This window comes from Eubalaena glacialis, chromosome 4 (assembly GCF_028564815.1).
Source record: "Eubalaena glacialis isolate mEubGla1 chromosome 4, mEubGla1.1.hap2.+ XY, whole genome shotgun sequence".
In the NCBI taxonomy this organism is placed as follows: domain Eukaryota; kingdom Metazoa; phylum Chordata; class Mammalia; order Artiodactyla; family Balaenidae; genus Eubalaena; species Eubalaena glacialis.
Window position 1 is genome coordinate 185,481,940 of NC_083719.1, and position 135,809 is coordinate 185,617,748.

The window sequence follows — 135,809 nt, forward strand, 5'->3', positions numbered from 1 at the left end:
GCAAAGGAACGTTTCCCCTGCCTGATGGAGAGAAAGCCCAAGGGGTGGGGGCGACCAGGACAGGAGGCAAAACACAACCCCATTTTGGCTGGGGCCCCTGACCCAGGCTCTGAGAGAATCAGTCAGCTCTCTGTCCCCGCAGCGCAGTGGTGCATGGTCCTCAGACCCCCCTGTCTGGACTCTTAGTGTTACAGGCCTACGGAGTAAACTGTCCTCCCTCTCCTCCAGGCCCCAGCCTATCCTTTCAGAGGCTTCCCACCACCCACCCCCAACTGTCCCCCAACGAGGCCTGAGCTGGACCGTCCCCTTGCCTGTTAGGCTACCTCTATTTCTGTGGTGCCCCCCAAGGCCACAGCTCAGGCCACGGGAGCTGTAAGGCCTGACCTCAGCCAGCTCTGGGGTGTTTGGAGGGACCTGCAGGGAGCTCCCCGGCCATCCCCCAGCCCTCCCCTGCCCTGCGTGTGCGCATGTGCGTGTGTGTGTGTCTGTAGACACACGTTGGCTCCAGGTGCTGGGGTGGGGCTGCTGGACTTGCCTGCCCAGGGGAAGCCTCAGGCTCCCTCATCATCATCCCCACCCCTCTCCTTACCTGGCTGTCCCTCTCTGTGTGTACACCGTCACCTGCAGGTCTTCATGTGCTTCTGGATGGCATGGGTGTGTACAGATGCCCCTCGCCAGAAAGCCAGCTCTGAGAAAGCCCAGATCCCCGCACGGCTGGTCCAGCACCCAGCACAGGGCCTGGCACACACACAGGAAGTGCTCACTGAATAGTGCTGAAGAGAAAGGATGTATTTAAGCATGTGTGAGTGCGTGCGTGCATGTCTGTGTGCACGCATATAGGGGTTGGGTAAGGTATGAGCTTCCTGAGGCTGCTTCTGGAGCCCAGAAGTCTGAAATCAGTGTCATCGGCAAAGCCACACCCTCTCTGAAGGCTCTAGGGGAGGATCCTTCCTACTTGTTCCAGCTTCTGGTGGTTGCTGGCTGGCAATCCCTGGTGCTCCTTGGCTCATGGCCTCATCACCTCAACTCTGCCTCATTGTCACGGGACCATCTTCTCTGTCTGTGTCTCTCCTCGCTCCTAAGGACACCAGTCATTGCATTAAGGCCACCTTAGGGACTTCCCTGATGGTCCAGTGGTTAAGACTCTGTGCTTCCAGTGCAGGGGGCGCAGTTTCGATCCCTGGTCAGGGAACTAAGATCCCACCTGATGCAACCCAAAAAAAAAAGGCCACCCTAATCTAGTACAACCTCATCTTAATTTGATCACACCTGCAAAGACCCTGTTTCCAAATGTCACATTCACAGGTTCTGGGCGTTGGGACGTGGACATATCTTTCTGAGGCACGCAATTCAGATCAGACAGGAAGGGGACCCAATTTCTGGTGTGTGGCTATGATACATCTATCAGCTGGTGCGGGTGTTTAGCTGTGTCCATCCTCATGTGTGGATCCATGGGGGTTGCCGGTCACGCTGACCTCAGGGAATAGAAATGAACTGAGGTCTTGCTGCAGGGCCATCTTCCTCCGTCCAGCCGAGCTCAGTTCCTGGGCAGCCTGATTTGGGAGTCCGGCTGGTGGGGGCAGATTTTTTTCCCAAAGCCAGAAGCAGCATCCAGCCCTGGGCACTGCTCAGAGGAACTGCCTTACCCTCACGCAGCCTGGACAGATGGTCCCTTACTGGGCCCAGTACCACAGGTTGGAAAACAGGAAGCTCAGAGACGGGAAGATGACCCCCGGGCCTTTGTGGTCCTTCCACCCAGGTCTCTGCCTCCTCAGCCCTGCTGACATCTGGGGCCTGGATCATTCTCTGTGTGGGGCCGTCCTGGGCACTGTGGGCTGTTGAGTGGCATCCCCACCCACTCAATGCCAGGAGCCCCCCCAGTCATGATGACCACAAATGCCTCCAGACACCGCCCGGCATCTCCTGGGGGAAGGATCACCCACTAGGTAAGAACCACTGCTTCTGACCACTGGGTGCACTGAGTCCTGCCATCCCCCAACCCCATGCGTGAGGAGAGTGGCCACCAAAGGAGCACTTGTGTGAGTGCTGGGAGGGGTCCTGGTGCACACACGGGCTCTTCAACCAGGGTAGGGGTCATACGTGTGTGTGCACACACGTGGGCTTCTGTGCTGGAAACACGAGTGCTTGCACGTGTGCGTGTATCCATGGGTGCATACAGGCATATGCATACAGTCGCCACACGTCCCCCCGGAACAGGACAGGTTGGAGACTCACCCAAGCCCTCAGGAGGCACCTAAGCCCCCAGGGCTGAGTAGTGGGATTGGGCTTGGTGCGGGCCCCTGTGGGTGCCTGGGCTGTGGTAGCCAGGGCGAGGCAGCCAGGCCCAGCCCCAGCCCGGCCTGCACTGGGTGGGGGTAGGGTGCTGCCAGTGGGAATGGGGGAGGGGAGGGACCTCTGTGCCTGGCCTGCTGGCTCTGGGGCCTCAGCCCTGTCCTGCCACGGGCCGGCTGACAGACCCAGCCAATTCTATCAACTTCCTTGACCCCATGTACAGGCCGAGCTCCCAGAGGTGCTGGGTGCCCAGGGGCTGGGAGGTAGCTGGGGGCCTGGCCACCCTGCCCACCTTACCTTGGGCCCCAGGAGTCTCACCTGCCTCTGGGTGAGTGAGCCAGAAAACCTGGGCCCTGGCCCCTCCTCCTCCTGCCAGCCAGTTTCTTCCATCCCTTCGGAGTGCATTCGGGGTTGGGGCAGTGACACAGTGAGGGGCAGGTCCCGCAGGGCGAAGGACGACACAGAGCAGTGGGCAGGACAGGCAGAGTCCAGGGCAAGGATACTCCCCCCACCCAAAGGATGGCAGGGGAGGCGGCCAGCTGCAGAAGGGGGCTCAGGATTGCTCTGGGGGACCTGGAGTTGGGAGGCGCTGGCCTGATAAAGAAGGACAAGGCTTCTGCAGCAGTTGGAGCAATTCCCTGGCTCCAGGGCCTTCCCCTCCCCTACCCCAGCTTCCCTTGTGATACCCTATGGGACCAGGAGGACAGGGGTGCTGGCCCCCATCTTCCACCCCAGTCATGGAGGGGGCTTGGCAAGCCTTAGGCCAAAGGGGCAGAGAATCAGCTCTCTGAGAAGCCCCTCCCTTCTGCAAGGTGACTCTCTTCCCATGTTGTATATGGGGTCTCCCCCAAACCCCGGAGGAGACACCAGGCGGACATGATGCTGAGCCCTAGGGCCTCTGCTTCCCCTTACCTTCCCCGTAGCTGGCTGGCTGGGTGAGGTCCATTCTGACCACCTTCCCCTGGGCCTGGTTGGGCAGCCAGAGCCCTGGCATCCTGGGGCCTCAGTCGTGCAGAGTTCACCTCCTGGACAGCATCCAAGGGACCCCAGGACAGCTCAGGGCCTCCAAACCCAGCAGGTGGAGCCCCCAGATTTAGCAAATGAAAATATAGGACGCCAAGTTAAAGCTGAATTTCAAGGCTTCCCTGGTGGCGCAGTGCTTAAGAATCCGCCTGCCAATGCAGGGGACACGGGTTCGAGCCCTGGTCTGGGAAGATCCCACATGCCACGGAGCAACTAAGCCCGTGCACCACAACTACTGAGCCTGCGCTCTAGAGCCCGCGAGCCACAACTACTGAGCCCATGTGCCACAACTACTGAAGCCCGCGCGCCTAGAGCCTGTGATGTGCAACATGAGAAGCCACCGCGATGAGAAGCCTGCGCACTGCAACGAAGAGTAACCCCTGCTCGCCGCAACTAGAGAAAGCCTGCATGCAGCAACGAAGACCCAAAGCAGCCAAAAATAAATAAATAAATAAATAAAATAAAAAAAGATTATAAAAAAAAAGTTGAATTTCAGATAATGAATAACTTTCCAGTATAATTCCCAGGCATAAGTATATTCCATGCGTAAGTATATCCAAAACAATTATTCTTTGTTTATCTGAAATTCAGATTTAAATGGGTGTCCTCTATTTTATCTGGCAAACTTACCAAGGGGTAATGGTAAGACCTTTGTCTCCCAACATTATTTATTTATTTATTTATATTTTGGGCTGTGTTGGGTCTTTGCTGCCGCGCGTGGGCCTTCTCTAGTTGCGGCGAGCAGGGGCTACTCTTCTTTGCGGTGCACAGACTTCTCATTGCAGTGGCTTCTCTTGTTGTGGAGCACGGGCTCCAGGCGCACGGGCTTCAGTATTTGTGGCTCGCGGGCTCTAGAGCGCAGGCTGCAGGCGCATGGGCTTAGTTGCTCCGTGGCATGTGGGATCTTCCCGGACCAGGGCTCGAACCTGTGTCCCCTGAATTGGCAGGTGGATTCTTAACCACTGCGCCACCAGGGAAGTCCCTGTCTCCCAACATTAAAAAGAGGCACCTGTTTGGTGTGATTGTGTGTGAGTGTGAGCAGATCAGGGTGTGTGTGTGTGTCTGTGCACATTTAGAGACGACTGAGCCTGTGTCTGTGTAGGGCAGACTGTGCACAGGTGGGAATGGAGGTAAAGCCCGTGCTTGGGGCCAGTGCTGGGACCGCTGCAGTATCATCATGAGCCCATGCCTGGGGTGGGGGGGAGGGAACCCGTGTCCCCTCCCTCCTCTTCTCAGGCACCTTAGGCTCAGAGCGGGCACAGGGCTGGCCCTAAAGCACTGAGAGGTTATGGAAGGAGCCAGATCCCAACGCAGCTTCCGAGCTAGGATCAGGGTGTCAGAATCAGGGTCGGGTTGGCACTCGGTGCTTGGGTGACTGTGGGCATAAGGGGAAGGTAGAGTTGGAATCCTGGGCTGGAGCCCAGCCTGGCCTGTGCCCCCTCTGCACGTTCCCACCTGTCTGACCCCCAGAAATAGGAACCACCAGCTCCCGGTCTTATCAGGTCCCCAGATAAGTGAGGGTCATGGGCAGGGTCATCACTGGGCCCTTGCTGGGCTGGGGCCTCTGGCCGTGGGGCCCAGCAGCAGGAACATCTGATGCAAGTGGCTGTAAGTGTCCCTTCCTACTGGCTGACTCACAGCCCGCTCCATTCCAGTGGCTCAGCAGTCCTGGGGACGGAGCCAGGCCCGCTGTCCTCTGTGGGGGTGGGGAGAGGGCAGGCAGAAGGGAAAGCAGGGGCGGGTGTGGCCAGGAGCTCGGAGCTGGCCCGCCTGCCTGGCTGTGGGTGTCTCTGCAGCCGTGCGGCCCGCTCTGCTGTGATGGTGGCGGCTGTGTAGCCTCCCAGGGGTCAGTCACTGAAAGTCCCCAAGGGAAGGGTGGGGGTGGAGTCGGGGGCTGAGCAGTGCTGGCCCAGCAGACGGCCAAAGGCTGCCACTCTGCGACTGGGGACGGGGCGCGTGGCTTGTCATCCCGCTTTCCCTCCGTGTCCAAGGCAGTGGACACCCAGGTGGCTCTCAGGGGAGCCAGGTCTCCCACTCCCAGCTGACCTGCTCCCCAACAGTGATCTGGGCGTCACGTACAAGAGCCCTTAGTTTTGAGGAGGGTGGGGGGCTTTCCCCGGAACCTGTGGATATGAAACCTTAATGTGGCAGAAGGAACTTTGCAGATGAGATTAAGGGCCGTGAGATGGGGGTGATCCTGGATTAGGGGGTCGGGCAGTGTCATCACAAGGTCCTTATAAGAGGGAGGCGGGAGGGTCAGAGGCAGAGAGAGAGAGCCAGCGCTGCTGGCTGTGAGGATGCAGGAGGGGTCGCGAGCCAGGGATGCGGCGCCTCTAAAAGCTGGAAAAGGCGGGAACTGATGCTCCCCTGGAGCCTCTGGAAGGACCAGCCCTGCCCACACCTGGATTCAGCCCCGTGAGACCCGAGTCGGACTCCTGACCTCCAGGACTGTCAGAGATTAAATTTCTGTCATTTTGAGCCCCTAAATCTGTGGTAACTTGTTACAGCGGCCCTAGGAGGTTCATACAGGTACCAACACCCGCGGCATCCCAGAGTTCCCATTTAGCAGATGAGCAAAATGAGGCAAGTCCAGCCAGGTCCGGAGGAGGTCAACTGACCCCGGCTTCCCGGCCAGGGCCCCTGATGGGGCTGGGGACAGGGGCGATGTGTTCAGTGGGCCTCGCAGCCTGGACTCCTGGGCCCGGTGTCTGCTGACCTGCCAAAGTCCCCAGAAGCCGCTGTGGCCGGAGGAGGGGGGTTCTGCCTGACCACGGGGCTGGCGCAGGGACCAGGCTCCAGGAATGTCCTCCCCCGGGGTCGGATTTGCTTGTGCTGCTAAATGCTCGAGCCGATCTGCTGCCTGGCGTGTGACCCGGCGCCTTTGAACCCTCCCCGCCCTCTGCAGCGAGACGCCAGCGGCGCCCAGCCCGTTCCCACGCCGTGACCCCCGCCAGGCATGCCCTCCCCGGGGCGCCTCCTCCTCGTTCCAGTAGCGGGGACTCCCGGGGGGCCCATCGCCGGCTGCCCTGGGGTGGCCGTCGGCCTGGGGCGGCGGCGGGGGTCGCCGTGGACTGCAGGACTGGGTGCCCTGGGGACCCGGGCGGCAGCGCCTGCGCTCTGGCGCTGGGCCCCTCCGCCCACTGCGTGACCGGTTGCCAGGCAACGCGTTTGCGTCACCGAACCAGGCACTGGGCCCGGGCTCCCCTGGAGCGGGAGGCCGGGCCCTGGCGCTGGGCCAATAGAATTCTAGGCACTGAACGCGAGGGGCGTGGCCGAGGCCTGCCCACCGGCCAATGGGATTGTTGTTGTCGAGGTCGCGCTAGGAGGGCCACGCCCCTTTAAAGGGATCGCGCGCATCTCACCGCCTTGGGCTTGCCTACGGGTTCTGAGAGAAGAACACGGCGCGGGATTAGGGGTCCGCAGGTCTCCCTGAGCCTCAGTTTCCCCAGGTGCGCATAGCAAGGGCACGGGGACAGTGCATCCAGAGCCCGCAGCTCCCCCAAGGGGCCCCCTGCATTTATGCAGTGCCAGTTTGCACCTGGACCCCATGCAGCGCCATCCACCCACCCACCCCCCCTCCAGCAGGATGACCCTGGCCGCACGGCTTTAGGGCGATCGCGTCCCCAAGAAGACCATACTGCAGCTGGGGGGCCAGGTTTGTCCTCAGGCCTGGGCCCCTGCGCCCACCCCTCCTCCTCAAGGGCCAGGAAACATCCCTTACGAGGACCCCTTCTCCACCTGTAGGTCTGGGAGGGTGGTTCCCCTGTCCTCAGGTCTTAATGCCCCGGCACTATACCCACCCGCCCTCAGTTCCGACAGGGGAAAGCAAAGGGGGTTGGTGGTGAGGGTCTGTTTCCTGTGGACTCTGGGGGGCAATGGCCACAGCCACGATGTCCCTCCACTCTGGACGGACCCTACTCTCTGCTGTCAGGTGGCCCATGTCAATGAAAGACAAATCAGGAGTAAGAAGTGACATTGGCTGATCCTGGGTGCAGAGATCAGCAGAAGTGACCCCTCCAAAAACCATTCACCTGCACCCTCTGTGTCCCAAGACTGGAGTGCCCCCAGGGGTGGCCTATGGGTCCTGGAGATGCCTGCGGCCTGGGTTTCTGCCAAGGATGGTCTCAAAGAAAAGGTCTGGAATCTGGAGGGGTGATTGGGCCCAGAGATCTGGGGAGGAGGGGGACATTTAGCTGGGCAGGGTCCCTGGTCCATGTCAGGCTTTGGAATGTGGACTCAGCTCCCCCCTGGTGGCCCTCTTTCCTGTCCCTCCATCACCCCCGACCCCAGCACCCTGGACACCGCTAACCTGGGGTGTCCTGCTTTGATCCTTGTTCCCTGGTGATGTAAAATGTTAGCTTTAGGGGAAACTGGGTGGAGGGCATCCAGGACCTCAAAGTACAATTTTCGCAACTTTTCTGTAAGTCTAAAACTTGTTCAAAATAAAGTAAAATAATAAAGAAAGCACACCACCAGTGTTAAGTAATTTCTAAACATTTTTGTTGCCCCTGCCCATTGACCCGTAGAAGATGACCAGCAGGTGCAGCATGGCCCTCCAAGGCGTGAAGCTGGACATGTCCCAGAAGTGTCAAGGCCTCCAGCTGTTCTGGAAGCAGCCTTTACTGCTTCCAGGAATGCTACGTCCTCGAAGGGCTGGCTTTAGTCTGCGGAGGGGAGGTCATGGGCACCCAACCCCCCGAGGCCCTCCCCGTCAGCTGTCCATGGTCTCCACACTCTCCTAGGACCCCAGCCAGGGGGAAGCTCACCCACGTGTCCAGGATTCTTTGGGGTTTACGGAGGTACCACTGGGGTGGGCTGTCTGTATCCAGGGGGCCAGCATGCTGTGCTGCTGGCTGTGAGGATGAAAGAAGGCGCTGCGAGCCAGGGATGCGGCGCCTCTAGAAGCTGGAAAAGGCGGGAACCGATGCTCCCCTGGAGCCTCTGGAGGAGCCAGCCCTGCCCACGCCTGGATTTTGACCTCCAGGACTGTGAGATGATAAAGGTGTGTGGTGTTTTTTTTTTTTCTTAGCCGCGCCCAGAAGCTTCCAGGAATTTAGTTCCCGGACCAGGGATCGAACCTGCGTCCCCTGCAGTGGAAGCGCAGAGTCTTAACCACAGGACCGCCAGGGAGGTCCCAAACACGTGTGGTTTTAAGCCACCGAGTTTTGGTGATTCATCCTAGCAGCCACGAGAAACCAACATGCCTTCTTCACCCTGGGCTAACCCTAAGGGCTGAGCGTACTTCTGTGACAGACTGGCCTGGCTCCCGGGTGGTTTTGGGGGCCTGGACTGACGGACGAGTACGTTTACTTGACAGAGTTCCCAGAGGAACTCATGGTGGCCCCCGAGCTGAGCTGGAGAAACAGGCAGGGAGATGGGCTCACAGAAAGCAGGAAACGGGCCAGATGGCAGTGGAAGGACAGCAGGGCCAGCAGATGCTGGGCGTCTCAAGGCTTTCTCCCTGCGCCATGACCAACCAGGGACCTTGGGGGACCAGAGGTCAGGACCAGAGCCCAGTGCCTGGCCAGAGGGAGAAGTTTCCAGCAACTTGGCTGGGGTTCCTGGGCTGCGGGGCTTAGCAGGGACCACCTGATTCCATCTCTACTCTCCAGCAAAGTGCTGAAGGGGTCAAGTGTCCCCAGCGGGAAATGCGGGTCGACCCTCCACATCGGCTAGACGCTCAGACGGGCCCCCGGGGTGGGCAGTGAAGGGGACCCTGATGGCCTGGCGGGTGTGGGGACCGGCCTCCCCCCTCACCCATTTCCCAGCTGGCCTTCCTGGGGCAGAATTCTTTTCCAGGGATGCGAGGGCCTCAGCGGGGTGGCTGGAGGGCGGCTGCTGGTATATGAAACGTCCAGAACAGGCAAATCTACAGAGACAGAAAGCAGGGAACTGGGGGGCTGGGGCTAATGGGCTTCTTGTACAGTGGTGAGGAAGTTCTGGAACTGGATAGAGGTGACGGCTGGACGACCTGTGAATGGACTGTAAGCCCTGAATTGTCCACTGTAAACAGATGGACTGCAGAGCACGTCAGTGATGGCTCACAAAGATGCTTATCAACAACAGAGACCCTGCACAGCCCAGTGGCGGCTGGCAACTGTGCAGTGACAGCGCCAGGTGGGCATCGAGAGGACCCTGCCGGCCTGTTAACTGAGATTGGATGCAGAGCAAACACCCGCACACTCCACGTTTCCTGACCGTGATGGAAGGAAGGAAAGGGTCTGAGTGGACAAAGAGAAGGAAGCCAGCACGCGTCCGCCACAGGTCAGGAGCTGGGCGCTGAAGGCCGCACTTTCGGAAAACATCCACGACGGGAAACAGGCATTTGAGAAAACACCTGCTGTCACTCGCAAGAGATTTCAGTGTACGCAAGAGAGGACATAGCTCAGAGGCGGTGCTGGTGAGGGTGTGAGGTCAGCAGGACCCCCAGATGCTACCCAGTGGGGGTCGGGGAAAGCACCAACCTCCCGTGCCAGGAGTGTGCCCTGGAGCCTTTGCACCTGCGGGGTCCTGCCCCCAGGGGACACTAGGTCATGTCTGGGGATGGCTGTGGCTGTCACACTGGGGGGCTCCTGGCATCCAGTGGGTGGGGCCAGGGAGGCTGCTCCACACCCCCCAGTGCCTAGGACGCCCCCCCCACCCCGAGAATAACCAGCCCCAACACCAGCAGCACCAAGGGGGACAGACCGTGGTCCAGAGAGACTCCCCAGGTGGGAGGAGGAGGAGACGTCAGGAATGTCTCTAGACGTGAACAACTCCAACTGCCTTCATGACATCAAAGAGCCACCGATCTGTGTTCCTGTCACGTGATGGAGTGACCCCAGTAGTTCAATGGTGGGGTTCACGTCCACTTAATGAGAAAAAGCTGGAGGCTCTCACGTGGCCACTGTGACCCGCCTCCTGGTGGTCACGCCCTGGTGCCATCCCCTCCCCTGAGTATGGACGGCACCAATGAGTGAGGCAGTAGTCACATCAGGTCTTAATGCCCATCTGGCCCACTCCTCTTGCTGGCTCTGATGAAGCACGTGGCCATGTTGGGGTGACCCACGTGGCAGGGGGCTGAGGGAGGCCTCTGGTTGACAGCCTGCGAGAACCTAAGGCCCTCTGTCCTGCAACTGCAGGGAGTTGAACTCTGCCAACAACCATGAGAGCTTCAAATAGGATCGGTCCCCAGTTGGGTTTCTGGGTGAGACCCCAGCCTTGCTGACACCATAACTGCAGCCCAAGCAGGGCAGGGGAGGGCCTGGACTCCTGGCCCACGGGAACTGTGGACTGCAAATGTGTGTTGTCTCAAGTTGTGTTTGTGGTGCTTTGTTATACAGCACTAGCTGACTCATACAGCTACTCCATTACTATATAACTAACAGCTTCTCTTAAAGACACATACATGCAATCTCCACTTTACTCATGGAAGCTGATGTTTACAGAGCTTACATTTCTTGTTAGGTTTGTCTGACCCTACAGTCAGGACTCTCCCCTTAAAATGTGAGCTCTTCGGCTTCCCTGGTGGCACAGTGGTTAAGAATCCGCCTGCCAATGCAGGGGACACGGGTTCCATCCCTGGTCCGGGAAGATCCCACATGCCACGGCGCAACTAAGCCCGTGCGCCACAACTGCTGAGCCTGCGTTCTAGAGCCCGTGAGCCACAACTACTGAGCCCACGAGCCGCAACTACTGAAGCCTGCGCGCCTAGAGCCGGTGCTCCGCAACAAGGAAGACACAGCAATGAGGAGCCCTCGCACCGCAACGAAGAGTAGCCCCCGCTCGCCGCAACTAGAGAAAGCCCGCGTGCAGCAACGAAGACCCAACGCAGGCAAAAATAAATAAATAAATTAAATAAATAAATTATGAAAAAAACCCAAAACATCGTTTAAAAAAAAAAAATCTGGGCTCTTCCCCCCATGCAGAGGTATCCATTCTGGAGAAGGCTTAGTATGTTTCCGGTGGCTGAGAGTTACTTAATCTTTGGCTATTAATTTCTAGTTTTAGTGGTGTAGTGTAAGCCCTGACAGTTGATTTTTTGTTTTCTTTTTCATAATGCAGGTGCCTGACTTAGATTGCTGACACACCTACTTCAAAGATGGCATCTCGAATAAACACCTTGCCAGCCATGGGACAAAGTAAAGAGCCAGGCGACCACCCCTCACTGAGTTAGAGATCTTGGTTGGTTTCCGTAACTGACCATTTGGGCTGCTTGTTTTTTCTCTTCCCATGCTTTAAATTCCTGCTCGTATGTTTTAAAGTCACCAATAAAGAGTGAGCCCATGAAACCTAGGCCCTCACCCTCAACCCCAGTAAAACCACAACCAGACCCCTAAGCTCTCTCTCTCTCTCTTTTTTTTAACTATTTATTTTATATCGGAGTATACTTGGTTAACAACATTGTGATAGTTTCAGGTGTCCAGCAAAGTGATTCAGTTATACATACACATGTATCTATTCTTTCTCAAATTCTTTTCCCATTTAGGTTGCTACATAATGTTTCTCTTACCCAGGTGTGCCCTGTAATTCCCAGGTCCTATAGGTAATAAACTTCTTTTTTTTTTTCAAAGTTTCCTGATGCTTATTGCAAGTTGTCCTGCAATCATAGTAAGAGCCACAGGGGCCGGTCCAGCCACAACACTGGTTATCAAGAGGCTGAGACCTGCACACAACAACTGCGTTCTAATTAGAGGCAATGGCCTGTACAGTTTTGGGTATTATTTCATGTTTTTTGGAATTTGATATTTTTCATATAGTTGAATAGATCATCAATTGAAAAAGAAAATCAGTTTTCACAAATGCTTTGATGGTAGTCTGGAAAAATAGAGGCTCTCTAGTTGTTGAGTGAGAAATGTTAAAAATAGCCAGCAAATAAACTTTAATAAATAGCATGTATAGAAAATATTATTTTACTTTTAATTATATTGAATATATTAAATATTCAGTTAAATATATTAACTTGTAAATCAGTTATATAAGTTATGTTAATAAATTTATATATCGTTTTATAATCAATCTATCAATAAATTTATATATTGATATATCAGTATATTAATACATTTTCTTAGCTGGCAAGAGAAGTAACTTTAAATCATTTTGCCATGTTTTCCTTGAATTTCTTTTTTTTTTAATTGAACTATAGTTGATTTACAATGTTGTGTTAATTTCAGTTGTACTGCAAAGTGATTCAGTTACATATACAAATATGTTCTTTTTGATTCTTTTCCCTTATAGGTTATTACAAAATATTGAGTATAGTTCCCTTTTTTTTTTTTTCTTTTGGCTGAGCTGCATGACTTGTGGGATCTTAGTTCCCCGACCAGGGATTGAACCCCGGGCCCGGCAGTGAAAGCACCGAGTCCTAACCACTGGACCATCAGGGAATTCCCAAGTATAATTCCCTGTACTATACAGTAGGTCCTTGTTGTTTATCTATTTTATGTATAGTGGTGTGTATATGTTAATCCCATACTCCTAATTTATCCCTCCCCCCCTTTCCCCTTTGGTAACCATAACTTTGTTTTCTATGTCTGTGGGTCTATTTCTCTTTTGTAAATAAGTTCATTTGCATAATTTTTTATAAGTTTTCCTTGAATTTCTATTACATTTAATATATTTCAGTACATACAGTTTTCTGACTAATATATTTTCCCTATAGAGCTATTAATCAGGAAACTTGATCAAAATAAGTATACTCTTTCTCGTATGCATTAATACTGCAATCCCTGCTTTCTCATGGTTGTCTTTGCTTGGGTATAACTTGGCCTGATCTACTCTGAACCGTGCTGTGCCTTTTGTGTAACAGCTTTATTGGGATAGAAGTCACATGTCCTGAGATTCTCCCATGGTAAGTGCACAGCTCCTGGGTTAGCATATGCAGAGTTGTGCAACCATCACCACTGTCTAGGTCTGTGTGAAAAGAAGAAAGTGTTAAGATTGTGGTTTTACTCTTATGTGTGGTTCTCATATTTTACCAGGAGAAGCAACCTCGATGTCAGGGGTTGGCAAACTTTTTCTATGAAGGCCTGAGAGTGGCTGTTTTCAGCTTCTGGGTTGCAGCTGCTCCCCTTGTGCTGTAGGTGATGTGCAGGTGAATGGGCAGGGCCGGGTGTCAATAAAACTTTATTTACAAAACCAAGCATGGACTCCATTTATTTAGCCAAGCTCTGTCCATGACTGCTGCCTTGGTTTTTCATGAGCTAATCTCGAGTGATGCTTTAAAATATTCAACCTTGCTGTTTTCTGTATTTTCTATCTTTTGTAGCTGCTGTTGTTCCTGTGTTTGTCCCTTCAGGTAATCTCAAAGGATGCATATCGTTTTATATTTTACTAGTGGTTAGCTATATGTATATATATGAGAGCCATATGTACATACACATAGAGAACTTAATTTTGCCGATTGTCATCAGTATCTACTGATTCTGGCCAAAAAAGATGAACATATTCAATTAACATCACCTGCAATGTGACTCTCTGCCTAGTAAAAGAAGGAAAGTCAACTTCAAATTCAGAAAACTAACCAGTTATGAAATCAATTCCAAAATCAAGAGATTTCCTACATATTCCAGATATAAACATTAAGAAAGTACGGTGGGAAAACATCTCGTTCACAGTAACAACCGAAGATAACTAAGAATTAACTTTAAAAGAAATGGGCAGATAGGAAACGTCCAGAACAGGCAAATCCACAGAGACAGAGAGTTAGTGGTTAGTGGTTGTCAGGGGCTGGCGAGGGGGAGAAGGAGTGACTGTTGATAGGGACGGGGTTTCCTTTTTGGGGTGGATGGAATGTTCTGGAATTAGATGGTGATGGTTGCACAGCTCTCTGGATATAGTAACATCCACTGAATTGCGCACTTTAAAATGGTGAATTTTATAGAGTGCGACATATCTCAATTTTTAAAATCATATGAAAGGGGAACGCAAGTGCTGAACTGTTACACCGTGCTGGGAATGGCAAAGGGACCCGTGGAGAGATGCATGAGGCTACTGGCACCAATCTGTGTGCTGCAGTGAGCACCTGGGCCCACGGTATTTGGCACGATTCCTATTTTCACCAAAGTCCCAGAGGCAATTTTTTTTTGGAACTTAAAGTAATTCTAAAGTTCATCTGGAATTTATCTTCGGAAGAGTCAGGAAAATATACTTTCACTTGTTTATTTATTTATTTATTTATTTAATTTATTTATTTTTGGCTGTGTTGGGTCTTTGTTGTGGTGCGCGGGCTTCTCATTGCGGTGGCTTCTCTTGCTGCGGAGCACGGGCTCTAGGTGGGCGGGCTTCAGTAGTCGTGGCATGCGGGCTCAGTAGTTGTGGCTCGTGGGCTCTAGAGCACAGGCTCAGTAGTTGTGGCGCACGGGCTTAGTTGCTCCGCGGCGTGTGGGATCTTCCCAGACCAGGGCTCAAACCCATGTCCCCTGCATTGGCAGGTGGATTCTTAACCACTGGGCCACCAGGGAAGCCCTATTTGTTTATTTTTATTTTTATTTTTTTACTTAAAAAAATATGTATTTATTCATTTGGTTGCGCCAGGGGGGCTCCTTCGTTGTGGCTCGTGGGCTCCTTAGTTGTGGCAGGCGGGCTCCTTAGTTGAGGCATGCAAACTCTTAGTTGCTCCACCGCATGCGGGATCTAGTTCCCTGACCAGGAATCAAACCCGGGCCCCCTGCATTGGGAGCCCGGAGTCTCAACCACTGTGCCACCAGGGAAGTCCCCATTTGTTTATTTTTACTATTATTATTTTCTTTGGCCACACCACGCGGCTTGCAGGATCTTTGTTCCCCGACCAGAGATTGAACCCGCGCCCCCTGCAGTGGAAGTGTGGAGTCTTAACCACTGGACCGCCAGGGAAGTCCCAAGAAAATATATTTTAGAAAATGAGAAACTCACATTGCCAGATATTAAAATTACTCTAACTTCATAAGGTACATTAAAACTGGAGGTGGAATAGGCAAATTCCTGGAAAAGCCAGAAATGGACCCCTGTGTAAATAAGTAACATTTCTGAGGCAGGAGAGTCATATGGTGTTGGAACAGGGGATTCACTTATTATTTAAAAAATAAAAAATTTGGGCTTCCCTGGTGGTCTAATGGTTAGGAATCCGTGCTTCCATTGCAGGAGGCACGGGTTCAATCCCTGGTTGGGGAACTAGGATCCTGCATGCTGCGGGTGCGGCCAATAAATAAATAATAAATAAATAAAAATGCATCGAACACTGGAGCGCCTAAATATTAAATAAATAAATAAAATTTTAAAAAATAAAAGTAAAAATTTCTCTAGAGCCTTTCCTTTCACCATACATGGAAATTAAACTCTTTAGTTTACCTGGTATTTACTATTAAAAAAAAAAGAAACATGGAGAACGAGAAGAAAACAGAGGTGAATATTCACATAACTGCCTTCCCCAGCTCAAGTTTATAAGCTCATCACCAGGGGTAGAAACCATCAGGGAAAAGGTTGACCAAAAATATGAAAGTTCAAGAATAAAGGAAAAGTGGATATATGTGTATGTATAACTGATTCACTTTGCTGTACAGCAGAAAATAGCACAACATTGTAAATCGACTATACTCCAATAAAAATTTAAAAAAAAAGAATAAGGGAAAAGTATGTCAAAAGGATCATAAATAATGTTAAGGACAAACAAGAAACCAGGAGAAATTTGTGTAACATATATGACAAATTATATATAGGAAAGCTTTTATAAACAAGTATGTAAAAAACATTAATAAGCTTATATGTAAAATGTTTTCAGAAACCAATAAAAGACCACTTCCCAATGGAAAAATGGACAAGGGATATGAATTGGCAATATCTCTGGTCAACAATGAATTACTACTAGGGAGTTTGGGATTGACATGTACACACTGCTATATTTAAAATGGATAACCTATCAGGACGTAGTGTATAGCACAGGGAACTCTGCTCAATATTATGTAACAACCTAAATGGGAAAAGAATTTGAAAAAGAATAGATACATGTATATGTATAACTGAATCACTTTGCTGTACACTTGAAACTAACACAACATTGTTAATCAACCATGCTCCAATATAAAATTAAAAAATTAAACAAACAAAATAATGAATTACTACAACGAGGATATTCCACCTCGAATCGATAAATGACTCAAGGCCTAAGTCCCAGTGTTGGGAGGAGGATGCAGGAAATGGGAACCACCAGACACCTCGATGGGGGTGTAAATTGGTTTCCTCTATCTGCAGGGTACTGCACAACACGTACAAAAATACCCTACAACGTAATTCCCTCTGACACCAACAGCAATATCGGCTATGTCAATAGTTAAGGATGTTTAAGGACTTCCCTAGTGGTCCAGGGGTTAAGGCTCTGTGCTACCATTGCAAGGGGCATGGGTTCGATCCCTGGTCAGGGAACTAAGATACCACATGCTGCTCGGGGTGGCAAAAAAATTGAAAAAAAAAAAAAATTGAAAAAAAAAATTAAGGATGTTTATAAAGATTCAGCTAGAGGAATATTTATGATAGCTATAAAATAATGGCAACAACCCAGAGGGGCTTCATTTGGTTCTCAACAGAAGGACAAGTCTATCTGGGCTTTTTCAAATTCTCCATCTGTCCCCAGGGCCAACTCTTCCCCTCCATGACCCCACATGGCCCCTCCGTTTGGTGGTCCAGGTGAGAACCAATTATCAAATTCCGGATTTCACTATCGAGTTTTATGAACTGGAAAGGATTCAAATCATCTCTACCTGACCTTCGTTCTGACTCAGGAACTGCTTCTAGAAGCAGTGCCAACAGTCGTGGCAGAAATGGGCGGCCGTGGAGACACCACCGACAAGGGCTCAGTGCGACGGAGGAGCTGAGACATTTTCCTTTTATTTTTTATTTTAATTAAAAAAATATATTTATTTATTTATTTGGCTGCGCTGGATCTTATTTGCAGCATGTGGGATCTAGTTCCCTGACCAGGGATCAAACCCGGGCCCCCTGCATTGGGAGCGCGGAGTTTTAGCCACTGGACCACCAGGGAAGTCCCCATTTTCCTTTTAGTTGATCTTGAATTAGAAGTGAAACAGCCACCTGTGGCTAGTGGCTGCCATACTGGACAGCATGGGACAGTAGGACAATGCCTGCCCGTTTGGAAGTTTCCAGTAGCACAGGGCTCCTGATTTTCCAAGGTGGCCCTACTAAGCAGTTCTCCACTTCCTGGAAGAACATCCCTTCCGAGTACACCAGAGGTTGCCTTCTTTGTCACCTCCATTGGGATGATACGAATCCACAGCGATGTCTAAGTGGCAGCCTCTCCCGTGCTGACCGGGAAGGAACAGGGCCAGCTGGTCTTGTACAAGCAACACAGCTGGTTTCTTCTACCACTGCCCCGGCTGACCAGACTTCCAGACACCAGTTCCTGACCCCCACTACCTCTCCTGGTTGGACAAGTTTTGGGGCGAACTGTCCTGTTAAGACGAGTGATTCTCAGGTCCGTGGAGGGAGGAGTTGCTCAGAAGCTGGCCTGGCTAATTCTCGCATTCCAGGCAGCCCAAGTCAGTGGGTCCCAGGCATTCTGTGTGCGAAATATTTCCTTCTAAAGGGTGTGTGAGTTTCCCGTGGCAGCTCTAACAAGTCACCACAAACTCAGTGGCTTAAATAATACGAATTTATTCCCTTAAAGTACTGGAGGTCACAAGTCCAAAATGGGTCTCACGGGGCTAAATCCAGGCAAGGGCAGGGCTGGTCCTTCCGGAGGCTCCAGGGGAGCATCGGTTCCTGCCTTTTCCAGCTTCTAGAGGTGCCGCATCCCTGGCTCGCGGCCCCTCCTGCATCCTCACAGCCAGCAGCGCAGCATCTCCCGTCTCTCTCTGCCTCTGACCCTCCCGCCTCCCTCTTATAAGGACCCTGGGATGACGCTGGGCCCCCAGGGAATCCAGGGTCACCCCCATCTCAGGGGCCTCAACTTAATCCCACCTGCAAAGTCCCTTCTGCCCCGTGAGCTGACACATCCACAAGTCCTGGGACCGGGATGTGGATGGCTTCGGGGTCTGTTGTTCCGAATCACAGCTCCCCAAACTTTAAAATGGTCCTGGAAACCTCTGTGGTGCATTTGCAAAATCAAGGGGTAAGGGAACAGCGGCTTCTTTAGAAGGTATTTACAAGTGATGGGGAGTCCCCCCAAGTCACTCTGTCCGTCCGATGGAGATGGCACGCCCTCTAGGGGCAGGAAGCTCTGGAGCACAGGCCCCAACCCGCCTGGCAAAAGACCATCCTGTCAGCCCCACGACCCCTGAGAGTAAGTAACCCCTTCCCATTCCTCACATATGAGATTTTTGGGGTAAACTCATGTGTCAAGGTCACAGGACAGTTAGGACGGGGCTGAGACAGAAAACACCCCTCTGTCTGTTCCCACTCGGTTCAAAGTTTTCTGGAACCTTCTTTATGTAGCAAAGAGGCAACAGTTAAAATGTTTGCTGAGTGCCAAAAGCAACGTGAGACAAAGCAGAAACGGGAGAGGGAGTGGGCGCCTTCTCAACCTGCTTTCCAGACAGTGGCCCTCATCAGCCCCGCCCTGCACCCCGTGAAATTCTAATCCCACTGATATTCTGTGCATCTGTTTATCTACTTGGGACACTCTGGGGGGCCACAAACTGTTGTGACATCTAAGATTTCTTTGCCACTTGGGGACATGTCCCAATGCCAGGCCCTCCCACCAGGAAGACAGAAATGACAACCAGCAGGTGCAGGTAAGGAGACACATGATTTACTCTGATGGTCCTGTGGGAACATCCACGGGCACTGGAGGGTGGGCAGGGGAGCCCCCCCCTCCAGCCCCGCCACCTTTCCAACCTGGCTGGTGACCTGAGTGGCACAGTGGTTATGGCGTTTGGTCGTGGTTCTGCATTTAAGAGGAGCTACACGCGACCGGGCGGTTTCCTGCAGTCTTTCCAGGACTCCGGGAGCGGGATCCCGGCAACTTCGGGAAGGACCGAGGCCCAGGTCACGTTAATTGCACTTGTTGGGTGTTGGTGTCGGGTGGCGGCTCCGTCTCCCCGCGAGCATCCCAGACACCCAGAGGTACTCAGAGCTGGTGTGGTCCAGGCGGGCAGGACCGCCACGGCGAAAGGCCACGGAGGATGCTGTGCGCGGGTGGGGCGCGAGCGGGCGGGGCCCCCAAGCTTCTGCGGGGAGACGGTGCTGGGATTTGGTCCCGGAGCCACGGAGGGCCACGCTGACAAAGGGTTTCGATATGAAGCTGGCAGGCGTGTGAAGCAAGGCCAAGTCCGGCTAAACATTCGGCGAAACTCAAAGGTCCCAAACCGGGGGAGAGGCGTTCCCTGGCAGAATCATACTGCTACTCACGACGAAAAGGGGACATTTTTCTAGAGGGGAGGGGGATCACTCCTTGTAGGTAAAAAACTTTTTTCTTTCGGTAACATCTCATGGTGGTCGTAAATGCAACTAGACGAATTCAATCTTTTATGCGACATGAAGGGGCCCCAGGACACCTGGGATGTGGGTGTGGGCTTGGGAAGCCGGCACAGGAGCCTAAGGGTCCCGGAGGAACCGCGGGACGGAAGTGGTCGGGGGGGAGGACGCGGGGAGGACGGAAGCCGAGTGCTCGTACCACTCGGAACCAGGCCTGGGCCGCAGCGGGGGGCACTGCGGGGTCTCAGCCTCGCTGACGGGGGCCTGGCCACCCACGGGTAGGCGGGCTGGTGCAAGGCGGGCTGGTGCAAGCGGTTTGCAAACGAAGTGGGTTTTCCCGGTTGCTCATAACACATGGAATCACAGAGTTCAAGTTCTATCTATCTCCCCCGTGCTGGCCGAGGAGACTGGGGCTCAGGGAGGCTCAGACCCACGGGTGCTGCCACCTTGGGATCGGAGAGAGGACGCAGCCCAGACAGCACAGAATTTGCTGGGCTAGAAAACACCGGTCCCTGTTCTGGAGATGTGGCCCTCAAGTAGGACTGTCCCCCGGATGCGGACTCGGTGACAATGGGGCCGAGGGGCTCTCAGTGGCACATCCGTGCGGTCATTTCTTTCTGTTAAGAACAAGCAGGACATCAGGAAATCACACAGGAAATTGGGGGACGCAGTCTCATGGGGGCCCTCAGGCCTCACGTAAAGCAAATCTTACGAAATACAGAGCGGACGGCAGCGCGTCTCAGGCTGGGGCGCAGACTCTTTCTGTGAAGGGTCCCACAGTCCCTGTGTCCAGAAAGAGCTCACTCTAAGCATCAGTGCGGGACAAATGACCATGCGATTAGGGCACTGAGTTAGACAAAAGTGAGCTGATCACAAAACTGCACACGATGATTTTTAGTATTTGGTGAGATTCACATAAAAGGAACTGTGGTAAAGTGGCGTTCACCTCCACAAGGGTGCACAACCCCACCTCCAGTTCCAGAACATTCCACTACCCCAGAGGAAAACCCCAGCCCCACTAAGCATACGCACTGTAACTTTAATGCTGGAAACATGTTTACTGCTCGGCAGAGCCTGCGAGGGGATGTACAAAAATGCGCACTGTAACTTTAACGCTGGAAACATGTTTACTCATCGGCAGAGCCTGCGGGGGGGTGTACAAAAATGAGGAAGTTCTGTGAAGGTGTTTTCAGAGATTTTTTAAAGTTGTGAAAGAATAGGGGCTGGGGCTTCCCTGGTGGCGCAGTGGCTAAGAACCCACCTGCCAATGCAGGGGACACGGGTTCGAGCCCTGGGCCGGGAAGAGCCCACACGCCGCGGAGCAACTAAGCCCGTGTGCCACAACTACAGAACCCGCATGTTGTAACTACTGAAGCCCGCGCGCCTAGAGCCCGTGCTCCGCAACAAGAGAAGCCACCGCAATAAGAAGCCCGCGCACCGCCACGAAAAGTAGCCCCCGCTCGCTGCAACTAGAGAAAGCCCGCACGCAGCAACGAAGACCCAACACAGCCAAAAATAAATAAATAAATAAAACAAATTTTAAAATAAAAGAAATAAATCAAGTGGGTTAGTGGTTGCAGGGGTTGGGGAGGAGGACGGGGTGACTGCTGATGGGGACGGGGCTTCTTTTGGGGTGGTGGAAGGAAGGTTCTGGAACTGGACAGAGGTGGTGGTTGCCCCACCCTGTGAACGTGCTAAGCACCACTGAATCGCTGACTTCATGATGGCTAATTTTACGTTATGCAAATTTTACCTCAATTAAAACGAAAAAAATCCTTGTTCTCCGAAGGCAGGGGACGGGGGTGGGTGGAGGAGGTGTAGGTGGGGACAGGCACCCAGAGGCCCATCTGTTTCTGCCACAGGGAAGCGCGGGCAGCTGCAGGCAGGAGCCCCTCTGGGCTGTGCGACGGGGTGACCCGCCCACCCGCGCCCCGATGGGCGTGCAGCCCCAGGACAGGGGGCACTCGCCTCCCCACGACGCCCCGACCCGCTCACCAGCGGCTCCAGCTCCTTGGTGTCGATGAGGCCAAACTCCGTGACGAAGTAGTAGAAGTGCTTATAGCAGGTGTTGACGTGCGCCTCGGAGCCCAGCTGCGCGATGCGGTCGAAGTGGTGGATGTAGACGTGCACGAACACGCGGAAGAGCCGCGACAGGATCTTCTTCACCACCTGCAGGAAGTTCTTGGGGAACGGCGTGCCTGCAGAGGCAGCAGGGGCAGCTCAGCTAGGACGCGCCCCCAGCTGCAGGCGCAAAACCCTCTCTGCAGGACACCGGGCCTGGGAAGCCCACTTCTCGGCTCCCTAACAGTGCCTGGGGGCGGGGTGGGGCGGGGCGCCGGCAGATAGAGCGCCAGGACTGCAGCCCCCTTGCGGCCCAGCGCCCGCTGGACATGTCCCGCACCCCCCACCCCGCCCCACCCTGGTCTGGCCAGCTGTGGACACGCCATCCCGCTTCCGGTGGCTCACAGGCTTCTGTGTGTGTCTGTCTCCAGTTACGTTTATTTTTGGTAATAGAACTGGAGAACCCATAAAAACCTATGTTTTGGCTTTTGACATTTTTCACTTAATACACTTCTCTCTCTCCAGCGTATGTTTCATGACATCACTTAAATTTGAATGTACATATCCTAACTTAATTGCATGCATACACTATATTGCACTTTCTTGTCCAATTACTGAATTTAATACGTTTTATTTCTATTTTTTAAAGTGTATTTATTATTTATTTATTTTGGCCGCGCTGGGTCTTTGCTGTGGCGCACTGGCTGTAGAGCGCTTGGGCTCAGTAGTCGCAGCGCGTGGGCTTAGCTGCGGCACATGGGATCTTAGTTCCCCGGCCAGGGATCGAACCCAGGCCCCCTGCACTGGGAGCGTGGCGTCTCAGCCACTGTGCCACCAGGAAGCCCCTCTGTTTTCTCAATCGCGGTGACACACACGTACTGTGGGACTGGCGGACCCAGCCCTCCTCCGGCATTAGTCTGCGCCCCCCCACGTGCTCGCCTGCTCCCACCTCGTGTCCTCTTCGTCCCACAGGGCAGATGCCACACATTTGCTCCACCTGACCGGCACTACCAGGGGGCTGCCCAGGACCAGGGTGGACAGGCCCCAGTCCTTCAAGAGAGGGGCTCCCGAGCTGGCAGCCCAGGGGGAAGAGCACAAAGGTGCCACCAAGCGCAAGGAAAGCCACGGTGCACCAGGCACGCGCTTCCGGAAGATGGAGAGGTCAGCTGCTGGACGGTGCTGTGCTTCACAGCCCTGTGGTCAGCGAGCAAAGGCCCCAAAGACGTGCGGGCAAGTGCCGGAGATCCGTGCACAGGGTGGCGTCATGGGATGGCGTCTGCAGTGAGACAGGTAACAGCCCGGCCCAAGTGGGAGGTGGAAGACGAGCCCACGCGGCGGCTCACACCAGGGAAAGGTCCCAGGCCTGTGGAGGCACGAGGCAAACGGGAAAGACGCTCCCACGAACGTGCGCCTTCCCAGCTCCCGTACTGCTCCCTCCTGCGTGTCCTGGTGGGTGTGACAGCTGATGGGACTGGTATTCCATCGGCCGGAAGCGCCTGTGAACATCTGTTACAGGTGGACAGGGCCCAGCGGCTCCAGGGATCTACCTCTGCGGAAGGTTTGTTCAGCATCAATGAGGCCTCTGGGTTCTCTCCCTCCATCTGACTGGAGAAAAAAGGCTAAACAAAAGTAATGCTCGGGGCTTCCCTGGTGGCACAGTGGTTAAGAATCTGCCTGCCAATGCAGGGGACACGGGTTTGAGCCCTGGTCTGGGAAGATCCCACATGCCGTGGAGCAACTAGGCCCGTGAGCCACAACTACTGAGCCTGCGCGTCTGGAGCCTGTACTCCGCAACGGGAGAGGCCGTGACAGTGAGAAGCCCGCGCACCGCGATGAAGAGTGGCCCCCGCTCGCCGCAACCGGAGAAAGCCCTCGCACAGAAACGAAGACCCAACACAGCCAAAAATAAATAAATAAATAAATAAATAAATATATTAAAAAAAAAAGAAATGCTCCACCCTCGAGAGACGACCACGTTCACGGGGCATCTCAGGAGCACACGCCGTCTTGAAGACCTGTGAAAGCCACTTGGTGGGACAGTGGTCTCCAGGGCATGGGGATCCCCATAAGGGAAGTCCCCTAACAGTGTCAGGAAGTCAGAGGGAGCGCAGAGCCCATGGCAGGCAGAGGAAGGTGAGCACAGGGTGTGGCTGGCACCAGCCACACGGGGTCCTGGGCCCAACGAGGCTAAGGCCCTGCCCTGCCCCCTCTCCTGGGAGAGGGATGCCAGGAGTCACCGAGGTCACCCTGGGCCATCCTGGGTGGAGGGGGAGTGGCAGCCCCGTAGAAGGGCCTAGAAACAGAAGATTCTGGGACTGCATTGCCCACACCTGCCACGATGCCCTCACACGGGGGTCACAAATCCAGCCCACCGCCCACTTCTGTAAATAAAGTTTTATTGGAACGCAGGCCCACTCCTTATGCACCCTTGTCTGTTTATATATCTTCCATGACAGCTTTCAGGCTACACAGCAGATCCGCGTAGCTGAGACAGACCATCTAGAGGGAAAAACCGGAAAGATTTCCTGTCTGACCCTTTACGGGAAAAGTCTGTGAAAGAACTTTTCTTTTACGGGAAAGAACCTGGGTCTAAGCTCAAGAGCGTGGGCAGGTGGCTCTGGGGCCTAAGTGGGTGCTCAGGTGTGAGTGGAACCAGCACGGGAGGTAGGATGAACTTTGGAGCCGCCCTTTCTTTGCCCGGCCACAAATTCCACCTTGAGGAGCGCGGCAGGCTCTGAGCAGCACCACAGACGAGCAAAGAGAAGCATTCCAGTCTGCGTGCCTGGCTGGGGGGTCGAACCAAGGCGAGGGGTGAAGCTGGCCCCGGGGTCCGTGGACAGGGCTGGAAGGAGTGGCCTGGGCCAGGTGGCCCGAGGAAGGCGGCAGCAGCCACAGAACCCACTGTGGCCGTGTGGCAGAGGTCTCTGACCCCTGCTGGGCAGCTGAGTGATCTCTGCCAAGTTCATTTCTCTCGCCCTTCTCGTGCTTTCCTCTTTGGTAGGATTACTAGAACTTGCTTCCGTGGGCGAGGCGCTGACTAGAGGCCCTCAGGGTCTGAGTTCTAGGATGTGGACCGCTCAGGAGCTGGGGAGGCTTCAGGGGGTCCCAGCAAGGCAGGGACTCGGGATGACAGGGAGCATGTGTAGACGTGGACCCGGCAACCTGATGGGGGACTGCCCGGGAATCTCTATTTTGGGAAAGTGATGATTCCCGGATGGCCTTTTCCCAGATGAGTCCCTGAAAACCCCGCCAGAGTCAGCCTGGTTCACTGTACCGACGGCGGGCGAGAAACTTAACGAGGCACAGAGCACGCCAGCGGCCAAGAGCTGGGCCCGAGGCCTGCACACCGGCCGGTTTGCCAGGAAGCCATGTCGCCCCGGGTGAACGTTGAGAACGACATCTACCATCGCCCGCAGCTGCCAGGACAAGTTACCACCCGCTCAGTGGCTCAGAACAACTCATACGGGTTCTCTCACAGCTCCTGAGGCCAGAGTCCACATGGTGCCCTGGGCCGAAGTGCAGGTGTGGGCAGGGATGGGTCCTCCGGGGGCTCCAGGGAGAACTTGTTCCTGCCTTTTCTGGGCTCACAATCCCTTCCTCCTCCCGTCGCCTCACTGTCTTCTGCTCTCCTGGGTGTCTAGTCTCCCTCCGTCTCCCTCTTGTTAGGACCCTTGTGATGACATTTAGGGCTCACCCAGATAATCCAGAAAAATCTCTCCATCTCAAGATCCTTAACTTGAAGCAAAATGTAGTCCCTCCACACACGGGAGCATCACTCAGCCATGAAAAGGAGGAAAGCCCTGACACTCGCTACCACGTGGATGGACCCTGAGAACACGATGCTCAGTGAGAGAAGCCAGACACAGAAGGACACACAGGGGTGTGATTCCACTGATGGGAAACGTCCAAAACAGGCAAATCCAGAGACAGAGTGGGTTCCTGGTTGTCAGGGGCTGGGGAGGGGGTGGGGAGTGACTGCTGACGGGGACGGGGTTCTTTTAGGGTGATGGGTTTATTTATTTTTATTATTATTTAAAAAATTTTTGGCCACACTATGCAGCACGTGGGAGCTTAGTTCCCTGACCAGGGATCGAACCCGCATCCCCTGCATTGCAAGGCGGAGTCTTAACCGCTGGACCACCAGGGGAGTGCCAGGGCGATGGGTTTAGATAGAGCTGACAGCTGCACGACGCTGTAACTGTCCTAAAATGACATCAAACTGTGCACTTTAAGTGGGTGGGTTTTACGGTGTGTGGATTCCATCCTGATAGAGCTGTTATGAAAAGAACACGAAAGCGCAGAGACTCACCGACGTTGGTGGGGAAGACGTCCTCGTTGTTGATCTGCACCTCGATCCAGTCCATGAGCAGGTCCATGTACCGGGGGGCCGACAGCGCCGTGGGCCGCCGGAACCTGTGCTCGTCCTGCCAGCGGTACTCGTACTTGGGGCCGCCTGACATGACGGGGCAGGAGCGCTCGGTGCAGCCGTCGCTGATGGTGCCGTAGATGAGGTTGACGCGGTTGAAGAAGTCCACCACGTGCACGGCCACCCAGTCGTTGAGCTCCTCGCCGGCGGGCAGCTGCACGGCCAGCTTCAGGTCTAGCCCCGCATTCAGCGACGCCTGTGCCTTCTTGTGCAGCTCGAAGCGCTGGGTGCCCGGCTCGAACTTGCGCTTGGGCCGGAAGGTCTTGTCCTTGTTGAAGACCTGCTTCAGGAAGGGGTTGGACATCTCCGCCGCGCGCTCAGGACGCCCCCCGCGAGGCCTCCACGGGGAGGGCCGGGCGGGACGCTCACGATGGGAAGGTCACCGGGCCCCTGGGTCTCCCCCAGACCTGGAACACACAAAGAGGAAGCACTGTCACCCTTCTCAGAACCCTGTTCTGGAAGCACCGGCGGGCAGACTGGGGACACTCCCGGGACTTTCACCAAAAGGGCGCACAGCACTGCCCCAGGCACATCCCCCTGCCTCAGAGCAGAAGACACTGAGCTGGGCCCTGCAGCATCCTCTCTGCGCCCGGAGGCTTTCGGTAAAGCGGAGAGAGCCGCTAGCTCCCACACGCTGGCTGAGGGCGGCCCCCGCAGGCGAGGTGGTCTCTTCATCTCCACGAAGAGACGTCCACAGCCCTGGGACTTGCGAATGGACCTTATCTGGAAGGAGAGACTTTGCAGTCTTTGCAGATGTGATTGGGTTAAGGATCTTGGGATGCCCTCTTCCCGGATTATCCCCGTGGGCCCTAAATCCAATGATGAGCGTCCCTATAAGAGCAGACAGACACCCAGGGAAAGGCCATGTGATAATGGACGCAGAGACGGGGTGATGCGTCTACAGGCCAGGGGACACCAAGGACTGCCAGCACCATTAGAGTCAGGAGAGAGGCCTGGGACAGAGATGCCCCCTCAGAGCCCCAGGGCGAACCAGCCCTGCCCACACCGATCTGGGGCTTCTGGCCTCCGGGACTGGGAGGGGGTACATTCCTGCTGCCTCTCTGATCTTCCCTGTGTCTTGTGTCCCAATCTCGTCACTGGATTGGGGGCCGCCGTGACCCATCGCGACCTCATCTCTCCATTGTGACATCTGCGCAGACTCCATTTCCAAGGGGTGGATATGAAATTGGGGGGACACTATCCACCCCAGTGCACTAAGTAAAGATGCCTCTACGAGCTGTCTGGCCTCGTGACTGACGCCGCCCGTTTTGGGGCACGAGGCCCCGATACATGGGCTGCAGCTGCCATGGCCCTGCCGTGAGGCCCGGTCCCCCTCCGGCTCCTCCCGAGCCTTTGCTCTGCGCCGTCTCCTCTGTTACAAACCCCACCTCAGAGGGCACGAAAGGAGGAAGTCGAGCACAGGGAGCCCAGGTCGGGCTCACGCTCGCAACTGGTCACGGCACCACCCCACCCCCACTGCTGCTACGATGACAGCGCTGGCCCGCCGCCCCGGGCTCTCCATCTCCGGCCCGGGAGATGCACTTTCCCGGGAGTGTGGACGTGGCCGGCACGGGGGTGCCTCGGGCGCTCACCCAGGAGCAGCCGCAGAAGGGGAAGTCGGCCTAGAGGGGAAGCGGAAGCAGAGCCTCTGCACCGCCCAGGCTGGGCTCCACCGCACGCACCCGTGCACCCCCGTAGGATGAATGACCACTTATCTGTAACGTTTTAGTAAATCCCTCAGGAGTTGGTTTCTGGGCCCTGGGACCATCAGCCTTGTCTGGCGGCCCGCCCTCCAGACTAGCACACTGTGTGGCAAACTGCCACAAACTGAGGGGCTTCGAACAGCCCTCCTTCATTATCAGAAAGTTCTGGACGTCCCACATCTGAGCCGGGCCTGATGTGTCTTTGAGCAGGGACCCTGTCACCCCCCAGGCCCAGGGCGGCCCTGCAGAGAGGACGTCAACGCCAGCAGGACGGCCTCAGTGACAGAGAAGCCGTTCCAGGTGGGCAGGCTCGAGGCCGGCAGGTCTGGTCACCCCGGCCTTGGAGGACCCGTGTCCGCGGGTCCAGGCGGAGCGACCGGGAGGGGCAGGACCTCAGCATACGGTTAGTAAGAGCTGAGGCACGACCCACCACGTCCTGTAGGCCAGTGTCTCCTGCAGGCTCAGCCCTTCCACAGCTCGGAGGTCTGGAAACCCCCGCAGGCCTAGGGCTCCTGGCCTGGCCTTCAGCAGCTGCCTCTAGAATGTGAGCCTCTGGGTTAATTCCGGAGGCTGGATAGATGATGTCTAGGGCTCAAACCAGCGTTCTAGCCAGGGCGGTCCTCCCCCCAGGGCAGCAGAGCCAGGAGAGATGCAGACTCTAAGTTACGAGAATTTACAAAGCAAAACGTTGCTCTGGCCTAAAGGGAGATGGCGCTCAAGCTGAGCCTTGAGAGCAGATCCTTCTGGAGACGAGGGGTGGGGAGGGTGGGGCCCGATGGAAGGGGGGCAGAGGAGACCCCAGCGTCTCTCCCCTTAGGGCGGGAGTGACCCTGACCCTACCTCCTCCCGTGTCCTCAGCGTGTCCACAGGGCCTGCTCACAGAGGGCTCAAAAAGTATCCAATGTGAAAGCATGGAGGAGGCCTCCCTGCCCTGGTTAGGGGAGAGGGCGTGGTCAGCAGGATAAGGGCCCCAGGGACACCCCCGTCCTGGTCCTGGGCCCCGAGGACGTGTCACCTCAAATGGCAGAGGGGACTTTGCAGACAGAATTAAGTTGAGGTCCCTGAGACGGGGATGACCCTGGATTCCCCGGTGGGTCCAGTGTCATCACAGGGTCCTTGTAAGAGGGAGGCGGGAGGGTCAGAGGCAGAGCGAGATGGGAGATGCTGCGCTGCTGGCTGTGAGGATGAAAGGGGCTGCGAGCCAGGGATGCGGCGCCTCTAGAAGCTGGAAAAGGCGGGAACCGATGCTCCCCTGGAGCCTCTGGAAGGACCAGCCCTGCCCACGCCTGGATTTAGCCCCGTGAGGCCCGAGTCAGACTCCTGACCTCCAGAACTGTGAGATAATAAATCTGTGTGGTTTTGGGCTACAAAGTCTCTGGTGACTTATTACAGCAGTCTTAGGAAACTCAGACAGAGGCTACGCAGATAATCCTAATGAGCGCTGGGCAAAATAACTTGCAGTTGATGTAACTGGGTCACTCAGGCCCTGGTTACATGTGGGCCTGGGATCTTCTGTTCTCCCCGCCGGCAGGCAAAGCCCGCTCATACTTCTGGGCCCCGCTGGACACTACGGGTGTGGGAAGATCAACTCAAGGCAGCATGAACTGTGCAAAACACAGGAGCTGAGCATCCGGGGATGGAGCCAGATGGATGGGAGGAGCTCCAGTGAAGAGCGGAGGGACCCACCTCCCCCCACGAGGACAGCCGTAAGCAAAAAGGACAATCAACAGGGCTGGTGAGGACGTGGAGCAGTCGGGACCCTCCTGCACTGCTGGTGGGAACGTAAAATGCGGCCACCGCTGTTGAAAACGGCCTGGCAGTTACCAAAACACAGTTAAATCTCACCCAGCGATTCTCTCCTAGGTGCCCACCCAAGAGAAGCGACAACACATGTCCACACAAAAACCTGTGCCTGTGCCCAGCAGCATGGTTCACAACAGCCAAAAGGTAGAGACACCCAAATGCCCAGCAACGGGTGCACTGATCCACACACGGGAACATCACTTAGCCGTGAAAAGGGGTGAAGCTCTGACACTCGCTTCCACGTGGACGGACCCTGAGGACACGATGCTCAGTGAGAGAAGCCAGACGCAGAAGGACACACAGTGTGTGATTCCATTGATGGGAAACGTCCAGAACAGGCAAGTCCACAGACACAGAGAGTAGGTTCCTGGTTGTCAGGGACTGGGGGAGGGGATGGGGAGTGACTGCTGTTGACGATGGGGCTTCTTCTGAGGTGATGGAATGTTCTGGAACTAGACAGAGATGGTGGCTGCAAACGTTGTGAATGTACTGAAAACGCTGGAATGTACACAGGAGACAGGTGGAAAGTCCGGTATGTGAGTGGCAGTCAGTTAAGTTGCCATTTTTAAAGCAGGGCGCGGGGGACAAGCCGAGCAAGTGCGGGCTGAGCCGCTACCCCGGGCACCATAAAGAACTAAAGCAGTTTCCCTCTCAGCGCAAACTGAGGTCAGCACTACCTGTGAAATCTGTTTACCGTGAAAGGCAACCACACAAGCACGGAAAACTACATGGGATAAAAGGTGCAGTCACTGATGTGTCACAGAGTGAACACTCGCTGTGTAACGAGCCCCCTGGCGACGCAGCTAGAGGCCACCTGTGCTCTGGAGCAAGGAGGCCCCGTGCCTCGTCCACAGACCAGAAGTGCCTTCACTTCCTTCCCCAAAGCCATCATCACTTCCTGCCACCTTGGTTAACACCCAGCGAGGCATTCACAGTAACCCTCAGAACAAAAGAGAACCCCCACTTTAAAGACTGAGGCCCAGACCTAGCACTGCTGCTATCAGGGCCGTCCCGGGCGCTGTGGGGGGTGGGGGCAGCATCCCTGCCCCCACCCCCTCGATGCCAGGAGCTCCGCCCAGTCCTGAAGACCACAGATGTCCCCAGACATGGCCCAGTGTCCCCTGGGGGCAGGACCACCCTAGGTGAGAACCACTGGGTTAGAAGATGGTGACTCAGCACCACTAGTTAATGATCAGTAAATCAGTGCTAAGCCACGCAGCTGGCAGCGGGGGGAGTCGACTCTGCACCCTGGACCGTGGGGGTGAAGCCGTGGATCCTTCTGCCCGGCCACCCGCCTCCACAGCCCCACCCCTCCGCTATTCAAGCTTCTGCCCGTCTCATCCCAAACCCAGGGCCAAGTGCCCTCTGGGCCGGGGCTGCTCCCGCACCAGGCGCCTCTGCAATGCCTGCAGGCCGGCTGGGCGCTTCCGGCTCCGACTCTCCCTGGTTTTGGGGGTGCAGGCACAGCCCCAGGTGCCCAGGGCCTGGAGGGCAGGAAGGTGGTGCCTCCGAGAAGGGAATGCATTTGAGTACAGGGTGCAGCCACAAACGCCCCACCTGCCCGCTTCTCTCCCGACGTGGAGGACCTCAGACCCCGCAGGAGGCGCTGATTAAAAGAGGCCACCTGCCCCGACCCTCTGTTGCAGAAACTGACCGTGTCCCCTGCGCCGGGCAGCCGGGACCCCTCTACGCGAGGGCATGGGCGCTGGACGCGTCGCATGGGGACCCTGCGGCCCCACCTGTGACTGCAAACTTCCCAGGGGGCCGTGAACCTGCCCAGGTGATTAATCTGCAAACCAGCCACTCTCAGGCCACTTGGTTGCAGGTCAAGGGACAGTGACCCTGTGCGGACCCACTAGCGACTCAAGCCATCCTGCCCCGTGCCCACCACCTGCCAGAGGCACGGACTGATTTCAGCCTCCAAACACCCTTCGGCCCGAGCTGAGCGCAGCCCCACTTTGGTCACGAGAAGACGAAGCGGGGTGCTCCCTGTCGTCCAGCCGGGGTGGGGCGGCGGGGGTTGGGGGGAGAGCTGGGCCAGACCGGCCGCTGAGCCCTGGCAGCTGCTTCTGTGCACCCACCCGCCCAGGTTCCTTAGCCACCCTGCAGCCGGCCTTCTAACCCTCACGGAAACCACAGCGTCAAGAAAAACGCAGCCCACTAGTGTCCCACTGCTGCCTTCTATTGATTCTGGGGCCTCTCTGCGGACGGGTTTGGGAGTCTAACTCCCCACGATGTCACCTGGGGACACGTGACCTGTCCGACAGGTGCGTCTGCGGGGTGGAGAGGAGGGCCTCGGGGAGGGGGCGGGAGCGACCCCGCGGCTCTATCCACAGACCATCATGCCGTGGGCTGACCCATGCCAGGACAGTTCTGGAAGACAGGGCGGGGCAGCGGAAGGGGCTTGTAAGGTTCCTGCCTGCCCTTCTGTCTCCTCAGAAAGTGGGAGGGTTTTTTTCTAAGTGGAAGCAATGATTTTCTGAAAAACTGCCTGGATGGGCAAAGGTCCCATCAAAAGCAAAGAGCTTTCTATCAGAAACACATGCTCCCGCGGCCGCGGCGTGGCCGGCCACCGGAAGTGCCTTTTCCTCGAGAAGCATTGCCGCAGGCCAGGGCGCCCTGGAGTTGCTGCCCACCACCGCCCCGCCGTCCCGGGTACCGTCTCTGGGGCTGTTTTGTCTTGGTTCTTCTCAGAACACCTCCAAGGACGGCGGGGCTGGGGCGGGAGGCAGGACAGGCTTCTCTGAATTCAGTGCCAAGGGCTCCCCTGGTTCTTCCTGCAGACGAGATGCGTGTGGCACTCAAACTCTGAGAGTGACAAAAGTTAAGATGACAAAGCTCGCCTCCCCAGCACACACGCACCCCGTTTTCTTCTAAGAACAAAATGAAACAGTTCCTGTAAGCAACTGCCGCACCTTGGCCCGGCGGCCACTTCCTTCCGGTGCTTCCACATCCTGCCCGGCCACCGCCGCCATGGGGACAGGCCCCAAGCTCGGAGGTCCCTCACATTTTCAGTTGGCGTGTAAGCCCTGGTCCCTGGCCTGTAAGGCTGAGTGTCTGGCTGGAAGATGCTCACGGCCCAGGATCTGTCCTGTTAAAGATGGCTGCGCTCCAGAGCTGTCTTCCATCAACTAAATGTTTATATTTAAATACTGCGACTGCAGCCTGGGTGGGGAGGCTGCCCGCCATCCTGCGGGACACACACGAAAGCCAGGTGCTTTAGCGGGTTCTGTATATTCCAGCCCTCCTGATAATCCTTTTTTTTTTTTTTTTTTTTTTACAAAAGCCAATTGAGATATAATTCACACAGCTATAAACTCCACCCTTTAAAAGCATACAATTCAATGGCTTTTAGAAAAATCATGGAGTATGCAACCATCACCACTATCTAATTCCAGAACATTCTCATCACCCCACAAAGAAACCCCGTGCCCATAAGCAGTCACTTCCTATCCCCCTTTATGGGCTAAATCACATTCCCCCACCCCAAAAGACATGTTGAAGTCTTAACCCCCCAAACCTGTGAAGGGACCCTGTTTGGAAGTGGGGTCGTTGCATATGCAATTAAGTTAAGATGAGGTCACACTGGAGGACGGTGGGCCCTAGGCCAATGACTGTTGTCCTTATAAAAAGAGGGAGATCTGGACACAGACACCGGGAGACAGCCATGTGATGGAAGCAGAGATCGGGTGATGCGTCTACAAGCCCTACAAGCCAAGGAATGACCAGGATGGCCGGCCGTACCAGAAGCCGGGAGAGAGGCAGGAAGGACCCTCCCTGGGGCCTCTGAGAGCCCTGAGCCCACAGCAGATAAGAGCTGGCCTGGGATCTAAACCCGGCTGTCCCCACGTCCACGGCCTTCACTCCACCCAGACGGAGAGGGGCTGCTGGGTGCACACCGCCCAGTGCCACGATTCTCCAACGAACCTCCTTCCTCAGTCTCAGTTCCCCATGGGGGCAAACGCGATTTTCTGTTCAACAGAATGGTGTCACGGGGGGTGGGGGGGGGACAGAAAGGAGAGAAACGCGGGGGGAGGTCGTGGGCGGTGTGTCTCTGTAGGAGCCACACCTCTTCCTTCTGAGGACCCGGTCCGAGTCTGCAAGAGCTGTCACCGCGTGTTTAACTGACCCGAGTCCTGCGTGTCAGAAAGGGTAACGGACAAGAAACCGTGGCCCGATCTCCCGTCCACCGTGAGCTCCCCTTCGCTGGCTGCCCAAACTTCCTCTCAACATCAGGGTCCTCGGGATCTGGACTGGCCTGTGCGCTGACCCAGTCTGTGGGGAGGGCGTCCACCAAGGACCGCACTCTCTCCAGGCGCCGGCAAGAGCTCCTGCCACGCTCAGCCGCAGCCGTGGGTCTCGAATGAGGCGACCCTGCCCCCAGGGGCCATGGGGGACGTCTGTGGTTGTCACGACTGGGGATGCTCCTGGCACCGAGTGGGTGGAGATCAGGGAGGCTGCTCCACACCCCATGGCGCCCGGCACGGCCCCCCCAGAGAGTGACCCAGCCCCGGATGTCTTATTTGGGACTCAGGAGCCGCAGGAATGACCATCTCCTTCCCAGAACTCGGTTTCTGAAGTCGGATTCGCCTCTTTTGCTGCAGCAATCTGAACCTCGCAATTCCAGGAAGTCAAGAGCAGAGCTCACCAGCTGGGGCATGTCCAAAAGTTCCCAGAGTAAAAACCCAAGTTCCAAGCCGGCTGCCTGGGGAATTTTTGTTCAACCTCCATTTCGAGAAGCCCTGGAGATGACAGAGCAGCTCCCGGAATGATGGTTAATGGCTGACTTTTCCATGAACTCTGGCTGGCTTGGGAGTGTCGTCACACGTGAAACAGACTAGCTTAACCTTCTTAGGAATACGAATCACCTAGAGTCCTGGAACTGAAACAGTACTTCCAAGAACCCCCTCAGGGACTAAAATAACCACTTATGCTTTTGCTGAGAGACAGAGGTGATCTTAGAACTCAGCTTGTCACAGCTATTTGGGGCACCTGGTGTGTGAACGCCACGGTCCAGATTTTCAAGATGATAGAATTACTCTTCTCCTTTAGGGAGGTCCAAATAAAAAGCAAACTATCAAGCCACGAAGAGACATGAGGAACCGTAAACACCCACCACCAAGTGAACGAAGCCCGTCTGAGAAGGCGACACTGCGATTCCAACTCTGTGACGCTGTGGAAAGGGCAGAGCAGAAAAGGACCAGTGGTTGTGGAAGGCAGTGGGGGTGGGGGCTAAGGGACACATGAACGGGGGGCACAGGGAGTTTTTAGGGAAGCGAAACTACTCCGTGTGATAAGATGATGGGTACATGTCAGTACACATTGTCCAAACCCAGAGACCATACAACACCAAGAGTGAACCCAGGGGCCTTCCCTGGTGGCACAGTGGTTAAGAATCCGCCTGCCAAAGCGGGGCATACGGGTTCGAGCCCTGGTCTGGCAAGATCCCACATGCCGCGGAGCAACTAAGCCTGTGCGCCACAACTACTGAGCCTGTGCTCTAGAGCCCGCGTGCCACAACTACTGAGCCCGCGTGCCACAACTACTGAAGCCCGCGCGCCTAGAGCCTGTGCTCTGCAACAAGAGAAGCCACCACAATGAGAAGCCCGCGCACCGCAACAAAGAGCAGCCCCCGCTCGCCACAACTAGAGAAAGCCCGCGCGCAGCAACAAAGACCCAACGCAGCCAAAAATTAAAAAAAAAAAAAAAAAAAGAATAAATGCCATGGAACACATTGAAATATAATGTACACCACGTATATAATTTTTAACCTTTTGGTAGCCACACTGAAAAGTAAAAAATGAAAAAAGTGACTTCAACATTGATAATATATACTATTTAACCCAAGAGCACCAAAACACCACTTCAACATCTAACAAACATAGAAAATATTAAGGAAATTATTTGCACACACTCCCCGCCCCACCCCCGCCTTAACACACAGAGTCTCCGGAAACTGGTGCATATCTTACACGAATGGCGCATCCCATTTTGGACCAGCCACGTTTCAGGTGCTCATTAGCCATGCGGGGCCAGTGGCTGCTGCACTGGACAGCCCGGCTCCGGGGTGGTTTAAAAGGGGAAAACCCACCTGTCAGAGGACAGGAGCAATGGGATGGGTGCTGTCTGAGGTGGGCGCTGGATTCGGACCCCGGGGAGGGGAGAGGCTCTGGATCAGAGAAGGTTGAGGTTTGAGGTGAACAAACAAAGGGCGCCTCCGGAAGGGAGGGGAGAAACAGGGCGCCCCAGGGTGCAGGCAGGGGCGGGGCAGCCAGGACTTCCACTTGCTCCACTCCATAATCAGTACAACAGACACTGACAGGCTACCATGAACTTGGGGTGGGGGGAGGTGGGTGGACGGGTGCTCAGGGCTTTGGGAGGCTGCAGCGCCCTGTCCTGACACTGGCCAGGGCCAGGATTCTTGGCATCACTCCGCTCTGAGTCTGTAAAATGGGCTAATAAAAGCCCCTGAACTTTATGTTGCAGGGAAGGAAGAACAAAGAAGCCGCCGGCGGAGGCCACGTGTAACAGAAGCAAGTCCAAAATCAGGAAAGTGCCGACAGGCAGTGGGGGTGAAATAAGCAAAGTGCTCGCGCATCACATACCAAAACTTATCCAAGTGTATGCTGTGAATGTGTGCAGCTCATTGCATGTCAGCTGAGCCTCTATAAAAGGTAAAAAAAAAAAAAAAAAAAAAAAGATGCAAAGAGCAGAAGAATAAAGACTGGAAGACTCTTACCCCAAAATGAGCCGTGAGTGGCTCTCTGGGTGGAAGCATCACTGGCAATTTATTTTCTGCTTTGTGACTCTCCGTCACAAAGAGAATCACCCCGATCACACACCCCCTTCCCTCCTCAGTAACATTTTGTAAAATATATGGGCCTTTAAAGCAAACGCAAGCCCTACAGCCAGTGCACAGACGGAGCGGTGGAGTCAGCCAGTGGGCAGTGCTGACACGCAAACACCTCCCCCTGCTCACGGGTTCTGGGGACCAAGAAGCCTGCTTTCAGAGGGCGGGGTCCCGGTGTGCTGGGAGCCGTAAAATCCTGTGGACTTTCCATCCACACCAGGAGGTGAGGTCCTGGTTACTGACACGGCCAGGGGGTGACCCCAAAGTGACACACGTAACCCCTAATTCCACCAAGGGCCGCCACCGGCTCCCCTCCCCTCCACTACCGTTCACCCCCTCTGAGGGGCCCGGTCTCCCCGCCGCCCGCGGTCTCCTCTCCTGAGGGGCTCGGTCTCCCCAACGCCCGCGGTCGCCTCTCTGAGTACCCACCTGCTGCCTGCCGCCAGAAGAGTCGGGCCAAGCTCGCCGCTGGCCAGCGTAGCCTCGCCGCCAGGCCGGAGAAACTCCGCGCACGACCACCCCGCCCCCCGGCCGGATATACTTCCGTTCCGGGCCGCGGCCTCCCCGGCTTCCGGGGAGACCTGCGGGCGGAGCTTGCTCGTAGCGCGGGGCGGGGACTCGAACAGAGGCCAGCCTGGAAGGAGGAGCTTGCGCCGGCCGATGGCGCATGCGTGGAGCGAGGTCGCGGGCGGGGCCAACAGAGAGGTGGAGCCTCCCCGGGAGTGGCGGCTCGTGGGCGGGGCCTGAAAAAGGAACCGGCGCCCTCAGTTGTCCGTTGCGGGGGCGGGGCCTACGCCGGGGGGCGGGGCGGGGTGGGCGCGGCCCGTGCCCGAGAGGGCGTCGTTGGTTGGTGCCCGGCTGGGGGTGTGGCAGGAGACACCGTTGGTTGGTGCGCGGCGGAGGGGCGGGGCGCGGGAGGCGCCGTCGGTTGGCCGGCAGCGGGCGAGGGCGGGCCATGGCACTGCTGCTGTGCCTGGCGCTGACAGCGGCGCTGGCCCGTGGCTGCTTGCACTGCCACGGCAACTTCTCGGAGAAGTTCTCCTTCTACCGCCATCACGTGAACCTCAAGTCCTGGTGGGTGGGCGACATCCCCGTGTCGGGCTCGCTGCTCACTGACTGGAGCCAGGACACAATGAAGGAGCTGCACCTGGCCATCCCCGCGGAGATCAGTGAGTGCGGGGCCGCGCTCGGGAGCGCCCCCGGCCCAGCCAGACCCCGGCCCGCTCACACGCCTCCTCCTGTCGTCCCCAGCCCGGGAGAAGCTGAACCAAGTGGCGAACGTCGTGTACCAGAGGATGGATCAACTGTACAAGGGGAAGATGTATTTCCCTGGTAAGGGGGCGACCGCCGTGCACGGGGAACTGAGGCAGAGCCCACCCGCCCCAGGACACCTCAGGTCCGCCCGCCAACTGTGCGTGACCTCGCCCCTCTTGCCTTCCCGCCATCAGGGTATTTTCCCAACGAGCTGCGAGCTATCTTCCGGGAGCAGGTGCACCTCATCCAGAATGCCATCATCGAAAGTGAGCAAACGAGGGCTGGGGGGGAGGGAGGGTGCTGCTGCCCAGGGCGTGAGGACCCAGGGCCACGGGAGTATTTCAGTCTCCTTCCAGGCCTGGGGTCCCGGCCAGGTCGTGGTGAGGCTGGAGTAATGTGAATAGGGCGTCTGGCCTGGTGCAGCCAGGTGTCAGAACTCAGAAAGGGCAGAAATGGGGGAGAAGGGCCACACCCTGAGGGGGGCCCTTTTCATCCAGTGGGCACCAACAGGAGGCCTTGAAGGATAAATCCCACCCGTCCCTGCTACCTCCCCCCAACGGGTCCCTGGAGGCCTCAGAGTCTTGCGGCCGCCCTCCCCCGTGCTTTGCCCCATCCCAGGCTGGGGCCCACCTAAGTGACCAACGGACAGGCCCTGAGCCTTGGGCAGCCTGGGAGGGGGAGAGAGCGGGGGACAGGCCAGGCCTGCTAAGAAGGCGCCGGCTGTGCTCTCGTCCCCCCACAGGCCGCATCGACTGTCAGCGTCACTGTGGTGAGTGAGCCTCTGTCCGGGTTGTGGGGTATGGCGGCAGTGGCGGCAGGCAGCTCGGGGCCCCAGAGGCTGAGGTTGAAGGGAGGGTGCGGCCGCCTCTGGTGTGTTACAGGCATCTTCCAGTACGAGACCATCTCCTGCACCAACTGCACGAACTCGCACGTCGTCTGCTTTGGCTACAACTGCGAGTAGGGCTCAGACGCGGGCGGCCCCCTGCCCCTGGGGTCCGAGGCTCTCCCTGGAGGGTCCCCTCATCACCCGGGCAGGGGATGGAAGCCCCCCACCTGGCCCCTGAATGTGGGCCGCGCCCCCTCCACGCCCCGTGTCCCCGCAGGTCGTCAGCAGAGTGGGAGACAGCAGTGCAGGGCCTCCTCCAGCACATGTGAGTCAGGGCAGCTGGGCTCGGGGAGGAGACCCCCCTGATCAAGGCCGCTTGGCCCTGACTCCAGTCTGCTGTCGTTGTAGAAATAACTGGAGCAAGTAAGTAGTTCCCCCTCCCCAAAGGCAGTGTGCGTGTGCGTCCTCGTGGGTGAGTATGTGCCGGGGCAGCCACAGAAGGCAGCACCTACCCCCGGTGTGGCGGGCCCAGCCTCTACCTCCCAGGGTCTCTGAGCTCGGCTGGCACGAGGAGCACATCCCGGTTAAGGGGTCCCCAGAGTCTGGTCCTACCCCTGCCCCAGGCCGGTGGCAGGCTGTGGTCGGAGCTGGGGAGGGCGCCCCCTGGTGGAGGCGCCTCAGGGCCACAGGCACAGCCTCAGCCCCAAAGCTCGGAGCTAACTGGGGCCCCGTTGTGTCTTTCAGACAGGACACCAACACCAGGTAAGGCCCCCCCCAGGCCTGTCCTCCTGGGGCGGGCGGGGGTGTGTGGCGTGGGGTTGTCCCAGTCAGTGGGGGAGGGCAGGGGTGTTGGATGGGGTGGGCGCAGCCGGGCAGGACTCCCTCTCTGCACCTGGGACATGTGGACATCACGTCTGCAACCCCGCCCATGCCATCACGCCATGAATAAACATGAGCTCCTCCTCCTCCTCGCCTGGACACACAGAACCACTCCAGCCTTGTGAGTGACCCAGTGGGGGGAAGCCGCAGGGACATGTGTGGACTCCAGGGGCAGGAGTTGTGCCTAAGCCAGAGATCAGAACCCCATGCCCCTCCCCGACTCATTGCTGCCTTTGCAGCCCTAGTCGTGGGAGTGTAGGGCGTGACCCCACTGCTGTCCTAGGGATGTGAGAACACGCAAGGTCTCCGAGTTCAGCTTTAGGGTCTGTCTGCAGCCCTGTCACATGCCCAGCTGGGACGAGGGGCCCAGGCCCCCAACAAAAACCCACCAGGGAGAGCAAGGTGCGGGAGGGGAGGAAGGACCGGGGGCACCCACGTCTCCTTGCAGCTTGATATCACCAAGCTTCAGGTGTCTGGAGCCCCCGCACCTGGCCAACCTGACTCTGGAAAACGCCTCTGAGTGCCTGATGCAGCACTGAGGGCGGCCAGGCCAGCCAGACCCACCCCCGCCACGGTGCGGGGCCAGGACTCCGCTGGACCGCCTCGGGCTGACGCTGTGGAGCAGGCCTGCTGCTGCCTGGGTGCCCCACCCCCTTGAAGCCCAGGCTGGGCTGGGCCGGGCCGGGGCTGGGAGGAGGGGAAGGGAGGTAGATGGGTTTGTATATAGCAGCGGGATCACAGCTGTTTGACGGAATGATTAAATATCCCTGACATTTCTCATCCCGAAGTGGTCCTTGTTGGGGCTCCGGGCTGGGGCCCCAGGCGAGGTGCGACCTTGGCCTACAGGGCAGGGCTGCGGGGCTTCCCGGGCGCAAACGGCAACTAGCCTTGAGGGCAAGTGGTTCTCTTGATGACATGAAAGGAGGCTGTTGAAAGCCAGGGCCAGCATCGGTGCATCTTGGGGCTCCTACCGCATCGGCTGCATCTCAGCCGAGGCACGGGAACTGCTGTGCCCACTGCTTGGCTTCTTGGTTTTGAGGAAACACCCCACATGGGTCATGAGGGGACAGACCCAAACTGTGACCCAGGGCTAAACATCCATCCAGCAGACGGGAGGTGCCTCTGTGCCCGCGGATGCCGTGGTGAGCCTGACAGCTGTCTGGCTCCTGGGCTGGCCCTTCACAGCCTGGTCAGCCGCCGATCCCTTCCCCCAGCTAAGGGGTCCCCTGCCTGGCGTGGCGCCTTCCTTCCAAGGGTTCACTGACAGAACACTGGCCTCTGCCTGCCCAGGAATGTTGTTGAGGTCAGGGGAACTGCGAGCGGGAAACTCCAGAGGGATGCTCCAACGCCCTGGGACCTGTGCGGGGTCCACGAGCTAGAGCAGGGTGGGCCAGGCCAATGACCACCCGGGGGCCACCCGAGGCCTCTCTCCCCACTCGCTGCCGGAGGGGGGCTTCCGTGCGGGGCTCCACACCTGCCCACGTTTTGGATTCAGGTTGGAGTTGATTTGGGCTCTGCTGACACAGCCGTCTGTCCACATGGCGTCAGTGAAGCCATCTGAAACGCTGAGAATCAAAACAGCAGCAGGGGGCTTCCCTGGGGGCGCAGTGGTTAAGAATCCGCCTGCCAATGCAGGGGACACGGGTTTGAGCCCTGGTCCGGGAAGATCCCATATGCCACGGAGCAACTAAGCCCGTGCACCACAACTACTGAGCCTGCGCTCTAGAGCCCATGCGCCACAACAACTGAAGCCTGCGCGCCTAGAGCCCGTGCTCCGCAACAAGAGAAGCCACCGCAATGAGAAGCCTGCGCACTGCAACTAGAGAAAACCTGCACCCAGCAACGAAGACCCAACACAGCCAAAAATAAAATATAAAATTAAAAAAAAAAAAAAAAAACGAAACAAAAAAACCCCAAAACAGCAACAGGGCCTTCCTTCCAGCATCTGCTCCTGCTGATTCCTGGGGCCCTGGGGTCTGTACACGTGTGTCTGGACTCCTAACCCTGCCCTTTTCTCACTGGGCGCTTCGAAAATTAGCAATGAGGGTGTGTGTGTGCGTGTGTGTACAAGCGTTTACCTAACTTAAACTTTCCTTATTTATTTTAGTAATGCTTCTGGCTCACCCCGCACACCCCTTACGAATGGGGTTCCCTGGTAAAGGGAGGGAGACCGGTGGACCCCTCAGAATCCCGTGGGGGGGGGTGTCAGGTGGCTCCTCGTTACCACCGAAGCCCAGGGGCCTGGGTAACGTGAGGACCATGTCCCCTCCCGAGGGGCCGAGGGGTGCATGGCAGGAGGGCAAGGGCTCCCCCGCACATTGCAACCTCCATGAGGGTGCCCTGCAGCCCCCTCGGACCACGAGCATTTCAGGGGCTGTGTGCTGACCCCCCACAGTGGGTCAGAATCCCCTGGCTGGGGGGCATACACTGTCATGGGCCAGAGACCCAACAGGTAAACGTCTGTTTTGCAAGTTTATTGGATCATCTTGACACAGAATCATTACAGCAGCGTGATATGTCTCTCCTTTATACGGGAATGTCGATAGCAAATAAATTCTTATATAACACATCATACATTTTGAGATTCTAGAATCACTGCACAGGATTCTGTAATAGGTTACTCTACATGCTAAAGTGACAGTTTTCATCAAAAGGAAAAGTTAAAACGTCATCGAGGACTATCATTTCTGAGGAAAGTTCAGTCTCACGGGGGTGGGCTGGGGTCCCCCTCCCTGCCCCTGAGGTGCATTTCAGGGGCCCAGCCGCCCCTGGACACACGTGCTTCGCTGTCAGGGCTGCGGAGCCCAGGACTAGGCCCTTCCGCACGTGCAGGCACAGACCTGCAGAGCATCCAGTGATGAGCAGAGGGGCCAGCATCGCAGCTCTCCACCACTCACCCCAACACCCGACTGGGCACGGAAGCCAGTGAGGTCCGGGATCCCCGCTGGGCACCCCCCACTCGGCGGACACACGAACACGGTGGTGGGATGAACGGGATGTGATGGACGAGAGCCTGCACGACCCTCTCCCACCATGTGTCCTGCGGGGAGGACGTGACCCTTGGCGTCAGGGATGAACAGGAATGTCGCCTGGCTGAGTAGCTGGCCTGTTCTTCACCCCCCAGCTGCCAGTGGGCAGGGCATCCGGGGACTCAGGGGACTCAGATGGCTTGACAGAAGCGGGACGCGCCACCCCGTCTGGTCCCCACCAGGAACCAGCCTGGATGGCGGTCACCCTCACCCTCGGGCAGCTCCTGTGGCCACGTGCACAGTCCGCTCCGGCTACAGAGGCCCCTGCTGGCCTGGGGAGTGGAAGGGGGCTTCTCGCCAGAGAGAGCGGTGAGGGCAAAGTAAAAAAGATGACAGGATAAATCAACGCAACATAAACCTCGGTGTCTACACAGTGGATGACGGTGGACTGGGTCATCTCCCGGCTGCACCCAGTCCTTGCGACAGAGGAGAAACCCGGCACTTGGCCGCCCTCCCCGCAAGCCCTCGCCATGGCGGGCGGCGCGCTCAGCATCCGGCCAGCGTTTCCTTCATCTCCTCCAGCACGTTGCTCAGCAGTGTTGAATCGCTGCACTTCCCATCCACCGACACCGACTGCTCACCCTGCAACGGGGAAACAACGGCCAGCGCCTTGAGACGCCGCCCTGCGACTCCCGTGTACCTCCACCTTTTGCAAATGCTCTCCTATGCCCGGGTGCTTTCGTAATCAAAAGGAGGGGCTCCAGGCAAGACGGAGCAGGTGCACCGCGCCCTGCCGTCTCCCAGGGGCCCAGGATGGACGCTCTGGCAGAGCGCGGCAGAGGCAGCGATGCCAGCCCTGCGGAGGACACACAGCCCCACCCGGCCCAGCCCCACAGGGGCACGCAGGAGGCAGCTGTGCAGAGAAGAAGGCTGTGAAAACTGGAGGGTGTGGGACCAGACGTCCTGCAGCTGGAACCTGTGTGTCAACGCTCTCCACAGGGTCTAAGGAAGGCCCAGGGTCTCCTCCTATTCAAAGTGTCCAGGATACAGTCCAAAATCACTCGGCACCGCAAGACCGGGGAAATCTCAGCTCACGTGGAAAAGACAATCAACAAACGCCCACCGAGAAGAGGTGGATGTTGGAATCACCTAACAGGCTGTGAAGTAGGTACTACGAGAACCTCCCATCACTAACCACGTACACTCCTGAAGCACATAGGAAAACACAACATCTCAGCAAAGGAATGGAAGAGTCAAGATCAACCCAGTGGAACTTCGAGACCTGAATACAACAGCCAAGATGAAAAGCTCACTGGATGGGCTCAACAGCAGAACGGACATGACAGAAGAGTCAATGACCCAGACAAGAGATTAATGAAAATAATCCAAGCTGAAGAGATAGCAGAAAGGAGTCGGAGGTGGGGTGGGGTGGGCAGAGTAACAAAAGGTCTGAGATTCACATCACAGGGGTCCCGGAAGGAGGGGACAAAGAATGAAGTGCTGAAGAGGTATTTAAATCATAGCTGAAAACTTCCAAGTTGTGCAAAAGACATAAACGCACAGATTCAGCAAGTTCGGCAGACTGCACAGTTAACATAAACCCAAGGAAGTCAATGCCCAGACACATCACGACCGCTGAAAACTGAAGACAGAGAAAAACCTAAAATAGCCAGAGGAAAACGATGCATTCCCTAGTAAAAGGAAAATGTGCCTTGTCAGAAACCACAGACACCAAAAGGAAATGGCCTAGTGCCTTCCCTGGTGGTCCAGTGGCTAAGACTCTGTGCTCCCAATGCAGGGGGCCCAGGTTCGATCCCTGGTCAGGGAACTAGATCCCGCATGCCTCAACCAAAGATCCCTCATGCTGCAACTAAAAAGATCCTGCATGCCGCAACTAAGACCCGGCGCAGCCAAATAAGTAAATATTTTCATTTTTTTTCTTTTTAAGAAGGGGGAAATGGCCTATTTTTGAGGTACTGAGTGAAAAGACCGACAAAGCCAGAATTTCATACCCAGTAAAAATAGCCTTGAGGAATACTGAAATAAAGAATAATCAATCAGATGAAGGAAAACTAAGAGAATACACATCCAATATACCTGATCTAAAAAGAAGTTCTTCAGACAGAGGGAAATGAGCCAGAAGGGTGGAACGTGAGGAATGAAAGTGACAGAAATGGTAGACATGTGGGCGAGCACAAGAGGCTATCTCACCCCCTCCCGCCCCCACTCGCACCCCGAGTTCTCTGAAATCTGTAAAGCCGTAATGTGGTATAAGGCGTCTTCAACGTCTGCAAAGGCAAAACCTAAGACAACTGCCCGTGCGAAGGGAGGGTCAACGGACCGAGAGGGTGTGAGCTTTTTACATTCTGCCTGAGTTCCAAGTAGACTGTGCACACCAAGTGTGTAATATAGTCCCTTGAGCCCCCCAAGCAGATACACGGAGACCGTCAACAACACAGCCAACATATAAACATGGGATACTGTAATGCTCACATACGCCACAGAAAGTGGGAGTGGGAAGAAGAGGAACGAAAAACACAGGGAAAAAAACAAAATGTGGGACAAACCCAAATGTATCAGTAATACTTTAAGCACAAATGGTCTGAACACGACAACTGAAAGACAGAGATTGACAGGATGAATAAGGACATGTGACCCAAACTCCACAGCATTCACGAGGAATTCTTATCCAAACAGGATAAAGGCAGGTTCATAGCAGAAGACATACCACGTAAGCACCCATCAAATGAGAGCAGGAGTGCCTGTACTGATACCAGACAAGGTAGCCTTCAGACAAAAGAACACAGCCCAGGACAGAGAGGAGCACACCCACTGATGAGAGGGTCCCTCGCCAAGATCCCACAATTCTAACGGTCCACACAGCCAACAACAGGGCTCCCACACATGGAGTAAAGCCTGACGAACTGGGGGAACAGACCAACTGACCACCACTGGCCTCATACTCCTTGCTCACTCATCAAGGGCCAGAAGAGAGAAAATCTGCAAGGATCCAGAAGAAAAGGAAAACGCCATCAACCAGCAGGATCTAGGTGACACGTATAACATGCTTCCAGGCACCTATGGAATATCCACCCAGAATGACCACATCCTGGGCCAGAGCACAAGCCTCAGCACATTTCAAAGGCCGGAAAAGTCAAACTAGAAATCAGTAACCAAAAAGCAACAGGAAACTTTCTAAATGCTTAGAAATTAACATACTTCTAAGTAATCCATGGGTCAGAGAGGAAGGAGTGATACGAAGTATTTTGAACTGTATAGAAATGAAAATGAATCACAAAAATGTGTGCAGTTCATCCAAAACAGTACTTAAGAGGAAAATTTATAACACTAAAAACTTTATTAGAAGAGACAGGTCTCGGACTTCCCTGGTGGTGCAGTGGGTAAGACTCCGCGCTCCCAATGCAGGGGGCCCGGGTTCGATCCCTGGTCGGGGAACTAGATCCCGCATGCCGCAACTAAGAGTCCACATGCCACAACTAAGAAGTCTGCGTGCAGCAACTAAAGACCTGGCTCGAGTCAAAAATAAGTAAATAAACGAACAAACAAACAAATAAATATTAGAAAAAAAAAAAAAGAAGAAGAAGAGACAGGTCTTGGTCTAAGTTTTCACCTTAAGAAACCACAAATGGGCAAAATAAACCCAAGGCAGGCAGAAGTAAGGAGATATGCAGCAGAACTCAATAAAATTTATTGTTTAAAGAAACATTAACTTTTTTTTTTTTTTTTTGGCCGCACCATGCCAGGGATCAAACCCGGGCGCCCGGCAGTGGAAGCACGGAGTCCTAACCACTGCACTGCCAGGAAAGTCCCTAACTTTTTAAAAAGATTGGTTATCAAATTGATCTTTCAAAAGATCAACAAAATGGATAAGTAAGACTTCTGGCCAGGATAACCAAGAAAAATGAGAGAAGACACCAATTACCAACATCAAGAATGAAAAATAACCACCACTGATCCCTCAGACACTAAAAGGACACGAAGAGAACCGGCCAACTTGACACACCAACAGCTCCATAACCTGGATGAAACAGACCAATTCTTTGAAAACTACGAACTACCAAAAATCACCCAATAAGAAACAGAGAAAGCAAGAAGTCTTACAACTATCAAAGAAAGAAACTGAACTCGTAGATAAAAACCTTTCAAAAAAGAAACCCCCAGACCCAAACGCTTTCCTTGGCGAATTCTACATAACGTGCAAGAAGGAATACTGACTACACGCAATCTCTTCCGGGAAATGTGAGAGGAGGGAACGCACTAGTGCCCTGATGCCAAGGCCAGATGGAGAAAAGGAAAGGCCGACACCCCTCACAAACACAGGCTCAAGGAGGCACGGCGGCGAGGCGTGGACAGGCCTGGCGGGGGCCCTCCCGTGGGGCTCACCTTCTTCACCAGGAGGCAGACGTGGTGGCCCTGGATGGAACGGCTGTACATGGAGGCGCAGGAGTCCACCCGCTCCACAACTGCAACAGAGGGCCTGGGGGTGAGGCCGGGCCAGCCCCTGGCGGCAGGGGACAGTCACAGGTGCGGGAAGAGGGCCGAGCCATCTGTCGGCATGTCCAGTCTTACCGGAAAAATGGTGGTGAAAACAGATCTTTGCCAGAAGGTTCTGGAAGGACATACTAATGCCATCAACCTTGACTGAGCTCATGCTCAGGTCCCCGGACTCCAACAACTTCGCAAACGCGTCACTGTGGGAAGGACACAGAACAGGGGGGGACAACAGGGGGCTCCCCTGCAGCAGGGCAGAGACCCCAGCCCAGGGGGTGGGGCGCCTCCTTTGTGGGCCTGTAACTCAGGGTCCCCCAGGGTCTGGTAGGAAGTCAAGAGCTGAACGTGTCCCCAGGACACGACTGCACTTGGAGACAGGGCCCTAATCTAACGTGACCAGGGTCCCCGTGGGAACAAGAAATGAGGATGCAGACGTGCAGGGATGGATGAGCACGTGAGGACACGGGGAGAGGGCCACGGAGAGGGGCCTCAGGAGGGCCAGCCCTGCCCACGCTCTGGGCTCGGACGTCCAGCGTTAGGGCCACCAGGCCTGTGCTGAGAGTCAGGCGCCCGAGCTGGCCGGCCCGGCAGACGCGCTGGGCGTTCTGCCCCAACCACGAGCCGGTCACCCAACACTCCGCGCACATCCTCGTCTCGGGTCAGAGGACGTTGCCAAGGTGACCGCATGGAGAGCTTCCCATGGCACGGAAGTGGGGAGCCAGGGGTGGGCAGGAGGGTGGCGCACCTGTAGCACGGCGTGGTGACCAAGTACGAGGTGCAGGTGAAGTGCAGCTTGAAGTCCAGCTTCTCATGGGTGGAACCTTCGTCATTCTGCAGGAGCAGGGGCGCAGGGTGAGCGGGGGTGGGGCACGCGGCTGACCCTCAGGGTGCCCCCCTTCCCCACCAGGTACCTTGGCGATGAAAGACAGGGTCCCTTTGAGCTTCTGCGCCGTGACGATGCTCTGAATGGTGAACACAAACTGGGCTTCGTTGGAGATGCCTGGTGAGGGCGAGAAACGGACCTGAGAAGCAGCACGGGGCACGGCCTGGGGTGGCGGATGGGGGTGCAGCCACCTGGGCAGGTGGCAGGGACGCAAGCCTGGCCTGGGTCTGTCCTCAGTGCTGCCTGCCCCGGTCAGGGAGCCAGGCTCAGCCCTGAGGGGGCACCAGATGACAGGATCCAGGGGCTCCTGGGCGCCCCGGGGGCCACTCACCAGGGGGCAGCTGGAAAGGCACGGGGACACCGTCGTGGACCGAGGAGCCCTCTGGCCGGGCCAGCCGGGCGTTGAGAGAGTCCAGCACGTTGAGCTCCATGTTCTTGAGGAAGCTGCTGCTCTGGTTCTCCAGGACCACGGACACCGTGACCTGGCTGTCCTTCTGCAGGCTGCCCTGCACGTCGTACGTCTGCAGAGCAAGGCCCGGGGTCGGCGGGGCAGGGAAGCCCACCGAGGGCCCCCGTGGGCCTAGAGGAGGGCCCGGGAGAGTGTGGGCACCACCCACTCTCCCAGCGCATGAACGTGCGAAGAAGGGAATGTCCTGAGCCCTCGCACGAGCACCCGAGTTCCAGCTCTGTCCGCGACTCTCAGCTGTTCCCGACCCGCAGTGAGCAGGCCTCGCTGGCCGCCCGGCTCCACTCCATGCCCTGCACGTCCAGAGACAAGAGCCCTGAGCCCACCCAGCCCCACCCCCCGTAACCCCCACGTGGCTCACCATCTTGATGTAAGAATTTTCAGCCAGGAGAGAGTAGCTAGACATGGGCTGGAACAAAAGAGAAACGTTTCAGCTTCGGGCGGCGAGAACCTGGGACTGACGTCGGGAGCTGCCAGGTGCCACCAGCAGGAAACACTAGGAGCCCCCGCGGGTCCCGGACAACACGAGTCTACACCCCGGGGCTCCTGACCCTGGCAGGGCCGGGAGGACCGCAGGGAGGGTGCAACGCCCATGGCCCGCTCCCAGCGTGCTCGGGAAGCACGCTCACCGGGAGGGGCTCCTCATCGAGCGCGCCGTTCTCCACGGGCTCGGCCTCCCCTTCCCTCGGAGGCGCCCTCGTCTTGGATTTCTTCTGGTCTTTGGAGCGCTCCTCCCTGTCCTTCTTGTGTTTCTTCTTCTTATGCTTGGAAGGTTTCTGAAACAGGAACAGGGCTCAGGCCAACCCCACGCTCCTCCGGCGAGTTACAGCCCCACGGTGCCGTGTGGAAGCAGAACCCCGCACGCACAGCGACAGGAGGCCCCTGTGAGGAGGCCCCGGCGGCCCCCCTCGGTGGGACCTGGGTGGCGGGCTAGCGCCTCCCCCAGCCCGGATCCTGCACACCACGTCCCCACCTTCTCGAGGGCCTGCTCCCCATCCTCGGCGGCATCCTGCTCCTCTCCCCTGGGCTCCTCCTGCTCCTCCTTCGGGGCAGTGACCGCGGCGTTCACGCCGGGCTCTTCCTGCAGGGAAACAGGTGGCAGGCTCAAAAGGCAGCTGGGGCCCGGGATGGGGTGGCCTGCGCCCTCAGCCCTGACCTGCCCTGGTCCGGGACACCCCGCAGTGACGAACCTCCCTCTGCACGCCAGGCGTGTCGTCAGCACGCAGACAGACGTGTGGCCCCCAGTAAGAGCCGGTGGCCGGCAGAGGGGAAAGGAGGTCCTGCCTGAGGCCGGCTGGCACTGACCAGGGTCACGGCTGGAGACCCCAGAGCCACCAGGCCCCAGCCACTAACACAAAGCGGTCGCTCAGGAGCGCTGCCTGGCTCTGGGGGCCCGGGCTCTGCGCTGAGGGCCGGCCACGCAGCCACTGCCTGGGCGAGACCTCGGGCACAGAACCGAGCCGGCCCAGACCGGGCTTCTGCCTGAGGGTCCCCCACCTCCTCCACCGCCGGGGCAGGGCGCCAAGGTGGCACCCTGACGTCTCCAAGGCCGAAAAGCACAGGTGTCCGCCGAGGGGCATTTGGGGCCAGCACGGGTCACTAGCAGGCTCTTACCGGGGCCGGGGTGGCGGCAGGCGGCGTGGTGGACAGCCAGAAGTCTAAGTCCGCACCCTGAAACCACAGGAACACACGCCTTTGGCCAGAGCAGCAGCCCCGAGAGGGCACGGTGGCTCCGCCAGGCACAGGCCACTGCAGCCCCGCAGGACCCGAGTGTGCAGGGAGCCAGCAGCACGTCCAGCGCTACCGCCACGGGAACGAGCGCCCGCCGAGACCACGCGGCCAGGCGGAGTCACGCTGCTCTGTGGCAAGGCCCACGACCCGTGCGTGACGGTTCTGTAGGAGCCCCCCTCCACACGCGTGACACGCACGCGATGGAAGAGGGGCAGCTGGCGGCCCGGGCCCGCCCCGCCCTACGTGACGCACGCCGCCTGGCCTCTCACCTTCTCCACCGCCTTCTTCTTCTTCTCTCGGTCTTTCTCCTTGTGCTTCTTCTCCTTCCTCTTGGGCTTCTTGCTCTTTTTTTCCACGACAGCGACGTCCCGTCTCTCCGGGGACTTGGAGGTCTCAGCGTCTCTGTGTTTCTGGACGGGCAGCTTCTCGCTGTCCGCTAGGGGCCTGGGGGTGGTCACAGGAGGCATGGCCCGTGACAAGGCCGCTCCCCCTCTGTGCAGTAAACAGAGAACAGAGGGAGGGACCAGGCCATGGGGAGCCCAGGCCACGTCCAGCCCCGCGGGGCAGCTGCCCAGGTCTCAGTCCCAGCACTCACTTGTCCAAGTCGATGTCCAGGGCCCTGTAGGGGTCGTTGGGGTCTTTGTCATCCTCGTCGCTGGGCAGGGCGTTCTGAGGGAGGAGAGGAGCCCTGCGTCCATCCAGATCAACCCGTCCGGCCCCCGATCCCGCCAAGCCTTACGGGTGGACAGGGCACCCATCTCCCTTCTCAGAAACGGGCCACCAGGTCCACACCCATGAGGGAGTCTGACCTGGGGCCTGGCGCTCGGCGCGGGCAGCGAACTCAACGCAGGTAATGGGGCAGGAGCGCAAGGGCCGCCTGCTCACGGTGCACGGGGCACAGCTGGCTGAGGCCGCCCCGTGCCACAGAGGCAGCAGCGATGGGCAGGCCCACGCGAGGGTGGAGCCCACCTCGGGGAAGGGCGCCTGCCCGCCTGCCACGCAGGCCCGCGGCTGACCTCGGGCATCTCCTCGGTGACGATGTCCACACGCTGGGCGGGGGTGATGTCCTCGTCGCTCTCCGTGTGCAGTGAGCTGTGGCGCCGGGCACCCCGCCTCTCCCGCTCCCTCTTCTTCCTCTTTCTCTTGTCCTTCTCCAGCCTCTGCCGGTGCCGCCGTTCTTCCTCCAGCTTCACGTACTGGTCTGACATGGGCATCCCTGCCGACAGGCGCACACGCGGCACTCAGCCCGGAGCCGTGGACACGTCCCACCCGGCCAGCACCCTGCTGCCACCTGGTTCACCCACAGCCCCGAGACCCATGCCTGGGGGAAGGGGATGCTGGGCAATGCCCTCTGGCTACCGGGACACAGACAGGGTCCCCAAGGCGGCGAGGGGTATGGGGCTGAACCTGGGGGCCATGGCGTGCACCCCTGCCTGCTGGGACGAGGATGCAGCACGGGGTGCAGGGCAGGGCTGGAGCGCAGGCCCGAGGTGGCACCTGCACCTGGCCTGAAGCCCCCATCACCCGTGCCACCGGGCACACACTTGCCTGGCACCTTCAAGGGCACCGAGAGGTCAATCTGCACCACGGGAATGTGGTCCACGCCTGGCGCGTCCTGGTACCGCTGGAGAGGAGACACCGAGGCCCCATCACTGGGCAGGGCGGCGGGCCCAGCGTGATGCGCCAACGCCCCAGAGCAAGGGGTCACAAAGACGGGGGTGGGCTGCCAGTGGGGACGAGGACGGGATGGGGCGCAACACTTCCATTTTTTGCATCTGAATCTTCTTTCCGAGTCGGAAAAACAGTGCAGGCTTGGAACCATGGTGACATAGCGCTTCCCGCCCCCAGGACGGCTGGAATCAGCAAGCCCGACACACAGGTGCCGGTGGGGGACAGTCTGCAGCCCCTCAGAGAGGTGACCCAGAAATCCCAAGAGCAAGGAAACCGTGCAGCACCCGCCCCGTGTCCCCAGGGGAGCCCAACACGGACGACGGGTCTGCTGGGTGGAGGGTACAGATGAAGGAGGTGGCTCCAGGCAGGAGCCCAGGTCCCCTTGCGCCCCCTCCCCTCCCACCAAGGCAAAGGAGCCTGACCTCGCCCACGCAGGACTCACTCCCCAGGTGTTGGTGTTGGGAGCCCCTCACGGTCCTGCCTGTGGACCTGCTGACAGCCCCGCATGGGCCGTGGACAGAGAGCGGACGGGCCCCGTGGGAGCGTGTCTCAAGGACGAGCAGGCCGGCCTCACCTTTTGGGGGGACGGGGAACTCTTGATGTAGAATGGGTTGTTGGCCTGCTCCTGCTTCCGGGCCTCACGGCGCTGAGGGGACAGGATGCAGCGCGCACGTCAGCGGGCACGCGGAGCCCTCACCTTCGCATCCTCCAGGTGGGGGCCACCTCCACGCGCCAGACCCGCGGGGGTGCCGGGACCCCTCGCCACTTTCACTGTTGGCCTTTGACCACCAGGAGACGGAGAGCGGCGGTGGGAAAGAGCAGGTGGGAGACAGGCAGGCGGCAGGCGGGACAACCCAGGAGCTGCACGGGTGGGGCTCGGAGAGGCCGCGTGCTCTGGGGCAGGGCCTGGGGTGGGGGGCAGGCCGGGCGAGGAAGGCCAGCGGGGGAGCGGGGGACGCAGCACGCCTTGCTTCTCCAGTCTGCACGGCACCCTGAGGCCCCGCACCCAGGAGTGCAGACAGCAGGCGGGCGCGGCATGCCGGGTACCCCAGGGCCTGAGCGCGCTCGGGCCCCACGGTCTCCCTACGGAGCTCCCGGCTCAAGAGGCCACTCCTGGTCTCAATGAGAACCCCACCCAAAGTCGAAGGTGGCTCAGTGCTGCCCACCAGACAGTGGACCCAAGCCCAGACCTGACCGTGCACGGCCCTGGCCCGCCCCGCCTCACCCGGGCCAGTTCCTGCTCGTCCGCCTCGGGCGGCCGCTGCTTGGCATGCCGTGGCTCCTCGTCGTGGAAGATGGCCTTGGGCTTCTCATCCTCAGACTCACTGTCCGAGAGCGGCTCATTGATCCAGGCGTCCAGGTCCAGGCTGCAGGACACAGTGAGATCACACGGTGGCTCCGGCCTGCATGCCTGGCCCTGGACACTGCCGTCCCCTTGGAGACAAGGACATGAAGGCCGGGCAGTGGCCCGAGGTCACAGTGGGCAAGGCAGACCAGGGACCCCGGAGCCTGGGCAGCCCCCCTCCCACGTTCTCACGCTGCCCCCAAGGTTTGTGGGCGACAGCTGCCAGCCAACCTGCTTCCCAGGGATGGCACCAGGGGTGGCGTCAGCAGGGCCCCAGGAGAACTAGGGAGTGCCGTGCACACGGTCTGTGTGAGAAAGGTCTGTCCCGCCCACAGGGGGCTGGGGCCGCAGGGGGCCTTCCTCCCAGCCCCCTCCACCTTGCCTGTCTGGACGGCAGGTCCGGGCTGTGGTCCTGCCCCCACGGGCCCTCGTGCCACCCTGCATCTGTGTCCTCTGACGGACCGCACAGCTCACCCTTCGGGGACTGGAACCTTCTTCTGTGCCTTGGGAGCCACCGGGTTCAGCTCCCCAGCAAAGAGGGCGCTCACTTCTTCTGCCACTGGCACATCTCTGGCCTGAAGCTTCTGGACGTGCTTGACCAGCTGCAAGATGCAGGACGCCTGGGGGGGCCGTGGATGAGTCAGGAAAGAGTTACGGAGACCTGGCCCTGAAGGCCACTCAGCCCCTGCGGGGCATCGCTCGAACGGTGCAGACGCCCAGCCGGACCCCTGCTGAGGACCTGCAGAACACGCCGCGAGGAGCCGCTGACCGGGCCAGCCAGGAGGCCAGCCCAGCTGCTGTCTCCTTCACGAGGACACAAACGGGCTCCCAGGCGAGACAAGGGGTTGGGGGTGCAGGGAGCACCGCCCCGCAAGGCAACCGCCCCAGCGAGCAGCAGCGCCGGCCACCAGGGAACCTTCACACGGCCCCCAAGAGCGCAGCTGACCCTCAGCCAGCAGACGGGTGCACGTCACACACCCGCCGGTGACCGCAGAGGCCGCCAGGGCCCGCTGAGCGCCGGTGCAGGGTCTGGGTAGCTGAGAGCCCCACGTCACCAAGGAGCCAAGAGGCGGGCTCCCAGGCCACCGATGCCCAGACACCATGCCAAGCTCTCCTCCGACCAGCTCTCCTCCACCCTCCTGGCCAGCGCCCTCCAGGACCGCGGTCACCTCTGATGCTTCCCTCTCGGGCTGACCACATACCCTCACATGGTCTCCCATTCGCTCACAGTCTCCCACCCCCCTTGACCCAGGGCCTCCCCAGCATGGGGGCTCCAGATCTGCCCAACCCCCAGGCCGAGCGTGGGGGAGCCACGACAAGAACACCTGCCCAAGCTGCTCTCCCGGAGCTGACCCGACCCCGAGGACGTGCCGACGCGCGGCACTCACCCGCTCCTGGGCTTCCAGGTCCGCGCTCTGCACAAACTGGGGCAGCCGCTCCACCAGGAGCTGCGTGACCTCCTGGGCCGCCTGCGTGTCCGCGGCCCGCTCCTGCTGCTGCAGGATGGCTGCGTACAGTTTGACCACGTTCTGCACGTACACGGCCTGGATGTGGCCCGGCAGGGTGGTGACTTTGGGCCGCAGCATGGCCTCGAGGGTCTGCTGGGGCTCCTGTAGGTGCCTGAGGACAGGGAGGGCCAGTGAGCAGCCGCCCCAGCGGGTCTGCGTGCCAGGGCTGGCGCCAGCCATGCAAGTCCCCGCCCGATGCCAGGTGCTGAGGGAGGGGATGTGAAGGGAGAAACCACGGCAATGGCGAGACAGTCATAGAGCAGCCACACAAAGCAGTCAAGAAAAAGGAAAGGAAAACTATCAACGGCCTGAATTTGGCAACAGATGACCTGTGGCTGCAGCAGTGAGGAGGGGAGGAAGGCTGGGCCAGCGGCTGGCGGACCTCTCACCGCTCCCCGTGGCGGGAGACGTTCGCCGCGAGAGCAGTTGTTGCCCAACGAGGGTGGGAGAGAGGAGACGGGCCGGTGGGCGGGGCGGCTGCTGGGGCTGGGGTCTGGCGGGCACACCCGCTTCCCCTGGGGAGCAGGAGGCCCCTGGCCCCCACTCACTCGGAGAACTCCCCGCAGATCCAGGCAGCCGCGTAGAGCACCTCGCAGATGCCACTGCGCTGGGTGCTGCTGGCCACCAGATGGGCGCTGTCGAGCAGCGCGGACATCTGCGACACGGCAAACCGGCGGATGGCCTTCACGCGGATAGCCACATCCAGCATCTGGGCGGCGATGAGGTGGCCATGGCGGGTGCCCTCCAGCCGGGTCAGCTCCACCAGGATGCTGATGTACCTGCGGGACAGAGCCCGTGAGGGCAGCGCCCCCGCCTGCCCACCCGCCCGTCCGCCCGCTGGGCCGCGGGCCGCACCACTCGAAGTTGGTGATGTGCTGGTAGTTGGACTGGCTGCAGATGTCGATGATCTTGGTGAGCAGCTCGTCGCGGTAGGTCGTGCCCTCGGCCTTGTCCACGTGGGTCATCAGCTTCTTGACGATCTCCATCAGGTTCTTCTTGGACACCTGCGGGGCGGCGGCTGGTGAGGGAGGGGCCGGGTGGGCAGGCGGGGCGGCCAGGCGGCAGGGTGGGCACGCACCATGCCGTACAGGAGGTCGAGGGCCCGCAGCCGGATGGACTCGTCCTTGTCGTCCAGGCACTGCAGGACAAGATCCTTGTGCGCCTGCACGGACTTGGGGTGCGTCCTCAGGATCTTGGACATGGCCAGGAGCCCCAGGTACTTCACTGCAGAGACAGGGCAGAGCTCTCAGACGTGGACGAGGTTCGGAGCGCGAGGCCGGGCCTGCAGCCCCACCCCAAACCACCTGGGCCCCGTCGGCCCACGTCTCACGGGCACCAGGCCCACCTCGCTGCCCACCTAAAGCAGCCCAACGCACTATCACCTAGACTGGGCCACAGGCCACGTCCGGCCGCAGCCCGTCTCTAGGGCAGCGTTACTGGCACACGACAGGCCTGTGGTCTACACCCGCCAGCAGGCTTCTACGCTACAGTGGCAGAGACCACACAGCCAGCAAAGCTGACGAGAATTACTATCTGGCCCTTTCCAGGAAAAGTTTGGCAACTCCTGCTCAAAACAAACAGACCTGGGTTCAAAATGAGCAGCCAGGGAATTAATTCCCTGGCTGTCCAGCGGTTGGGATTCCGCACTTCCACTGTAAGGGCCCAGGATCAATCCCTGGTCTGGTTGGGGAACTAGGATCCCAGCAGCCACAAGGCGCAGACAAAAAAAAACAAAAACGAAAAACAAAAAATGAGCAGCCCACGTGACCAGGCCCTCAGAAGCCCTCTCCACCGTGGTCCTGGCAGCAGGGGCGTGTGACTGGCTGGAACCCTCGACAGCACACGTCAGCTGAAGGAAGTGCACAAGTGGGCACACGGGCAAGACAGACAGCGGCTCCCCCTCGCTCATCAGGAGCCCCACGCACCACCCCATCTGATTAACCGCCGGGGGGGGCCTGCAGCATGCCCGCGGGGACTTTCCTCCACGCCCAGCCTGCTCCTCCCGGGCCTGAGCTCGCCCTTTATGTCTCAACTGCGCTTCTGCCGGCCTCCCCGGCTCCTCCCTGCAACCGGGTCCCAGCTCCCCGTGGATGTGGGCACGGGGCCCAGAGCTTAAAGACCTTTCCAGTGGACACGGCCAAGCCACACCCTGCGATGCCGGCTGGAAGGAACCTGCCATGCAGACGAGGGGGCCGTGCCCAAGGAGGAATCTGCCAGCCATGCCAGGCCCACTCTCCTCTCGGGCGGGGACGAGCCCTCACTGGCGGAGGTCTAGGGCGCAGGGCCTGCAGGGCCTGCAGAGGGAGCAACTCACAGTTCTGATCAGAGTCTTCTATCAGTATCCTCAGTTTCTGAACACAGAGCTGTGAAGAGGGGAGATGCCACTGGTCACGCCTTCTAAACCAATGGCAGAGTCGGTGTCCCTGGGGCCTAGGAGGGGAGCCCCTGGTCCCATGACATACCTGGATGCTGGCACTATGGTTGGGCATGCCAGACGACAGCGAGATGAGCACTGAAACAGATGACCGGGGTGAGGGCCCCGCGTGACCGGCCCCAGTGAGAACCCCAGGCTGGGTCTCTGCGGCCAAGAGAGCAGACCACAGGCCCTGGGCACCAGGGGTCCTTGTCCAGGGCAGGTCTATGGGCCAGCCCCCAGCTGAGACCCGCTGGCCCCGCGACGCACGATGGACCAGGCCCACCTCCCGTCTGCATCCCCACTCCCTCTGCCCATCACCAGGGCCATCTGTGATCCTGCCACACCTTGGTCCTCCCCTTGGACCTTTCCAGACTCAGGAACCACTCTCTGGCCAGCCTGCCCTGCTCCCAAGTCCCACACTCGCCCTTCCTCTCCCTTTCACTGTCGCTGACCCTCAGTGACACTCACAGCCCACACAGCAGTCACGAGCGTAGACCCCGGGCCAGCTTCCTAGGCTTTACTGAACTTAAGGCTGCCCACGGGCTGTGAGGAGCATGCGAGGAAGGCAGCGAGAAGCTGAACCCTTGGGCCACCAACTCCCTCTGCCTATCTACAGGCAACTGGGCTGCAGGGACAAGTCACCAGGTGGTCCGACTGCAACTAACGAACTCCACGAGACCCTTTGGGGAGCAAGTGCCAATTCTCTCTCGAGAACTCTCCTGGTTGTAGGTCCTACGCTAAAGACGCCACAGGGGAAGCGGCCTGAGATTTGCTTTAAAATGCTCATGAAAAGCGGTCTTGCTGGTGGGTGTGGCAGGTGCCAGGGTGCAGTGTTTATCACTGGAGTCCGAGGTTGGCCATGGCTCTGGCTGCAACCGTGTCCAAGCTGACACTTCCAAAGGGGCTGCAGACGGGCCGGGCCAAGCAGCTTCCCAGCCGGGAACCTCAAGGTTCTGGTGAGGCCCGGGGACCAGCTCCCCCGCCGGCAACAGCTCCCTGCTCCAGAACAGGTCACCCCGGGTGCTCACCTGCGATGACGGTGTTGACACACTCGTAGAGAAGGGACATGGCAGACGTGCTAGAGAAGGAAGCATAGGAGTCGGGAAGACAGGGCCGCCTGCCTCCCGCTCACCCCACCGAGACCCCTGGGGGCACCACCTCCGAGGAAACGCGGAGCCCAGGAAGCCTCGGGTCTGAAGGCCATGCCGGTGACACCCCACCCTGGGCAGTGAGGCCATCAGATTCCTCCAAGGGACAGAAGCACCCCTTTTAGCCCTCAAAAGCAGCCTGAAATGCTCCCGCCAGTGCAGCCCACCACGAATAACCTTCTGATTCTGCGACCCCCATAAAGAGAAGCCCAGTTCCCCAAAGGCCTCTCTCCTCCAGCCCAGACCCCGCCGGCCGGCTCCACTGGGACAGGGAGTAGGCCTGGCCACGCGCAGGCAGGAGGAACACGGAGTCGTGCCCCATGTCATCCCTCGGGGGTGTCCAGGGCCACAGTGAGCACAGCCCAGGACGACCAGGGTGGGCACCAGGCACGTCCACTCCACTCTGATATTCTCACAGTGATGTTCTCGAGCCCAAATCCCCCAAACCCGAGAGCACGGGCCACCAGAGGCAGTCCACATGAACAGTCATAAGACCGATGGCTTCTTGTCAATGCTCTGAAAACCACAAGCTACTATAAACCCGGTGACCGGTGATTTGTTTAAAATCAGCAACGTCCCAAGCCCTTGGCCACTTCCCAGGGGACCCCAGGAGCAGAATCTCCTGGCACCTGAAGTTTGGCCCCCACAATTCAACCACAGGCACCTGAAGTCACGTAGAAGCTCCTAGAACATTCCAGAACTGGGCGGTGACACACTCACCTAGGGCTCTTCAACTAGACTGCTGAGGTCTACTTGTGAACCAGAGACTGGCTGGGACAGCTTTCTCCAACCTTTTTTTTATTTTTAAAATATATCCTCGTTGCCTGCCTATCTATCTGTCTGTCTGTCTACTTCTGGCGGTGCTGCGCGGCTTGTGAGACTTTAGTTCCCCAACCAGGGATTGAACCCGGGACCTCGGCAGTGAGAACTCGGAGTCCTAACCACTGGACCGCCAAGGAATTCCCTCTCCATCCTGTCTTGACTGTGCTGTCTGCAGACTGAGGAAGGGAGAGCCCAGAGACGCGGCCCTGGTGGCGGCAGGCCCTCAGGCCTGGGTGCCCCTCCACCCGCCCCTCCTTGGGGCACCCCTCCCACGCCCGCCCCAAGCCCTACCTGTGGATCAGGTTGGTGAGAGGCTCAATCAGCTTCTTACCCAACCTTGGCTCCAAGGGGGTCAGAGCACCAAACTAGGGGACAAGAGAGGCCAGCGGTCACCCGAAGCAGGGACGGGACGGCAGCCCGGGGCTCTGCTGGCTGCGCGTGTCCAGGAAACCCCAGGGGCGACACTTGCCAGTTTGATAATCTTAATGAGGACCCAGTTGTTGGTGGAGGAGGTCATGAGCTTGAAGAAGAGCGGGGCGAGGGAAAGGTAGTTCTTGGGGTTACGTCTGGCCAGCTCACAGATGACGTTGACTGCCGCTGACTGGACCCCTGTGAAGCGAGGGACGCCATCAGCAAGGGGGCGTCCTCCGGAGCAGGCCGGTCCCTTGGGGCGTGTCCCCAGCAGGATCAAAGTCACTCCAGGTGCTCCGTCCGCCTCCACCCGGGGCTGCCCCCGCTCACGCCCCCAGCCCGCCTCGCCTGCCCCTTGGCGCCTGACCCTAACCACGACGCTCCACACCCCGTGATCCTCTGCGATGCACAGCAGATTCTCCCGAGACAAGCAAAGATTTGGAGGAGCTGCCTTACGCCTGCATGGCCCGGGGTCTCCCCGGAAGGAGTCAGAGAAAAGGACGGGCGGAGGCAGGCGTGAAGCCCGCGGCGTGGGGCTGCCAGTCACGGCGGCAGAATAAACACGAGACGGCGCACACGCGGACAGAGAGGCCTCCCCTCCCCAGCGGGCGAGCGTGCGGTCTGCTGCGGCCTGGAGGCCGTGACAGCTGGCAGAAATAAGCACACCCAGCGGTCTTGGTTTCTAAATCCCACACCAGCTAGCAAAACTAGAGCTGTCTGGAGAAACGGCGGATTCCAGGACTGGCGGGAAAGTAGAAAGTGAACCTGGCATCTCGTGGTGCCAGGAAGTAAGAAGGTGCCCTATGGGGGAGGGCTAGGACGGGGTCCCGGGACCTAGTACCCCTCCACCAAGCCTCACAGACGCTGATGGAGCATCACGGCCCCGCACGGGCCCCTTCTTAACTCAAGTCAACAAACCGGGATCGGGGTCCTCCAGCTTCTCCTTCAGGCGGGGAAAGGCGGGGCGCAGAGACTCAGGGTACTTCAGGAACACCTTGTACATGATCAGCACAGCCTTCTTCCGGATGTACGGCTTGGTGTGCGACATCTGCAGGGGCAGAGGCTGTCAGTCTCCCTGCTGACACCACTGCGCCCACCCCGCCCCGGTCCTTCCCGCACCCCCTGCGCCACCCCCCCGCCTCCCCTCGCCTCCATCACCTGGAGGATAACCCTCTCTCCAGCTCATCTGGCTTCTGGCCTCTGAGCCCGGCCTGCATGTTTACTCCACTGCCCCCCCCAGCCCAGGGGTTACACAACAGTGTCTTGGACGGAATCGAAACCTGCCTCCCTGAGTCCATGACCCCAGCTTGCCCTCTGGAGGCTGAGACCGGCCTCCTGGACTCACTGGGGCGCAATGAGGGACAGAAGGAGGGAGGGTGGCCCCAAATGGAAGGTCACGCTGGAGAGAGCCTCCACCTGTCAACACTGGCCTCAGACTCTTCAGGCCACCAAGGCCTGTCCCCAGAGCAGTGCCCCTCGCCCGGGCCTCAGCCCCCTCCGCACCTCTGCACTGCACCCCTGGAGCTCCTGTCCTTCCTCGGGACCGTGCTCCGGCCAGGAGGGCCTCTCGTCTGCAGGTGGGCACACTCCTCACCTGTCAGGGCCCCAGGCAGCCTGGCCCTAAGGAAGCCACCCCGCCCCCGAGACGCATTGTGACAGCTCACTACCACCCCCCTGTGGGCTCGTGACCGCTTTCACCTAGAAAGCTCCTCACACTTCTTGAAGAGGGCCTGAAGATCAATACTGTCGGCTTTGCCGGCCAGAGTCTCTGTCGGACTCTGCCCTTGCTGCTGGGAAGCCCAGGGACACCGTGTGGACGAAGGGGCGGGGCCGTATGTGGACAAACCATTTATAACAGGCAGTGACTGGATGCAGCCCGGGCCATGCTGTGCTGGCCCCGGATCTAGAAGCTGCGTGTACCCAAAGCCTTCCAGACCGCGGGCCAAGACCTGACCATCTGCACAGCGAACGGGCCACGTACGGACAGAATCCTCCCGGGAGGAACGTGCCACCCTTCCACGCTGCTTTATCGTGGCTGGAAGGGGAAAGCCTCCCGATCATGGAGAATCTGGCATGTAGGTGACCCTCTGAGGGTTGTGATTTCTTTCTTTCTTTTTTTTTTTTTTTTTAGGGTCAATTCCAGTTTTGTTTTTATTTTTTAAATTAATTTTTACTGGAGTCAAGGACTATGATTTCTAAGAGCACGTCCACATTTCAGAACAAAGTTCTTGCCCACCTTGGAGATCAAGGCTGGCTGGGGTTTCTGCCTTTTGGATGGACTGGGCCCCAGACAACAGATTTGCTCAGATGAAAATAAAAAGTTTCCTGGCTGGAGAACCACCTGACCACTGCCTGCCAAGACCACTGCCATCACCACCCATGCCTCAGAACACAGCTGATGGGTCATGCGCTCACGACAGGCCATCGTCCCCAGCCAGACCCCGTCCCTCCCCAGCAGGACCATTTCAGAGGAGGTGAGGTGTGAATGCCGGGCCCCACCAGGTGATGGAAGGGGAGACGGTGACTCGGTGTCCCAGCTCATCCTGGGGACCCAGGCCGTTTCCGCCCACCCAAGTGCCCTCGACGTGAAATTACAACCTCGGTTTTCCAGGCACGTCAGGGAGCAAAAGCCAAGGGGGGGCGGGCACGCTCCCAGACTCACCAGTGTCATGATGTCGTTGGCCAAGTCTCTGGCAAGATCTGGGGTAACAAAACAGGACAGGCCAGTCAGCGCAACGCCAGTGTCATACTGGCTGGGGCTGCTCAGGTCCTGGAAAGGGAGAGAGAGGGTTAGAGGCAGGAGCCCACTGCGCCTCGCTGGGTCCCAGCTGCGCCCGCCAGCCCTGCTCTGGGTCTGGAGACGGGCTTGGACGAGGACTCACAAGAAACAGCCAGCTCCACGCTCTGTCACCGAGCAAGAGCCGGGACGGCTCTAAGGGGAGGGCTGTCTCGGGTCCGCCCCTCACTCCAGGGGTGCAATGGAGCAGAGCCAGTGCCACCCACGGCTTCCCTATGGGAGAACCCAAGGGCCGAGGAAATGGTGCAGCCAGCCGGCTCCAACCACCCAAAGGCACAGAGCAGGGGCCCCCCAGGGTGGAACCCTAGAACCTCTGCTTCCATTGGGGTGTCTCCCCTACTACAGCCAGGGGTGACTCCTCTGGGCCCCTCCCCAAAGCGGAGAGAAGCTTCCACCAGAGCTCTACCCCTCAGGGTAGCAGGAAAAGCAGCCACAGGAAGCACACATCTGCCCTAGCCTCTGACATCACTCGCCTGTGCTCCCGCTAAAACCGATGCAGAAGCCCCATCTCGGCACAAAGAGAGGACTCTGTTTACATAGAGGAACCTCCCCAAACTTCACACGTGTGGTAAAAGATACACCGAGAGACGTTTTAAGAGTTAACCTTCCAGGGACTTCCCAGGTGGTGCAGTGGTTAAGAATCCTTCTGCCAATGCAGGGGACACGAGTTCGAGCCCTGGTCCGGGAAGATCCCACATGCCGTGGAGCAACTAAGCCCGTGTGCCACAACTGAGCCTGCACTCTAGAGCCCGCAAGCCACAACTACTGGGCCCATGTGCCACAACTACTGAAGCCCGCGCACCTACAGCCCGTGCTCCGCAACAAGAGAAGCCACCGCCATGAGAAGCCCACGTACTGCAACGAAGAGTAGCCCCTGCTCGCCGCAACTAGAGAAAGCCCGCACGCAGCAACGAAGACCCAATGCAGCCAAAAATAAATAAATTAATTAAAAAAAAAAAAGAATCTGCCTGCCAATGCAGGGGACATGGGTTTGAGCCCTGATCCGTGAAGATCCCACGTGCTGCGGAGCAACTAAGCCCACGCGCCACAACTACTGAGCCTGCGCTCTAGAGCCCGCGAGCCACACCTACTGAGCCCGCCCGCCTAGAGCCCGTGCTCTGCAACAAGAGAAGCCACTGCAGTGAGAAGTCCGCGCACCGCAACGAACAGTAGCCCCTGCTCGCCACAACTAGAGAAAGCCCGTGCGCAGCAACGAAGACCCAACGCAGCCCAAAAAAAATAAATGAAAAAAAAAAAGGAGTCACTAAAAAAAAACAGAGTTAACCTTCCAGACTGTGGTAACAATACGAAAACACAGGCTTTTAAAATTCACTCCAGGGACTTCCCTGGTGGTCCAGTGGTTAGGACTCCACGCTTCCACTGCAGGGGGCGCAGGTTCGATCCCTGGTCGGGGAACTAAGATCCCCCATGTGGGGAAAGAAAAAAAAAATCACTCCAGCCCAGGCTGAGCAGACAGGGCCTCATGGCACAGCCCCTCCAACTCAGCGTGATTCACAAAGAGCCCGACAAGAGCAGCAGGCACCTCGGGAGCTGCCCCGGGGCGTCAGCCAGCAGGTTTGCGGAGGGGCCCTCAGATGACTGCCAACAGCCTGCCTGCCCTGCAGCTCCCGCTTGGAGCCCCGACACCAGCCACCTGCGGGGCGACCACAACAGTTCCGCCCCGGCCCTGGCGCCAGCCGTCTGAGAGCCCCGGGCCACAGGGTCCGATGCAGGGTCTGGGGTGGGAAAGGGTGCCTCTGACACACCCTCTAACCGCTTGCAGCGAGGCGGGAGACAAGAGATACTCAAAGTCCTGAGGCCAAGGAGGAGCTGACTACTCAGTGCTCTCACTGCAGAGCACAGAAAACCACACGGGGCCGAGAGACGCACCCGGTCCAACTCACAAGACCCAGTGGGCACAAAGGCCCCCACGCTGGGAGGGGCGAGCCCTCAGCAGGTGCCCCCAAAAGAGGGGAAAGGGGCTGAAAAAAGGAGTGACCGAGAGGGCAGCCCCTGTCGCCAAGGGGGGAAAACGAGAGAGGAAAGTCCCGCGTGCCCCGCCATCCCTTTTCCCATTTCCGAGGATCGCAGAAGGCTGCCCATCTGCCCGCTAACCTGCTCCCGCAGGAGGGGCCTACCTTGCGGATCTGGTTGGTGGTCAGCATGATGACGTCGGTCCCTTCGTGAAAGCACTGGGAAGCAGCGAGGTAGCCGATGCGCTGTGAGTGGAACAAATGGAGTCGTCAGGGGTGACAAGGGGACCGGGCGCCCTCGGGGAAGCACCCAGCCCTCCTGAGCTTCGCGCCAAGCAGCCCTGACCGGCCCGTCACAAACCAGGAGGAGGGCACCCCTCACCCCGTCCCAGGCGTATGGTCTCTGGAGCACAGTGTCTTTCAGGGGTTGCCAAGCACGTCCTGTCGCTAACGTGTGCATCCTCACTGCCTTCTTGACAGCGGGAGCTGCTGTTACGGCCTGAAGGAGTAAGCCATCACGAGCGCCTAAACTCGGGCTGAGTGTAACCTAAAGTCGCACCCGCACGTGCGTGTGATACTTAAACACACGTGCAGAGCACTGGCCCAATTTTGGCAAATACGGCATTTAGTTTCTCCACCAAGAGTAACCGGCAGGCAGGACAACTGTGTCCTTCAGGAGGACGGGAACCTGCCCTCGGCAGTGACCTGCCGGCAGGACACAGCCTCAGCCGCCGCGTGGTGTGTGTTCCCAAGGAAAACTGAGCCAAGCCAGGAAAACCACGGGACACTCCCACGTGGGCTGTGGGCACTGAAATCCGCTTTTCAGAATGTTTGCTAAAGCAGGAGATGTGCTTATTTGTTATGATATCAAGTAAGAAGAAAGCAATGTCTCAAACTGCGCACGAGTAGGATCCCTGAGACGCCAAGAAAAAACGCTCAGAGGGTGCTAAGAGACACCGGGACAAGTGACAAGTGGTGGCCTCTGGGGGAGACGATCAGCATCTGCTTGTTTTTTTTGAAGAGTCACAAATTTACTTTAATTTGTATTACAAAACACATAACCAACCCTACAAACCCGAATTTCACTGACACTACTTAAAATGGAAAGAAAAACGTGATGCAAATAGTGGTAAGACCTAACTGGACAGAAGTGGTGATGGGAATGGGTCGCTGTTGTCTGTCACTGTGTCCCCTCCCAGCATGGCCTGCATCACAGGACGGACGCCCTCCTCCCCCAGGACCCCACCCACAGGGCTCAGGCCCCAGAGCGAGCTGGTTCCCTTCACCTTGAATGTGAACTTGGAGGCGCTCATCACTTCTATGATGTTGAAGGCGGCCCAGCTGATGTCATATCCGAGCATCTGCAGCTGCGGAGGAAAGAGGCCGATTCTCACGCACCCGCCTCAGCTCCCCACCCCCATACACTCTAGGGAGATTCCTTTCTTTTTCTGACAGGTGAGTCTTCACGTTTAAAACCAAAGCGACAGGTTATAACACACTAAAATAATGCCTGATAAATAAACACCTGCAGTTTAAATACCAGCGTTACATGGGTTAAAATTCCCCACAAGGACCGGTAACCGGTCAGGCCGTTCATCTCCCTTCTCTGACCAGGGGAGGCCAGCATGGGGTGCCTGGTCCAGGCTCACACCCCAACCAGGGACTGCAGGGCTCCACCCACCAGGCTTCGGGGCCCAGCCCGCAGGGGAGCCGTGATAGCTGGGGTGCTCCCGCCCCTCCATGTGGGAAAGGCCCACTGGATGGGGCCCCAGCTTGCCCTGTGCCACGTGATCATCACGCATGCCTCACCCTCCACCCCAAGTCAGCCCGGCATGTGCCCCCAGGCTGGCGCTTGGAGCGGACGGTGTCCATCAGTGGTGGTGGGACGGGTGGACAGACAGCAGGGGGATCATGGAGCCAGACCCGGCCTGACAGAGCGAGCGGCCCGGCACTCACGTAGGTCAGCTTGCAGACCGCGTTTGCTTTCACCGCAATGTTGTCTTGCTTCAGCTCTTGCTTGATTTCATCAATGCACTGAGAGATATATTTTGCCTAAAAGGGAAAAAAAATTGAAAAGTTGCAAGTGTCTGGCTAAAACCTAAAGAAGCCAGACACAAGAGGTCACACAGTGTGCAATTCCATTTAGATGAAACGTCCAGAACAGGCAACTCCAGAGAGGCAGAGGGGAGTCCTGGTTGTCAGGGGCTGGGGGAGGGGGAAAGGGAGGGTGATGGAATGCTCTGGAATTCAACAGAACTCTGTGAATATACTAAAAACCACTGAATTACACATATTAAAGGGGTGAGCTGAATGGTATGTGAATGATAACAAGGTTGTTATCCTGAAAAGCCCTGTCAGTGCGATAAGCTGCCTGGGATCCCCCAAAGCTCTCCTCCCAAGGGCCAGGGGGCCACGGGAGAACAGGAGTGGCCTAGGCTGATCTAGCCTGAAGCAGGCACACTGAGCTCTGGGAATTCTGCTTCCCCTACTCGTGTGTATATCTGACATTTTCTACGATGAAAAGTTTTAAAACTTAGAAAAAAAGAATAACCATTTCAACACAGAGCATTAAGACACGGAAACGTTCTTAGTCCTCCAGTTCAGCCCTTTAACCAGCTGTGAACGAGAGAAAGCGCAAGCCCAGAAGAGAGCCCACGTCCCACCACCAAAGGCCCGTCCCTCAGCCCGCGTGGCCGGGGGCGGCAGGTCCACCTCGGTCCCACGCTGCTGTGACCGGGGAGCCCGGGAGCCCTGCCCAGCATGGCCACCCATGCGGGGGGCCCCACTGGCACCCACAGCAGGAAGGGCCCGGCCGCCCCAGGAACTGTGCCTGTTGGGCCCCTGCTGTCCACCTCCACGCGGCCCAGGTTCATTACTGGCCCGGGCAGCTGTCCTCCTTCCCCACACCGCACATCACGGAGCCAGGGCCTCCCCCCAGGCACCTGTCACAGCGCTTCACATAACTCCACTCATAACTTCACATAACTCCACTCACGGAGACCCCCCTCCGTGCCCCCGTCCAGGTGAGTGCGCTGGTGCCTTCCAGCTCCTGCAGGGCCGGTGCTCACTGCCCACGTGCAGCGCTGCCCCCCATGGGCAGGAGCACCCAAGGGTCCCCTGGGAGAGCCCCTCGCAAGCCTCTCGCTTGCCCTGGGGCTGGCCGCCCAAGGAGAGCGTCGAGGTACCTAAGGCCTAGGCGGGCCAGATGGCATGGGCGCAGGTGAGAGCCGCCGGGGGTGGGACGGTGAACACTTCCGGCCCCCGGGACCCCCGACTCCTCCCAGGACCAGCCACACTGGCGGGGGCACTGCGGGCTCCCCTCGGGCTCCCCACTTCGCTGAGGCCTTTCTCTAGGCAGCCTCTCCCGCAGGCTTCTCAGGCCCTGTCTGACGGGGTCTGTGTGCAGGCCCCACCGGCCTCCCTGTGACGGACGCTGCAGCGTGTCAGCGCTCGGCGGCGCTGCCACCATGCGTGCCCACCCACCCAGCAACGCGAGGGCTTGGATCCTTCCCACTTTTCGGCTCCCGTGACGCACACTGCTGTGGATGTGTGTATACAGGCGCCTGTGTGGACACCTTTTCGATTCTCTTCAGTTTCCTCACTACCCCAGCACTTGTACTAAAACACGGATCAAAAGGTCAGTACCGACACACACGGTCCAGAGTGAGGAATGTGTCCCATGGGGCGCAAGGCTCCACCCCCAGAGCCGCACAGAAGTCCCATTGGCAGTCCCAGGAGAGCCCAGCCCTGCCCAGAGGCGGGTCGTCACTCAGGGCTGGGAGGAGTGTGGTGCCCCGTGCTCCCGCCACCCACCAACAGTGGCATCGCCTAAACCTGCCAGGCTGGCGAGCTCAGCGACCCTGCCCAAGTGGCTGCACCCTCCTCCCATGTCACCCCAGACCACTCGTAGGCCCAGCACAGGCTCCCGGGGAAGGCGCCACCCTGAGAGCGCTCTCAGCGAGCGTCTAATGAATATTCCATGACCAAGAGTCGGACAATGGAACATGGGTCACCAGATCCTTCCAACGGGCTTCCAGTTACTAATCCCCCAGGCGCCTCAGTTCCCATCCCAGTGCACGATAACCCCTTCGTGCACCCTGGATGTGCTGTTAACGATTCAAAAGGAAAAGAACAGAGAGATGATCCCAAGCGTGGGAGAACAGGCCCAGCGCACAGCGCTGCGGGAGATGGTCTGCAGGTCCCAGGTGCAAACTGGTGCACGCGCACACACACGCACGCACACACACACGCTGGCCCCTCAACGCCCAGATGTCTGTCCGCTGGTGAACGGCCAACACAGTGCACTCTCTGCACAAATCCATTTTCTAGGCGCCCCAGTGACCCCTCAGCTTTCAGGAAACCAGGCAGAGTCCACTCCCGGTAATGTCTGCGCGGCCACCGTCAGACCATGCCTCCCACCAGCACTGTTTGGAGACAAATGTCCAGGCAGCGCAGGACAGGCGAGACCACTGGTCCTGCCCCGGCTTTGATCCTGAGAGCCATGCAGAGCAGGGAGCAGCCTGGGCAAACGCAGCTGCTGGGAAGTGAGGGGGGAATGGGGGTGGGGTACATCCTCACGTGAACTCTGCACCCACTGCATGCTGCACACAGCCCAGCACTCCAGCGGCCTCTTGCCCACTGCAGGACAGGCTGAGCCGAACTTCCAGCACAGACAAGCTCACTGCCCCTAAAACACATCCCCTCCCTGCAAAACCAACACTCCACTGAGAGTACAACAGAATCCAGTGTCTACAACATACCAGCCACAATGTCCGGGTCACAAGCCAAAATTATTCAAATTAGAAACAGGAAGGACTTCCCTGGTGGTGCAGTGGTTAAGAATCCGCCTACCAATGCAGGGGACACGGGTTCGAGCCCTGGTCCGGGAAGATCCCACATGCTGCGGAACAACTAAGCTCGTGCGCCACAACTACTGAGCCTGTGCTCTAGAGCCCGCGAGCCACAACTACTGAAGCCCGCACGCCTAGAGCCCGTGCTCCGCAACAAGAGAAACCACCACAATGAAAAGCTCACGCACCACAATGAAGAGCAGCCCCCGCTCGCCACAACCAGAGAAAAGCCTGCATGCAGCAACAAAGAACCAACACAGCCAAAGATTAATTAATTAAAATTGTAATAAAAAAAGAAACAGGAAAACATAACCTATACCCAAGGAAATGAAGACCGGCCCTGAGGTGACCCTGGTGATGGAATGAACACATTCATTTGCTGAGATTTCAACACAGCAACTGTAACCATGCTCTCATGACCAAAAAGAAAATATGCTCCTAATGAATAGAAAGAGAGAAAATCTCAGCAGACAACGGAAAGTGACACAAACAACCAAATGGAAACCCTAGAAGTGAAAAACAATCTCCGAGGTAGAAGAGGCACTGCGGGGACTGGACGGGGAGCTGGAGCTGAGAAGAAAGGGGAACACCAGGGCCCACCCAGTCTGAAGGGAGGAAAGTCAGGCAAGGCTGTGGTACACCAAAGGCGTAGCGTGTGTACAACTGGGGTCCCAGGAGAGGAAGGACAGAGAAAATATGTGAAAACTGAACAGCTCAAACTTCCCCAAATGTGGTGAAAGACATAAATTTACAGTTTCAAGAAGCCCAGCACCGCCCCCCCCCAAACAGGAAATATAAAAGAAAATCACACCCAGACATATCACAGGCAAACTGCTGAAAACTGAAAATAAGGAAAAAATCTTCAGAGGAGCCAGAGGAAAAGGGTGTGCTGCTACAGGGGAGCAGGGGGCTGAAGGAGGTGGGAGGACTCCAGGCCCAGGGCTCTCCATCCAAGAACACCCCTCAGGAATGAAGGCAGAGTAACATCCCTGCACCTCGGAGCACCCACAGGGGTGACAAATGAGCCCACAGGAAGTGGCTGACCTGCAGGAAGACCCAGCCTCAACACTAGTTTTTAGCTATAAGACAGGTGCACAGGCTCATGGTTCCTACAGGCAGGAAAAGGGAGGAATGGGTTGTAAAATATTAAAATAATGTTTCAGGAGGGTGGAGACAAGATGGCGTACTAGGAGGATGTGGAATTCGCATCTCCTCACAACTAGAGCACCTACCAGGCACCGGTGGGAGACCATGGACACCTAAGGGGACGGGAGGAACCCCCAACGACTGGTTGTTTCAATTATAGTTTTATTTTTCCTAATGTATTTTTTATCTCTAATTTTACTTTGGTTTTTATTCTTTGATATCATACTGCTCCTTTTTTTTCTTTCTTCTTTTTTTTTTTTTTTCTTATTGTGCCACAAAGCTTGCGGGATCTTGGTTCCCAGGCGGGAGGTCGGGCCGGAGCTCCTGTGGTGGGAGCTCCAAGTCCAAACCGCTGGACTAACAGAGAACCTCAGACCCCAGGGAATATCAATCAGAGTGAGGCCTCCTGGAGGTCCTCATCTCAGCACCAAGACCCAGCTCTATCCAACTGCCTGCAAACTCCAGTGCTGGACGTCTCAGGACAATCAGTAAGACAGGAATACAGCACCAACCATCAAAAAAAAAGGAAAAAAAACGGAAAAGACAAAAAAATTTGTTTCAGATGAAGCAGCAAGGTAAAAACCTACAAGGCCAAATAAATAAAGACAAAACAGGCAACCTACCTGAAAAAGAATTCAGAGTAATGATAGTAAAGATGATCCAAAATCTCGGAAACAGAATGGAGAAAACACGAGAAACATTTAACAAGGATCTAGAAGAACTAAAGAGCAAACAAGCAGGGATGAACAACACAATTACTGAAATTAAAAATACTCTAGAAGAAATCAATAACAGAATAACTGAGGAAGAAAAACAGATAAGTGAGCTAGAAGATAAAATGGTGGAAATAACTGCCAGGGAGCAGAATAAAGAAAAAAGAATGAAAAGAATTGAAGACAGTCTCAGAGACCTCTGGGACAACATTAAAGCACCAACATTCGAATTATAGGGGTCCCAGAAGAAAAGAGAAAAAGAAAGGGTCTGAAAAAATATTTGAAGAGATTATAGTCGAAAACTTCCCTAACGTGGGAAAGGAAATAGTCAATCAAGTCCAGGAAGCACAGAGAGTACCATACAGGATAAACCCAAAGAGAAACATGCCGAGAGACACATATTAATCAAAGTATCAAAAATTAAATACAAAGAAAAAATATTGAAAGCAGCAAGGGAAAAGCAACAAACAACATACAAGGGAATGCCCATAAGGTTAACAACTGATTTTTCAGCGGAAACTCTGCAAGCCAGAAGGGAATGGCAGGACATGTTTAAAGTGATGAAAGGGAAAAACCTACAACCCAGGTTATTCTACCCAGCAAGGATCTCATTCAGATTCGACGGAGAAATTAAAACCTTTACAGATAAGCAAAAGTTAAGAGAATTCAGCACCACCAAACCAGCTTTACAACAAATGCGAAAAGAACTTCTCTAGGCAGGAAACACAAGAAGAGGAAACGACCTACAATAACAAACCCAAAACAATTCAGAAAATGGTAATAGAAACATACATGTCAATAATTATCTTAGGGCTTCCCTGGTGGCGCAGTGGTTAAGAATCTGCTTGCCAATGCGGGGGACAGGGGTTCGAGCCCTGGTCCGGGAAGATCCCACATGCCGCGGAGCAACTAAGCCCGTGCGCCACGACTACTGAGCCTGCGCTCTAGAAACTGCGAGCCACAACTACTGAGCCCGCGTGTCACAACTACTGAAGCCCACGCACCTACAGCCCGTGCCCCACAAGAGAAGCCACCGCAATGAGAAGCCCGCGCACTGCAACGAAGAGTAGCCTCTGCTCGCCGCAACTAGAGAAAGCCTGCACGCAGCGACAAAGACCCAATGCAGCCATAAATAAATAAATAAATAAATAAATAAATAAATAAATAAATAATTATCTTAAGTGTAAATGGATTAAATGCTCCAACCAAAAGACACAGACTGGCTGAATGGATACAAAAACAAGACCCATATATATGCTGCCTACAAGAGACCCACTTCAGACCTAGGGACACATACAGACTGAAAGTGAGGGGATGGAAAAAGATATTCCATGAAAACGGAAATCAAAAGAAAGCTGGAGTAGCAATTCTCATATCAGACAAAATACACTTTAAAATAAAGACTATTACAAGAGACAAGGAAGAACACTACATAATGATCAAGGGATTAATCCAAGAAGATACAACAATTGTAAATATTTATGCACCCAACATAGGAGCACCTCAATACATAAGGCAAATGCCAACAGCCATAAAAGGGGAAATCGACAGTAACACAATAATAGTAGGGGATTTTAACACCCCACTTTCACCAATGGACAGATAATCCAAAATGAAAATAAATAAGGAAACACAAGCTTTAGATAACACATTAAACAAGATGGACTTAATTGATATTTACAGGACATTCCATCCAGTAACAACAGAATACACTTTCTTCTCAAGTGCTCATGGAACATTCTCCAGGACAGACCATATCTTGGGTCACAAATCAAGCCTTGGTAAATTTAAGAAAATTGAAATCGTATCAAGTATCTTTTCCAACCACAACGTTATGAGACTAGATATCAATTACAGGAAAAGAACTGTAAAAAACACAAACACATGGAGGCTAAACAATACACTGCTAAATAACCAAGAGATCACTGAAAAAATGAAAGAGGAAATCAAAAAATACCTCAAAACAAATGACAATGAAAACATGACGACCCAAAACCTATGGGATGCAGCAAAAACAGTTCTAAGACGGAAGTTTATACCAATACAATCCTACCTCAAGAAACAAGAAAAATCTCAAATAAACAACCTAACCTTACACCTAAAGCAATTAGAGAAAGAAGAACAAACAAAACCCAAAGTTCACAGAAGGAAAGAAATCATAAAGATCAGACCAGAAATCAATGAAAAAGAAATGAACGAAACAATAGCAAAGATCAATAAAACTAAAAGCTGGCTCTGAGAAGATAAACAAAATTTATAACCCATTAGCCACACTCATCAAAAAAAAAAAGGGAGAAGACTCAAATCAACACAATTAGAAATGAAAGAGAAGTAACAACTGACACTGCAGAAATACAAAGGATCATGAGAGATTACTACAAGCAACTATATGCCAATAAAATGGACAACCTGGAAGAAATGGACAAATTCTTAGAAAAACACAACCTTCCGAGACTGAACCAGGAGGAAACAGAAAATACAAACAGACCAATCACAAGCGCTGAAATTGAAACTGTGATTAAAAATCTTCCAACAAACAAAAGCCCAGGACCAGATGGCTCCACAGGCGAATTCTATCAAACATTTAGAGAAGAGCTAATACCTATTCTTCTCAAACTCTTCCAAAATATAGCAGAGGGAGGAACACTTCGAAACTCATTCTATGAGGCCACAATCACCCTGATATCAAAACCAGACAAAGATGTCACACAAAAAAACTACAGGCCAGTATCTCTGATGAACACAGATGCAAAAATCCTCAACAAAACACTAGCAAACAGAATCCGACAGCACATTAAAAGGATCATACACCATGATCAAGTGGGGTTTATGCCAGGAATGCAAGGATTCTTCAATATACCCAAATCAATCAATGTGAGACACCATATGAACAAACTGAAGGATAAAAACCATATGATAATCTCAACAGATGCAGAAAAAGCTTTTGACAAAATTCAACACCCATTTATGATAAAAACTCTCCAGAAAGTAGGCACAGAGGGAAACTACCTCAACATAATAAAGGCCATATATGACAAACCCACAGCCAACATCATTCTCAATGGTGAAAAACTGAAACCATTTCCCCTAAGATCAGGAACAAGACAAGGTTGCCCACTCTCACCACTGTTATTCAACATAGTCTTGGAAGTTTTAGCCACAGCAGAGAAGAAAAAGAAATAAAAGGAATCCAAATTGGAAAAGAAGAAGTAAAACTGTCACTGTTTGCAGATGACATGATACTATACATAGAAAATCCTAAAGACGCTACCAGAAAACTACTAGAGCTAATCAATGAATTTGGTAGAGTAGCAGGATACAAAATTAATGCACAGAAATCTCTTGCACTCCTATATACCAATGATGAAAAATCTGAAAGAGAAATTAAGGAAACACTCCCATTTACCATTGCAACAAAAAGAATAAAATACCTAGGAATAAACCTACCTAAGGAGACAAAAGACCTGTATGAGAAAACTATGAGACACTGATGAAAGAAATTAAAGATGATACAAACAGATGGAGAGATATACCATGTTCTTGGATTGGAAGAATCAACACTGAGAAAATGACTGTACTACCCAAAGCAATCTACAGATTCAGTCCAATCCCTATCAAACTACCAATGGCATTTTTCACAGAACTAGAACACAAAACTGCACAATTTGTATGGAAACACAAAAGACCACAAATAGCCAAAACAATCTTGAGAAAGAAAAATGGAGCTAGAGGAATCAGGCTCCCTGACTTCAGACTATACTACAAAGCTACAGTAATCAAGACAGTATGGGAATGGCACAAAAAACAGAAACATAGATCAATGGAACAGGATAGAAAGCCCAGAGATAAACCCACGCACATATGGACACCTTATCTTTGATAAAGGAGGCAAGAGTATACAATGGCGAAAAGACAGCCTCTTCTATAAGTGGTGCTGGGAAAACTGGACAGCTACATGTAAAATAATGAAATTAGAACACTTCCTAACACCATACAGAAAAATAAACTCAAAATGGATTAAAGACCTAAATGTAAGGCCAAACACTATAAAACTCTTAGAGGAAAACATAGGCAGAACACTCTATGACATAAATCACAGCAAGATCCTTTTTGACCCACCTCCTAGAAAAATGGAAATAAAAACAAAAATAAACAAATGGGACCTAATGAAAGTTAAAAGCTTTTGCACAGCAAAGGAAACCATAAAAAAGATGAAAAGACAACCCTCAGAATGGGAGAAAATATTTGCAAATGAAGCAACTGACAAAGGATTAACCTCCAAAATATACATGCAGCTCATGCAGCTCAATATCAAAAAAAAAACCAATCCAAAAATTGGGCAGAAGACCTAAATAGACATTTCTCCAAAGAAGATACACAGATTGCCAACAAACACATGAAAAGATGCTCAACATCACTATTCATTAGAGAAATGCAAATCAAAACTACAATGAGGTATCACCTCACACCAGTTAGAATGGGCATCATCAGAAAATCTACAAACAACAAATGCTGGAGAGGGTGTGGAGAAAAGGGAACCCTCTTGCACTGTTGGTGGGAATGTAAATTGATACAGCCACTACGGAGAACAGTGTGGAGGTTCCTTAAAAAACTAAAAACAGAACTACCATATGACCCAGCAATCCCACTACTGGGCATATACCCTGAGAAAGCCATAATTCAAAAAGAGTCATGTACCACAATGTTCACTGCAGCACTATTTACAACAGTGAGGACATGGAAGCAACAAGTGTCCATCAACAGATGAATGGATAAAGAAGGTGTGGCACATATATACAATGGAATATTACTCAGCCATAAAAAGAAACGAAATTGAGTTATTTGTAGTGAGGTGGATGGACCTAGAGTCTGTCATACAGAGTGAAGTAAATCAGAAAGAGAAAAACAAATACTGTATGCTAACACATATATTTGGACTCTAAAAATAAAAATGGTTCTCATGAACCTAGGGCCAGGACAGGAATAAAGACGCAGACGTAGAGAATGGACTTGACATGGGGAGGGGGAGGGGGAAGGGGAAGCTGGGACGAAGTGAGAGAGTGGCATGGACTTATATATACTACCAAATGTAAAATAGCTAGCTAGTGGGAAGCAGCCGCATAGCACAGGGAGATCAGCTCGGTGCTTTGTGACCACCTAGAGGGGTGCGATAGGGAGGGTGGGAGGGAGACGCAAGAGCGAGGGGATATGGGGATATACGTGCACATATAGCTGATTCATTTTGCTGTACAACAGAAACTAACACACCACTGTAAAGCAATTATACTCCAACAAAGATGTTTAAATAAATAAATTAAAAAAATAATGTTTCATATTCCCTTGGGAGTATTTAAATATTTATCTAAAACATAGTTACACACATGAAGTTAAAGTAAGGAACGTGGGAGAGAATGATTAGTCTTTGCAGTCTTATTTACACACAGCATTGCTAACAAAGAACTATTTACTCTCCTTTTCACAAAAAAAGAAAAAAAAATGGCCAAGGTATACAGACATGATCTAGATCCAGGAAATTATACAGGCAGACCTCAGAGTTATTGTAGGGAGGGTTCCAGACCACCTCAATACAGCGAATATCACAGTAAAGCAAGTCACACGTAAAAGTTATGTTTACGCTATTCTGTAGTCTGCCAGGTGTGCAGTAGCATTATGTCTAAAAAAACAACATACACACCTTAATTAAAATTACTTTATTGGTAAAAAATGCTAACCATCATCTGAGCCTTCAGCAAGCCATCTTTTTTTTTTTTGGGGGGGGGGGGCGCAGGATCTGAGTTCCCCGACCAGGGATTGAACCTGCGCCCTCAGCAGTGAAAGCACCAAGTCGTCCTACCCACTGGACAGCCAGGGAATTCCTAGCGAGTCATAATCTTTTTGCTGGTGGCGGGTCCTGCCCCGATGCTGCGGACGGGGCGGCCGTGGCCATTTCTTAAAATAAGACAACAATGAAGTCTGCCGAATCGGTGGCCTCTTCCTCTCACGAACGGTTTCTCCGTGGCGTCCGATACTGTTTGATGGTATTTTACCCACAGGAGAACTTCCTTCACAGTTCGAGTCAATGCTCTCAAACCCTTTATCAACTAAGTTATGTAATATTCTAAATGCTTTGTTGTCATTTCAACAATCGATTATGTCACGTCTTACGTGGGCAAGGTTCGTGGAGCCCCAAAACAACGGCAAGAGTAACATCAGAGGGCTTCCCTGGTGGCGCAGTGGTTGAGAATCTGCCTGCCAATGCAGGGGACACGGGTTCGAGCCCTGGTCTGGGAAGATCCCACATGCCACGAAGCAACTGGGCCCGTGAGCCACAATTACTGAGCCTGCGCATCTGGAGCCTGTGCTCCGCAACAAGAGAGGTCGCGATAATGAGAGGCCCGCGCACCGCGATGAAGAGTGGCCCCCGCTTGCCGCAACTGGAGGAAGCCCTCGCGCAGAAACGAGGACCCAACACAGCCATAAATAAAATAAATAAATTAATTTTAAAAAAAAATTATATTAAGAGTAACATCAGAGATCACAGACTACAGATCACCATCACGTAATAATGCGATAGTTTGAAAACTTGTGAGAATTACCAAAATGTGACACAGAGACACGAAGTGAGCAAATGCTGTTGGAAACATGGCGGCGACAGGCGTGCTCCCTGCAGGGTCGCCACAGACCGTCCATTTGTGAAAAACGCAGTATCTGCGAAGCACAACGAAGGGAAGCGCAAAAAAATAAGGCCTGTCGGTATCAAAAACATGAAATAGAAATATTTTAAGATCTAAAGTATAAATAGCTAACACATATCACTGACACTGTTTTCAAAAAAAGTTGGAGATGCAAGCATGATGAAATTCTCAAACACCTCGGCCTGTTCTGAGCAGGGTCACACTTCACCACAGAGCAAACAGTACTGAAATGGAGGTGTGATTCAGAATTTACCTGAGAACGAAGGATACAAACTTCCCTCATATACGAACCCCGCAGCTATAATAAAACAGCCATTTCAATACTGCCTGCTCAGCAGAGTTCCCTGGGACACTTAAAAATCCCCAGGATCCCCAGGCCCTCCCAGAGGAGTGGAGTCAGACCTCGAGGGCCGAGGCCCAGAAAAGCTGCCGTTGACCCTGAGGTGCTGGCAGGCTGCAAAACCACGCAGCTGGACCCTGGACTTTTCTTTTGGACTCTTTTTAAGAGATTTAGGTTCACAGCAAAACTGACTGGGAGGCAGAGGTTTCCCACCCCCCACCCCACGTGTGCACAGCGTCCCCACTAGCAGTATCCCCCACCAGTGCGACATGTGTTACAACTGACAAACCTACACAGACACTTCGTTATCACCCAGCAGCCACAACTGACGGAGGTTCACTGGTTTGTGGGTTTGCACACACGTACACTGACCCGCATCCACTGTTACGGCATCACACGGCGTAGTTTCACTGCCCTAAAACCCCTCTGGGCCCCGCCCATTCATCCCTCCTCCCCCCAACCCCCGCACCATTGATCCTTCCCCCGGCTCCAGAGTCCTGCCTTTTCCAGAATGTCCCAGAGTTGGAATCACAGTGTGTAGCCTTTACAGACTGGCTTCTTCCTCTCGGTCATGTGCATTTAAGGTTCCTGCGTGTCTTCCGTGGCTTGATGGCTTTCTCCTTAGCGCTGAGGGACACTGCATCGTCTGGATGCTCCGTCCACCACCTGGGCGACATCACCTCTGCTGCCTCGTCCCCTGCCGTCTCCCAGAGGTGCTCTCCGGATCGTCCCAACATGCCGGTCCTGCCACCACCCACGGCTGCTCGCGGGCGCCCCGGCTCGGGACCCAGAGCCTCAGCACCCTGCTCTCGTGAGCACCAGCGCCAGCAGTGCTCAGACCTTTGGGGGCTTGGGCGGATTGAGACCACCACCGCCGCTGCCAGAGATGGGTGTAACAGCAGCAGCATTTCCAGGGCATGCCAGTGTCAGACCAGAAACATTTCAGAAGTCGTTACGATACGCGACCAGGGACGGCTCTCCCCGTTATTCCATCCACCTTGCCAAGAACAACCCAGCTGCCATCTACGACCATCGCTTCCACAAGAAAATATTAACATTTTAACCCAGAAACGTAGGCGAGTCAGTGTCGAGACGAGAGGACTTCTCCTGACGAGATGCAAGCAGGACCCACAAGGAGGGCGCTGTCCTGTGCTCACCTGGCCAGGCATGGGCGCCGGCGCCTCTGCAGCCGGAAGAGCCAGGCCTCCTGCAGAAGCCCGAGCTGAGGCCCACCCTGGGGTCAGGACCCGTCACCACCCCAGCAACGAACACAGCCAGGGCACGGCGCTGAGCAGTGCAACGGACAGAGGCCAGACAGCCCATCCGGGACCACTGCCACCCTGTCCACCCTACAAGCCCCTCGTCCCCGTGCTCAGCCCCTGGGACCCCACGCAGGCAGGTCAAGCAGCTCCTGACGGCCAATCATGGCCCTTCTCGTCACCCAGTCACCCTCGGCCTGGACTGGAGCCCCACCTCGGCAGAGACAGAAGCAGATGGGTGGGGGCCGGGGGCTGGGGGAGGGGAAATGGGGACCGTACAGTGGGGACAGCATCTCTGGCGGGGTGACGGAAATGTAAAGGTAGATCGTGCTGACGGCTGCGCGCTTTTGTAAATACACTAAAACCTTCACTGAATTTCACACTTCAAGCAGGTGGATGCTAAGCTATATAAACCATACTGTCTCAATAAAGCCACACAGAGAAAAACGACTTCGTTGCCACCAGAATGGAAAGACGTTATTCGACGACATGTGACCCGACGGGCCTGCGCCTCTGGTTCTGCAAATGCTCACAGCACTAGTCTACACCGGAGCGGCGACCCTCCTCCCTGCAGGGTGACAGCGGCCCGGAGACCCGGCCGCCCAGCAGTGGCCTCCAGGGCCCGAGTCATTCAAGTGGAGAAGGAGACCCTCAGCGCCGGGGTCCCCTGGCAGTGGACGGTGACGGTGGCACCAGGGCTCACCCTGAGCCTCCGCGCCCAAGTAAGCGCTGGTGCCCGACAAGACCAGATCGGAGGATTCGTGGCAGCACTCTGGGGAGGCTGAGCCTCGGGAGACAGCGAGGGGGGTGCGCCCGTCCTGCCTGTGCCCACCGCGGACCTGGGCACAGCCAGGGAGCCCGGGACTCGGCCATGGGGCCGCAGTCAAGCCTCAGGCTTCCCGACCTTCGAATCCCACCCCATCCCCTCAGCAGAGCTCCCAGCGCAAAGGCTCTCAGCTCTGCGGCCGTGCCCCCAGGGGACGCCGGGCCACACCTGGGACGTCCCTGGTCCTCAGACTGGAGGGTCCGGCAGGTAGTGGGTGGGGCCAGGGAGGCTGCTCCACACCGCAGTGCCCAGGAGGACGCCCCCCAGGGGATGAGCAGGCCCCAGAGTCCACAGTGCCAAGGGGGCACCCTAGCATCGAGCCTACCTAGGTCACCATTCCTTCCTTGTTTTTTTTTTTTTTTTTTTAAATACTTTTGGCCACACCGAACAGCTTGTGGGATCTTAGTTCCCCGACCAGGGATTGAACCCACGCCCTCAGCAGTGAAACCGTGGAGTCCTAACCACTGCAGCGCCCCCGCTCCTGCCTTTCAACCTCTTGTAATTGTTATGCAAATGGGCATTCCCAGGAGCTGATGACCCGCACAGACACAGCCCACTACAGACTTGGTCCTCACAACTGCCACCCACCCACAGCCTGGCCACCCACTGCGCTGGGCCGTGCCCTGTGAATAACTCCTCCAAGTCAGGGAGAGCTGAGAGCCTTGTGCTGGGAGCTCTGCTGGGGGGACGGGCTGGGGGTCGAAGGTCGGGAAGCTTGAGGCTTCACTGCGGACCTGCAGCTGATCCGTGGCCGAGTCCCGGGCCCCCCAGGCTGTGCCTGGGTCCGCGGTGGGCACAGGCAGGACGGGCACGCCCCCCTCGTTGTCCCCCAAGGCTCGGCCTCCCCAGAGTGCCGCCACAAATCCTCCGTTCTGGTCTTGTCGGGCACCAGTGCCCAGACTCGGGCACGGAGGCTCAGGCAGACAGCGTCACGAAGGCTGCAGATGGCACTACGCCGGGGCAGACAAGGCCCCGGCGGCTGCTGCTGGGAACGGGAGCCACAGGAGCGCTTCTAGTGGTCGTGACACTGCCCTGGAGGCCAAGGCTGCTCCTGCCCACGCTGCGGTGACTGCCCTCCCACAAAGGGCGCTTCATCAAATGCCCCAGGCGGGAAACAACACAGAGGTCTGGCAACAGTCTGAAGGATAAATCAACCACAGCAGACCCCTGCCGGCGACCAAAGCGAACAAGCCACCGTGGCTCTTCCCCGCAGCAGCGAGCGACAGAGGTGGCCACTGACACCAGCCTGCAAGCAGAAGTAAGCGAGACGTTCAGGGACATTTAAGGGACAAAACTATAAGCAAGGCAAGGAAATTACCCTTGGAGAACTTAGGATAATTATCATGATACTTCAACTGTACGAATGTGCATTATATACTTCACAACTAACAAGAGTTCAAAAAAAACACACAAATCTAGGAGACCCACCCTGTGGGCTGTCTAGGAAACCTCCCCGTTTCCCTTCACTCTGACCTCCAGCGCGGGCCTCCCACACAATGACCGACTCCCTGACACCAGCTGGGTGTCCCAAAACTCAGTTCGGATCTGACCCTCTCTGCCCGGTGTCAGCGCAGACCCCACAGGCTGAGGGCTCAGCCACAGGTCTGTCCGCACCTCACACACCCGCCAGCAGTAAACCAGAGTTCCCGTGACCCGCTTCTCCGCAGGGAAGCACTTACTCATGTTTTCCAGTTTATTGCACTGTGAGAGGCACGACAAAGGATACAGATAAACAGCTGGATGAAGAGGCAGAGAGGGTGGGGTCCAGCGGGTCGGGAGGCAGAGCTTCTGTCCTCGTGGCACTGGGGGGGCGCCACCCTCCTGGAACGTGGATGCTTTCACCAACCGAGAACCTCCCTGAGCCTCATACTTTAGATTTTTATGGAAGCTTCATCACGTAGGCATGATCCATCATTAACTCCACCTGCAGCCCCTCTCCCCTCTCCGAAGGATTGGCGGGAGAGCGGGTGTGAAGCTTCAAACCACGGCCTGGTCTTTCTTGTGACCAGTCCCACCCAGGATCATCTCATTAGAACAAAAGACACTCCCATCACCCAGGAAACCCCAAGGGATTCAGCAGGTCAGTGTCAGGAACCAGGGGCAGAGACCGAATATCCCAACAAGGATGCCCCTAGTACCTCTGTTGCTTAGGAAACGACAAAAGTTCCAGGAGCTCTGCGACAGGGGCAGGGACAAAGGCCATCTTATCTCACAATAGCACAGGGTCCAACAACACAATGACAACACAGGGGACAAGGGACGCCTGGATGAAGGGCCAGCATTAGGGAATTCTGGGAAATTTTCCTTTATCAGTTTGGGTCAGGGGTTCTCATCTGGGCAATCCCACCCCCCCAGGGGACACGGCCACGTCTGGGGACATTGTGGTTGTCAAGACTGGGCATGGCCTGGTATCAGATGGGCGGGGCCAGAGATGCTGCTCCACACCCCAGAGCGCCCAGGCCGGCCACTCTCAGAGGATGATCCAGCCCTGATGTGGGCAGTGCCGAGGGGGAGAGACCCTGACTTAGGGTAACAACCTATTTACTAAACGTCCTATCTCCACTCTCCTCAGAAGCTGTTAAAATAAAAGGAATCTTACAGAAATAGCTTAAAAGCACCAAGCGCTTAGCCGTGCCAGACATGACATGTGCTTCAGTCACTGTCCCCGGAGCGAGGGCCAGCCCCGCACACACCTCACAGCCCGAGGAGCCCCACACACCTCGGCACCAGGTTGAACCCCAGGAAATTGCCATTTTTGAGGTCAGAAGCACTAGAATATCAGCACTTCACACAGTTCCATCTTAATCCCAGATTATACCCAATTTCAAAATATCTCTCTACAGTCACCCCTTGGTATCTGTGGGGGATTGGTTCCAGGACCTCCGAAGACACCGAAATCCTCAGACGCTCAAGTTCCTTGTATAAAATGGCGCAGACTTGCATACAACATGCACACAGCCTCCGGTACACTTTAAATCATCTCTAGATGACTTAACAATAATTGACACACTGCAACTGCTGTGTAAATGGTTGCCTGCGTTCAGCAAATTCAAGTCTTGCTTTTTGAAACTTTCTGGAAATTTTTTTAAATATGTTTAATGTATGTAACAACACATATATGACATACGCTTTTAAAAAAAATATTTACTTATTTATTTATTTGGCTGTGCCAGGTGTTAGTTGCAACACGCGGGATCTTCGTTGCTTCGTGCGGGATCTTAGTTCCCCGACCAGGGATCGAACCCAGGCCCCCTGCGTTGGGAGCATGGAGTCCTAACCACTGGACCACCAGGGAAGTCCCGAAACTTTCTGGAATTTTTTAAAAAAATACTTTCAATCCACAATTGGCAAATACAGAACCTGCAGATACACACAGCCAACCATACACAGATAAAACTGAATTTTTTAAAGTTCAGAAACTTTGGGACTTCCCTGGTGGTCCAGTGGTTGAGAATTCGCCTTCCAACGCAGGGGATGCGGGTTCGATCCCTGGTCGGGGAACTAAAATCCCACATGCCACGGGGCAACTAAGCCCACGCGCCGTAACCACTGAGGCCGTGCACCGCGACAAAGACCCGATGCAACCAAAAAAATAAACAAAATTTAAAAAAATTTAAAATAAATAAATAAAAATAAAGTTCAGGGGACTTCCCTGGTGGTGCGGTGGATAGGACTCTGTGCTCCCAACGCAGGGGGCCTGGGTTCAATCCCTGGTCAGATCCCACATGCATGCCGCAACTAAGAGTTCACATGCCACAACTAAAGAGCCTATGTGCTGCAACTAAGACCCAGTGCAACCAAATAAATATTTTAAAAGTAAATAAATTAATTAAAAATAAAGTTCAGAAACTTCAGTTAAGTGGTTCGGAAATTTTTAGACCCAGAAGAAAACGCTCAGACACCACCCAAACCCTGGCTGATACTGCTGAGTGTCGCCCTATGGAATAAGCTGTGGCACCAAACAGAAAACATGGAACCCACCTCAATGCCACTGGGGGGCAGGGTACATAAACTGCAGTGCCCCCACGTGGAACCCACACTCGTGAGGGCTGAGCCCTCAGGAGCACTTGGCGTGCGTGGACAGCACTCAGGAAGGCTAACAGGCAAGAACAGGACAGAATCTTAACAGACAGAACCTCTCTCAATTTCTACGCACAGAAAAAATTCTCAAATTGATTTCTGGGGAGAAGAATGTTACCTTTTGACTTAATAAACGCTAAGCTCATTACAAAAAGTTATGGGTATAATTTACAAGACTGAAAGAAAAACCTTTCCCCAAAACATGAAAAGTACTCATAAGAATGAAATGTTAAAAAGTCATTTGTTTTTTCCTAGTCATACCCAAGTTTTGGAAGCAAGGACATTCGCAAGTGAATTTCCACCTACCTGCCAACATTACCTGTACTGTATCTTAGGGACTGAAACAAACTCAAGCATCCAAGAAACAGGTGAATTAGCCCACTGTTTCTCAAACTTCTTTGACTCATTGGAAAACATACATTTTCCATGGTAACCCAACTCACAGGCATGTATACACTTAGTACCATAAGCTAAAACAAAAGTTTCAAAAAACAAGTTACTCCACCAGTGGTCCGGATTTTCTAGTTTCTTCTTTTGGGGGCTCACAGAAGCCTGCATTCCGTCACTTGCTGCACCCTCACAGGCACTCAGCAAGGTGGAGAGGTGGCTGTCACCCCCACTTCAAAACATCAGGGGGCTCTCCCCAGGTAACCCAAAGAGACCCAAGAACCAGGATGCAGGTCTCCCAAACGTCACACACTAAACCACGCTGCCTTTCCACATGGCTTTTAAAGTCACCGCTGAGCCTCACTTCTGTGGTGTCGCACAGAAGTTTTAAGCTAAAATCTATTGCTTTGGGGACTTCCCTGGTGGTCCAGTGGTAAAGAATCTGCCTTACAATGCAGGGAACGCGGGTTCGATCCCTGGCCGGGGAACTAAGATCTCACATGCCGCAGGGCAACTAAGCCCACGCGCCTCAACTAGAGCCCGCGTGCCACGAACTACAGAGCCCACGTGCTCTGGAACCCGCGCGCCACAACTACAGAGCGCACGCGCCACAGCTAGAGAGAAGTCCACGCACAACGAAGATCCCGCACGCCGCAACTAAGACCCGACGCAGCCAAAAATAAATAAAATAAATAGATAAAAAAATAAGTAAATCCTTAAAAAAAAAATTTGTTACTTTGAGGGTAAACTATACTGCTGCCAGAAGTCTTCCCTGGAATGCGTGGGGCGGGGCGGGGTAGAAGGGAAGAACTCATCTTGGAGCTAGAAGAGTCACCCCACAGCCACCTGCTGTGCTCCAGAACATCTGGAACCAGTAATGACCCTCCAGATCACGACTCTTCTGATGAGGAAACCTCCACATCCTGATGCCACGTCTGTGGGAATCGCCAACAGGCTAAGGGCAGTATGCGCGTGGAACCTGGCCTTGAGGACTCCCAGCACCAGCGCCTCCACCACCAAAACCCCATTTAGTGGGCTCCGAGCCTGTGGGGACAGCGCCATCAATCCCCACCAATTCCAAATGAATAGAGCACGGCCCAGGGTACTACCAGTGATGACCGGCACACGCCATAAAAAGCAGACCCCCTTAACTGCATTGTGCGTCTCTCTACTGGAAAGACCCCTCGGCCCCTCCTCAGAATCCCGGAACAGACTGCTCAGTAACATCCAGTAACCAAGGCGGGAAAATCAGGAGGCCAACCGGCACAGAAAAAGAAATCTAAGGGTGCAGACACCTTCCAAATTCACTTAGCCATGCTTACTACCTAAAATGCAGGCCAGGGCTTCCCTGTGGCTCAGTGGTTAAGAATCCGCCTGCCAATGCAGGGGACACGGGTTCCATCCCTGGTCCGGGAAGATCTCACATGCCGCGGAGCAACTAAGCCCACGAGCCAAAACTACTGAGACCGCATGCCACAACTACTGAAGCCCGCGCGCCTAGAGCTGATGCTCCGCAACAAGAGAAGCCACCGCAGTGAGAAGCCCGCGCACCGCAACGAAGAGTAGCCCCCACTAGCCGCAACTAAAGCCCGCACAGCAACGAAGACCCAACGCAGCCAAAAATAAATAAAATAAATAAATAAATATTAAAAAAATTAAAATAAAATAAAATTCAGGCCAACCAGCTACTCTTTCAACTCAAAGAGAAACTGAAAATCAGACCAAGAGTTCCCTACACTTGTAACCAACGCAGCTGGCCAGAGCTTCCAACCTGATGCAAAACCCAAGTGTAGCCAGAGAAGAGAAGGGGTGACAGAAATGAACCAAAACAACCTAATTACATTTCAGCGAGGTCACACCCATTCTGAGAAAGTGCGACAAAGAGGCAAGGAACTCAGGCCCTCAGCTGAAGGACAGAGCCCAGGGCCCTTGGTGCCTCCCAGCAAATTCCTTAACTTCTCTGCACCTTCCTCCGGGTACTGCTGGGCTTCCCGGGCGCCACTGTGAGGGCCGGCGGGGTGGAATCTGGTAGTGGGACCTGCACGATGTCCAACAGCTGCTTTCCATCAGGCAGCCTCACTCTCCAGCCGGGAAAAGGGGACCTTCTCCAACACCCCACTGTGTAAGTGCAGGCTTGGACCTCCATCCATGGAAGTCAGCGGCCTGGAGGTCACTAACTGTCCCCGATCCTCCTAAATCTAGGTCACAGGTTGGGGCGTGGCGGGAGGGAAGAAAATGGTGCCCACGATTACAACATTACTTCTGGAAAACCTTTTCCCCCCGACTTTCGGGTATCTAGTTTAAGTCTGCTTCCCTATTCCAAGACCCATGAGCGGCTTCCTCATTTTGGCCTAGGACGTCCGCTGCCCCACCCCCTCACCCCGTAAGAGGCGCGGCCCCACCTTCCCGGGGACACGGGCCCACGAGGCAAGGCCCAGTTCCGGACCAGGCACCAAGGAGTGACCTGGACGTGCGTTTATCCCACCAGGGGTTCCCTCCGGGGGCGACCCGCGGAGAGGAGAGTCCCCCAACCAGGAGTCCAAGGCCTGGGGCGGGGCCGGGGGCCCTCCCTTTTGAACAGGAGACCCAGAAACACATTCAAGATTGGAGATCCACCGCTGGGGGGGCGGGGGTGGGCTGTGAAGTCTCTTCCGGGCCACCCTCGGGGAGGAGGAGGCGGGCCCCCAACGCCGGGCAGTAAACTGAGGCTCGGAGACGGAGCGGGCGTGCGGAGGCCCAGGCCGCGGACAGCCGGGGCTCGAGCCGGGAGCGGGGCCTCGGGGGCGGCCTGGGGGCCGGAATCAGGGGCAGAGCCGGGGTCGGGGTCAGGGCCGGGGTCGGACTGGGTCGGCGCGAGGGTCCGGGTCCGGATCCGGGCCCGGGCCGGCGCGCCGGGCTCACCTCGTCCTCCTTGTGGTTGCGGATGCCGCGCACCAGGTCCTGCAGATTCTTGTCGAACATGCGGTCGATGCTGCCCTTGACCATCTTGAGGGCCATCGCGGCGGCTGCCGCCGGGCCCGAACCCCGGGAGGCCCGCGGCCAGGCGCCCTGAGGGGGCCCGGGGGCCGCGTCTGCCGCCCGCGGAGCGATGCGCTGCCAGTCGCCGCGGCGGGGCGGTCTCCCAGGCCAGGTCGGCGGCGGTTGGCGGGGCGGCGGCTGCAGCGGACCCGCTCAGCAGGCCGCGCTCCCCTCCCCTCCGGCTCCGCGCCGCTTGCAAATGGCGGACAAAATGGCGGCCGGTCAGCTGACGGCGGTAACCCGGACCGGGCGGCCCGCCCCCAGAGGCCCCGCCTCCCTATAAACCCCGCCCCTTCACCCCGAGACGCCGCGTTTCCCTGACGACGCCAGACAGCCCAATGGAAACGCAGACAACGGCCTCCGGGCCGCTCGGCCACGCCCCCTCCAGCTCAGGGCTCTTCCCTCTCATAGGTCAGTGACCTCCGGAACTCCACCTACTTCCTCGTTCCGGTTGTAACCACGCCCCATAGGCTCTCCCTCCCTGGCCCGCCCCTCAGCTAAGTGACAGGTGTGGGCGGGCCCATCTGTGGGCGGGCCCATTTGTGGGCGGGGCCTGCTACGGGCGGGCGCGCTCACGTGGAGCTTCCCAGGGTGGTTCCTGGAGAAGAACCCAGCTCCGCCCTTTCTGATTCTAAAAGCTGACGGTGTCAGAGAACCTTCAAAACCGAGTCTGCGGCGAACCGATCCTGAGTCGCCTGCACGTCTCACAAAATCCTGTGATATGGGCAGGACAGGGATTAACATGACCACGTGGAAAAACTGAGGCCCAGAACTAGGACTTCAACACAGTCTTTCATTCAGCGAACTACTTTATTGACAGCCTACTGTGTGCCAGGCCTGACCAGTGAATGAAATACACTTGCTTCCTGCCCACCGGGATCCACCATAAAGAGAGTAAAAAAGCAAGCCACAAACTGGGGTAAGATATTAGCAATACATATATCTGACAAAGGACTTATATCCACAATAAGGTTAAACAGAAAATAAAGCAGAACCAAACAAAAATTCCTACAAATCGCAAAGAAAAAGACAAACCAGTTAAAACATGGCAAAAGATTGTGAATATGCGTTTCACAAAAGAAGACATCCAAATGGCCAATAGGCTGCTGTATCTCAGTATGAGGGAAAAGTAAATTTAAACCACACTGAGATATTTCTGTACCCCCATAAAAATGGCTAAAATTAGAAAGATTGCCAATTTCAAGTGTTGCAAGGATGTGGAGCAACTGCAACTCCCTTGTCTTACATTTCAGGTAGGAATGTAAAACTACACAGCTACACTGGAAGCCTTTGCAGTGGAAGCACAGAGTCTTAACCACTAGACTGCCAGGGAAGTCCCCTGGCTGTATCTTTTAAAGCTAATGTATGTATGCCCTTTGACCCAGCAACTCTACTACTGTATCCAACAAGAATGCATAAATACATCCACCAAAGACTTGGACAAGAATGTTCACAGCAGCCGTATTTATATTAGCCCAAAACTCAAAACGATCCAAATGTCCATTGACATAAAATGGATATATAACTCCTGTGATATATCCAACAACGGAATACTATGCAGCAACAAAAAAGAACAAATCACTGGGACTCCCCTGGTGGCGCAGTGGTTAAGAATCTGCCTGCCAATGCAGGGGACACGGGTTCGAGCCCTGGTCTGGGAAGATCCCACATGCCGCAGAGCAACTAAGCCCATGCGCCACAACTACTGAGCCTGTGCTCTAGCGCCTACGAGCCACAACTACTGAACCTGCGCACCTAGAGCCTGTGCTCCACAACAAGAGAAGCCACAGCAATGAGAAGGCCGCACACCACAGCAAAGAGTAGCCCCCACTTGCCGCAACTAGAAAAAGCCTGCTTCACCAGTGAAACAATAAAAGTTGCTATTAACAAAAAAAAAAAAGAAAAAAGAAAAAGCCCGCGCGCAGCAACAAAGACCCAACGCAGCCAAAAATAAATAAATAAATAAAAATTTATAAGAAAAAAAGAACAAATTACCAATACACAGAACAAAATAGATGAATTACACAGACACAACGGTGAACATAGTAAGCCAAACACAAAAGAGTGTACACAGTGTGGTTCTATTGACATGATGTTCAATTGCAGGCAAAATTAACCTATGGTGATAGAATTAAGTAACATCGTAAGTTACACAACTATACAAGAAAGAACTGGAAACTGGATAAATAAATTCAATAAAAAGTTAGTAGACACGTGAAGAAGCAAGAAAATGTAACCTATGAACAAGAGAACAAAAGGGATGAATAGAAATGGACCTTGGGGACTTCCCTGGTGGTCCAGTGGTTAAGACTCTGTTCTTCCACTGCAGGGGGTTCAGGCTTGATACCTAGTCGGGGAACTAAGATCCCACATACCGCTCAGCATGACCAAAAAAAAAAAAAAAAAGAAATGGACTCTGAAATAACAGAGAGACGGAATAAGCAAAGACTATACTATAGCTACTACAAATACACTCAAAGATTGAAAAGAAAACATGTATACAAGGAAGAGAGAAAAAGGAAGATTTTTTTAAAAACCAAGGAACTTGTAGACTGAAAAAGTACAACATATGAAAAATATTCATTACATGGAATTAATAACAGATTAGACATTGAGGAAGAAAAGATTAGTGAAATTAAAGACTTAAAAACTATCTAAAATGAAGCACACAGAGAGTGAAAACGCTTACAAGATGAACAGAACCTCAGTGACCTGTAGAACAATATCAAGTAATCTAATATACATAACTGGAGGCCTAGAAAGAAGGAGAGAGAAGAAGGACAAAAACAACCACAAAAAAACAAAGAATGAGGCTTCCCTGGTGGTGCAGTGGTTAAAATCCACCTGCCAATGCAGGGGACATGGGTTTGAGCCTTGGTCCGGGAAGATCCCACATGCCACGGAGCAACTAAGCCTGTGCGTCACAACTACTGAGCCTGCGCTCTAGAGCCCATGAGCCACAACTACTGAGCCCACGTGCCACAACTACTGAAGCCCATGCACCTAGAGCCTGTGCTCCACAGCAAGAGAAGCCACCGCAATGAGAAGCCCACGCACCGCAACAAAGAGTAGCCCCCAATCACCGCAACTAGAGAAAGCCCACGCGCAGCAACGAAGACCCAACACAGCCAAAAATAAATAAATTAATCAATTTTTTTAAAAATCAAAGAATGAATGGCCACAAAGTTTCCAAATATAGTAACTATAAAACCACAATCTAAGAAGCTCAATGAACTCCAGGGGAGATAAACACAGAGAAAAGCACAACCAAGCACATTATAAATTAAAGTGTTAGAAATCAGAGATAAAGTGGGACTTCCCTGGTGGTCCGGTGGTTAGGACTCTGAGCTTCCACTGCAGGGGGACTGGGTTAAATCCCTGGTCGGGGAACTAAGACCCCACAAGCCGCGTGCAGCATGCAGTACCTTAGTTCCCCGACCAGGGATTGAACCCAGGCTCCGTTCAGTGGAAGCGCCGGGTCTTAACCACTGGACCACCAGGGAAGTCCCAGGAAATACCTATTTTCAGATAAATAAAAGCTGAGTGAATGTGTGGCCAGTAGACATACAATAAAAGAAATGTTTTCATTCCTAGGTTTTGGCACCAAAAAAAAAAGAAAGAAAGAAAAAGAAAATAAAAAAGAAAGGAATGTTAAAGGAAGTTCTTTGGACAGAAGGAAATGTTACCAGAGATTTGGATCTATGCAATGGAATGAAGAACACAAGAAATTTTAAAAATGTGGTTAATGCAGTTTTTTTGTTTTTTAATTTGGCTATGCCAGGTCTTAGTTGCGGCATGCAGGCTCTTCGCTGCAGCATGCGGGATCTATTTCCCTGACCAGGGATCGAACCCAGGCCCCCTGCATTGGGAGTGCAGAGCCTTATCCACTGGACCATCAGGGAAGTCCCAATATAATTATTTATTTTTCTTTTCTTTTTTAAATAGTCTCTTCCTTACTGCATTCAGGGTTTTTTAAAAATTAATTTATTTTTTATTTATTTATTTTTGGCTGTGTTGGGTCTTCATTGCTTCGTGCGGGCTTTCTCTAGTTGCGGTGAGTGGGGGCTACTCTTTGTTACCGTGCACGGGCTTCTCATTGCAGTGGCTTCTCATTTTGGAACATGGGCTCTAGGGGCTCGGGCCTCAGTAGTTGTGGCTCGTGGGCTCTAGAGCTCAGGCTCAGTAGTTGTGGCATGCGGGCTCAGTAGTTGTGGCGCACGGGCTCAGTAGTTGTGGCTCGTGGGCTCTAGAGCTCAGGCTCAGTAGTTGTGGCATGCGGGCTCAGTAGTTGTGGCGCACGGGCTCTAGAGTGCAGGCTCAGTAGTTGTGGCACGCGGGCTCAGTGGTTGTGGCTCGTGGGCTCTAGAGTGCAGGCTCAGTAGTTGTGGTGCATGGGCCTAGTTGCCCCGTGGCATGTGGGATCTTCCCGCACCAGGGATCGAACCCATGTCCCGTATATTGGCAGGCGGATTCTTAACCACTGTGCCACCAGAGAAGCCCTATAATTATTTCTTAATGTCTTCAGATGATAATTCCCTTTTAAAGAAAAACTAACAGCAATGTACTATGAGATTTATTTTACATCATATTGGAAGTAAAACAATAGTATATACAGAATGGGAGGTGGAAATGGAAATGTAAGCTTGTAAGGGTCTTACATGATGTGTGAAGCAGTATGTTTTAACCCTAGTCATATTCAGAGACAGAAAGTAGAATGGTGGGGGCCAGGGGCTGGGGGAGGGGATGGAGAGTCAGTGTTTCATGGGGACAGAGTTTCAGTTTGGGAAGATGAGAAAGTTCTGGAGATGGATGGTGGGGATGGTTGCCCAGCAATGTGAAGGTACTTAATGCCACTGAGCTGTGCGCTTAAAAATGGTTAAGATGGTGAATTTTATGTTTATGTGTATTTTACCACAATTAAAAATTAATGCATAAAAATCCACTATGAACAGTATATCAACATTTTACAGGAAGACAGGATCTGAACCTGCACTTGACCAAATCTCCTCCTCTCCTCCTCCTAATCCCAGCCCTGTCAGATGCAAGTGAAGGGATACACACAATGTGGTCCCTCCACACACGGGAGCATCACTCAGCCACGAAAAGGGGTGAAGCCCCGACACTCGCTACAACGTGCATGGACCCTGAGAACATGATGCTCAGTGAGAGAAGCCAGACGCAGAAGGACACACGGTGTGTGATTCCACTGATGGGAAACGTCCAGAACAGGCAGATGCACAGACACAGAGAGTGGATACCTGGTTGCCAGGGGCTGGGGATGGGGGGTGACTCTGATGGGGACAGGCTTCTTTTGGGGTGATGGAATGTTCTGGAACTGGATAGAGATGATTGTGGCACAACTGTGGGAATGTACTAAATACCACTGGATTGTACACTTTACAGAGTGAATTGCACATGAACTGTATCTCAATAAGGCTGTTATTTAAGAAAATGACAAAGTAATTTCCAGTACAGCTGGGCTGGGCTGAGTGGTGTGTGTTTGATGATTGACTAAACAAAGGTGTGGATGGGTGACTAGGTGGGATGATACAAAAGCAGCCCACAATTGAACGTAAATTGGTGCAGACACTATGGAAAACGGTATGGAGGTTCCTCAAAAAACTAAAAATAGAGTTACCGTATATTCCAGCAATCCCGCTCCTGGGCATATATCCAGACAAAACTCTAATCCAAAGAGATACGTGAACCCCTATATTCCTAGCATCACTATTCACAATAGCCAAGACATGGAAACAACCTAAATGTCCATCGACAGAGGAATGGATAAAGAACATGTGGTACATATATACAATAGAATACTACTCAGCCATAAAAAAGAATGAAATAATGCCATTTGCAGCAACATGGATGGACCTAGAGATTATCATACTAAGTGAAGTAAGTCAGAGAAAGACAAATATATGGTATCACTTATACATGGAATCTAAACTATGACAGAAATGAACTTATCTACGAAACAAAAACAGATTCACAGACATAGAGAACAGACTTGTGGTTGCCAAAGGGAAAAGGGGGGTGGGAGAGGGATGGATTGGGAGTCTGGGATTAGCAGATGCAAACTAGTATATATAGGATGGATAAACAACAAGGTCCTACTATAAAGCACAGGGAACTATATTCAATATGCTGTGATAAACCACAATGGAAAAGAACATGAAAAAGAATATATATACATATAACTGAGACACTTTGCTGTACTGCAGAAACTAACACAACATTGTAAATCAACTCTACTTCAATTAAAAGAAGAAAAACAAAACAAAACAGCCCACAGTTGAGCCTCACTGCCCCCCTGGGAGGAAATGACCCCACTTTCCAGATGAGGAAACCAAGGCCTCTGAGCTGTGCCTGACCCGGGTCAGCCAGCAGAGCCTGGGTTCTTTTCGATGGTGTCATCCTCCTCCCTGAAGCCCTCCCTGATGGACCCCGGCTCCACGGGGATGTGGTTGTTTAGCTGCTCCTGAGCCCGGCACACAACAGGTGCTCATAAAGGCGAGGTAACCACGCTTTGTGGGTGCTCCCGCCCCCCGGGACCCTCTTTTCTGAGGCTGACAGAGGAAGCAATGCTCCCAGAGTCACCGCGGCCAGCCTGGCGGTGGCTTTGTGCTCATGGGGGTGGGGCCAGCGCCTGGCCCTGCTCCGAGGTGGGGATGTGCCCCAGCAGGGACCTCAGGCTGGCCCTCCTTCCGCCCCCGCGGCGGCTGAGGAGCTGATTGGCCCACCTCGCGGCCTCCAGCCACCTGCTGCTGTCTGTCTTGGGGCCACACGCCCCGTGCTCCATCCTGCCCACCAGGCCCAGCGTGGCAACAGCGGGGTAAGAGGGGCAGAGGGAGGCCTGGGCAGAAGTGGGGGTCCCTGGGATCTGGGAGGTCGTCCCTGAGGTCCACGGGGGTCCCCGACTCCTGTGGCTGCCCACACACACCCTTAGGGGCACCCCCTGGCCCACTGGGCCCCTTCCCCACGGCCTGCTCTGGCCCCAGGGATGGGTCACACTAACGCTGGCGCCGGAGACCCTGGGGACCCCAAAGAGCAGGGCTGTGGAAGCCAACAGACGGGTTTGGCTTCAGCTCTGCACAACCTCTGGCCCACGGCTCCACCTCCAGCCTCAGTTTCTTCATCTGCCCTATGGGAGCAGAGACGGCCAGAGGAGGCGGCGACCCCAGCGTTGGGGTCTGCAGGCCCGGGACCCCTGCCCCTGCCTACCATGGCCAGAACCAGGCTGGTCCCGACTGCTGGGGTTTGAGCTCCTACACCCAGGGTGTCTGGGGGGAGGCTGGGTGCCAGGAATAGGGGGTGAGGATGGTCCAAAGGGAGACCCCAGGGGGGCAAGGGCCTAGGAGGGGCTGGGCCCCACGTTGGCCTGTCCTGCTGGCCTCGGGCACTGGATAAAAATAGTCGCTGGTCTCTGAGAACATGAGCCGACCCTGGGGCCAAGGGTTTTGGTTTGGGCTCTTTGCTCACCTCTGTGTGACCATGGCCAGAACCCAGCCCACTCTGGGCCCCAGCAGCCCAGCAGCCTGTCAGGAGGGGTCCTGAGGCAGGCCTGAGGGGGTCAGGGAGAGTGCCTGGCAGAGGGCTGTGGCCGTGCCCTGCGTGTGAAGCTACCAAGGAAAGGTGGCTCCAGGCAGAGGGACAAGCAAGGCGGTGTGGGGAGGTAGGGAGCCCCCTTCTCCCCAGGTCAGGCCCAGGCCCAGGCCCAGGCCCATACCAGGGGCTCAGCAAATGCAGGCTGCCTCTTCCCCCTACCCCCAAGCCGGACTCTGGACCTGCTGCTTCTCAGACGTCTCCATGACAACCAGGGCCTTGGAGGAGTTGGATGGAGGCCTGGGCAGTTGCCAAGTGGAGGAGGACCTCTCTGCACTGCCTGACCCCTGCCCAGGCCGGCCCCGGGAGGACAGGGCTCAAGGTAGCCAAGAGGGTACCACAGGATGAAGCCCACGCCCCCATCCTCCTGTTGAGCCAGGTGGCTCACCGTCAGGGACCAGGACTTAGCCTCCCACACTGGACTGACTTAAACCATGCCCCCCATTTCCAACCTGTGTCCATTAGTGTGTCGGGGGTTTGTAAAGAGCCCAGAGAACACAGGTGCTGGGCCACACAGGTCAGGGTTTGAATCCCAGCCTGGCAGTGACGTGCTGTGTGCCTTTGTGCAAGGCTGCCTCTGAGTCTGTCTGCTTTCTAATCTGCAAAATGAGAGCAGTCACCTGCCCCTCACCCAGCAGAACTGTGCGGAGGGTGGGATCAGCCTGGGGGTTTCCACAACCGTGACTGTCCCTCTTTTCCCGCCAACAGCGACATCCAGGCTGGCCGACTCCAGCAGCTGGCCCCGTGTGAGTAGCCGGGGCCCTGGGGTTTCAGCCCAGGGTGCCCCTAGAGTAGGGGACATGTTGGCTCAGAGGGTGCGTTTCTGCAGCCCATGGGAAGGGTTTGGTCTCCCTTAGGGAAACACCCAGGATGACATGTTACTCCCCACAGGATTCTCAGGAGCCGGCAGCTGAGGGCAGCCCTGCAGGCGGTGTGGATGCTTGGCCCAAGAAAACAGAAAAGGATCCTGTGGCCAAAGTGGCCTCCGGACCTGGTAAGGAGAGGCTGAAAGCAGGAGCAAGTGGGTTTCTGGGAGGCAGGGGTGAGGTGGGGGGCGGGTGTGGACCAGCATGGGGGTGGGGGATCGGTCCTGGGCTGGGTCCTTGGATCTGGGGGGCAGGGCGATAGCGTGCATGGGGCTCCTGACTGGGGGATGTCTGGGTGTCACAGGCCGTAACTCAATGGGCTGTGGGAGCCTCTGCTAATTCATGATAACACCAGCTTAGGTGCCACTAAGCTTCAGCTAATTATCTTCTAGAATATTCTCGGCATCTCAGTGAAGCGGCCAATCCCGCAGGGCTTAGTTCTTCGGCCCAGGGCCGCACAGCCGGGCAGGGCAGAGCTGAGTTTAGCCACGGGTCGGCCCAACGCGGCCTGCGCCCAGCCCGCACTTGCTTCCGCAGGCCCCCAGAGCCCCGCGCGGAAGAAGGCGCAGGCCGCGCCGCCCTCGCAGCCGCCGCCCCCGCCCCCGGTCCTGAGCGAGGAGCTGCTCTGGGGACACTTGACGCTCAACAAGTGCCTAGTGCTCGCCTCGCTCGTGGCGCTGCTGGGCTCCGCCTTCCAGCTGTGCCGCGGTGAGCCTGCGCCGCCGCATGTGGTTACTCCCTCCCAGAAGCGCGGACAGCCAAGGGGGCGGGTCTGTGCGATCCCACTCTAGGCCGTGCGCACCCCCTTCCCCCCAGTATGAACCTTGTGAGTGAGGGGGGGTTCCCCCGCCCCGTGCACTTCCTGCTCAGGGACAGACTGACCTTGTGCACCCCGACGGTCGCGCCCGAGTCCCTCTATCCAGGACCAGATTTGACCCCCGCCTCCCATAGAGCTTAAGAGGAGCCCTGCCCCCCACCCCCCAGCAAGGACCTCGGTGCACCTCCCTTCCCCGGTGACCGACCCTCACCGCCCCCCGACTCCCACCCCGGGCCTTGCAGGCCCAGGATGGGCGTGTGCGCCCCCGTTCGGTAGCGTGCCGCTTTCTCTGTGCGCCAGGGCGGGCGCTCCTGCGGCCCTCAGAGAAACGGGAGCATCCTTTTGCAGCCTGAATGAGGGAGGTTTGAAGGGAAGGTCATCGCATTAGCGGAGACTCAGAACCCCTTCCCAGGGCTCGGAGGGACCCAGCCCAGCCTCAGCGTACCCGGTGGGGTCTGGCTGGGCCCCCTTGCATGTCCCCAGGGAGAGGGGGCTCTGGGGGCAAGGGTGGGGATGGACGGTGTGCAGTGGTCGGTCCCCTGGGCCAGGCTGTTTTGCATCCCCTCCCGTCCCCTCCCAGAGGCCGTGGCGGGGGAGGCGGAAGCCCCTGCGCCTGTCCCTGAGCCGTGGGTCCCGGCAAGCTCGGCCCTGAAGGAGCCAGCGTCACCCCTGGTAAGCACTTCCTCAAGTGACCTGTCAGTGGGGCCTTCACTGGGGGAAGGGGCCTGGGCCGTGGAACCCTGCGCCGACCTCACCACCCCACACTGTCCGCGTTGCAGCCAAAGTCCGTGGCCTGGGCCCCCCCACTGGGACCGCCAGAGCCCCCGGCGAAGGTAGAGGAAAGGGCCGCGGTTCCCAGGAGCAGCGGGGCTGCAGGGAAGGACAAAGGGGAGTCTGAGGAGGCCGCTGAGGAGGAGCGCGTGCCGCTTGCCAACCGAGGGCCCAAGGAGAGGCGGAAGAAGGAGGAGAAGCCGAGACAGGAGAGGCCCCGGAAGGAGAGGCCACAGAAGGAGGAGAGGCCGAGGAGGGAGAGACCCCGGAAAGAGGAGAAGCCGCGGGCTGCCGGCCCCCGACGCTGGGAGGCGCGCGAAGGGGGCCATCGGGCATGGGCGGGAGAGTCCGGAGACCCCGAGCATAGGAAGAGGCAGGCCTGGGCCTCCCCGCGGCGCCCCGACGAGGAGGACCGGCCTCCCGGCCGCCAGAAGCACCACGCGGGCAAGGGGCAGGACTGAGCCAGACCTGGGTCCTGCACGGGGGGTCCCTGAACCTCTGCTCGACCGCCCCGCGGTTCCAGCAAATAAAGCAAGCGCTGTGGTCCCCCTCATCGCCTGCTCCTTTGTGCCTGGACCCCAGAACCTGCCCGGGGCCTGAGTGACAGGGATGGGGAGCTTTAGGCGGCTGGGGGTGGGGGGGCAGGGGCAGGGAGGCAGTGGGTACCAACGGGGAGGACGCGGCCCTGCCCGCCAGAGGAGAAATGGGGGAAGGCGGCCTCCGCCTGTCCCCAGACATGCACGGACACCCCAACCGCGTGCTTTCTGGTCTTTATTGGGGGCGATGAAGGGGTCCGAATAAATATGGGCTGGCCGGGGCACGGCGCGGGGTCACCGGCAGCCACACTCGGTGGCCACCATGTTGGGCACGTGGTGCGCGCTGATGCGCTCCTCGGACAGGCTGATGAGGAGCTTGCCGGCGTAGGCCGTGGGCACGCAGCAGGGCGGGCGCTCCAGGGCGGCGCCGCGGGCTTGCATCTTCAGCAGGAGCACCACGTGGTTGCCGTACCGCGGGTTGCGGTCCGATTGCGGCCAGCCGCACGCGCCCTGGCAGTTGTTGGCCTGGTACGTCTCGGGGATGAGCACCGAGCGCTCGGCGCGGAGGTCCACGCTCAGCTCGCGCAGCCCGCACGGACCGTCGGTGGCCGCGGCGCCGGCGCTGCGCTGCGCCCGTGCCGACCCGCTCCGCTCCCGCCCGCGCCACTCGGCGCGCAGGCCCTGCAGCGCTTTCAGCAGCAGTAGCGCGCGCAGCGGGCCGCCGGGGCCGCCCGGGTCCCCCGGGCACAGCGCCAGTAGGCGTGCCAGCAGCGGGGTGGCGGCGGGCGGCAGCCCGGGGAGGCCGCGCAGTTCCGCGGCCGCCGCCTGAAGCTCGGCGGCCACCCGGCGCGCTAGGCCCGCGGCCCACAGCGCGGACGCCGGACCCTGCAGTGGCGCGGGGACCCCGGCGGTGGCTGCCGTGGGCGGCAGCAGCAGCAGCAGCAGCGGCTCCTCGCCGTCGAGCAGGCGCTCTAGTGCCGCGGGGTCCGACAGGTTGACCTGGCCCTGCGGGAAACCGGCCAGCGCACCCGGGTCCAGGGCCAGACGCGGCGGCGAGGCTCGGGACGCGGGTCCCCGCAGCGCGCGCACCAGGCGCGTGAGCGTCTCCAGGAAGGGATCGGCGCTGGGCGGCGTCTCCTCGGGCTCTGGGGACGGCCTGGACGGCAGAGTGGGGAATCGTGAGGGCGCAAGGCTGCGCCGCCCCCCACTCCCCGCGCCCCCAGGCCCGGGCCCGCGCGCACCTGGGCTGCGGGAAGGGCACCGAGTCCAGCCGGCCGTGCGCGGGCATCGGCGCGGGACCCCGCGGCGGCAGCAGGAGCAGCGCCGGGGTCATCCGTGTGAAGCAGCGGGAGTCGGCGCCGAACAGCAGCGCCTGCAGCTGGGCGGTGCTCAGGGGCGCACCTGCGAGGGGAGGCGCGTGCACTGCGCTGCTTCAGCGCCGGTGGTCTGGGGGTCGAGGACAGCCGTCCCCACGCCCCGCGGCATCCCTGTCCCTGTCTGGGCGAGACCTACCGTTTCCGCGGCGCCGCAGGGTCAGGGCGAGCCCAGGCCCGCGCCAGGCCGCCTCGGGGCGTCCCACAACCAACGGCAGGTAGCTGGAGTCCTGGCTCAGGCAGAGGCTCTGCGGAAATGGGGGCTCAGTCAGGCAGTGGGTGCGCGGGACGCCAGCCCTGCTCTGCCTGCTGCCCTTAACATCCCTTCAAGATTCCAACCTGGGCACTTGCAGCCTTTTTGTTAAACCCAGTTAAAAAAATCAACAAAACCGTAACCCCTTCCTCGCCCTGAGCGAGGGCTCCTGGTGGCCCAGGGGCAGTCCCCTTCAACTCCCTGGTACCTGGGCGCCGGGCAGCCCGGCCCCGGTGACGGTGACCTCCGGGCCAGGCCCTGGGTACAGCACCATCAGCGCCAGCTCTTCGGGGCTGGCTCCTCCAGGTGGAGGCTCCTGGAACCTCAGCGAGGGTGTCGGCTCCCACGTCACTGCGGCCAGGACAGCAGGGGAGGGGACACCTGAGCCCCTCCCCCAAGCCTGTCCCAGTCCTGCAGGAGGGAGAGCCCCCACCCCACCCAGAGCCCGGGGGAACCTAGCGGGAGAGGCTTGACGCCCCTGGACCCCAGGTGTAGGGCTTTCTTGGGACACGGGTGGCCTGGGAGGAGTGACGGACACTGTGGGCAGTGGGGTGGAGCCCTTGGGGTCTCTTGGTCTGGGGAGGTCCTGGGGGGAAGCCCTTCCTCGTAGTGGGTCTGAGGCCAGTGGTCCCTGGGGACAGGCCCCCTGGGCAGCCTGGTGGGGGAGTGGGGGGAGGGGCCCTCCGCTGGACCTTCAGGCTGTGCTGGCCCTGCCCCCTGTGGCTCCCAGGTCGGTGGAGAGGGGACCCTCCCCAGGCACTGCAGGAGGACTTGCGGCCCCAGGCAGGGCAAAGATAAGGTCACCCATCTCTGTGGCCATCAGCCTCCACTTCCCGAGGGGTCTCCCACCCCGGGGCACCAAAGCTGGCCCCCCCAGGCCCCCGGGTTAGGGCCCCACGTACCTTCCTCCAAGTGTAGGACCACCAGCCGCCGCCCCCCGGGCCCCCCAAGCCACGCCTGCAGCTGCCGCAGATGGGGCAGGGCGGGCTGCCCGTCTCTGTGGCGGCAGACCGCAAAGGTGGCCAGGTCCCGGGGCCCCCAGTGGGCGCGCCGCACAGCCTCTAGGAAGGCCCGCTCGTAGCCGCTCAGGGCCCCCACCACCCGCAGGGGAGCACTGCTCCTGTTGCCACCCCCATCCAGGGTCACCAGGCACAGGGGGTCCCGAGGGCTGCCTGGTGGCCAGACGCCAGGGGGCGGCCAGTCCCAGTCTTGGTGGAAGATGAGCCCTCCGCTGCCTGGGGTTGGCTCCCTGGGCAGGACCGGGGTGCTGGGGACCTCTCCCCTGAGGGTCCTGGCCCCCAGCAGGGCCCCCATTGCCGACAGCACCAGGGCCAGCTGAGAGAGAGGTGGACCCTGCATCGTGGGAGCTTGGAGGGGCCGGGCGGCCCCAGCTTATATGGGGGAGCAGGAATGTTTGTGCCAGAGAGCAGCCCCTATCTCCTTCAGGGATGTGACCTTGGGGGCCAGTGCCTGCCGTGAGCCTGGGCAGGCCGGCAGCCTTCTCAAAGCCCCTTCTGTTCCGGCCCGGCTGCCTATCTATCTCCTTCTCACCAGTGCTACAAAGTGTGGCCTGTGACCCATTTGTCAGACTGTCCTTGACGAGTTTTCCCCTTTGGAGCCAGGAGCAGGAATGTGAGCAGGGAGTGTGTGGCCCAAACGATCAACAATTTGGGGGGGGTGGAGGGTGCTGGAGGAGGGCAGAGGTGCAGAGCCCCTGCCCCACAGGACCACTGGGTAGGTGGGTGGGGGGCGCCCCCCCCCCGTGCCCACTGCACGCTCGCTCACCACGCCTTCGGGGCCCACAGAGACCCCCAAGAAGAGCGAGCAGCCTTTGCTCTGCTCTCCTCCCAGAGGACGACCCCAGACCCACTGCTGGCCAGCAGGGTCTATCCTCACCCGGCAGCCTCCAGGGCACAGCATCGCCAGTGGCCACCCCCTGGGGTCCTGGCGGGGCCCCGACCCTGAGCCACCCCCATAGGTGGCGGAGGGCAGCCGTGCGTGTTCACCCACAGCGAGTGGGTGCTTCTCGCCCACCCGCCCGCCCGCCCGCCGGCCGGCCGGCCCACACAGCAGTGCACTCCAGGGTTAGCAGAGACTCTTTAATGGGCTCTGGAAACACGGCCCAGCCCTGTACAAAAAACTCAACTTCACTCTGGGGGGGGTAACACAGGAAAACAAGGCCAGGCTTGCTAGGACAGGGGTGGCTTTTCAGTTGGTAGGGGGAGGGGGAGGAATGTTCCCAGGGCCTTCGGAGGGCAGCGGGGGTCTCAGCATTGGGGGCATGGGAGTCGGGGGGTGCACCCCGGGATTTGAGGGGTGAACTCCAGGAGGCTGGGGATGGACCCCAGGAGCTGATGGGTGGACCCCAGGAGGTGGGGGGTGGACCCCAGGAGGCTGGGGGTGGATCCCGGGGGCTGGTGGGTGGACCCCGGGAGCTGGTGGATGGACCCCTGGGGCCTGGGGGTGAACTGCAGGAGCTGGTGGGTGCACCCCCGGGGCCTGGGGGTGAACTGCAGGAGCTGGTGGGTGCACCCCTGGGGCCTGGGGGTGAACCCCAGCAGATGGGGGAGGATGGACCCCAGGGGCTGGAGGGTGGACTCCTGGCGCTGGAGGGTGGACCCCCGGGGCTGGGGGATGGACCCCTGGAGCAGGGGGGTGGACCCCAGATGCTGGTGGGTGGACCACTGGTGCCGGGGGGTGGACCCCAGGAGCTGGGGGGTGCACTCCAGACGCTGGGGGGTGGACCACTGGTGCTGGGGGATGGACACCGGGAGCCGGTGGGGGCAGCTGAGGAGGGCCCGGGGGCCCCGAGGGCGCAGGCCCACTGGGCGGCATGGGGGGCAGGGGCAGGCCTCCTGGCGGGGGCGGGGGCAACGACTCGGGCAGTGGCGGCCGAGGGGGCAAACCATTCATCAGCGGGGGTGGGGGTCGCTTCACCCCAGGAGGCCCGGCGGGGAGGCTCGGTGGGGCCGGTGGCTTCTCCATCTTAAAGTGGAACTGGAGAAAAAACTGGACAGAAAGGAGAGGCTGAGTGCGGCCCCTGGGCCTTGGGCTGGGAGAAGGTTCGGGAACTGCCTGGACCTGCAGTGACTCACCTGCTTAGTTTCTCGGTTCCAGTGAGTCCAAAACTTGCCTTCAGCCTTGTCAATCTCCCTGCTTGGCACCTGCGTGGGGTGGAGCAGAGGGCAGAGACGGGCCTTCAGGACCACGAGATGGCCCGGCTAAGGAGGCCCTTCTGTGAGGGGACAGGGTCTAGCGTGGGGGTAACAGAGTCGACTGATGTCCTTGCTCCCCTGCTCAGCAAGCCTGCAACCCCGAGAAAGTCGTGAGCTATGCTATCCCATTAACGTCCGTCTGGGGACCAGATCCGGTCACGGAATCCACGAACAGCCAGCAGCAGGGACACCTTACTGCTGGGGCCACGTGCGGAGTCTCTGCTTCTCGGCGGACACCCACCTCGGACGCCCAGCCCCCGGCCCCCGTGCTGCCTCGTCCTTCGCCACCCCCTCAAGAGGCAAGGGCCCAGACGGACACCCCCCGGCCTGGCAGGAGGGGCGTCCCAGAGTGGGCCGGATGGAGCAGACTCCTCGGCCGGCTCCCCACCGCTCGGTGGTCCAGCGCGCGCTACCTTGAAGGCGATGGTCTCGTAGGGCTCGGCGGCCATGAGCAGGTACTGCCAGCGCCGGTCCGGAGGCTCGATCCTCTGCTCGTAGGCGGACATGAAGCGGTGGCGGGGCATGATGCCCTCGGCGATCTCGGGGTAGTCGATCTGTGGGGACACGACCTGGTGGCAGCACTGCCTCTCAGGGAGCCCCTCCCCTCAGGACTGGGTCCCCAGCCTTTGCTCACCTGGAAGAGGAGGCTCTGCTGACCCATCTCCGTGTCCCTCTGCTTGGTCACTGCAACACAGGAGGGTGTCAGGACCAGCTAAGGGGCCCTGGAGCTGGCCTAACACCACCCACAAACGGGAGAGCAGGCCTGGGGGTGGTCACCTGGCTGGGGAAGCACAAGAGCCATCCGCAGCTGGACGGGCACCGCCCAGGGCTGGGAGGGCTGCATCCCGGGTGCCATCTGCCCCAGATCACACGGGTGGGGGTCGTGGTGGGAGAGAGGCCTCCCCACTGCCCGCCCCCCCCGACCTGGGGAGCACCGAGTGTGAGTCGAGACTGTGCCCCCACTTCTGGGAGAGGGTGCCCACTGCCAGAGCTCTGCGGCTTTGGCTGCTTTCCACACGGGTGCTCAGTGTCTCCCCGCTACACCCAAGAAGACGCCAGATGGCCTGAACTGGCCAAAAAGCCTGCGGTGGCCTCCCCAGGGGGATGGTGCCATCCCTGTCCTGGCTCACCAAGCAGGCCCACCCCAGGGCCTTTGCACGCCACGCCCCGAAACGCCAACCACACGCAGGATGTCCCCACTTTAGCAGGACACCTACCAGGTGGCCTGCCTTCCCCCCACCCGGCAACACGGTCCCCTGTATCCCCTGTACTCCAGCTAGGCAGCTTGACTGGCTTTCCGAACCAGGTAACTCAGGCGCTACTGCACGCGCAGACCCTCACCCTCCCCTTCCTTTCTCCTCAGGTGAAGAGGAGCCAGCACCCAGTTCCGAGGTCAGAGGAAAGAGCCACACCAGGGCCCGCGGTCGCGTCCCACAAGCTCACCCACCTTTGCTAAGAGCGTAAAAAATGACGACAGGCACAGACGGGACACCACGCTCCCCGCCCCTCCTCCGGCATGTGTGTGAAAGTTCAGGGCGGGAAGGCGGGTCCCGGCTCCCAGGAAAGGAAGCCCTCTGACGGGAAGTAGAGACACTCCCCAGAGGCGGATGATGTAGGTGTGGGTGTGGGTGTGGGTGTGGGTGGGTGAGGGGCTGCCCGCCAAGGCCACAGAGCACCCTTACCTTTGTAGCCCGGGCGGCCGATCTTCACGAACTTCTTCACCTCCACCTTGACCTTCTCTGGCGCCGGCTGGGCGGGGGCCTCCTTGGCCTCCTTGGCTGCTCGCCGGGCCCTGCAGGCGGGACGGACATGGTGCTGAGGCCCCTCCACACAGGCCGCCAAGGCCACAGGCCCAGGTGCCAGGAGTGCCACCCCCCCGCCCTGCCCCAGCCAACCTTGGAGCTTTGAGGTCAGGGGGGACGGGGGTCAAGTGAGGTGACAGCTCTGGTGGGGGTGAGCGCCGGGCATGGGAAGGGGCGCGAGGTACTCACAAGTTAGTCTGATGCTTTTTCCCTTGGGTGTGCGCGAGGTAACTCCCCTAGAACGGGAGAGGGACGCACAGCTCAGGACAAAGCGAGCGGGGAGGTGCCGGTAGGCACCCGATCGCTGCTGAGTAGACGAGCGCTAGGGGAACGAGACCCCCAAAAGCCGGAGGTGAGGCGGGCCTCCAGAGGGTGTGACGCGGGCAGTCTCGCAGCTGCTGGGGTGCAGTGTGGGCTGTGGACACTGCTTGGAAGTGGTGGGGAAACCCGGGAGTGACCATGTCCCGTGATTCCATCTCCACGATGCCCAGGGATGAGACACGCGAATCAGTGATTCTCAACTGGGGGGCGGGGGTGGGGTGGTTTCTGACCCCTGGGGACACCATACCCAGGACGGTCCTCCCCGGAGGATGAGCAGCCCCAATGCCGCGGGGAGACCCTCCCGCACGTCCTCCACACGAGAAAAGGGACAAAGGGACCTACTCGTGCCAGGGGAGGGGCCCAGCGCGAGGGAGCATCAGACTCTCGCCTGTTTCAAAGGCGCAAACTAGAGCCACACCGGCTAGACTTCACGACCCCGATCCTGACGTGGAACGTGCCAGGGTGTCCCCACGTTCCCAGATACACGTCTGTGGCAACGGTGCCACCGGTACTGAAGGAAATGGACGGAAGGACTCGGCGAGTCCACAGCCCACAGCCGCGCCGCGCACCGGTGCAGGCAGGCGGGGCGGGGGCGGGGGCGGGGGCGGGGGCGGGGGCGGGGCGGGGCAGGGGCGGGGCGGGGCCGGGCCGCACCTCATTGTTGTGCAGCGTCAGGCACAGCTTGCACTCGTAGGAGCCCAGATGGTTCTTCATGAAGTACGGGTCCTGCGGAGGAAGCACGCTTGTTACGCGGTGGGAGGGGCCCCGGGGCCTTGGCGGGCGCTGAGAAACCACCACTCTCTTCCGGGCAAACGCTCGCGGCGGGGAGGGGGGGCAGAGGACAAGCAGGAGCCCCCAGGGCAGCACCGCAGAGTCCACTGGGTGAGGGTGGGGCTGGGGCTGGGGCTGACCACGCGCCCCTGCAGCAAGCTCCGGGGAGGGGTCCTCCGGGAGCCCCGGCCCCACGTCCTCGGCAGCCTGGGGTCCAGGAAGCAGAGCCGAAACAGCACCGCCGCTCATCCATCTCCACGGCGCGGACAGGGCTCTGTCGCCGACCAGGCCAGCACTCCTTGTGCCGCAGCACAGCCAGACGCGGGCAGAGGAGAAGCAAGCGGGCCAACCCGAGGCCCTAGCGGACCCCGTCTCTGCACGTCCCATGAGTGGGGCAGGGGCTCCAGGGCCAACTGGTGACCACCCAAGAGGCGCAGAGCAGACGGCAGGGGTTCAGGTCCCAACTCCACTGCCCAGAGACCGTGTCGTCATTGGCGATGCCAATCCCACCCCCAACTCTGTTTCCCCTCTGGAAAACGGGGAGAGTAACAGAGCTGACCTCCCAGACCAGGCCTGTGAGGGACTTTGGGGGTGCCCGGCACACGGTGAGGGCTCGACACACCTCAGGGCGTTTCAAAGTCTAAGAGGACCCAGACACTGAACACCAAGGGGCACATCGAGGGCAACTCTGCCTCCAGGGGCCACTGGGCGATGTCTGGGGACGTCAGTGGTTGTCACGAGTTGGGGGGCTCCTGGCATCAAGTGTGCAGGTGAGGGTGCTGCTCCACACCCCACAGCGCCCGTGACGGCCCCCACCCCCCAGGGAATGACCCGGCCACACGTCAAAGTCCACGCTGAGAAACCCTTAGCCAGTTATTCGCGAAAATCTTGAGTCTGCTCTCTGCTCACACTGGACACCAGGATAAATCCCCGATGGTCAGCTGGGGTAAACCAGGGGGGCCCCCAGCATCTGTATCACCTCCTCTCCCTCCCGTTCAGGTGTGGACTGAAATGTGTGCAGCATCCCAGGACCACAGAGATCAGGTGGTCATGGAACCCAGTCTCCTGGGGTCAGTGGAATCCCTAACCCTGGGGTCTCACCGGAGGTGATTCCACCCCCCAAGGGACACTGAGCGACATATGGGGACATCTGTGGCCGCTGTGACTGGGGAGCTCCTGGCATCTGGCGCGGGGGCAGGGCAGGGATGCTGCTGCACACCCCACAGCACCCAGGGGGGCCCACATACGTGTCCCCAGGGCCGAGGCGGAGGCCTGTCTCCCTACAGCTCTGTACGGATAAGCTGCTGTCCTTCGCTGCCTGTGGTGCCATCACGGCCCCCACCACTGGCGACTCCCGACACCTCTGGTTAAGTATAGCTTCCTGTGGTAACAGACCCTTCAAATGTGGGGCTACGAATAGCAGCTGGCCTCTGGTGGACACTGAGAGCTGCCACTCCAGGTGACGCTCCCTGGTGCATGGTGGGCACAGGCGGTGGAAGGGCGCGTGTACCTTGTTGATGTCGATCGTCTCCAGGGCCAGCTGCCGGAGGCGTTCCCTGCGGTCCCGGTTGCTCTCAGAGGAGGAGGCCACGCCCCCGCTCCCGGTCTTGCCTCCGGGGCGATGCTGGAAGTCCATGGTGAGGACCCTGGGGCTCTACCAGACCAGAGGGGAAACCTGTGGAGGCCAAGGGGCAGCTGTGAGGCTGTGCAGGAGGCCTCGCCCTCCTGGTTCAGCCTCACCCCCCGCCCCGCTCTCGCCGCCCTCAGCCCCACGCCCAAGCTTCACCAAGTCCCTTCCAGTGGCTGAGGGTCCACGATGGGCCAGGCACATGGAAACGAGGAGGAAGAAGAAGAAACAGGGCATCTCCAGGTGACCTTAGGGGTGGACTAAGGAAGTCCCCCCAGCCTGAGGAGTGCAAAGGCCCAAGGACCCGAAATGGCAAAGGGCAAAATGAGACCAAGCTCTCACTAATTAGTCTCACCTCCTCCAGGAAGGCTCCCCAGACCGCCCAAGCCCATGCTGTTCACTCCCTCCTCTGAATACCGTGATTGTCTTACACTTACTTTTTGCACCCTAAATTCTGCTTCTCTGGCTCAACTGTACATTTGCTGGAAACAAGGAACACATCTACCAACCTATCCCCCCCCCCCCCACTGCCTAACGCACAAGATGTTCACGGCTCGTTCGCGGCTGAGGAAGGCTCTCTCGAGCCCTTGATGTCTCTTCCAGCCCAGCCACTGTTTCCCACCCTCCTTCGGGCTCAGCTCAGACCCAACCTCCAGGTACCTCTCTCTCATCTTACACTCCCTTTCGCACTGGTCAATGTTGGCCCCAGGTGTCTGGTATCTTGTCTCTGTTGGGGTAAATTCACAGGGATGGGGCCCAGGAGTGAATATGACCCCCGCCAAAGATGTCCCTATCTCAATCCCAGGGGTTCCTGGACGTGTCACCTCACGGGGCAGAGAAGACTTTGCAGGTGGGGTTAAGGCCCCTGAGATGGGGAGGACCCTGGATTCCCCAAGGGGCCTAGTGTCATCACAGGGTCCTTATAAGAGGGAGGCGGGGGGGGGGGGTCAGAGGCAGAGAGAGACGGGAGATGCTGCGCTGCTGGCTATGAGGATGGAGAACGGGCCACGAGCCAGGGATGCAGCGCCTCTAGAAGCTGGAAAGGCGGGAACCGATGCTCCCCTGGAGCCTCCGAAAGGAATAAAGCTCAGTGAGACTCACGTTGAACTTCTGACCTCCAGAGCTGCATCATGAACTTAGGTCGTTTAAGCCACTAGGTCTGTGGTGGTTTGCTGCACCGACCACAGGAAACTAACAGTCCAGGCACCAGCCAGCTGTGCCATTGACCCGCAGTGTGACTTGATGAGTTTACAAAAACCTCACATATGGTGACCAGCGCGGTGATCTAGTTGGCTGCAGGATCCCAGGGCTAGACTTTTTATTTCATGCCAAGTCCACCCAGAGCCGCCAACTGGTAAAGGCAAAACACTAACAGAGCCAAGAGTTCCAATCATTTTGGGGGGAGCCCAGTTTCTTCTTAAGCAGCCAGAACAAGCTCTTGTTCTAACCGGGAGTACGTGCCACAGGTGTCACGAAAGCACCTGTGGAGAGGATCTGACTGGCTCAGGAAACCCAAACGCAAACAAATACTTAATCACTCACCACGTTACAGCAAACGCCAGTACCTATCAGACACTGAGATGAGGCCAGGGTGAAAAGGGGGCAGGTCCATCAAAACCCACCGGCTGGGGCTTCCCTCGTGGCGCAGTGGTTAAGAATCCGCCTGCCAATGCAGGGGACATGGGTTCGAGCCCTGGTCCGGGAAGATTCCACATGTCGCGGAGCAACTAAGCCCGTGCGCCACAACTACTGAGCCTGCACTCTAGAGCCTGTGAGCCACAACTACTGAACCTGCGTGCTGCAACTACTGTAGCCCGCGCACCTAGAGCCCCTGCTCCGCAACAGGAGAAGCCACCGCAATGAGAAGCCCACGCACCACAACAAAGAGTAGCCCCCGCTTGCCGCAACTAGAGAAAGCCCGCACAGCAACGAAGACCTGATGCAGCCAAAAAAAAAAAAAAAAAGACAACAAAAAACCCACCCGCTGAGCAGCAGGCAACACCCCTTCCCCTGGTCTGTGTCCAGCAGGCAGGAGACCCAGCTGGTGCTCCCAGCCCAGGGGAGATCAGGAGTCTTTTCTGGGGAGAGAGTACCAGAGACAGTATTCTCAGACACTCACAGTTGGGGGCCCCCCCCGCACTCCCCAAACCCCAGCACTCTGCCAGGCCCACTGAGCTCACTAGATGAGAAGCACTGCTCTCCACGCAGACTGGTAACTTAACATAAACAGATGCAAAGAAACGTGTATATCAGAGAAAAAAGAAACCTGGTGGAAACGTCAGTGGATGACAGGAGACGTTACCACACCGTGAAACTAAAACAGGTGCCAAAGGTGAGCACGGTGAATTAAAACCAGACGAACCCTGGGACTTCCCTGGTGGTCCAGTGGGTAAGACTCCACGCTCCCAATGCAGGGGGCCTGGGTTCCATCCCTGGTCGGGGAACTAGATCCCACATGCTGCAACTATGAGTGCGCATGCCACAACTAAGACCCGGTGCAGCCTAAATAAACAAATAAAGTTAAAAAAAAAAGACAAACCCTTTAAAAGCAAACGTGATGAACCTGACAAAACAATGAATACAAGCGCTTGAAGGTAAGACTCAAAGAAGGCTTTCATAAAGAAGAACAGAAAAATGAACAACAATAACAACAACAATAGCAAAATAACAAGAAGCAAAGCAAGAACCTAGAAATCCCGGACTGAAAACAGAACGAAATGTGGACACACTACTATACTTAAAATAGATAACCAGAGCTTCCCTGGTGGTGCAGTGGTTAAGAATCCGCCTGCCAATACAGGGGACACGGGTTCGAGCCCTGGACCAGGAAGATCCCAAATGCCACGGAGCAGCTAAGCCCGTGCACCACAACTACTGAGCCTGCGCTCTAGAGCCCGCAAGCCACAACTACTGAGCCCGTGAGCCACAACTACTGAAGCCTGCGCACCTAGAGCCCGTGCTCCGCAACAACAGAAGCCGCCACGACGAGAAGCCCGCACACCGCAACGAAGAGTAGACCCCGCTCGCCACAACTAGAGAAAGCCCGTGCGCAGCAACGAAGACCCGACGCAGCCAAAAATAAATAAATAAAATAAATAACTTTATTCAAAAAAAAAAAAAGGTAATCAATAGGGACCTCATGCATAACGCAGGGAACTCTGCTCAATGCTCTGCAATGACCCATATGCGAAAAAAACCTGAAAAAGAGTGCACACATGTATGTGTATAAATCACTTTGCTGTATGCCTGAAACTAACACGAGGTTGTAAATCAACTATAGACCCACATAAAATAACAACTAAAAAGAACAAACGTGAAAAATATCATCAAAGGAATGACCTATGAAATAAAAGAAAATACCCCAGGACTGAAAGGACCTAATCTTCAGACAAAAACGAAGAAAAACACTCTCAAACGAAGAGACCATGAAATTTCACGGCTCTAATGAAAACCTAAAGTTTCTACTAGACAGAAAGAAAATCAGAAACAAGAGGTCGGAAACCAGAACGGGACGAGACCCTTCAGAACAGCACGGAACTCGTAAGACGGGCAATGCTTTCACAATTCCCACCGGGGGCTTTTGATCTGGAACTTTACACCCACACTTCTGACTGTGAGGGTAAATAAAGCCGTTTTCAGCTAACCGAGAGCTCAATATAAACAAATGAGTTGACTTTTTCAAAAGCTACCTGATGAGCTCTGATGGAAGAAAGGAAGGGGAGTAGATGGTCACACTGAAAACAAGCCAGCCCAGGGGAGCCCGGACAGCAGGTTCTAGGACAGCTACTCAGCTGCAAGGTGGTGCTCCAGTCCCGACCGGAGCCGGAGGATGCCAGCTTTGAGAGGGAAGTTTCCACGGGGGAAGGAAAAAAGGCATCCATTTGTTTCAACGTGTGGGAAAATACAACCGCTAGGCGTGTGAGGTGAAAACGCTTTGAGCACAAAGGTTTAAAAACAAGCAAAGAAAATCACGCGAATAGGAAAAGTGAAGAAGTTAATGAGCTTTGGGGGGCAGGAGCGAGAATGGTATAAGAAAAGCAGCACAGCTCAACACACTACCCGCCTAAGCAGCGGACACTATTTTCAGCCCTAGAAAATAAGACTGACAGGGGGTCCAGTGGCTAGGACACCGCGCTCCCAATGCAGGGGGCCCCGGTTGGATCCCTGGTCAGGGAACTAGATCCCACGTGCATGCCGCAACTAAGATCCCACGGCCCGCAACTAAGACCCGGTGCAGCCAAATAAATAAATAGTAAAAAGAAAAAAAAAAAAAGAAAAGAAAACCGACAGCTTGGCTAAAGTAGTGTCTACAACCACGTGCACGAAGTGTAGGGTGAGGCTGGAGCAGGTGGGCGGGAGGCAGACGTAAGACCTCAGCAATCACGGTAGGAGGTCGAGAGACCACGTCTACGCCCGACGCATCCGGAAAAACTCACGCTATTTACAAGCTCCCTTCGGTCGCTCTGAGCTGCCAAAGAGCAGAAGGGAGAAGAGGACGAGCACCTAGACTGACAGGCGGGGAAGTCACTTAACCTCGGGGCTTCGCTTGCGAAACGGGCCCAGCTAACGGGCTCTGGTGGCCTCGGGCGCGGTGCCGGGCGCTCCGCCTCCGGACCTTCCTTTCTACACGGTGGGCCTGGAACTGGGGCCGCCGTCACCCCTATCCAGGTGAGTCCCGGACCACAGAGGCAACAAGCCAACGGACGAGTTCCCGGGCGCAGGGAAGGCGCCCCGGACCACGGGAACCGCCACCCGACCCGACCCGACCTGACCCAACCCGACCCAACGGGCCTTTGCAGCCGGAGCTCCTAGCGGGCGGGGGGAGAGGGGGGGTCGGGCCTGCCCAGCGCCGGGCGCGGACGGGGAGCCGGCGCCCGCCCCCAGCCCGCGCCCCTGCCGAGGCGCCCCTCGCCCACTCCCCTCCAGGGAGCCCCTCTCGGTCGCCGCCCTAGCCCCGCGCGGCTCTTAACTCTCACCCGCGGCAGCACTGCCGTCGCCTGTTCAGCCGCCACCTCTGCCGCCGCGCCGACTTCGTTCTGCACATGCGCGCCGCGGGCTAAGGAAGCACTTCCGAGGGCAGGCGGGGCGGGGTCTTCCGTGTGCGCATGCCCGGCCCGCCCAGCGGCGCGGGCTAGACGCTTCGTAGGCTGGAGGAAAGCGGGCAGCAGGGAGTGCAGGCCGGAAGCCGAAGCGCGCGTGCGCACCGGCTCTCAATGTCCTTTCGGTCGGCCAAACTCGCGCGGAGCCAGTTCTCGCGGGAAAGCGAGTTGCTTCTCGTCTCGCACTCCCGTCTGCCTGTTCCCTTGAGTACGGGGCGCTATCGGTCGTGGGGGTGCTTTATTGTTTCCACCCCAGGTCCACCTTGTTGCCTGGTTACATGACAACCGTCCATCTTGCCTACTGCCCCGTGCCCCCGACGAGGGCTCTACCCGGCCCCGGCAGCCCCTGGGACGCTTCTGCCACTCGCCGGTGTAGGACAAGCTGAGCGGCCCGGGAGCGCGCAGGCGTGGTAGCTCCGGGCCGCGCTTCCGGGACGACGCCGTGGGACTCTTTTGGCGCCGGCAGCGGCGCGAGCGGGGACGGCGGCCCGGAGGGCGCGGCCCAGCGCTCCGCGTTCTGGGTCCCAGCGGCGCCATGCGCTATAACGAGAAGGAGCTGCAGGCGCTGTCCCGGCAGCCGGCCGAGATGGCAGCCGAGCTGGGCATGCGGGGCCCCAAGAAGGGCAGCGGTGAGCGGCCCGGGGCGCCGGAGCGGGCGGGCGGCCGGGCGGCCGGGCGGCCGGGGGGCGGGGGTGCGCAGCCGCGGAACCCGCGCGAGCCCGCCTTGTTCCTGCAGTGGTGAAACGGCGGCTGGTGAAGCTGGTGGTCAACTTTCTCTTCTACTTCCGGACGGACGAGGCGGAGGTAGGGCGGCGGGGAGGGCCGGGGCGGGGGTTGGGGTCAGGGTCGGGGTCCGGGTCCGCAGTTGTGGGGGGGGGGCGGCCGCAGTTGGAGGGCGGGGTCTGGAGTCGGGGGCGGGGCGGGGGGGCGGGCAGGTTCCCGGCGCCCGCCCCCATGCGCCTGTCTGCCCCTAGCCCGTCGGAGCCCTGCTGCTGGAGCACTGCAGAGTCACTCAGGAAGAACCCAGCGGCTTCTCCATCAGTGAGTGCGGCCTGGGGCGAGGCTACTTGACCCCGTCCCGCCCCGCTCCACCCCGGCGCGGCCCCGCCTGAGTCCCCAGAGGCTGAGTCCAGTGTCCCGGGCAGCCCCACTCGCGCTGGCTCCTCCGGGTGGGGGCCCCGGCCGAGCGCACTACCCCAGAGGCCGCCCTTGTCTTGTTGGGGAGCGCTGCCCTCTCGGGGTGCCTCGCTGTAACTGTTTCATTTCTCCTGGGATCAGGGCCCTGTGCTGGGGGCCTGGGAGGATTCAACTGGGTCGTCTTGAGAGGGTGTGGTCTGCAGGCGAAGACGGAGTTTCTAACTAGTCTCCTGGGGAGGTTGCAAGAAGAGTACCACAGAATGGGGGGCTTAAACAGCAGAAATTTATTTCTCCCAGTTCTGGGGGGCAAGAAGTGTGACATCAAGAGTGTTGGCATGGCTGGTTCCTTCTGAAGGAGAATCTGCCCCCATGATCTCTCTCCCGGCTTCTGGGGGGTCGTTGGCGACCGTTGTCACTCCATCTCTGCCTTCCTTTTCATGGGATCTTCTCCATTATGTGGTCGTGTCCAGGTTTCACTTTTCTTAAGAACACCAGTCCTGTTGGATTAGAGGCTCACCCTAGCGCAGCGTGACCTCAGCTTAACTGCTTGTAACTACTTAGACCTGCAGTGATTCCACATCCAGATAGATTCATAGTCCTGGGAAATGTCTCATGTTTTAAGACTCGAACATACATCTTTTGGGGGACACAGTTCAACTGACACCCAGCTGGTGGGAAGCAGTGGGCCCAGGCGGGCCGGGGCTGGAAAGGGGACAGTCGTGGACAATGGCAAGAGGAAGTTGAGGGCTGGGTGGGGGGGAGGTGGGAGCGAGCGGGGACAGATGGGGGCTGCTCCCTCCGCAGGCTTCCTAGAGGACCCAGAGAGAAAGTATCACTTTGAGTGCTGCAGTGAGGAGCAATGTCAGGAGTGGATGACTGCTCTGCGTCGAGCCAGGTGGGGTGCGGCCGCCTTGGGGGCCTGGGGCAGGCGCGGGGCAGGCCCTGTGGACTCACACCACCCTCCTCCCCAGTTACGAGTTCATGCGGAGGAGCCTCATCTTCTACAGAAACGAGATCCAGAAGATGACTGGCAAGGTGCACATGGGTGCAGGGGTGGGAGGTGGGGGTCTTCTGGGCCCAGGCTCATGCCGTCCCCCACCCCCCCCATCGTCCACCCACACAGGATCCCCTGGAGCAGTTCGGCATATCGGAGGAGGCCAGGTTCCAGCTGAGTGGCCTGAAGGCATGAGTCTGGGTGTGGGGCTCCTCAGCTTTCCTGCTGGGGGCTGGATGAACCCTCCCTGGGTCCCGGGTTTCCTGGCCAAGCCTGGATTTGCCGTGGGAGGTGTCTTGGTTTAAAGATTTTAAAAGCCCCAGGGCCCACAGGAGCTGCCTTTTTGAAGAAACAACCCAGCAAGCCCCTTCTGGATGCACTGGGACCCACTGGACTGGTTTGGCACCTCAGTGCCACATGCTGCTGCCAGGGGACAGGTGTCCCCTCCCAGGAGCTGTGCCCGGCCCCTTGGGTGCGTCCATCCAGGCCTGGCAGGTGCCTGAGGCTGACGCAACTCTCCTGCCCCGTGCAGGCTGAATGTACAACATTAGGTGATGCTGTGAAAGGCGTGGGCCCATGTTGGGGCCGCTGTGAATTCTCCTGCTGAAGGGGCAGGCCCCGGCCGGACGCCTCTGGGCAGAGCTGGAAGGTGCGCCTTTGGGGTGGCCAGTTTGTTCTGTTCAAATAAAGGTACCTCTTTTTCACATGGGACGGCGGTGCAGTGAATGCAGAGAGGGACCTCTGCCCTCCGCAGGCTGCCGGTCCCGCAGAGTCACAGCGGGGTCCTGAGGGAAGTGAGGCCCTGCCCAGGTTCAAGGTTTAAGTGCCCAGTAGGAACAGAGGAGAGGAGGCCTAGAACCCAGAGCCAGGAAAGGTAGGGAGGCTGGGGCCCAGCCCACAGGGCCTCTGGGGCTCACAGGCCTCCTTCTGAGTGCAGGCGGGACTTCGGAAAGGGTTTTGTTGGTGTTGTGAAAAGTACCCAAGCAGTCGGTTTCAGTTAGTCAAGAAGGAGGCCCACCCTGGGTGGGCCTGACCTAGTCAGGTGTCGGCCCTCAAGGAGGGGCTGGGCCTCCCTGAGGTGGGGCTCACTGTCTGCTGTGGTCATAGGGCCTGCCTTCCGGAGCAGGTGGGGCTTCTGCTGGGAGTGACTGTTCTCCCCAATTGGGGATGGTGATCACGGCCCGGGACCCTCTTTGCGCTCCAGGACCTTGCCGTGTCACGGTCGGGAAGAAACACTGCCACCAGACCAGGTTCAAGTGAAAACAGGTATTTTATTACAGCGTCTAGAGATGGAAACGCAAGTGCAGTGGGGTTCCCTTGGGAAGAGGGGGTGGAGCCAGCGCCCCAACTGAAACACAGGCTACCAGAACAAGAAAGCAAAGCCCGTCTGCGTTACAAACCAAGGCAGGGATGCGAGAGCCAGCGTGGATGGATGTGTAAATGAGAACAAACAGTCCTAACTGTAGACGGGCCGGCTGGCAGGATAAATAAGGGTGGGGGGGGGGTTCTTAAATAGGTCACAATTCATAGCTGAACAGAGGACGCACCCCCTGACCGGAGGCTGTCCTAGTTGTTAGGTTTTCCTGAGCAAAGCGACGGCAGCCGTCAGACCTGGAGCACCCGCGTCGGCAGCAGCGGTGGGGCTCCCGCGGGGCCGCTCTCCACGCACGCCAGTCGGCGCCCTACTCCTGTGGCTGGCGGCAGCGGCGGCGCTCAGGCTGGGACCGGAGGGTGGGTGTGGAGAGGCCGAGCTGGGCCCCGCTGTGGGGCAGACTCCGCGCGGGTCGTCCGTCCCCTGGTGCCTGCGTGTGTGTGCAGAGGACAGACGCGGCGCGGTCGTCCTCCCGAAGTGACGCAGTGTTTTGTACAGTGTCCTTTGTTCAGATGGGGACTCCGCTGGCAGTGCCGCAGCTTTCTCGGGAGCCCTGTGTTCCTGACACGGGGAGGGGAGCCTCTTGGAGAGGCCGGGGCCCGGGGGTCAGGACAGCACCATCGTGCACCGAGAGCACCGACCTGGGGGGAAGGGGGCAGGGTGGGCAGTCACAGGAGGAAGGCTCCGTCTCTAGCCTGATTGTTGCCCCGCACGGTGTAGAGGTGGCTGCAGGCAGCGCACTGGCCCGCTCTGACCCTTGTGGCCTGCGTCCCAGGGGTCAGGAAGCGGGGCCGGGCCTCGGCCACCACACTGACCCTGCTCGCGGGCAGGCAGAGGGCCCGTGGCGTCCACCTCTGGAGGGTGTGTGGAGTCGGCCAGGCCGGGGAAGGCTCACATTAGGCTGCCACACAGAGGCCCCCCCTCCCGCGCTCCTTGATGGGTGCCACCTGGGGGGCAAGCACCTGAGGATGGGGCTCCGACTGCCCACGCTCAGCCCTCGCTGGGGCACCCAACCTTGGGTCCAGGCCCGCTGTCAGCACCTTTGGCCGATGTCGGCCCTTTCGGGGGACCGAGAGCTTCTCGGGAGGCACACAGACAACATTGCTCCACCCAGGGGCCCAGGACCGGTCACAGGTGCTGTGCTCGAGGGACCGAGAGCCCTACCGGCCATCTCGGAGCCTCAGGGAGCAGCCCTCCTGCCCGGCCACCCCCAGCGCATCCCTTCCCAAGCACCACTGTGGCTGCTCAGATGGGGCAGGTGTCACCCCAGCAGGGTGGGCAGGCGGGCCCTGGGCCAGCGCCGCTGTGCACTAGAACAGATGGGAGGGTTTCCTCCCACTTTCCTTTCTTCCTTTTCTCTTTAGTTTACTGTGTATTCGTCATACAGTCTAAAAATAAATGAAGTCCGTCTATGAAATTTATAAATTTTCATCACCTCTCTGTAAAATACTGTCACCTGTCAGCGTGACTCCCCTGTAGACACAGCAGGCACCCACGACTAACCCGCCTGCGGCCCCGGCCACCACAGGAGCCGACCCTGCAGCGGGGGGCTGCGGCGGGAGCCCAGGGCGAGCGGAGACGTACAAATGCACCTGTCACACGAGCGAGCCAGCCAGGCAGGCAGCAGAGTCGGGTACCAGACCCTCCTCACAAGCACCACTGAGAACGGGTCCCCTCCTCGAGGCTCCGCCACCGCAGCCTTGCCGCGCAGGACCGCCGTTCCGATGCCAAAGGCGCCATCCCAAGGGCTGAGCCGAGGCCGTTCACAGTGATGGCGGGGCGGGCCTCCACCGGAGACGCCGCCTTTGGTATGGGAAGAGCGGCGGGAATGAACACGCCAGGTGCTAGGGCCTGGCGTTGGCGTGGTCAACCTCGAGAGTCAGCACCAAGAGCACGTGGAGGCGCGAGCCTGGCGACGAGATAGCACCGGGCCAGCTGGCGGCGTCTCCGCGGTGGGCCGGTCCTTCGGCGATGTCTTTACATATATTCTCTCATATATATAGTATCTACATCTCTCGATAGGTTGCCTTCACGACTTCGGTGGAATAAAATAAGTCAAAATTGTTTATACTTTTTAAAAAACGATAAATACTTTATCTAAAACTATCGACAGTACAGGCTGGAGCCAGGCCCCAGCGCGCCGTCTCCGCAGCTCTGCGCGGCGCTGATTCACAGTAGAGCCTGTCCTCTGGCCTCCGTCCGTCCTCGCCGTCCTGCGGGGGGGCCCGCGCCGCCAGCCCGCCCCATCCTTGCATAGTCTCGCGGTTGAGGTAGAAATCCTAGTTACCTGCGGACACGGCGCGGGAGGAAAGGCAGCATAGCGTTAGCCTCGCGTCCAGACGAGCCCGTCGCACCCCCAGGCCAGGGCGCCAGAGCCGCCTACAGACGGACGGATGGACGACAGACGGCAGACGTGGTGGTGGCAGCACCCTGAGCCACGTCCCTGGGCCCCATCAGAGGCAGGAGGTCTTGTCCCCGGGCCCTTCCAGTGCGTGTGGGGCGCTGGCTGGGTCCTGGCTTCCCCTCCTCCCCAGGAGACCCTCCCCGGTCCCCACGCCGGGCAGCGCTCCAGGACAAGCCTGCACAGGCCAGGAGTGAGGCCGGCGCGGCCAGGATGGCAGGCAGGCAGCGTCCACCGTGGGCTTGGCCCCCGACCTCCCAGTGCACATCCACGTCTGCCCTCTCCAAGCTCCTCTGACGGCGTGAGGCCACTGCAGGCTGAGCCGCCCTACCTTCTGGGCTTTTCCAACAACCGAGGCACAGCCCATCCCCAGGCCTCGGGTAGGGCTGTCCGCTGACCTGCACCCTGACCAGGAGCCCGTCAGACTCCAGCGGCCTCCCATCTGTTTCCACTTAAAAACACGACGGACAGCCAAGGACGGCAGGCGGACCCCCCGCTCCAGTCCTGGCCCCAGGGGGATGTGGACGCAGCACCAGCAGTGGCCGGGCCAGCTGCACCGGGGCCCAGGACCCTCCCTGGAGGTCTCGCAGACACCTGCCCCGTCCAGCTCCCGAAAGCGGGCCCTTCCTACGCTTGTCTCCGCTGACCCCACACAGATGGTCTGAAAGGCACAGGCCAGGCCGTGCGCCTCGGGGGCCGGAGGAGCCGGGCCTCGGCCACAACTACAGAGCCCCACCACCCGCCCGGCATTCCTGCCTGTGGGGCTGGCGCCACACTCACCCTGCTGCCCATCGGCCCCTGCAGGCAGGCCCTCTAGCAAAGGAGCCCAACAGACGTGACCCCCACGTCCTGAAGGCCTGCCGTGTACCCGGGGCCTTAAAAGCGTTGAGGTGCCCAAGAGCGCACACAAGGCCAAGCTGGGATCCTGAACTGCCCCCATGACCCCATGCCAGGGCTGCCCAGGTCCCCGGCTGCTGCAGATGCCAAGCCTAGGGCGGCGGTAAGCTCGAGCTGGGCTCCACCCAGCCAGGACGCCAGCCCTGACTGACTCCTCCTGGCCCCCTCCCTCGGTGACCTGGGGGGAGGGTCCACCAGCAGCGGCGGAAGTGGGGGGGCCAGCCACACCCTCCCTCGCTCTGCTCTCGCCGCCCGGGTTCCCTTGCCTCCCTGGCTCTTTGCCTTCACAACTCCCGGCCGCAGGAGAGCAGCCTTGGCCCCCGGGCCCCTCCATGGAGCCCCGCGGGCCCGCCTGCTCTCTGCAAAGGAAGGTCAGTTCAGGTTCTCGTATGGGCCGCCTGGTCGAGCTCTAGCCTTACCTTACAGAATATGAACTGCTAGCTAAGCAAGGTCTTTATCGCGGCTTAACCCCCGCAAGGCGCGCGGCATACGGAGGTGGCATGCCAAGGGAAACCCACACGGCGGGCGGCCCCGTGGAGCTGGCCTGCGGGATCACGGGCGCGGCCTGGGCCAGGGCCAGCCCGGGCAGGGGCGGGTGGTGCACCGTGAAGGAGGGGCGGGACACCTTGTGCGGAAGTGAGGCGAGCTTGATGGACAGAGAGGCGTTAGCAGGCGGCACAGAGGCAGCAGAGGAGGCAGGTAAGAAAGCTTGGTTAGCTGGGAGGGACGCGAGGTTCTGCAGGAGCACGGGCTCAGAGTTAGCCGGGAGCAGCGCGGGGGGCGGAGGCAAGGCGGCGTTAGGAGGGGGGGGGGCGTGGAGGGCGGGCTGCCCCAGAGGGGGCCGGCCCAGGTGCGGAGGGGGCGGGGGCGGCCTCGGCTCCGCAGGGGACGGGGCCTGAAAGGAAGAGGCCGGGGTGCTGGCCACCGCCTGCAGCGGGGTTAGGCTCAGCGTGGCGCTGCGACATGCAGCCCCACTGCCGAAACTGGCTCCAAACGGATGAGCGGAGGCGGGAGGCACCGCGTGGTTAAAGGCACCTGCAAACAGGAGAGAAAAACCCAGCTTCAACAGGCGGGCATCGCCAGCCAAGCCAAGGAAGGCGCGCGGAGAAGGGGAAGCCGACGGCGGCTGCAGCTCCAGCTCCGCGTGCGAGCAGCACAGGTGAGGGCGAAGCGCAGGCAGCAGGAGCACAGGCGCTAGGATTACTTGCAGGACGGCTCCCCTCCCCTCCCCAGCCCAGCCCCAGCGCCGTGCCCAGTAAGGGGCCGGCTGTGGCTCCCTGCGCTCCTCTCCACCCCGCACGTGCCACGGTGCATGTGGCGGGCGCCGCGGCCCTTGGCTCTTCCCCAGCACCGGCCCCAAGGCTGCCCGGAGTCCGGGCCGTGTCAGGCCTGACAGGTGACCTCCGCGGGGAGGAAGGAGAGAGCCCCGTCTGGCGCCAGCTCCCGAGAGCGAGAGGGACGCCATCAGACCAGAGAGCCTGGCACAGGCCGACTCACGCCTGAGCGCTCTGCCCACACGACAGTCACGTCTGCGTTTCGCGAAAAGGAACGAGGTGACGGGTGCAAAGTGGACCCAAGGGGATACGCGGGCACAGCCTCTCCCCCCTCAGGGGGCCCTGGAAGGGAACCTGCAAACAGCGGTGGTTAAACCCAGCGATCCTGGAGGGCGCCGGTGACAGCGTGCGGCCCGCGGCCCGTCCCCCAGCGGGTCCCGCGCGGCCGGAGAGCGCTGCCTACCTCCAACTGCACCGCCGGCCACCCCAGAGGAGAAGCTGCCCATGGCGTGCGAGTTGGTCAGTCTGGTGGCGGCGGTTGAGACGTGCACCAGGCCGGCGGCGGGCACAGAGCTGAACAGGGACTGCAGCACGGACGGGCCCAGGTTGGCCTGCAGGGACATGGGGCCCAGCGCGAACTGCGGGCCGGGGGCGAAGGCGCCCAGGAAGGGGCGGTGGGTCTGGGCGGACGGGGCCGTGCCCCCTGCCGAGGACGCCGCTGGGGCAAGGCCCGGGCCGCTGAGGAGGCCCCCGGGGGGCGCGGCGGCAGCGGCGGCGGCGGCGGCAGCGGCGGCCATGAAGAGGTTGTGGCCGTTCTTGACGTCGGGCTCGCGGTCGCGGCCCTTGCCCGCCTTGCCGTGCGTCGCTGAGGCCTTGTCCGCGGGCCCGCACACAGGCGGGCCACCCTCGCCCTTCGGGGCCAGTCCGTCCAGCTGCCTCTTGTTCACGAAGGGGCCAGGCTCTGCGGCGCTGCCCTCCTTGCCCCGCGGGCCGGGAAAGCTCAGGGGGGCGCCCAGGCCGGCCGCCTCGGGGGCCTTGTGGGAGAGAGAAGCACCATCGCTGAAGCTGTGTAAACTGAGGTCGGCCGCCAGGCCCCCGCCCAGGGCGAAGCCGCTGGCGGGATGGCTGCTGGGGCTCAGCCCGCCCGCTCCCGGCAGCGCGCCTGGGAAGCTCTTCCTGGGGTGGGCAGCCAGCTTGGCGTCAGCTGCGCCAGGTTCCTCCAGGCCGGGCCGGAAAGCGAACAGGGAGTTGTGGCTCAGAGCGGAGGCGGCCTGCAGCGGGCTGTCGGCTGCCTTGGCCAGGCCGAGGTCGGAGATGGGCGAGAAGGTGGACTTCCACTTGCTGCTGTTGACCGGCTCACTGGCCGGCACCTTCCTTCCCGCCAGGCCGCCACCTGCCAGGAAAGGCAACAGCTGTGAGGCCTGGGCCGGGTGGGGCAGAGCGGAAGCTGCGGGGACCAGACCCCCACCGGCTCGGAATGACCCCCGCCCCCAAGACAAGCCCCCTTGGCGGAGGACGGGGCTGACCTGGCGAGGGTGGGGCCGTGGGAGAAGCTCAGGGAGCAGGGCTGCTTGTGCGGGAGGGCCGGCGTGTCGGCACAGAGCACCACACACGCCCCATCTACCCAGGCAGCACCCAGAGCGCCTGCCACGTCTGCAGGGAAAGGGGCCAGGAGGCCGGGCAGCACCCACACCACCCAGGGACCACTCTGGAAGCCCCATGTGGCTCCTCAAAGGCCGGGCACCAAAGACTCAGGCATCAGGAGCACTGAACTCACCATTTTCCAAGGTTTTCGGAGGAGATTTGCTTTCTAAGGAGATTGTTGCAATTTTTCTCTCGATTCTATCAGGAAAAAAAAAGAGATGATGAATGATGGCAATCCACGGGCACACCAGAGCGCTATACATTTACACCAAATTGCCCAGCGGGGTCGGTAAGCTGGCAATGCATGACCCGCCATCAGGGCCCCCCGGCGCCCCCATGCCTGTGCGGTGGCGCTTGTGCCGGCACGATGACGGCCGTGGTGGGGGACACAGCTGAGAGCCGGGCCCCGGCGGAGGAGCAGGGATGCCGTTTCCCAACACGCAGAGACAGCCGCGAGTCCCAGACAGAACTGTCTCCGTGCTTAACGTGTTCTCAAGCTCTAGGAGACCGCGTCGTCCACAGAGGCGGATGCGCAGCACCTAGCACGTTAACTCCCCAGCAAGCTGTACCCATAGCTGCACCGAAGTACACAGCAGTGTGTGTTTCACGTGTCAGGATTTTTGTGGACCGTCCCGAAGAACTACGATCTCCAGAGACACAGAACTCGCCAAAGAATCCAGAACTTGCACAACGTACTTTTCGTACGTGGAAGAGTAACTCAGCAAGACACTGAAAACACAAGCAACTAAAGAAAACACAGGGACATCCCCGGCGGTCCAGCGGGTAAGACTCCGCGCCCCCAGTGCAGGGGGCCCGGGTTCGATCCCTCGTGGGGGAACTCGATCCCACACGCATGCCGCAACTAAGAGTCTGCATGCCGCAGCTGAAGATCCCACATGCCGCAACTAAACATGCCACAACTAAGACCGGAGTGACCAAAATAAATAAATTAAGCATTAAATAAAATTAAAGAAAGGGACTTCCCTGGTGGCGCAGTGGATAAGAATCCACCTGCCCAATGCAGGGGTCACGGGTTCGAGCCTGGTCCGGGAAGATCCCACAGGCCGCGAAGCAACTAAGCCCGTGCGCCACAACTACTGAGCCTGCATGCCACAACTACTGAAGCCCGCGTGCCTAGAGACCCTGCTCCGCAACAAGAGAAGCCACCACAATGAGAAGCCCGTGCACCTCAACGAAGAGTAGCCCCTGCTCGCCGCAACTAGAGAAAGCCCGCACACAGTAACAGAGACCCAACGCAGCCAACAATAAATAAATAAATTTTAAAAATAATAATAATAATAAAGAAAACACAGATACACGACACACGGGGCCTCGTCAACACTGAACACTCCTATGTCTCAAAGGACACCAGCAATGGAGTAAACACACCACCCACAGGACGGGAGAACACAGCTGCAGATCCCATACCTGACAAGGGATCCCGTACGTAGACGTCTAAAGAACTCTCACGACATAACAACAGCAGCACAAGACAACCCGACTCAAGCGTGGGCCCGGGACCTGAACAGACATCTCCCTGAGGAACAGATGATGCTGAGCGTCGTCGGCCACGAGGGAGATGAGGTCAAAACCACGGCGACACCACCACACCCTCACAGAAATAGCTACCGTACTAAAAACAAACCCAGAAAATAACAAGTGCTGGTGAGGATGTGGAGAAACTGGCACTCTCGTGCATGGTTGGCAGCAGTGTGAGATGGGGCAGCTGCCGTGGAAAAGTCTGGTGGTTCCTCAAAACGTTAAACCCAGACTCGCCACACGAGATCCAGCAATTCCACGCCTAAGTACTGGGTACATTGAAAACACATTTTCAAGTAAAAACACATGTAGTATAGAAACGTTCATAGCAGCACGATTCACAACAGCTGAAAACGAAGCAACCCAAGCGTCCACGGACACACGGTGGATAAACAAAACGTGATGTATACACACAGAATACTAGTCTTAAAAAGGAAGGAGGTTCTGATACCTGCTACACCACGGATGAACCTGAGAACACGACGCTCAATGAAATAAATCAGACACAGAAGGACACACGCTGCCTGATCCCACTCACAGGGTCCCTAGAGGAGTCACATCCACAGAGACAGGAAGTAGATGGTGGGGGCCGGGGCTGGGGGAGGGGCTCGGGAGTCAGTGTTTAAGGGTACAGGGATTCTTTCCGTGGCGATGAAAATGTTCTAAAACCGACAGTGGTGACGGCTGCACAACCCCACGAATACGTCAAAAACCACTGGGTCACACGTTTCAAGCGGGCGGTGTGGTATGTGAATTATACCTAATAAAGCTGTTATAAAAAAAAAAAACCCAGAAAGAAAGCACTCTTCACCGTCAGCTGAGTGGACACCAGGCGCTGATGGGAGCCTGCACGCCTGCCTCTTGGCTCTCCGCCGTGGCGGCCGCCCTCCCCTTCTCTCTGCCACCAAGAAACACCCGCCACGCACCGCCGCCCCGGGAGCTGCAGATTCAGGGGTCAGCTCCGCCCCACACGCACGTGGCGAGACGCTCTCAGATGCTCTGGGCCCTTCACGGGCTGTTTCTTACACAGTTAAAGTGAACAATCCGGGAAGAGGCCTGTCTGCTCCAGGACGCGCCCCAAGTGGGGTCAGGACCCTGCGCCCACCGCCCAGCGGCAGGTGGGAAGCTGCCTGCCCCGCGTCCCGGCCACAGGGACCTGCCCCGTCGGCCCCACTCGCCTGGCACTGCCGGGCTCGTCCTCAGAGCCCTGCTCCTCATCCGAGGTCAGTGGGGAATAGTGGGCCCCGTTGGTCTGGCTCAGGGGCTTCTCCTTCTTGAGCACGGGCGGCTGGTCGTTGTCCTGGTAAGGGACAGGCGAGCTCTTCAGGGAGCTCTCGGGGGATGAGATGGCCGTGATTTCCAAGGGCTGGTTGATGTTGCTGACCTGAGGGGTCAGATGCACAAGCCCGTCAGCAGGCCCCTGGAGCGCCCTGGACCTACCGCCCCCGACGCCACTCCCAGCCTCACCATGGAGTTGAGGTTCAGGGGGGACCCTGAAGACTGGGTGAAGAGGCCGGCGACGGACGGCAGGGCCCGGCGCTTGGGGGACACGCCCGAGCTGAGGCCGGGGGTCCCTGCCGCCGCCCGCTTCCTCCTGCCCCTCTTGCGACTGTCCTGCCCGTGGCTCTGGCCGCCGTCACCGCGGGCACCCGAGGACAGAGGGCTGTGCTTGCTGGAAGGCGACTGCTTGGCGCTGCTGGAGCCGGTCGAGATGGTGAAGACGATCCTTCTCTTGGCTTCACTCTCGGGATCCGAGAAGCCAGCCTCAGAAGCCAGGTCTCCTTTGCTGGCGTCGGGGAGCGGGCCCTGGGTGCCGAGCCGGGGACTGGCGCAGAGCTGGGGGGCGGGCGAGGCCGAGCCGCAGTTGCGGGGCTGCGCCAGCAGGGGGGGATGCTGAGGGGTGGAGCTGCGGGACCCCACAGTGGCGAAGAGGCTTCCGGAGCTAGAGGACTCGTCCAGGGCGGGAGGCTCGGCTCCAGAGACGAGTGGTGCCGGGCTGCCTGCCAGGGCCCCGCTGATGGCCACCGAGCCGGCGTAGGCGAAGCCTGTGGGAAGGACACGCTTTCTCAGGGGAGCTCGTCCGGGAAAGGATGCCCACCTGGCCAAACCCGGCGGAGCGCAAGGAAGCTCAGCTCTCCGCGTGCTCAGTGCCCAGCACCTTGAGACGGCACCACGGAACCAGGTTCGGATGGGGACAAGTGGGGGTCCCCGGGCCGTCACTTGTGTGCTCTTCCCACTTCTGGGCCTGGGATGGTTGGGCCCTGGAGCTCACGCACAAGCCAGTGGACCCCGGGCACCTCCAGCGGTGATGCCCGCCCCACGCGAGAGCAGCGGCGCCCGAGGTGGGACGGCCGTCCCAACAGCAGCCTCCTCCCCGTGCTCTTTACCCCCAGAAGAACAGGCGTGGATCAGGCCGTGCGGACACAGGCAAGCAACCTGACCACACACGCCCGCCGCCCCCGACGGGCTCCATGGCTGGGCAGTGGCGACAGGCACCGTCTAGGTCGCAGGGCCCCGCCCGGAAGCCTCCCTCGGAGCTCTCTGAGGAGGAGCAGAACCGGCTGGAACGCGGCTGGACGAGGACGCCACCGCCCAGAGGACCGGCACGGGCCCAGGCCGAGCACAGCCAGCGGAGACGAGCAGAGCGGGACAGCCCAGCTCGGAGCCCCCGCCCAGAGGACCGGCACGGGCCCAGGCCGAGCACAGCCAGCGGAGACGAGCAGAGCGGGACAGCCCAGCTCGGAGCCCCCGAGCCCCAGGCCGCGCTGTGCAGCTGACGTGCTGAGCCCACCTGGCACCTCTGGGTCCTCGCACGGGAGGGAGCCCTTACCTGCGGGGGCCAGGGCGAGGCTTCTGCTCCCAGCAGCGCTGCCCCCGGAGCCGTGGGCGCCAGCACCCATCTGCTTCTCCAGCGTGGACGAGGGCTCTCGGGCCTGCGGCACAGGGCTGGGGGTGCTTCTCTGCGGAGAGAAAGTGCAGATTGTCAGCTGAGCCGGCCACACGCCGCAGGACGTGCCAAGGGCCCGAGGCCGCGAGCACGGAAGGGCAAGTGGCCGCTCAGGGTGTGAGCCTGGTGTGCAGCCACGGGAAGGTTCTCACAAGGTGAGGCACAGGTGTCTGACCTCGGTTCTAAGGGATGGCCCTGGCTAATGGGCAAGCACTGGGCCAGGGATAAACCGGCAGGGAGAGCAGTGAGGGCAGCCATTACGATCTGACCCAGCAACTCCACTCCTACGTGGAGCCAGGCAACAGCAAGTACCCACACAAAACCCGCACACGCACGTCCACAGCAGCCCCAACGTGGAAACACCCCAGATGACCTCCAACAGGTGACGGACGAACACAATGCGCTCCGTCTATATGGTGGAACATCTCTCAGCCATGGAAAGGAGAGAAGCCCTGACCCTCGCTACAACGTGGACAGACCCTGAGAACACGATGCTCAGTGAGACAAGCCAGACACAGAAGGACACACAGTGTGTGATTCCATTGATGGGAAACGTCCAGAACAGGCCGATCCACAGAGACAGTGGGCTCCTGGTTGTCAGGGGCTGGGGAGGGGATGTGGGTGACTGCTGGTGGGGATGGGCTTCCTTTTGGGGGGTGGAATGTTCTGGAACTAGAAATGGCTGCAAGACTGGTGAATGTACTAAAGCCCACTGCACCGAACACCTTAGGTGGGTGAGTTGTGTGTGAGTGACATCTCCATAAACACGAACAGCCCACTCCACAGGAGAATGTCATTTCCAAATCCATGTGTGTGAGACTGAATGCACATGTGAACTAGAAAAAGAAGGAGAAATTTCTACAGATTCTGGAAGTTTTAGTCCCTCTCCGTTTGCACACGTCACCTTTTACTAAATGGATCTAAGATAAAAGTGGCAAAATGTTACTGGAATTAAATGTGGACATCAGACATTGTTTTTCTCGGGCATCACAGTAAGCTCAAAACTTAACCACGTGCAATTGAACAAGGCGGCTCTAGGCCTCGAGGGGAAAGAACAAGAGCAACGGCTCTCTCGGTGCCTACACACGGTGCCTGGGGACGCCAGGCTTCCAGGCCGAGGGCCTCACTCACCACCTTCTCGGCGCGGCTGGGCAGCACCACGCTGGCCAGAGGGATGCTGACTGGCAGCTTGCTAGGCTGCACGGTGCTGAGCGGGATGCTGACGGGCAGGCTGGTGATGGCCTCCCCACTGCTGGCGTAGGTGCGCTCCTTCAAACCCTGCAGACACACCACCGGGCCGGCCTGCTCCCGCTGACCAGGAAACTGGGCCTTGAGCACCGCCCCGAGGGACACAGCAGCCCTCCAACCAGTGACAAGTCACCCCCACCCCAAAGCGATCCTCCCGACCTGCCAGGGCCCCCGCCCATCACCCCAGCACGCACCCCATCACAGGAGCGCAGCAGGCTTTTCCCTTCCCCTGCTGCTCAACCCGCCCTCTCCTTTCCCCAGAGACAACCCCACCCTTCCAGCCTCACCCGAGGGCTAGGGCGCGGCCAGGCAGCCTCCCACCCGCCCTCTCAGCCCTACACCACCCTGCGCGCGGGCGCTTTCTCAAGAGCTGTGGCCTCACCTTCTCACTACCCTTCTCTCCCGTCATCTGCAAGGCCGCAGGGGACGAGGGCCGAGGGTCCTGCGGGCTCAGTTTGATGCCATTGGCGATGCCGGGGCTCTGGTACGGGAGGCCGTTCTCCTTGGCATGCTCAGCTCTGGAAACGAGACGTGTCCTTGGTCATTTTCTGGGGAGCCCTCAGAGCCGCGGTTTTGCGTTCAGAGCTGGCCGCCTGGGCCTAACAACCCCCGAGATTCTCTTCCAAACTGACGATCCCCCGGTCAGAAGGCCCCCCACCACGAGCTCACCGTGGGTGCAGCTCGCTGGCGGTCGCCCTGCTGTTGGCTGTGTGGTCCTGGCTCAGGTGGCGCCGCAGCACCAGCTTGGCAGGGGAGAGCCTGGTGTAGTCGGGCAGGGCCAGGCCGGACAACTTCTCGAGCCTCGGCCGGCCACTGTGGTTCGGGGTGCAGGGCACGACCTCCTGGTCCAGGGGGGAGGCCAGGTACTGGGGGGTGTTCTGCTTGGGCGAGGGCCGGCTCAGCGCGCTGCAGAGCTCGTAGCCGGCCACGTGGCCGTTCATGGACAGCTCTGGGCTCATGTTGCTCAAGTGGGGCAGGGAGAACCTGGCGCAGTCCAGCTCCAGGTGTGGCCGGCCGGGCTCAGCCTCCTGCTCTCGGCCCAGGCCACCCTTCCCACGCAGGTGCAGGGACAGGGCGTCGTCGGGCGGCACGCAGGACTTGAGCTGCAGGAGCTCCTGCTGCCGCTGGCTCTTCTCCAGCTCCACGATGCTGATCTGGGGGACGAGAGGAGGCGTCAGGCCTGAGAGGCTCCACGCCCAGCACCTCACTGGCAGGGCCGGTCCTGCGAGAGCGAGAGGGACGTGGGCCGGCTAGAGGGACGTGGGCCAGCTAGTGTGACGGGCAGACGAGCGTCAGCGCGGGCGCGCGGGCGCACCGGCCTAAGGAAGCGAGGGGCCCAGGCTCTGTGGCTGTCAACGTGACCGCGAGGGTAAGGTACCGGCCCCGGGGGCGGGGGCCCCGGGGGCTGGGGCCTGAGGCATCGTTTGTCTGGCTCTCCCTACAATGAATCAAGGGCCCACAGCTTCGAGCCGCCTCTCGGTTACACAGGAGCGTCAGGACCCAGCACGCAGCCTCCTGAGACTCCTCCTGCACATAGGCTGGCAGCAGGGCCGGGCCACCACAGAAGGCAGCTCGACACCGTATCCTGGGACCTACAGCCGCTCCGACGGCTACTTGGGGGACGTGTGTCTTTAGGGACGTAGCCTCCAGAACAGCCTCCGGTGCAGAGGAATTCACTGCAGTGCCATTCTGCAGTAACCCATCCCTGAAAGAGCCCCCAGGGCCAGGCAACGGCGAAAGCTTCACGTAAATCACGAAACCTCGCTAGGGAGACGCAAACGCGGCGGGAGGCCTCGGCCTGCAGACCGGCTTCCGGGAAGCCCGCACCCGCGCGCTGATCTGTCCGTCCTTCCTTCCCACACCGTCCTCTGCTCACCTCGTCAGCACGAGCTGTTCTCACGGTGCAAGCGAGGGCCGCCAGCGACAGCCTCAGACACAAGGCGCTCGCCAGCCCCGGCGGTGCGGCGGGGACTGGGCCTAGGACGCTGGTCCTGGTGCCCCAGTTGAAGCCTGAGCCCCCCCGCCTCCGACAGGCCTCCTACCTGCAGCTCCAGGCAGTGCCTCTGCTTCTCCGAGATCTGGCTCTTCAGGGCCTGCTTCTCCTTCAACAGGCCCTCCAGGGACAGCGTGGGCCAGTCCAGCTTCAGCTCCTCGCACCGTGCCTGGAGCTGTGGGGACGGGCGGGCGGCCGTGAGGCGTCGGAGGGCCCTGGGCGCCCCACTGCCGCAGCCTCAGGGCCCGCCCTCGGTCACCTCTCTGCTCCGGGACCCTGCCCGGCCTGGGGGCCCGGCCTGGAGCAGGCTGCCCGCCCCGCGCCCCCGCCGCGCCGCAGCGCCGCGCCCCGCCCCGCCCCGCCCCGCCCCGCGCCCCCGCCCCCGCCGCGCCGCGCCCCGCCCTGCGCACCAGCCGCAGGCTCTGGCTCCTCAGCTCCCGGTTGCCCTTCTCCAGCTGCTCCGTCTGCTCCCTCAGCTGCTGGTTGTGAGCCGAGATCTCCTTCTGCGCTTGGATCAGGTCGTTGTAGGTCAGCGCCTTCACTCCCAGCTGAGGACAAACGACGGCAAAGGGGGGCTCTCACGGGGGGCCGGGGGCATCACGAGGCAGGAAGCCTCCCTCTGACCACCTCCAGGCCGCTCCATCAGGGACACTTTCAACGTGAAGAGCACCAGGAGGGCACCAGTCCTTCTGGATCTTGGCCAGACGTCCGGGCTGGGCCCTGGGCCCCGCCTGCCCCCCATCCCGCGCCAGGGCCGTCTGCGTGGCCTCAGGGTGGCCAGGGCAGGGCGTCTACCTCATCCAGTTTCTGCTGGAAAAGCCTCTTGATCTCCTCCTTCTGAGCTTGGCAGTGGCCGAACAGCTGCTGCACGGCGCCCACCAACCGGGCGTTCTTCTCCTGCGGGGCAGGGCCGTGAGCGCGAGGCCCCCGGGACGGGCGCCCCGCCTGACTCGCAGCCCGCCTGGCGGACACGGCGGCGGACACGCACCCGTGAGGAGGTTGGCCAGACCCCTGTCAGGGCCTCACCCCGGAACGTGGCACCACGTTACCAGGAGCCACAGAGCCTGACGCTTCCCGCCCTCAGGAAAGCCGGGGTGCCCGCACCGGGCCCGAGGGCGGCCGCACCTCACAGCCCCCAACCCCAGCTCCGCCACCGAGGCTGCAGGGCACACTGTCCCCAGACAAGGACGCCTCAAACGGGGCAGCAGAGCCCGGCCAGCCATGGCCCGGGGGCCATCAGGCCCCACAGGTGAGGGGAGCTGGGCCTGGCAGCACCAGGTGCGGCTCACCTTCTCCTGGTCCAGCAGCTGCTGCAGGTTGGCCTTGTACTGAGGGGTCTTTGTGTATGCCAGGAACTGTAGGTACTGAATCTTGAAGGATTCTACGAGGGGAGCCAAGACAAGGTTTTAACTCAGAAACCCTCCAGCTGAGGCTCGAGGCGGGGGCGGGTGGGGTTCGGGAATGATGCGCAGGCTCCCCAGGGCCCGAGTGGTGCTGGGGTCACACGGTGCCGTTGTCGTGCCGGGGCCCGTGTCCCCACACTGCCTCAGCATGTCCCGCCGCCACGTGGGGCTCGTGCCCACGTGGGGACCCTCGCAGCTCCTGCCATCCCCAGCCCGCTTTTTCGTTCTCCCCAAGGACACGTGGGTTGTGGTCAGCCAGTCTGCCGGTCTTCTCGGTAAATATATGCTACCGATGTTGAATTGAGAAAACTGTACGGGAGTTTCCTTCATCCACTTTCTGAAGGGACGAGGCATCTCAAGGCAGCCCAGCCACGTGAGCACGAGCTCGACTCGGCAGGACAGAGCCCTGCTCCCTCGGGGCAGCAGGCTCATCCTGGACAGGTCTCCCTGACACTGCAGACACGGGGCTGGGTCCTCCTCTGCAGGGCACCCTGGGCACCGTGGGTGGTGGAACAGCATCCCTGGCCTCCACCTTCTCGACGCCAGGAGCACCCCCCCCGCCAGTCGTGACGATGCCCCCAGACGTGGCCTCGCTTCCCCTGGGGCAGGACCGCAGCCTCAGACCGCCGCACGGGCCCCGCTGACCCCGAAGCCCAGGGGCGCCCTGGCAGGGCTGAGCCTGAGCCCTGCGAGTGGTGCGTTTGGCCACGCAGCGTGGGTTTCCCAGGGGGTCTGCAGACAAGCCGCTCCTCGCGCTCCGCCCCGCCCGCCCGGCCTCCCGCCCGGGGCGGCTCACCTAGCAGCCTGTGCAGGGCGGGCGGGGCGGGCGCCAGCAGCAGCTGCTCAGGGGGGCGCCGCTGCGTGCTGGGAGGTAGCTGGTAGGGGGCGCCTGCGGGGAGACAGCGGGTCACGCTCCCTAGACGCCAGGCCCTGCGCGACGCCCCAGCTGCCCAGCCAAGCCGCCACCAGACCCCGAACCGCGGCACTTCGCCCTGCCTGAGCGGGGCTTCTGCACGGGACCCCCGCGGAGCCCTCGGGAGGCTTTGGAGCTGGAGCACCCCCCCCACCGAGTACTCAGCGCAGACGCTGTCGCAGTGGCTTCTGCCTGAGCCGGCCGGAAAAGGGACAGCGCTGAGGCTCCCTGGGACCCCAGAGCACAGCGGGGCGGGGGCGAGGAGGCACTCACCCTGCGGCGAGGGTGAGGCCGCCCGCGACACGGTCTGGGCGTGCAGCAGGTCCAGTGCGCTCTGGGTCTTCTTGGGCTTGCGCTCGGGGTTGGCGGTGCTCATCTTCTTGGGACGTCCGCGCTTCCGGCCGGCCATCTTCCGGCCCTTCTTGTTCAGCTTCTTCTTCCGGGCCTTGGAGGGAGACGGCTTCTTGACAGCGGTCGCCCCAGCTTTCTCTTCCTCAGCACCAGAGTCCTAAAGGAAGACCGTGTGAGGGACCAGCCGGCGACGTGGGCTCCCGAGGGCAGCCTGGCTCCCTCCCCTGAGACCGGGGCCGGCCCATCTGGCCGGGGGTGGGGTGCTCACCATGGGGGTGTCGGCGGGCATGGCCGCCTTGCTCTCGGGCACCTTGGTGGGGGTGGTCGTGTTGCTCTTGTTCTCCCGCTGCTGCCGGCGCCGAGCTGCCTCTTGTTCCTCCTGGGGAGCAAGCGGGGGGCTCGTCCTCTGAACCGCGGGCACCGCGGAGACCCTCCTGCCTGCAGGGGCCCTGCAGCCCTGGCCCCAGGGGAAAGCGAGGTGCACACACCCCACATCCCGTCTCTGCTGGGAACCCGGTGGCCCCCCGGACGGCCTGGCCTGGCCCCCCCCGCGGCGGGCGGTCCCAAGGTCCCCACAGCCACTTCCCCACCGAGGGGCGCGCTGTCCACAGGCGACGGCTGCGGGACACCCACGGCAACAGGAGGGAGGACAGGGCCACCCTCAAGGCCGTCCTCTGTCTCCAGGTGGGGGTGGCCGTCACCATGCCCTGACCCGGAGGCCCTAGTGTGGCAGGAAGGGCCCGGGCGGGGGGCTCCTTCAAGGCTCACGTGCTTGTCTGAGCCTCCAAAGGGAAAGACACTGGGACAGACGGCCCACAAGGTTCAGAGACAAAGTGATGACCACAAGGCCGCAGGACATTTTGAAAGGTTGTAACTCCAACCTATCTCCCCCAAAAATCTCTCAAGAAACGTGGCCAGGGTGAAGCTGCTCAAGACGCGGCCGCCACAGCCAGGGGGCCCCGGCACCCAGGCCCACGCCCGGCCACTCGGGATGCCTCGGGCCCTGGTCAGCTTAGAGATCAAGAACAAATACACAAACTTACCCTGAGTTTTGGATTTTTCAGACTAGAAAAATAGTTTTCAAGCTAAAAATGGAAAAGGAAAAGAAAACGTCTCATTAGCGATGGAAAACCCTGTCAGGACAAGAGCCACACCCCAGACCCACCGACATCAGGCAGTGATGGGCGCGGTGAGTGCTCAGGACCCCGGGTTGGGAGCAGGACCTCTGCCCGCCCACGTCAGCTGAGAGGCGGGTCGGGGAGGAAGGGGTGCCACTCACTATGGTGCGGTCGATGGTGTGCAGGTAGTAAGACACCGGCTTCCCCGTCCACGACACTGAGCCTTTTAGCGGCGACAGCTCCACGACACGCATGATGGTGCCGATGTCTGCGCACAACGGGGCGCAGGGGTCAGGGGTCGCCAGGGCACCAGGGGGAGGGGTATGGCGGGGCTCAGGTCCCGGGCGCGTCCCAACCGCCGGCTGGGGAGGTGCCCATGGCCCTCCCCGCACCCAGGCGCCTGGCCAAGGACAAGGGCGACGAGCCCACAGGGCGGGCTCCAAAGGCCCGCGGGGGCCGATGTGGCAAGCGAGCAGCCGCGAGGGTGCCCAGCGCCTGAGGGTCCCACCACCCCGCGGGCCCGCACACACTGCTGCTTGTCCTTGTCACTGCCCCCTCGGGTCGCGGCACCACGGTCCTGCCCAGGGCCACGTCTGAGGACGTCTGGGGTTGTCACAACTGGGGGCCTCCCGCATGGAGTGAGTGCGGCCGCCGCTCCACATCCCACAGTGCCCGGGACGCCCCCCCCCCCCCCGCCCCGTCACCACTGCTGGCGGGCAACCCCGCCTTAACCCACGGCAGGTGCTCATAATTGCACGTGTTAAGAACTCGGCAACACGAGAGCTCTTACCACTCAAGTTTCTACTGTTTATTCTGAAGTTCAGAGGTGCAAAGGGCTTCGAGGACACAATTCTGCCACCTGAAACACAGAGAGGGATCAGTGCCGGCCGTGGGGACACCAGCGCGCGATACGAGCAAGAGCCTGATGAAGGTTAGAGCACCAGGACGCAAAAGCATCCAGAGAAACCAGCCCTCTGAACACAGAAAAGCCGAGGGACTGGGAGTCCTGAGCTAATCTCACAGCTAAAAGCAAAGCGGCGCCTGAGAGCTCCGACCCGTCTCACGATTTGCTTTCCTGCAAGACGCGCTCGGGGCCTCACAGTCCCCTGGGTCTCGCCGTGGGGCCCGCTGGGCACCCCCTCTACAGCTTCTGCGCTGTCCAGATGTGCCACACCCACACCAGATCCGGACCAGAACCAGCCCTGACCCCAGAGACAGACAGAACCTGAGGGAGAACCGGGTCCGGACACACAGACAGAACCTAAGGCTGGACCAGGCCCTAACACAGAACCAACAGAACCTGAGGGAGAACCGGGTCCTGATCCACACACACAGACAGAACCCGAGGCAGGACGAGGCCAGACTCCAGGGAAACAGGATCTCAGAGAGAACCGGGCCCAGACTCCACACAGACAGAGCCTGAGGGAGAACCAGGCCCTAACCCAACACAAACAGAACCTGAGGGAGAACCGGGTCCTGATCCACAGGAACAGACAGAACCTAAGGCAGAACCGGGCCCTGACCCCACACAGACAGAACGTGAAAGGGTCAGGTCGGGAACAGCTGCACAGAAAACAGTTTTTCCAATTAACTCCCAGCATGTGTGCAGTCATTGTAGGGAAAAGAACCACAAGGACTCGCAGCCTCCTGCAGAGAGGTCACCATGACTGACGATGTCAGCCTCAGGTTACACACGCTTCCCCCATCCTGTATGAAACACTGTCAGGAAACGTAATACACCGGAACGTTCCAGCGTAGGAAATACAGAGCCAAATATAAAAGTCAAAGAAAACGCGTGACGAGTAAACTGAAGCAGTCAGGATGAGCCCTCTGCTCGCGCACGCGCTCACGGCTCCCCGAGCCCCAGCCTGGCCTCTGGGCGCCCCCCACCCCGAGGAGGCGGCGATGCCAGGTCCCGGGCTGGCCAGGGGCGAGTTTGGGCAGTCGGCTGGTTGTGCCAGCAAAGTCACGGCAGCCAGAGGCTGAGGGGGTCCCCTGGGCACACCTGAAGAGTGTCGAAGGGAGGACGCTCGAATTAGGAATGTGCCCCCTGCAA

General features: G+C 58.1%; 8 protein-coding genes and 1 pseudogene across 25 annotated transcripts in view; 3 read left to right on the forward strand and 6 right to left on the reverse strand.

Moving 5' to 3' along the window:
• Positions 1 to 19,011: 19,011 nt before the first annotated feature.
• Positions 19,012 to 37,118, reverse strand: MOB3A (MOB kinase activator 3A). Of its 9 annotated transcripts, none has more exons than XM_061190832.1 (6): positions 36,971 to 37,118; positions 32,351 to 32,468; positions 26,069 to 26,592; positions 21,694 to 21,896; positions 20,731 to 20,842; positions 19,012 to 20,315 (listed from the first exon to the last, which is right to left on the reverse strand). In XM_061190832.1, the coding sequence occupies exons 3-5, from the start codon at positions 26,487 to 26,489 to the stop codon at positions 20,756 to 20,758; spliced, it is 711 nt and encodes a 236-aa protein (XP_061046815.1). In that variant the 5' UTR covers positions 26,490 to 26,592; positions 32,351 to 32,468; positions 36,971 to 37,118; the 3' UTR covers positions 19,012 to 20,315; positions 20,731 to 20,755. The 9 variants fall into 9 exon arrangements, with proteins under 9 accessions (XP_061046815.1, XP_061046820.1, XP_061046816.1 ...); XM_061190837.1 differs by lacking the exon at positions 32,351 to 32,468 and adding an exon at positions 36,297 to 36,356; XM_061190833.1 differs by lacking the exon at positions 36,971 to 37,118 and adding an exon at positions 36,297 to 36,315.
• Positions 37,119 to 37,496: 378 nt separating this feature from the next.
• IZUMO4 (IZUMO family member 4) lies at positions 37,497 to 40,247 on the forward strand. Its single transcript, XM_061188901.1, has 9 exons — positions 37,497 to 37,710; positions 37,793 to 37,873; positions 37,990 to 38,061; positions 38,538 to 38,564; positions 38,677 to 38,752; positions 38,899 to 38,946; positions 39,030 to 39,044; positions 39,366 to 39,383; positions 39,949 to 40,247. The coding sequence occupies exons 1-9, from the start codon at positions 37,497 to 37,499 to the stop codon at positions 40,037 to 40,039; spliced, it is 642 nt and encodes a 213-aa protein (XP_061044884.1). The 3' UTR covers positions 40,040 to 40,247.
• Positions 40,248 to 41,953: 1,706 nt separating this feature from the next.
• Positions 41,954 to 43,014, reverse strand: LOC133090717 (uncharacterized; annotated as a pseudogene).
• On the reverse strand, positions 41,954 to 87,657 carry AP3D1 (adaptor related protein complex 3 subunit delta 1). Its single transcript, XM_061190839.1, has 32 exons — positions 87,350 to 87,657; positions 66,109 to 66,204; positions 65,439 to 65,519; positions 64,318 to 64,398; positions 62,045 to 62,152; positions 60,301 to 60,430; positions 59,441 to 59,580; positions 59,263 to 59,336; positions 58,030 to 58,079; positions 57,048 to 57,097; positions 56,900 to 56,948; positions 55,664 to 55,809; positions 55,441 to 55,589; positions 55,134 to 55,364; positions 54,466 to 54,697; positions 53,552 to 53,697; positions 52,958 to 53,099; positions 52,307 to 52,378; positions 51,610 to 51,685; positions 51,078 to 51,277; positions 50,657 to 50,730; positions 50,331 to 50,505; positions 49,945 to 50,001; positions 49,304 to 49,411; positions 48,960 to 49,106; positions 48,692 to 48,739; positions 48,196 to 48,385; positions 47,893 to 47,981; positions 47,727 to 47,812; positions 47,060 to 47,181; positions 46,874 to 46,953; positions 41,954 to 43,111 (listed from the first exon to the last, which is right to left on the reverse strand). The coding sequence occupies exons 1-32, from the start codon at positions 87,443 to 87,445 to the stop codon at positions 43,016 to 43,018; spliced, it is 3,621 nt and encodes a 1,206-aa protein (XP_061046822.1). The 5' UTR covers positions 87,446 to 87,657; the 3' UTR covers positions 41,954 to 43,015.
• Positions 87,658 to 95,275: 7,618 nt separating this feature from the next.
• On the forward strand, positions 95,276 to 97,986 carry JSRP1 (junctional sarcoplasmic reticulum protein 1). The gene is made up of 6 exons (XM_061188902.1): positions 95,276 to 95,393; positions 95,780 to 95,817; positions 95,963 to 96,092; positions 96,475 to 96,645; positions 97,335 to 97,426; positions 97,534 to 97,986. The coding sequence occupies exons 1-6, from the start codon at positions 95,276 to 95,278 to the stop codon at positions 97,984 to 97,986; spliced, it is 1,002 nt and encodes a 333-aa protein (XP_061044885.1).
• A 312-nt stretch (positions 97,987 to 98,298) lies between these two features.
• On the reverse strand, positions 98,299 to 101,046 carry AMH (anti-Mullerian hormone). Its single transcript, XM_061188903.1, has 5 exons — positions 100,590 to 101,046; positions 99,896 to 100,038; positions 99,574 to 99,682; positions 99,303 to 99,462; positions 98,299 to 99,217 (listed from the first exon to the last, which is right to left on the reverse strand). The coding sequence occupies exons 1-5, from the start codon at positions 101,044 to 101,046 to the stop codon at positions 98,356 to 98,358; spliced, it is 1,731 nt and encodes a 576-aa protein (XP_061044886.1). The 3' UTR covers positions 98,299 to 98,355.
• A 726-nt stretch (positions 101,047 to 101,772) lies between these two features.
• SF3A2 (splicing factor 3a subunit 2) lies at positions 101,773 to 112,488 on the reverse strand. The gene is made up of 9 exons (XM_061188904.1): positions 112,400 to 112,488; positions 107,307 to 107,471; positions 105,680 to 105,751; positions 104,894 to 104,940; positions 104,585 to 104,694; positions 103,537 to 103,586; positions 103,316 to 103,456; positions 102,783 to 102,851; positions 101,773 to 102,696 (listed from the first exon to the last, which is right to left on the reverse strand). Exons 2-9 carry the CDS (start codon positions 107,430 to 107,432, stop codon positions 101,896 to 101,898), a joined length of 1,416 nt encoding a protein of 471 aa, XP_061044887.1. The 5' UTR covers positions 107,433 to 107,471; positions 112,400 to 112,488; the 3' UTR covers positions 101,773 to 101,895.
• Positions 112,489 to 112,617: 129 nt separating this feature from the next.
• Positions 112,618 to 115,357, forward strand: PLEKHJ1 (pleckstrin homology domain containing J1). Its single transcript, XM_061190850.1, has 6 exons — positions 112,618 to 113,151; positions 113,259 to 113,326; positions 113,497 to 113,563; positions 114,464 to 114,554; positions 114,631 to 114,694; positions 114,783 to 115,357. Exons 1-6 carry the CDS (start codon positions 113,058 to 113,060, stop codon positions 114,846 to 114,848), a joined length of 450 nt encoding a protein of 149 aa, XP_061046833.1. The 5' UTR covers positions 112,618 to 113,057; the 3' UTR covers positions 114,849 to 115,357.
• A 547-nt stretch (positions 115,358 to 115,904) lies between these two features.
• DOT1L (DOT1 like histone lysine methyltransferase) overlaps positions 115,905 to 135,809 on the reverse strand; it is a 58,651-nt gene continuing 38,746 nt past the window's right edge. For 7 of the 10 annotated variants that reach the window (XM_061190845.1, XM_061190842.1, XM_061190840.1 and 4 more), the window contains 20 exons: positions 134,544 to 134,612; positions 133,915 to 134,021; positions 133,679 to 133,720; positions 132,904 to 133,014; positions 132,558 to 132,792; positions 132,168 to 132,260; positions 131,258 to 131,349; positions 130,764 to 130,865; positions 130,379 to 130,516; positions 130,018 to 130,143; positions 128,645 to 129,129; positions 128,358 to 128,493; positions 127,859 to 128,038; positions 126,611 to 126,740; positions 125,248 to 125,825; positions 124,959 to 125,164; positions 122,375 to 122,439; positions 121,061 to 121,990; positions 119,743 to 120,358; positions 115,905 to 118,312 (listed from right to left, as the gene is read on the reverse strand). In XM_061190845.1, the coding sequence (XP_061046828.1) occupies positions 119,778 to 120,358; positions 121,061 to 121,990; positions 122,375 to 122,439; positions 124,959 to 125,164; positions 125,248 to 125,825; positions 126,611 to 126,740; positions 127,859 to 128,038; positions 128,358 to 128,493; positions 128,645 to 129,129; positions 130,018 to 130,143; positions 130,379 to 130,516; positions 130,764 to 130,865; positions 131,258 to 131,349; positions 132,168 to 132,260; positions 132,558 to 132,792; positions 132,904 to 133,014; positions 133,679 to 133,720; positions 133,915 to 134,021; positions 134,544 to 134,612 (4,406 nt within the window). In that variant the 3' untranslated portion in view covers positions 115,905 to 118,312; positions 119,743 to 119,777. Of the gene's footprint in view, positions 118,313 to 119,742; positions 120,359 to 120,820; positions 120,952 to 121,060; positions 121,991 to 122,374; positions 122,440 to 124,958; positions 125,165 to 125,247; positions 125,826 to 126,610; positions 126,741 to 127,858; positions 128,039 to 128,357; positions 128,494 to 128,644; positions 129,130 to 130,017; positions 130,144 to 130,378; positions 130,517 to 130,763; positions 130,866 to 131,257; positions 131,350 to 132,167; positions 132,261 to 132,557; positions 132,793 to 132,903; positions 133,015 to 133,678; positions 133,721 to 133,914; positions 134,022 to 134,543; positions 134,613 to 135,809 lie in introns of those variants that run through there. The other 3 variants (XM_061190841.1, XM_061190844.1, XM_061190846.1) reach the window with 3 other exon arrangements.

Excerpts from the sequence above, each read along its gene's own strand:
- MOB3A (XM_061190830.1), bottom strand. The coding sequence starts at position 26,489 with ATGTCCAACCCCTTCCTGAAGCAGGTCTTCAACAAGGACAAGACCTTC. Across the intron at positions 21,897-26,068 it reads CGTCTTCCCCACCAACGTCG|GCACGCCGTTCCCCAAGAAC; the intron begins GTGAGTCTCTGC and ends CTGCCTCTGCAG. Across the intron at positions 20,843-21,693 it reads CCAAGGAGCTGGAGCCGCTG|GCTCTGCCGATGAGTAAACA; the intron begins GTGAGCGGGTCG and ends ACCCCCCCGCAG.
- PLEKHJ1 (XM_061190850.1), top strand. The coding sequence starts at position 113,058 with ATGCGCTATAACGAGAAGGAGCTGCAGGCGCTGTCCCGGCAGCCGGCC. Across the intron at positions 113,327-113,496 it reads TCCGGACGGACGAGGCGGAG|CCCGTCGGAGCCCTGCTGCT; the intron begins GTAGGGCGGCGG and ends GTCTGCCCCTAG. Across the intron at positions 114,555-114,630 it reads ACTGCTCTGCGTCGAGCCAG|TTACGAGTTCATGCGGAGGA; the intron begins GTGGGGTGCGGC and ends CCTCCTCCCCAG.
- SF3A2 (XM_061188904.1), bottom strand. The coding sequence starts at position 107,432 with ATGGACTTCCAGCATCGCCCCGGAGGCAAGACCGGGAGCGGGGGCGTG. Across the intron at positions 104,695-104,893 it reads AAAAAGCATCAGACTAACTT|GGCCCGGCGAGCAGCCAAGG; the intron begins GTGAGTACCTCG and ends TCCCGCCTGCAG. Across the intron at positions 102,697-102,782 it reads GGAACCGAGAAACTAAGCAG|TTTTTTCTCCAGTTCCACTT; the intron begins GTGAGTCACTGC and ends CTTTCTGTCCAG.
- AP3D1 (XM_061190839.1), bottom strand. The coding sequence starts at position 87,445 with ATGGCCCTCAAGATGGTCAAGGGCAGCATCGACCGCATGTTCGACAAG. Across the intron at positions 58,080-59,262 it reads CTCACCAACCTGATCCACAG|CACGTCTGCCATGTCCCTTC; the intron begins GTAGGGCTTGGG and ends TTCCTTCTCTAG. Across the intron at positions 51,686-52,306 it reads GTTCCCCGTCCCCCCAAAAG|CGGTACCAGGACGCGCCAGG; the intron begins GTGAGGCCGGCC and ends TCTCCTCTCCAG.
- IZUMO4 (XM_061188901.1), top strand. The coding sequence starts at position 37,497 with ATGGCACTGCTGCTGTGCCTGGCGCTGACAGCGGCGCTGGCCCGTGGC. Across the intron at positions 37,874-37,989 it reads GGGGAAGATGTATTTCCCTG|GGTATTTTCCCAACGAGCTG; the intron begins GTAAGGGGGCGA and ends TCCCGCCATCAG. Across the intron at positions 38,565-38,676 it reads CGACTGTCAGCGTCACTGTG|GCATCTTCCAGTACGAGACC; the intron begins GTGAGTGAGCCT and ends GGTGTGTTACAG.
- AMH (XM_061188903.1), bottom strand. The coding sequence starts at position 101,046 with ATGCAGGGTCCACCTCTCTCTCAGCTGGCCCTGGTGCTGTCGGCAATG. Across the intron at positions 100,039-100,589 it reads GGTCCTACACTTGGAGGAAG|TGACGTGGGAGCCGACACCC; the intron begins GTACGTGGGGCC and ends TCCTGGCCGCAG. Across the intron at positions 99,463-99,573 it reads CCTGCGGCGCCGCGGAAACG|GTGCGCCCCTGAGCACCGCC; the intron begins GTAGGTCTCGCC and ends CTCCCCTCGCAG.
- JSRP1 (XM_061188902.1), top strand. The coding sequence starts at position 95,276 with ATGACAACCAGGGCCTTGGAGGAGTTGGATGGAGGCCTGGGCAGTTGC. Across the intron at positions 95,818-95,962 it reads ACTCCAGCAGCTGGCCCCGT|GATTCTCAGGAGCCGGCAGC; the intron begins GTGAGTAGCCGG and ends TACTCCCCACAG. Across the intron at positions 96,093-96,474 it reads GAGGCTGAAAGCAGGAGCAA|GCCCCCAGAGCCCCGCGCGG; the intron begins GTGGGTTTCTGG and ends TTGCTTCCGCAG.